This window comes from Acipenser ruthenus, chromosome 6 (genome assembly GCF_902713425.1).
Source record: "Acipenser ruthenus chromosome 6, fAciRut3.2 maternal haplotype, whole genome shotgun sequence".
NCBI lineage: Eukaryota > Metazoa > Chordata > Actinopteri > Acipenseriformes > Acipenseridae > Acipenser > Acipenser ruthenus.
The window spans coordinates 15,693,817-15,837,995 of NC_081194.1; the positions used below are offsets into that span (position 1 = coordinate 15,693,817).

The following is a 144,179-nucleotide window of genomic DNA, read 5'->3' on the forward strand; positions in this document are numbered from 1 at the left end:
CTGTTCATGCTGTTTCTTATGTAAAGTCTGGAAAACAAACGAGTAGTTCAGAGAACCAACGTAAAGTTAACTGTATAGATGTGGGGGAAAGCATGCACCTGATTTGTGTAATTTTAAAGGTGCTGAATGTTTTTTTCTGTATAAAAGTGGTCATATTACAAGAGTATGCCATAGTAAGAAGAAAGGTACAGTGAAGCATTGACCTTACGTTGCTGACTTATGACGCACCGGAACACTCTGTTTTTGTTTCTTTGCATAGGATTGACACCTGAGCTGCAGCTACAGCCAGCAAGAGGACCCAGGACACTATCCCCTGCACAGCATAGCACAGCACCACACCACAACCTGGTATTGAGAGCACAGTTTTCGTGCACGGAGAGATCAAGTGGCACCGCTGTGCCAGATTAATTATTGTGTTTTTGTTTGGAGACTGTTGTCTTTTTCTTTCCCCCTGATACTATTGTTGGTAGCAGGGGTGACTTTATTATTTTGACCAACGGCTTTTAAAATAATAAAACACAGGTTTTACTGAACATTGTGTGGACATTCCCTTTCTGCACTTCACCACGCACATCCTAACAGGAGCACACCTATACAGGAGAACAAGTTCCAACTCTGGGGTCTATCAGCGTTTTAGTTAAATACAGAAGGCAAGAAATACTGTTACCACTCACATTAGTAAAATGGGAGGGCCCCAATCTACTTGGTTGTGACTGGTTAAAGCAGTTAAAACTGACTGGGCAAAGCTATTTCAGACACAGGTTACATCGTACCAAACACTTGTGGAGAAACATTGTGACCTTTTCCAGAGGGGGGTAGGCACACTGAGGGGATTAACAGGAAAAATGTATGTGGATCCAGAAGCTAAGTCATGTTTTTTGAAGCCAAGGTCAGCCCTCTATGCCATGAAAAACAAAGTGGATCAAGAACTTGACAGACTGATACCAGAAGGTTTTATTGAAGCTGTGCAGTTTTCAGATTGGGCGGCCCTCATAGTACCAGTTCTAAAGCCGGATGGCAGCGTAGGAATATGTGGGGGCTATAAGGTCACAGTGAACCATGCCGTAAAGTCAGACACATACCCAATCCCCAGGATTGAGGACCTGTATGCCATACGCTCAGGAGGCCAGGCATTCACAAAAATAGATCTAAGCAATGCTTACCTGCAAATATTGCTGGATGAAGGATCCAAACCATATGTGACGATCAACACACACCATGGACTGTTTTGCTATAACTGCCTACCATTTGGGGTGTTGGCAGCGCCTGGCATATTTCAGAAGGCAATGGACACACTGTTGCAGGTTATACCTAGAGCTTCTGTTTTTCGGGTTTTATTAATTGTATTTTTCAGTGTTTATTTTTAGCTATTTTCAAGGTTTATGTAAATTGTTTGTTTTTTTTCAGGGCACCTTCACCGACATTAACTCCCAAACACTAACCATCCGTGATCAAGCTATTTATACACCTGTGGCTGGAGCCTTAATTAATTATTTAATCACTTATTCAATTCATGGCTCCAGCCACCACATCCACACATGTTTTTACAGGAAGGATTTTAACCCCACCCCCACCCCACCCCAGCCCACCCCACCCCACCCCACGCCCCACATCACATGGATTGGGAGCTGTTCTTTCACATAAGATGCTGGACGGCTTGTTCAATGAGAATAAGCCAGTAACCCCAATGGTCTCTGCTAGAATTCAATGCTGGCCTCTAACATTAGCTGCTTATGACTACAGTTTCTAATATAAACCAGGGCAGGCGCTGGGCAATGTTGATGCACTTAGCAGAATTTCCTTACCGGAAAGCCCACCAAAAGTACCAGTGCCCACAAAAACAGTTATTTTAGTGGAATGGCTCTCAACATCACCATTAGATGCGAGACAGATTGGTTTGGCAACTGACAGAAACTCTGTGTTATCCAGGGTATGCAGGCTTGTTACAAATGGCTGGGTGGGGTTACCAAATGATTAAACTAAACCTTATTTTCTCAGGAAACAGGAAATAAGTGTTCTGGATGGGTGTCTCCTGTGGGGAGTACGTGTCGCTATTCCATATACAATGAGACCAAAAGTTCTGAAATTGTTGCATGAGGAACACCCAGGTATAGCGTGCATGAAAGGTTTGGCACGTGGTTATGTTTGGTGGCCAAGAATGGATCAGGATTTGGAGAAGAAAGTCCAGGAATGCTCCTCCAGGGGCAACCCTACATCCATGGGAGTGGACATAGAGACCATGGGGCTAGACTTCGTGTGGATTATGCAGGCCCCTTCATTAATAAAATGCTCCGGGTGATAGTTGATGCTCACTCAAAATGGATTGAAGCACACCCTATGACATCTTCCACAGCAGAGGCTACTATTGACAGACTCTTTTCACTGCCTGAATCAGTTGTTACTGACAATGGCCCCCAATTCTCCAGAGAAATATTTGGAGAATGGATGCACGAAAATGGCATTAAACATATTAAAACATCCACCTACCACTCCTCCTCTAATGGGCTGGCGGAGAGGGCAGTACAAACAGTTAAACAAGGCTGAAAGAAATGGAAAAGGGGAAAATGGAGTCCAAGTTGCTACGGTTTCTTTTCAAGTACCGGGGCACCCCCCAAGCTACCACTGGTAAATCACCATCCAAGCTCCTAATGGGGCATATATATATATATATATATATATATATATATATATATACACAGTATATATAGAGAGAGAGATTTTCCTACAGAACCATAGCTTCAGCAATTTTGATCCTTACAGTCTATGAATGGTGTGAAAATACCAGCACTTTAGGTTAATGATATAAAAATGATCAACAAGCTGATGTTAAGCCCTATATTTGTCTTTTTGAACAAATTTGTGGAATCAACTTTTTTTTCATGTTCATGTTTTTGTTCTTCTAAAACAAATCTTACTCAATGAATTAGGTTTAAGAGATTTTACTTCAACTCTAGGTGGACGCTCAAGCCTGGTGCTGTCGGTAGCCCGCCGCAATTAATAAAGTCATGCACTGGCTACGAATCCCCAGCTATGCTAATTTAATACATTTTGGGGGAACAAACATGGCTTTTTTTGTCCTTGGTAGGTATCCATGACATATGCTACAGCAGGGGTACTCAATTACATTCTCTGGCGGGCCAGATAAGGCACTGTCCAAACCCTGGGGGTCCACAGTGCGCCATGATGTGCGTAGTGGTGGGGGGTTGTTTAAATGGTCATGAAAAGCTGACTATCGAATCACACTTTACATACAGTAACAGAACTTTGCAACACTACACTTGCACCAATCAACTAATACATGTCGGAAATAACTACTTACAATGATACAATGTCTGATGGCCATTTAATAATAAAAACAGAAAGCAAATATATTTTTTCCTTATATTTTTCTGACAATAATCAAATTACATTTTGCAAACAAATAATTATACAAATCCCACTGCAATGCTATTAAAACAGCATGTTATTCATTTTAATTTTATTAAAACTAGAAAATGTTCTGAAAATGACTGAGCAGCAAGCATTCAAGTTAATTAGTGATTGCTTTATTTATGTTGTATAAGCATCTTATTAAGCCCGATTAAAAGTGTAGCACGGTGTCTAAATATGCATGTTCTAACACCAGCGTGTTTAAATGTAAATGAAAAGTTTCTAAATTAAATACATCGCATGACAGTAAACAGAGGGAAAATAAACTTGTGCATATCCAATGTGCCATCATTGAAAGGTGTGCCGTAGGTACATTTCTTAGTGTTGCCAAACAGGTTTTTTTAAGCCCAAATAAAAGATCGTTGACAGACTCTGTTTCTTCTGCCAATTTCCTGTGCCTGAACACTTACTGGTGGCCACATTGCTTTTTATCATATGAAAAATAAAGAGACATGAACTTAAGTTTTTCATGTATTTCTATAATAAAGCAAAACTGTTTCTCATTTTAAAACATACAGCAGCCCCTCTCAACTTTCCCAAGCCTTTTTATATTTACAAAATTCTGGTGTTTTGCAAGATTAAAAAAAAATGTTCTGACACCAGGTCAAACATAATAGGTTAATCAATCATATAACTTAATAAAATACCTAAGCTAAAGTTAATTGGTAACGTATTTAAATTAAATGACTACTAAAACTACTTTCACTTTCATGTTCTAATCACATGCTGCACAATTCCCAGCTAAATCTAGCAAAATTAAAGTGATTTCCTGTACTATTTATCCTAAAACTATATGTAAAACTGTAATATTCCAGAATACGTTGTTATTTTGCTTCACTAAATTAACTATAAAGCAGAGGATGTTGAAACTTACTTATACACATTTTCATGTGTGTATTTCAGGCAGAAACAGTACATGCCATTGTAGTTTCTTCACAATAAAAGTGGCAAATGACACATGTTCATAAAGTAATAGCATTAGTTTTTTTGTTTTTTTTATGCTATGCACACAAGTGAAAACTGTCAAATTTAACTTAAACTCTTCAAGAAATAAATGTGGAAAAGGGGGCGTTGCACAAAGAAAAAAAAAATTGTTTTTTGTTTATTACTCTCTTCATAAAAGAAAATATGATCAACAAAACAAAACGTTGATCACTATACGTAACATTTACCTTGCTAGTTTGGCCAGTGTATGGATAGTGTGAAGCATTTTCGAGTGATGTGCATTACCTGCATCTGTATCCCCCAGTTCTGACTCACTTGCCAAATCTGAAGCATCGCTTTGTTAATGCTGTCTTAATACCACACATCACTTGCCATTTTTGACACAGGCGTGGATTTGTATGTCAGGTTTGCTCTGTTTTATACATAAAGGCCTTGCATGTTTAAACCCATTAATAATATAGATAAGTCAAACAACACATAATTTTAAAGTAAACAATTATATCTTGTATATCGAAAAAATAAAACCACTCAGGCAACAGTTAATAGTTTAGTGCTGGGGTTTTCAACCTTTTTTTGAAACTTTACCCGGATGCTTTCAGCTAAAGTACCCTTTACGATTTTCGCTCACTGAATAATACCACAGTTGCAAAGAAAGGCATAATAACACCTTTTAACCCCCCCCCCCCCCCCCAGTTAATTTAATATATCATTTTTCACAAGAGTCTGGGGCTGACAAACTGCTGGTTTAGACAGAATACCAAACAGTAGGCTTAATTCTTAAAACTTAATTACACGTCTTTGGATTCACAGAATTAAAAGATAGTATTTAGGAATCTCTTTGGAAACAATACTTGCTTGCTATTTGGCAAATCATTATATTAATACAAATTAGTCTGCACTGTAAATGTTTATCACATTACCATTTACTTCCCACCTCAGCATAATTGTGTGCCAAATGTTTACAACATCAAAATCATAACCTCAAGATAAAACTATAATACCTAACAATGATACGCTTTTTTATTATTATTAAAGCCAGCATAATTATACAAAGGGACTGTATATAACTTTGTCACTTTGCACTGTGTTTTGTTCCTTCATTTTTGTTATGCAAGTAAGAAATGCATCCGTTTCAAACACCGACAACATAATCCACCAGCCACCATTGCTGTTACTAAAATGCAGCCGCGGTAATAAATAAAACAAACCGTCAAAGTATGAGTATTGTGATAAGCCATTTATTTATGTTTACCAGAGCATTTATGCCCTATAACCCTTAGAAGTACCCCCAGGAGTACTCGTACCCCCGGTTGAAAACCCCTGATTTAGTGAATTATATAAGAATGAATCCACAAACATCTGTAGGGGAGTTCTGTTCATTTGACCGAAATAAATACAAACCTTTAATATACAATATTAAATAAAAACAAAGAAAAAAAAATCATTGGCACATTTTTTCGATACTGTGTGCAACATATTATAATCAAATGCAAATGGGATTGTAAGGCACATAGTATAATATATCAGGTTAGAGTAGTTGAAACAGATTATGCTAATAGCAAGAGCAAAAGCTTAGTAAACCTTAAGAGGGATATATATTAAATAAACGCAGTCTCGCACTTTAAAAAGCCAGCAACGTCTGCTGTGGGATTAATAGCGGGGGGGGGGGGGGGGGGGTATTGTTAGTCTCTTCAGCTGCCTGCCTGTGGCGGAGCTCAAACACAGCCTGGTTACGTCATGAGAGGCAGCTGTTCAGCTATAGGACAAGGCTATGTGTGCAGGATAACCCAGCTGGTTCAGTACTTTAAATTATTAAAAACAACAAACTATGATAACAGGAAAACACAAACAGTGTACATTTAAAAAAAAACTGCCATTAAAATAAAGTGTCAATAAAATAAGACTTTTTTCAAGCAAATGTAATTACATTCTTGACACATTATGCTGTAGCAGCTGCCTCTCTTGCCATTCCTAGAAAATCATACGATATCTCTGAGATATCAAATGCTTCATGTGCCATTTCCGGAGAGAGCAAGGAAAAGAGAGAGCCGTTTTTCTCTCTGTTTAACCTGAGAAAGTCTGCAATGACCTTCCATCGAGAAGCTTCGGCCTCTTCATCTGCCCACCTGAGAGCAGGCAGAGCAGTGGAGTGAAGGAGGGTGTACACACTGTCATGGTAAAGCTGCTTAAACATGGACTTCAGGAACTCACTGTCTCTCTGTTGAGAAGTGATACAATGTATTAGTGTGATGAGAGAGACAATAGAAGCTAGCGCAAGATTTATAAACCAGAAACTTTCTTTTAGAGCAAAAAGTTACATACCTTTTCAGATCTCTTTAAACTACTTTCCTTCTCTGACCACACACTCTAAAAAGAGAAAGTTAGATTTGAAATCTCTGGGCTGTGGTGCTTAACTGTGAAAGTAGTAATATACAGGAATTTGTACTTTTAAAATAATGCTTACAAATGATTTATTTTTCAAAACTGGACTTACCTAAAAGTATACTATAAATGTAACCATTTTCAAGCATAATATGTCTACAATATTATCAAACTAAGGAAATGGACTTCAAACACATTAAAAACACTTACCCTGAGAGCATCCATAAGGTCTGCTTGTTCCATGACTTGTGGGAAAGATGCCAGCACGGGGCTGCAGATTAGTTCTGTAGGAATAATACAGACAATAAAAAGGTATTCATTTTTTTTAATCACCATTCTTCTTTTTGTGTACTGTCGTACTGACATTCTACAGCTTTTAATCTAACAGACCCTATCACTTAATAAATTGTAGTCTTTTTGAGATACTAACTAGTTTCACTTACCTATTGCTTACCTATCCTCTATAAACTAAAAAGCAATTCAAAATGTATGGTGTCAATTGCGACTAATTGTAGTTTGGGTTTTAGCAAAGCACACTGTACCACAATACAATAGAAGGAAATGTAAGATCCTGCATAATCCCATGAGACATGGTGCATTTATGTATTTTATTTAGGTGGTGTACACTTACCAGCATTCTGCACACTAATCCGGTCTCGCAACAGTGCATCAGCAAGGATCTGTCTATAAAATGCCAGCAAGTGAATGCAGCATGTGCTGCCTACTAAGGTGTCAGGGAGGAGGCTGTAAAGAAAATAATTCAACAGTGAGTCAATTCAATTTCTGCTATCTTCTTTTAAGGTGTTGTTTTGAAACTTTCACATTTTCACTATAGGACGCTTGAAAGATAAATGTGATTTAAAGGAAGTGGGTTGATCTACTGTATCTTGTAATAAGTTACTACACTTTTATTATTATTATTATTATTATTATTATTTATTTCTTAGCAGACGCCCTTATCCAGGGCGACTTACAATTGTTACAAGATATCATATTATACATTATTTCACATTATACAGATATCACATTATTTTTACATACAATTACCCATTTATACAGTTGGGTTTATGAAGCACAAATGAAAGTTAAGACACAGTGGGTTTTGAAACACCTTTATACATTATGATTTGATCAATTTCAGTATATTACACTATTTTTATGTGTAATTCAGAATAATTTTAGTTACACAAACATGCCAGGCGTTTGCCAAATAAATAAATAATAATCAGTTTTAGTAATTAATACTAACTTCAAAGTTGTCCTTGTTTTAGTGTTGGGAGATTTCAGCTTGACCAAGAGTTTAGGATGTCTTCTTGATGTCATCATCTGCTGGAAAACACTATTGCTTGCTGAAAAAGACAGACATGTTTTTCTTATATCTTACACTACACAGTTAAAATCAGTCAAGATCAACTGGATATTACTCAATCAGTTATCTAAGTTTGTACAAAGCAGTTTTTATCTTAACTACTTGACAATGAAATTCTAAAGAACTGTTTTGGAATTTCTGTCCCTACTGCATTCTTATGAAATGAGAAGGCCATGAAGGCATCATAAGTAATTAAAATAGGTAATTAATATATCCTGATTTTTTTTTTTTTTTTTAATGTACACATGGATTGCATATATGGAGAATTATTCTATCACAAAAACACGAAATACTGTAATACCTCTTCTAGTTAAAGATGGGTCAACCTCAACCCCTTTCTCATATGGTGTTCCCCCATTTACAACAAGCTCATATGTTCTAAAAGAAATAGGAGACACAATAATATCAGCAAAGTGAAATACATATTTCCAATGGCATAGCATTGTTATTCTTGTAACAGGGTCAATGTTCTAAAGATAGGGAATGTGGGTAATTCTCGAGTAAAACCTTGCCAATTTAGTGTATTTTTTCTCTTCCAAAACTAAAACAGAACTACCATTGTCTCTTTTTTTGGTTGGGTACGAATGTAAGAACAGTATTTTATTATAAAATAATTCCATTCATTTCTATTTGTTGACTGTGGAGTCTATTCAATTGATCTAGACAGATCAATACAGATCTAAATACTGACATTGTTCAAATAACTGTTGTCTCAGATTACCACACTGTCTACAGAGTGCCACCTTAGGTGACAGATATAGCAGCTTGCTGTTTGCTTTTGGTGGGAAATCACATTAATGCTAGATGGACTGCAGAAAAATAAGAAGCTGAACACCTGAACACTATCTTTGATAGTCATGTTATCACCAGTTGCCCAGTAGTGGGAGCTGCTATTGTATCTTGGCCTGGGTGATAATGGAAATTTAAGGAATGGAGATAATACATGCCAACAATTTAAACTCACAAAACTTCACTGTCTGTGCTCTTCCAGATCAAGATAGTTTGCACAGCACAGCTCTAACAAAATATTTTTGTTAAGCATTTTAGAAACCGGTTTTATCCTTCCTTTGAATGTAGGTGTGACATTGGAATAGGTTTGCTTTATCATTCATTGTACTCAGGGTGTATAGATTATGCTGATGAATCATGAATTAGCGCAACACCAAGGTATAGTTAAGTTCTATTTATATTAGTTTGTACCAACTGAGGTTTAATTCTGCATGCCAGTTTCATTATAGGTACAGTAGTTTTTTTTAAGACTACACCCCGTAGTGAGCAATGTTACTCCTGTTTATATTAATCAGTCATCCGTAACTATAAAACACTCAATTGTAAGACATAACACTACCAATAGAAACTTGTAAAATGATAGAGAATTTGACCATTTCTCCGGCAAAACATAAAAGGCTACCATGCTTTTTTTTTAATCATACAGAGATTTTCAAATACTGTAGAACTTCCTTTTGTACCAGTCCTGCCTTACTTGTATGGAACTGGAACTCCACTGGCATCAAAAAGCTTCAGGAAAGCCCAACCACAGCTCAGCTCCCCACGCTCCCCTGTTGCCTGGAATAAAAAATAATTGAACATTTTAAATAGATATAATAGAATGGCTTCATCTTCCTGTCTCTCACTCTCTGTAATCATTCAACAGTTAAATAGTTTCTTGTTTTCCTGAAATGAGCCGCATGCCTTTAAATACAAAATCCCTCCCTGCAATTATTGCATAAAATGCTCATACTGTTAGAAATTACATATAATACCAGCTGCAAACATGCACAGTAAAGATCTGGGGTTTTTTTTTTTACACTGTCAGATATTGTTGTACATGGTGGACAATCATATTACAAGTTTGGATTCATCACAATGATACAATATGGAAATTATTTGCATGAAACAGGTTACAAATAACACACTATAACAGATGACATTTTTGTCATACAGTATAGAACTGATATTCAAATATTTTGATGTAAAAGCTCTTACATTTCGAATGTAGGTGACCCCAAGTTCAAATAAAACTCCTAGTTCTGGAGACTGGGAATTTGACCTTATAAAACAATCTCCATCCAGAAGGCTTGGAAGAATACCTGATACCTGGAACAAAACAAAGTCAAATAAAACTTAAAATGTAAATTTATAAATGTAATATACCAGTAAATGTTCTGAGATATGGAAGTGGTTATTTTCCAGAGACTAGCTGCCTTTGTAACCATTTCTATTGTTAAGGATACTGAGGAATCAAAATAATAAATCTAACGTAATTCTGCATGTATTACGATCAATTAATAGAAAGACACAGACACTATTAATTATGAATGGTGTTTTTTTATGGCAAAGTCTGTTTTTAATGTCCCTGTGTTCCTCAGTAACATCTTGAAGTGGAATGTAGAAATGCTGCATAGTAATACCACTGAAAAATGTGTGCATCTTTTATATAGGAAAATGTGAGACCTGGCAAGTGATGGTACATGTACATGCATGTCTGGTAAGGTTTACTGGAATTATGTATTTATTTATTCATTAATTTGGAATCGGCAATTGTTTTTTCTCATTTTTCTCCCCAATTTGGAGCGCCCAATTATTTTTATTTCAACCCGGCTCACCGCTGCCACCCCCGCGCTGACTCGGGAGAGACGAAGACGGACACACACATCCTCCGAAACGTGTGCCGTCAGCCGTCCACTTCTTTTCACTCTGCAGGCCCACCATGCAGCCACCTCAGAGCTACAGCGTCGGAGAACCACACAGCTCTGGGCAACTTATAGGCAGGCCTAAGCCCTCCCCACCCGGGCGGCGCTTGGTCAATTGTGCGCCGTCCCCTGAGAACTCCCGTCCATGGTCGGCAGTGGAATTGCCTAGACTCCAACCGGCGACCTCCAGGCTATAGGACGCATACTGCACTCCACGCGGAGTGCCTTTACCAGATGCACCACTCGGGAGCCCAATGAAAGATTCTTTATCGACAGGATTACTCACACAACAGAATAAAATATTTGTTAAAGATAACTTAGATGTTTCACAATTACATCTTTAAACAGTACAATCTAATTTAAAATACAGTGACATGTTCACTCAAGGCATATTGTAAGCTTTCATAGAATATTTACATACTCTTGGAGAAAAGGTCCAGGTTTTAGGGTTCTTTAGTTGTGTTGTGGCTCTGACTGTATGGATATTGCTCAAAACCTACAAATAAAAAGCACATATCATATAGACAGGTGTATGTATGATCATTCAATAGTAGGGGTTAAACAATAACTTTAACACTCTCTAGTGGCTTGTACCATTAATGAAACTGCTTGTAAAGAAACATTCAGACAGATAGAATAGATAATATTAATAAACCACCTTGGATAAAGCATCTGCCAAATAAATAAATAAATAATAGTCAAACAAAACAAATGGGTCCTATTCAAAAAGCTTTAATTAACATGCTTTTTAAAGTTTTGCTGTTAATGAACCTGTTCTTAAAAACACAATATATCACATAAAAATTAAGAAGAAAATGTAAGTTTAGCAAACAGCTTCACAGAAATTGCATCAGTGAACATATTTTTTTGATATAACTTGCTTAGATTAAACAGTCACCAGAGCTTATTCTAAATACTATACTTTAAATTGTTAAGTAAAGGTTACTTACTCTGGTTCCATCAAAAACACAAAGTCGGACATGTCTACTGAGAACATGAATACCTGCCCCAGGCAGGGGGATCATTCTACAGCTCCATAATGTCAAATTCAATGATACCCGGGCTAACCTGGCACGTACCTAAATATATAAAACAATATATAATAGAGACAACCACTGCAGAAAATCAACATTACATTACTTTCCCCAGTTGCACAATTCTTGTAAGAAACTGGTCAACAACCACTGCTTATTAGTGCTGTCCCAGCTGATGCAGGATATGTTGAAGTTACAACCCTATCATATCACCTATTCCAGTCTATTCCATTGCAAGATTTTGTTCCAACCAAGTCCTAATTGTTGTTGCTGGTCTTCAGCGAGGTCAGTTTAATAATGAAGGAACTGGTTGGAATGGACTGGACAGTCAATGTTTCTATCCCTGAACCAGACAGATGTAAAGACATACCTCTGTTATAGTGTACATTTTTTAGCACAGTGTAAGTAAAAAAACAAATTCTAAAATTAACAACTTACACTTCCTTGTTCAGGGTCCCAAAGCAGGTCTTTAAAAGCCAACTGTGAATGACTTAACTCAGGCTGAATGTAGTAACTTGACTTAAATTTTTTTCCTAGGAATAAAATCACACTATTATTTACACTAATATATAACAAAATGCAAATCAATAGCACAGTTTGTAACAATAAGGCAGTTTGTACAAAGTAAAATAAATTAAACTCTTCAATTATTAAATATGCAATCTAAAGACAGACTCCATGAGTTATTTCAAGAATGTGTATTTGACAGAAGATTAGTTTTACTGGTAAATGACACCCGGGCACACATGCATTTTCAGCAGATAACTGGAATTAGGTAACAAAGTAGTATGTCCAAGGCAACCAAGGATGTGAACTACTGATAACACCCATACCTAACTCCAGCTAATAAAACTTGTCAATGAAACCATAAAATGTTGATGATGTAAGAGAGAATGTAAACACTGTGAAGTGTGACGACAACATCCATCACTCACTCAGCTTTTCAACATGAACTTCCTTTTTTGAAGTGGGCAAACATTCTTAATGGTACTATGAATTAACATTTAAACATCTGTGTTAAGAATCTACGTCAAATAATCTTGACACTTACCTTCTTCTAGGAGCTGTGACAGTGTAGATGGTCTAAATCCAGTTGGGATGGCTCCCATGGTAGACAGTACATCAGTTGCATTAATCTGATTTTACAAGAAATGCTGCAAGTTAACTGAACCGTAAAGGCTTGTATTCAGCATGTCAGTATTAACACAGTACTGTAAACATATGCTTAATTTATTAAAATATATATATATATATATATATATATATATATAGATATATATATATATATAGATATATATATATATATATATAGATATATATATATATATATATATATATATATATATATATATATATATATATATATATATATATATATATATATATAAACATAAGAATAAAAGCCATTTCACTTTCACACAGATTTTAAATAAATAAATAAATAAATAAGGTCTGGTTTATTGTACAATGTCCTGAGTCTATAGTATGTTCTATTCAGTTTACCTCTGAAACGGTTTTCCTGGCAGCATCCAAGTTTGATAGATTACCACTGGAAAAAGGGAAAGCACATAAATTGTATCACATTTAATACAATTATATGCAGCTTTCATTTAACATCAATGTATTAATGAATCCTCAGGAAAAAAGAAAAAAAAACACCTATAGTTAAAACAGACCTGTAAAGGGAAATGGTAATACAGAACTCATATATTACAATAAAAGTACCTACAAGTAAGTTATATCAATTTTTATTGGGAAAGAAAAATCAACAAAGATCAAAGAGGTATTGTTTTAAATAAAACTGGATCCTGGATTTCCTGAATATCTCAAGTTTAACATAGGATTACATTAATAAATGTATAACCAGTCATTAAAATTTGAGAGAACTGTGGTAAATCTAACAGATAGTCTTTTCATGTCTGCTGTCTGTGTTTATGGTAAAAGGGTACCACCTACTGGTTTAATATTGGCATTACCTTTCTGTCCTTTTCACTGCTGGAGCAGTTACTTCTATCTCATCATCTTCTGCATCTTCCTCGCTCTCAGATTCATCTTCTTCACCAGCCTTTCTATACACCTGCAAAATGACCAACACATAACATCATCCAGTGCTTTCCCATTTCTTTATTTAATTAGGGTCCTTATTCAAACTGTGAACCCTTACAAACTAATCGTGTCCATCTGTCACACTCCACACACTCTACCCAAACACTGTCTGGAATTGTTACCAATCAACTGTTGATCTTAAACAAAATTAGCAAATATCTGTATGTGTGCACACTGGTTTTATTTGTAACATAGGCATTTGCCTATGTATTAGTATCAAACTGACTAATTGTTGTATTGAGCACATCATTCTGGGTTAATACACAAAAATAAGTCCTACTCTACATACCTGCAGATATGTTTTTGGAACCTCACCCTGGTTCCCTCTGGAGTCTTGAGCGACCCACCAGCCATCAGGTTTTTTATTAAGAATTGTCAGGACTTCACCTTTCTTTTTTTTTTTTTAAAAAAAGAGAATAAATTAACCTTTATATGTGTATGACCAAGAATGTAAACTTCTAATAAAGATAGCAGCCCATGACCAAAAGTCAATCTGCAAAAATGATCCATGGTCAGTGGCTTTAGTTCTTTTAAGGGTTTACCTTAATTGTTAGATCGCCCTCTTGCTGGGCAACAAAGTCACTGATGGAAATATACTGATTTACAGTAGGTTGTTCTTCAACAGAATCTTCCCCATCTTCTTCTTCTTCTTCTTCTTCTTCCTCATCTTCTTCTTCTTCCTCCTCCTCCTCATCTTCTTCTTCCTCCTCCTCGCTTTCATCTTCTTTTAGTTGAGAAGTGCCTGGTTTTTCTGCATCTCTACCCAAGCATAAACAAAAAGACAAATAGGTCAACTTGTTACATGCAAAGTAGTTCAAACCAGGTACTTAAATTACAATTTAGGACCCTATTCACAAAGTTGTAAATCGTTGAAAGGTTAATGTTTCCAAACAGAACCTTTGTTTCCAAGGTATAAATACAAATAAATGCTTCTTAAAGTGTTGACTTACTTGTGATGATATACTTTATCTGCATTCGATAGCTCTGCCACAGTTTGCAGCTGTTGGAGCATTTTTAGCAATCTCTTTTCTTCATCTTGTTTTCTTTGATCATAATTGCCCACCGGTGCAGGCTCGTCTGTCTTTTTATATTAAAACATATACAAACCAATCAGTAATATATTAGTGTAGCAATGCCCTGTTCATTATTGCCTCTGAAAGCTAATACCTCATACACGATGGTCCAATTTAACCAGATATAGCTCTTATATTCTAACTTTAAATCAAAAGTAAGTTATGGCAACTTTCTGAAATTTAATACAAATACAAACGTACCTTTCACCACACATAATTGTATACTTTCTCCCCTTTTTAAAATCACTTTACATAAATAATCCCCTCATGTGAATCTGGTTTGCCATGTTATAAAAATGTAAAATAGTTTCAAGGATCAAAATACTTTAATCTAATTTCTCAAAAAACACAATAACTGATACCAAAACTGGTCAAACAGGCTGTGTTTAAATTACTGTATGAAACAATCATAGGCCATACTTACTTTCTTTAACTTATGTAAAGTAGTCAAAGTTTCTTTAACAAATTTCTGTAACTGAATACTCCTGTTGAGAAAAAGGGAAAGAGGCCTGTTCTTAAACACACCACTTATGTCTTTATCATCTAATTTGTTTCATTTTTTAGCATTTTGCACAGCTCATAAAAGAAACATGTGCCTGTCCCAAATCTTAAACAAATTATATCACCCACTTTATTGGGCAAATGGGTAGTGCAGTTATATTCCTATTGGTTAATTAGACTAAACCCTAAGAACGAGGCAAAATGGTGCAGTAATAGACTATACCAGAGATAAACATCTAATGAAATTACTACTGCTTGATATTCTGATACCCACAAGTAAGAAGAAAGGTATTTAACCATTACATCCCTCGTTTTACTTGTCCTAGTTTGTACTTACTGACATGAGATGTATATTTATCTATGATACATTCCTGATTGAAATTGAGGTATGGATTTACATTTCACCTTTGAAAAGCTTCAGTTCTTTTAGTAGGCTGAGCAGCATCTGGATGCTGGATATCTTTGAGCAAACTGCCAACCTACAGTAAAAAAAAAGGAGTGTTGAAAGAGAGTTCAGGAATGTAATTTCCATAAAAGCCAAAAGGTATCAAATTATGTTTTGGTTTTATGAAAGCCTGCAGTTGTTTTTAAATGACTTAAAAACGAAATGAAGCTGTTAGCTTTATTAACCATCAACATATCCAAATGTATTATTATTATTATTATTATTATTATTATTATTATTATTATTATTATTATAGCTATTCAGTCATTTAGCAGACGCTTTTATCCAAAGCGAATTAGAGACTTGGTTGTGAACTGTGCATCGAAATTGCTGCTGCAGATACACTTACAATAGGACCTCGGTTTTACGTTTCATCCGAAGCATAGTTTTAATGACCATATTTATAATTTGTTGTTTTAAAGCGCCTACAAGATACTTCTTTTTTGCCGTGGTCTAGTCGCTTCCCATGGTCCTTTACGACAAGCCTAAACTTTCTGAAATGACTGTCAATACATGACTGAGTTATCATACTTTTTCAGATACCATAAATCGAGACGCATCTGATTTACAAGTGAAATATCAAAACTTGGTGGTGTTGCTAGCTATCGAGTAATTAATATGTAATATAGCAATGCAATTTGCATGCACAGCTGTGCGAACAACACTCGTACGTACCTGCTTTTTAAGGTCGTCTGTGCTTCTTTGTACAGTTTGCAACGGACCTGATCTTTTCGATGGTGGCATTATTACAAAATGTATAAAATTCAAAACAAGCCTTGAGATTTAAAAAAAAAAAAAACTGGCAGAAAATATTATATATAAGTGCCAGCTAATCTTTGTAAAAAAAACATTTATTAAACCGATGTGTTTTATTGTAATTGGTGGAATTTAAACTGTGTTTGTTGCATGTAGAAGAATTGTATTTGGTTTCTTCACAGGGATTCAGGACGCTCCCCGTTTGGTCGCTAGGCTATGGAAGCTGCGACAAATACAAAACGTCAGAAGACTGCGACAAACCGTGGAGAGTAGGCATACGCAGCACACAGGAATATCCCATAGAAAGTGTCCTGACGGCATCTGGTCATTGTTAATGTTTCGGTTTAGGGTTAGGTATTGGGTTTGAGGTTAGGTTTTAGGGCAGGTGTTGCTTAAGGTTAGGGTTGGGGTTGGGTTAGCAACAGGGTGGCTTAATTTTGTAGCGCTGCCGAGCTCTGGAAGTGAAAGGTGGGAGTAAATCATCTGATGCCCTCAGAACACTTTCTAAGGGATATTCCTTTACGCCGCGGCACCATAAGCTTCTTTAGTGTGACGTCACATCCGCGGTGATTGTTTCATAGTGGTTCCAAACAAGCATAATTTAACTTTATGTTTTAATTGTTTACATCTGGTTTGAAAGATTACATAAAGGTTGTTATTGATGAAATAGCTATTAAACTGTTGTAATCAGACTTATTTAATTTGAAAAACAATAACTCTGAGTTAATAAACAGCACTAACAATAACTAGAGATTGAAAACATATACATAATGATTATTAATAATATCATAATTATTAATGATAGCTGCAGATCACTGCAAAATGTTGTTTATAAGTGTGACATAGCTAAAATCATATTCTACACCATCCAGCTTGACCCCTATGTCCACCACCGTTTGCATAAAAACAAACCCAAACCCAATAGTGTACTTTTTGAACAAGATCTTAGGTGTAAAAAATTGAGAAAACAAGTACATGTAGGGTTCCATGGGTAAGTTTCCATTGTCTGTGACATACTGGCTTCTCTTTGGCTGTACTGTGTATTTCAAAATTACAATGTCATTGTTGGAAGGTATCACAGAATACATACCATCCCTTACATGCAAATAGGGTGAAACTGCAACATCAGGTAGACTAAGATTAGTGCTAATCAAGACCTATGAAACGAGACGCCAGTTTTTAATCCAAAAACATGAATTCTGTATTCTGAACCATACATTTATATATGTGTTAAATTTACACAAACACAATATGCTTAGTCACAAAACTTTAAGGACTTATTTTAAGGGATATTTTTGAAAGATGTTTTTGACAAATATTTCAAACAAATTAAAAATATCAATAAACTGCTAACCCTTTCTTAACATTTTTTTTTTATGAAGAATTATAAACTGTAAGCATTATTTAATTAATCAATATGGACTTGAATAGTGGTGTGTCAAAATACAGCCAAGATATATGTTGTGGTCCTAACTATAAATCACATTTATTAATCATTCAAGATCCATTTTTGTGGACTTCAAGTAGCTACTATAAGGTACCATAATACACACAATAGAATATGTTGCGATAATCAATCAGTCAATCAATCTTTATTTTTGTATAGCGCCTTTAACGAAGGCCGCCACAACGTGCTTTACATAAAAAAAAAGAAAAAAAAGTAATAACAAAATTTGTTTGCTAGCTACAATCTGATTTTGTGTAACGTGCACGATGGAAGACAGCAGCAGGCAATAGTATATACCTGTAAAACGGCGCAGCAGAGCTGGTATGTGACGTAATCACACACATAACCTCGATAAACGTTCTTTGCAGTGCTTTAGTGGGAGAGGTCTCGGGTTAGCGGGTCCTGACGTACTTGCTTTATTATGTTCTACTAAATGTATCTTCTCTTGTTTCTCCATATCTCGTGAAACACACGTCTGTTTTGTTTTTTTCTGCTTTTACTACATTTCAACCCCACCTGTCCATTGATTAAAATACTGAAATTACGTAAAAACTGTAATTCGAGTCATTAACATAGTGGAAAAGACAAAACAACACACTATCCCCCCTGTATCACCAGCAGAGTTGGAGAAGCTAAGAAAAAAGAAAATCAAAAAAAGTTGCATCAAGGGCCAATTAAAAAGGCATGATCACAGACGCTGTCCTTTTTCACCAGCAGCTCTCCTTCTGTCAGTTTTTCAAACAGACTTAACAGGCAATTTTCAAGTGAACATCTATTCCAAAAATCACTGATCTATAATTAAAATTTTATCAGATTTATTTATGTAATTTACTAAGTTTAAAAATGTCTAACCATTAATTAAATAGTACAGTAGCAAGTATTTTTTTTAATACAATCAATATACAGAAATGCTCTACTTGCTACACATTTAAATCACTATGTATGAATAAACTGATTTATTAAACTAAAACACTTTTAAACACGTTATTTACTTTTCACTGGAACTATTTTGTTGTGCGTAGTAAGATTATTATTGTTGTTATTATTTTTAAATGGTATGTGTTAATTTAAAAAGTAAACACATCAAATAATTTTATATTTAGCATTAAGGCACTGCAGTGGGTGGGTTGACATTGATATAACCGCACGCTTAAGGGTTCAAGTCCGCTTTGTGTCGTTGTAAGTATTACAGTATATTATTCACGTGTTTAGGGTTTACTGTTTGACTCTTTCACTGTAAATGACTATAACATGTACAGTAGATATACAGTGGATTTATGCACAAGTATTTATGCGCTGTTGCTGTCTTACATGTTTTACTTTAAATGCTCATATTGTTTTGTATACTGTAAGTACAACAGTCATTTTGAATCTCTTGTGATACTTGTGAATATTTGCCAGTGCATTCAGACAAGAGGAAGGCGTGGAGTTTCCTTTGGTTCTCCGTACTTACTCAACGAACTGAATTCTGCCTTGCTGTTTCCGCTAGGTGTCTGTCACATGACGGGTCAAAAATCAAAGTTTCAGCAAAGAAAACATAACATCACTTTTCTTGTAAAGTTTTGAAAAGACTGTACGCATCTTATCATTAGTACTACCATTACCAAATGCATTTGGGGGAATAATAGAGAAAGACGTCTAACAACTTTACGAGTCAAAAAAAGTTTGGAAGATTTTTTTTTTTTTTTAATGAGAAGTGCACGCTGCGATTGCTTTGTGCAGTTGATTAGAACGTTTTTTGTTTTTTAAATAGGAGGAAGTTTGAAAAATAAAATGTCACAAATTGAAAAAAGAGATACCGGACCAGACGATGAGGTCTCCGTGGAAACTATTACAGTGAAAGGAAGAACATCATCAGAAAACCAGCACGCTATAAGTAAAGTAGTAAGTGATATATCTAGTTTTTCTTAACGTTTTGACGTTTATTATGAGATTTAGATTTTTCAAGGACTGAGGTGTACATACATGTTTAAATTAAGAAAAAACATGGCCAAGTTAAATGTATAGTCTTGCCATGTGAAAACTGCAAAATTACCTTGGTTAACTTTTATACAGGATTTAAGTAGACCGTAACATTTCATTTTTATACTGCAGTGCTTTTTATATCTTGCACAACATAAGTGATACATTTTACCACGCCTCATAAAATGTAGCAAACACTGTCTGTAATTGTTAATGGAATAATTTCCAGATACATTTTTTTCTGTTTTTCACTTGCATATTTTGTATTTGTTGCTTCTCATCCAGTATCACTTTTTGTAATTGTATTTAATCAGCAAAAAAAGACTTGTTTTCATATAGTGAGAGTTAACTCATTTGAGTGCTTTCAATTCCTTTATAGGTGACATTGCAAAGGATCCTATATTATTTAGTGTAGTCTGGTCTGAAGGAGTCAGTAACCACTTTGACATAGCCTTTTCCTTTCCTGATAACCAACCACAAAAGGAAAAGGGAAATGCTTTAGCTTCCTTTTTTTAAATCCGAGGTGTAATGTGAAACCACAAATACCAGCAGTGAGGACTGTCTTTCTGAAATGAATGTATTAAAAATAAATTCTCTAAATCCACTATGACTAAGGATGGTGAGTTCACAGTAAAGTTTAATCCCATCCACAGTCAACCTGCACAACAGCATAGACAAATGTGTTTATGTGCCCAAATATCATAATACACAGTAGGGTCAATATAGCATGATTGTTACAGAAAACACCAACCTGTGCAATTAAAGTATGTAACATTTGAAGTAATTATTAAGGGTTTAAGCTCAGAGCAATTGAATCTGAGTTTTTTTCACAGCATTTTGTTTAGTTTCTGTGAGTTACAGGGGAGTGTCAATGGTCTAACACCATGTAAAGAACATCTTGTGACTGGGGTGTTCATATTAAGCTGGCAGGGAGCTGTACTGCTGTGTATTTATTTGTGTCTCTACATTATTAGGAGATTCAGCTGGCAGCAGCCTATGTTTCAGATGCTCAGTACAACAGGAACATTCTCTTTGACAGATCGCCAGAGGGCATCAGGTAAGAATTTGACTGAACTCATCATGTTAAAACAAGCAATCTGCTACAAATTTGAGTGTGAGAACATGTTTAAAAAATTATGATCAAATTATTTCTTTGGCATAATTGTATTATTATTATTATTATTATTATTATTATTATTATTATTATTATTGTTATTATTATTATTTACTTCAGGCATGTTTCCATGGGGATTTTACCAGTTAATACAGCTTTATGTTCATGATGAATGTAGTTTCACTACGGTATGTATCATTTTGTTGTCATAATTGAATAAAATATGGCTGACAGAAATATAGAACATAAGAAGAAGAACATAAGAAAGTTTACAAACGAGAGGAGGCCATTCGGCCCATCTTGCTCGTTTGGTTGTTAGTAGCTTATTGATCCCAGAATCTCACCAAGCAGCTTCTTGAAGGATCCCAGGGTGTCAGCTTCAACAACATTACTGGGGAGTTGGTTCCAGACCCTCACAATTCTCTGTGTAAAAAAGTGCCTCCTATTTTCTGTTCTGAATGCCCCTTTATCTAATCTCCATTTGTGACCCTTGGTCCTTGTTTCCTTTTTCAGGTCGAAAAAGTCCCCTGGGTCGACCTTGTCAATACCGTTTAGAATTTTGAATGCTTGAATCAGATCACCGCATAGTCTTCTTTGTTCAAGACTGAATAGATTCAATTCTTTTAGCTTGTCTGCATATGACATGCCTTTTAAACCCAGGATAATTCTGGTCGCTCTTCTTTGCACTCTTTCTCAAGCAGCAATATCCGTTTTGTATCGAGGTGACCAGAACTGAACACAATATTCTAGGTGAGGTCTTACGAATGCATTGTAAAGTTTTAACATTACTTCCCTTGATTTAAATTCAACACTTTTCACAATATAGCCAAGCATCTTGTTGGCCTTTTTTATAGCTTCCCCACATTGTCTAGATGAAGACATTTCTGAGTCAACATAAACTCCTAGGTCTTTTTCATAGATTCCTTCTTCAATTTCAGTATCTCCCATATGATATTTATAATGTACATTTTTCATTGCCTGTGTGCAGTACCTTACACTTTTCTCTATTAAATGTCATTCGCCATGTGTCTGCCCAGTTCTGAATGCTGTCAGGATCATTTTGGATGAACTTTGCTGCTGCAATAGTGTTTGCCACTCCTCCTATTTTTGTGTTGTCTGCAAATTTAACAAATTTGCTTACTATACCAGATACTAAATCATTAATGTAGATTAGGAATAGCAGAGGACCTATACTGATCCCTGTGGTACACGACTGGTTACCTCACTTCATTTTGAGGTTTCTCCTCTAATCAGTACTTTCTGTTTTATACATGTTAACCACTCCCTGATCCATGTGCATGCATTTCCTTGAATCCCTACTGCGTTCAGTTTGATAATTAATCTTTTATGCAGGACTTTGTCAAAAGCTTTCTTGAAATCTAAATAAACCATGTCATATGCTTTGCAATTATCCATTGTCGATGGCTTAAAATAAAACATGGGAGGGAAATGTGTATTGCTGTGGTCCACTTCCTTGACATCATCTATTTTGACCATTTTTTTTCTACCCAGACTGTAACTTAAACAGGCCTTTTTATTAGGCACATAGTTTTACTGTTTAAATGCTAAACTGCAATACAGAATTTCACCTGCAGCCTCAAAGTGGTTGATGTAACCAGGGCCAGATTAACCTTTTGTGGGCCTGGCGCCAAACAGATTTGTGGGCACCCATTTGTAGAACCAGACAGGAGATCGATACAGAAGTTGTCTTTGACACATCACGTTTTTCAACGCCGCTTAAATATTTTTTCATTATTTTCTTAGTCACTAGTTCTTCCTCTATGTTTACTCTCCCATGCGGCCTCTCAGCCGCACGTGCACAGGCAATACACGCTGGTGTAGTACGCTCAAAATTTTCATGCAAAAAAACACTCTGGTCACGTTCATAAGATTCTGCTTCTACGTTCAAAACAACACACTACATACTTTCAAAACACTCTCAAGCTGAAAACACTCTACAGTACATTAAGTTAAAAGCATTTATGTTGATTTTTACATCCAGTAAAGGTGCTCCACGTGGAGTGCAGGATGCGCCCTATAGTCTGGACGTCGCGAGATCGAGTCCAGGCTATTCCTTTGCCGACCGAGGACAGGAGCTCCCAGGGGGCGGCGCTCAATTGGCAGAGCGCCTCCTGGGGGAGGGAGGGTTAGGTCGGCCAGGGTGTCCTCGGGTCACCGCACACCAACGACCCCTGTGGTCTGGCTGGGCGCCTGCGGGCTTGCCTGTAAGCTGCCCAGGGCTGCGTTGTCCTCCGACGCTGTAGCTCTGGGTGGCTGCATGGTGAGTCTACAGTGTGAAAAAAAGCGGTCGGCTGATGGCACATGCTTCGGAGGACAGTGTGTGTTTGCCCCTCCCGAGTCAGCGCAGGGTTGGTAGCGGTGGGCTGAGCCTAACAATAATTGGACATTACTAAATTGGGGAGAAAACAATAAAAATAATTGGACCACTAAATTTAAAAAAAAGGTGCAATAGCATAATTTTGTGTTTCATTAATTGCCTTGTAAATGTGTTATTGAGTTACATACATGTTTTCTTTGTCTCTCTTTAAGGCTGTACAGATTGTACAACCACTGGGGCTTGCTTTCAATTACTTACATTTTTATTGTTGTGGATCTTGCACTCGCTATATTTGAAGAGCCAGCCGTTGTTCCTTTGCCTATATGGGTAAGCTTTTTAGTAGTCATTTATTGTTCAGAAACATTGACTTGGCTTGCTAGAGTCTTTTCTCTAATCTCACCAATTAAAGTTGAACTTATTAGGAAGGTTTATACTGACACATTTGTTTTGTTTCGACTAGTTCCTTTTCACTAGTAAACAAGTGGTCAGTACATATAACTGTTTGCATATATTAGATTAAAGCACTGTGTATTTGGAGGCATGCTTACACCCAATGACTATAGAAATACATGTTTCAAATAGATTGTTGTAAGCAGTAACATGAGTTCATGTGATTAAAACAGTGGTCACTTTCTATTCCAGGCTACATCATTGGTAGAGTTCCTGTGTCTTTTGGTCTTTACAGGGCGTCTGGTTCACTTTGCAAAAGTTATTCCCCGAAAGTCTTTCTGGAAAGATGCAAAAAACATTTGCATCATAGTCACGATTTTAGTAAGTTCTTGTTAACGTAGTTCTTTGATTTTCTTACTTTTCCTTTACCAGTGTTGTCCATTAAAATGAACCTGAATTGCTTTAATCACTGTCCATATCAATGATACAGAACTCATGCTTTGATATAGAACCAGTGTTTTAGGTGGGTGGGGTGGGGTGGGGTGTTGGGGGCACAGATACATTCCTATGTGTAGCTGCAGCATAATCTCAAACAGCTACTAGAATCCATGTGACATGATGATGATGTCATCCAAATGACATCATCATCATGCAAACTCGAACCGGCTAACAAATGCAAATGGTCACTGGTTAAAGCATGCAGGACACATAAACTACTGAGTGTTCATTTGATCTGTTACCTCCACCGTCATCTTCTGCTACCTCAAGTACAGTATCTCCACAGCAGTGTGTAGGAAAAAAATGTTTGGCAAAATTAAAATCTTACCCTTGTTTGCTTTTTCCCATTCACATCAGCTTACACTAGTGGATATGATTATTTACGGGTCACTTAAAGTGACAGGGTATTATGGGGCCCGATGGTCTCGAGTATTACGGCCTCTCTTCTTGGTCAACATCACTGAAAGTCGACAGGTATTTATATCTATCTATCTATCTATCTATCTATCTATCTATCTATCTATCTATCTATCTATCTATCTATCTATCTTAAAGTGATCGTGGCATCCACACTCAAGATGGAGCTTGCTTATTATAAACTTACGCATCAGATTGAAGTGTTCCAGGAGGTGTGGGGAGTAGAGGGGGAGCTGAGGATGGAATGGTAGATAAACATTTTTTCAATCTTTTTTTTTGAAAGGCTTGTGTTGTCTATGTCTATTTATAAAAATTATATATATATATATATATATATATATATATATATATATATATATATATATATATATATAAATTATGTATGTATTTATTTATTTATGTAATTAAAAAATAGTAATGTTTTAGGATGGTTGTTGATTATAATGTTTTATATGATTGTTCACCAAATTTGATAAAGGTTATCTAACCTAAAACTAAATATCGATCTATGTATCTGTCTATCTATCTTTCTATCTATCATGTGTATATATTAACTAGTATTCTAGGATATTTGTTTGTCCAAATTTACCAGATGTCATTGTAATGAGCGCTTTTTAAATTGTCAGGCCAATGAGCTTAACTTTCAGTGAGTTTATTTATTTATTTTTTTATATATGGTTGTAAAATGTTAAAAAGAAACCACTAATAGGACAGTGTATGTTTGCAGTTTTACTCATGTGGCAGTGAAATGGTGAATGGAAACTCCCTTTTCTGTTTTTTGCAGGTACGAAGAGCATTCCGGAGTATTCGAAACACTTTGCCACAAATCCTATATGTCTTTTTGCTATTTATTTTTAGTGTTCTCATGTTCTCACTTATGGCCCTGAAGTTGTTTGGAAAAAGGTATGTGTATATCTTTTCAGTTTTCTTTATGAGGTCTTAATTGCTGGTTGCTACCTTAATCAACTGTTTCCATGCTCAGTGGTACAACACATACAGAAGGTAGCCAATGTTGATATTGATATTTTTTCTTTTCTTTTTTCTTAATAGAAACTATTTAACAATTGAAGGAAAGCCATATTTTACAAACTACTTAGAAGTGGTCTTTAACCTGTATGTTTTAGTGACCACTGCCAACAGCCCAGATGTCATGTAAGTTTCTGCATTTTATTACTATTTTTAAGGTTGCACTGAATTAGTTCCTAACAAGGTAACACATAATAGATACTGTATGTAGGTGCTTTAAAATAGGTCAACAAAATAACAACTGTGAATAGATCACTCAAGAGTTTCCTATTTAAAAAAAAAAAATCTAAACAACCTATATTTACATAGCAGGATAATGAGCAAACAGCCTTAACCCAATGTTGGTGAGCTGGGGTCTCACAAACCCTAAACTAACATTGACAGACCATTAGGCATATCTGGCTCAGCTTCTGCCTACCTTTTTGCTTTAAAAAAATATATAAGAAATAATTCTTCTTTGTAAAGTCTAAAAAAAGCCTGGGGTTTGTCACACCCCACCTCACTAGTTTTTTTTTTCTCAATACCTCACAACCTTCCTCACATGTTTTGTTCCTTATTTTGTAAGTGTGATAACCACCCATCCTACTGTTGGCCATTGAGGCTTTCTTGGTTTTAATCTCCATCTCCAGTGCAAAAGACAAAACAAAAACAGGCAGAGTGTTTTAGAGGGAAATTTTGGTGAACAAAAAAGGTTTGGCTGTTTTTGTACTGTGCATTTGTATCAACAATATACATTTCTACTTTACATTTGTATACTTGATTCAAAGTAAAAGATCAGGTTTTCCTGTACCTGTTGATAGCAAACCTAGAACAGGCATAATCAATTGCAGTGCTGGAGGGTCATTATACACCAGGATTAACAGATAAAATGTAGTTACCAGGTAACTGCTTTAGGACTCAGATGGAGGTTAAATTGGTTCAATTAAACTATTAATAATAGGTTTAGAAAAAAGCCCTGGTCTGGAAAGGCCACACTTGATTACAACTGTCACGTTAAAGACTGTGCTAAGGTTCAAATGATCAAACGGTTTATTGATTTGTCTCATTCACTGCATTAGTCTCTTGATTGCAGTTTTGTGGCTCTTTTCAAAAGTTAAACACACTAACGTTCTGGAGTCAGGCTCTGATAGGAAGAACTGATTCATAGTCAGTAGCAGCGTCTAACTATCACTGATCTACCAAACATCAGAGCAAATGCTTCTATATTGGTTCATGTTCACAAGCTTGTTTAAATATTGATCTTTCATGAATGTCAAAACCTTTGTCTGTACTAGCAGGGCGGCAGAGCTGACATTTCCACAACGATTGTGCATTTCGTGATAGAAGCCTACCATTTGGCACAGTTGTTCTTCCAAGGTGATGAATTACTGAGTGCTAAGCTGGATCTGCCTTTGAATGGTAGTTATAAGCCTTCAAAGTTGTATTACATTATTACTCCATTGTGCTGTAGCTTATTTGTGTCACTTTCAAGCCTCAGGGGTTAAAAGTGACACAAATCACAAACACAGTATGCTTTTATTCATGCTTCTTAGCTGACAAAACAAGATCAATAACATAGAAGATAGTGTGTTTATGATTGTTGTACTCTTTCGTTAATATCTAGTTTTGACCAAATAGAATTGTGTATTACAACTTTTCAAACACCTTAATGTTTCACATATATAAAAAAATCACAGCATCTTAATGACGTTAGAAAGATAAATGAATTTGGTTCAAAGTGAAGGCACTTAAAATAGTAGCCTTATGTCTATGTGACTTTAAAAACCACTGAAGTTTGTCTAATCTGTTGTGCACTCATTATCATGTGCACATAGAGCAATGCACTGAAGCGCTGCTTTGACACATTTGTACCTTGTACTGCACCCGGTTTTGCAGCCATAGTGGTTTAGCTGATAACATGAATCAGAAGCTTCAGGTAGTGTCGTCCACAGTGGCAGATAAACTCCTTCTGTTTTCTTCCATCCCCAGTCAGTTTGACTTGGCAACACAGGCCTAGCCACTGTACTCTACTCCTGATATGGCCAACCTGGTAAGCTGCCCTGAGGGTGTGCTGTATCAGAGCTCTTTGAGTAGGAGGAATTCCATCAAGAGAGCGGCCTTTCCTGGTGAATAGATATTTCTTGTTTATACAAAGTGCTTTGTGTCTTCTTGTGGGATAGGCCTTTCTCAAATTTATCTACGATCCGTGCCACTTCAGGACCAGCTACCACCCAATGCTGTAATGGAGATGGGTTTTGTGTCAATCCTACAGCTCCTCCATCATCTTTCACTATTTCACTGTTCATGAGCCTGGTCAATTGCAATGGCAGAGAACTTGCGTTTTGATTTCTTCACCAGAAATCTGCCAGCTTGGAATTGTTGAGCTACACTTGGATGGTTATTATGAAGCTCCATATTGTGTATTGGCCAATGCGAAGAACTGTATCATAAGCTCCTGAAGAACCTCTACGTGCAATTTAAAATTGGCCTGTCTAATGGCTTTCACAAAGGTCAACATAACAAGTTCTAGCCTCAGAGTTATTGTCCAGTCCTGGAACTGCAGACACTCCCTATATCCTTGACCACACCACTTGTTAAACTCAAGCTGATCACCAGGACATGAAGCAGCATATTTCTCATCGGCTCTCCATTGTAGACTGTAGAGACTGGCTGCAGTCACGTGACGGCCAGTATGTGTCCTTGTAATGTGAAGTGCAAGTTGAAAGTAACTAAATTAAAGTATAGTACTCCCATTTGATATGGCTGTAATTTGCAGCTTAGTCTGCAAGTGTAGTAAAATATGTTTAGGAGTAGGGATGAGGTACACAAAACAAAAAGCTTAACTCCATGAATGTCTTTATTGTTCAATTGCTCAAATACCATCATGGTTTAATTTACAGCTATTAAATTACATAGTGCTTCTTTTTTAAAGTTTAAAAAATAGTGGAAAAAAACTTTCGTTTTGTCACTTTCAAAGTTTATCAATTTCAATTAAGTCAGTGAGCCTTAATCCCACCCCTCCCTAGAAACTGCAGGGACTTCTGCATTCTGACAGGCAACAGGCTGCACACACAATATATCAGGACTAGGAGTGTTGTTTTTTAGTATTAAAATATGTACTACTAATATCATGCTTCTATCACAGAATACACAATTATGCAGCTCTGCTGGCCTATACCTTTCAGCGATTGGCCAAACCGCAGAGAAAGAGTGTCCTTATTTGTACATTGAGTCTATTCTTGTATCTCCATTGTACCTGTAGCCAATAAATGATGTAGAAGATATAAACTAGTCTTTAATGGAGATGTTTTGCTGGTGGAGAGTTCCATATCTAGTGGATCACTCAACCAGTTGTGAAAAGGTGATTTTGTTTATTTGATTAACTATGGTATGATTGAATAAACCGTATCAACCCTGATTACTTTGATTAACATGGCACAAAAATGATTATTGGCTTTCCTTTTAGGGGACAATAAGTTACAAGGTCATTCATTAAATATTCAGAACATGTTAGCCATGTAGTGACACAGGTAATGGCCATCTTTTTTAGTTGGGAAACTATATTATATAGGACTATTAAAGTTATTGTAAGTGTTGAAAGCTTCTGGTATTGATTGATTTATTTATGTTTATAGGATGCCTGCTTATAACAACAATACATGGTTCTCCATCTTCTTCATCCTGTATATTATCATTAACATGTACGTCTTCATGTCTGTCTTCCTGGCCGTCATCTACAATAATTACAAGAAACACCTCAAGGTAAACTTTGAATGAAAACACATTTGTTTTTGGTTGCTCCCCCCCCCCCCCCCAGGAGCTTTGTAGAATGTATAATATAAGGTTATTTTATACCCGGTTGGACGTTCATGGTGTGCGACAACACAATGTTATCAGGGTATTCATGCACTTAGCTACTGTGCAGTTACATAAATGGTTATCTGATAATGGTGCAGTGTAACAGACAATGCCTGTGGAGATGGTTGTGTCAGTGCTGCATAGTGCTTCTAAAGGAGAATGGTTTGGCGCCAGCCAGGTAAGAATACTCCTTCTCTCTGCCATCTCTGCCCTTTTGTTCTTAAACGTGTTTTATTTTTATGGTACTTATCATACATCAAATGGAAGCCAAACATCGGCTGAATATTAAAAATCAGCGTTTTGGTTATTTGTGAGTTAATGGAAAGTATGTTAGAGATGGGGGATACCAGTTACTTTTGAAAACCTTTTTTTTTTTTTTTTTTAACAAAATAGCATTGCTGTTTTCTAAACTCCCCTAGGAAGAGGTGAAACAGCTGGTCAGCGTAAAGCGCCACAAGATGGTGAAAGCCTTTAAAGTCCTGCAAGTGTGCGAGGGAAATGAGTACATCGTCCGACAATCCCACTGGAACCAGCTGGTGAAGATGGTTGAGCCGAGTATCAGCAACGCCTACAGAGAGCTGCTGTGGAGTGTTTCGGATGATGAACAGAAAGGCTACATAGGTCAGTGAGTAAATGTCAAGCTGCAAAACTTGAACCCCAGCAGTAAGCTTTAATAACCTGAGTGGCTATTATAGTTCTATTGTTACAGCAGTCGCTTCAGCTATTACATGTAAATACACTAATATAGCCCTGGTTTGAAAAGGCTCTGGACAGCTCAAATAAATAACAAATATAAAGAAACAGTGCAGTGTGGTGATTGTTTCAAAGTAACAGTACATGTCACTACCACTGGAATGTAGCTGTTTCTTCAGTTGCTTGAAGTGAAATGGCAGTTTAGCCAAATTTAGCCAGTTTAGTCAAATGAACATTATTGACTTGCTTACTGGTTTATTTTTTTTGTTTTGTTTCATTTTTTAATTAATTTTCCAATTTTCTCCCAATTTTGGAATGTTCAATTATTCAACCTGGCTCACTGCTGCAACCCCCAAACTAACTTGGGAGAGATGAAGACGAGCACTCGCGTCCTCTGAAACGAGTGCCGTCAGCCGTCTGCTTTTTTTCGCTCTGCAAGCCCGCCGTGCACCCATATCCAGAACTTACAGCGTCCGAGGACCACGCAGTTCTGAATTGCCTGCAGGCCGGCCTACAGGCACCCAGCCAGCCACAGGAGTCTCTGGTGTGCGGTGAGCCAAGGACTCCCCAGCCGACCTAACCCCTACCCCGCCTGGGCAGCGCTTGGCCAATTGTGCGCCACCCCCTGGGAACTCCCGTCCACAGTCGGCAGTGGCATAGCTTGGATTCAAACTGGCGATCTCCAAGCTATAGGCACATCCTGCACTCCAGACAGTGCCTTTAGCGGATGCGCCACTCGGGGGCCCCCATCGCCTGCTTGCTATACTGACACCTGATGTTGTCTGGTTTTTCAGGAAAAGTTGCCTTTGTCCAGTTGGCTGACCTTCTGAATATTCGAGTTATTACAACGAAGGCCCGGATTCACCCATTACAAACCTGGCTGCCAGACCTGTACCATTCAGCAGGGAGCAGACTCATACATAAAATGGTTCAGCACAAGTATGTCTTTCAGTATCTTAGTGGGTGTGCCCCACATGTTTGCAGAGGTTATGTATGATACTGACATACCTTTCTCAGTTGATAACCCATCACATGCTCTGGCCATGAAAACATGTATAAAGCTTTGCTGTTGTAGCCCAGTCTTGCTTGCTAAATGTATTGGTATGTCTGAATAGACCATTGTTTACATACTTAAGCACATTATTTTAAGTGTGCAAGTGGAGTGCTACATATAATGTATACATTCTTCTAGGAATGCTTGAATGCAGTTTAGAATGTATTCCTGTCATCCCAGTTTGGCTATGCTGGAATGGCTCAAACTCAAACCAAACACTTATTTCCATCCCTCGTTATGAGTTATAACAGAAACAATGACATATTTGTAAAACTGTTCCTTTTTAATATCATTGTGAAGGTCTTGTAATATGAAGATGAAGGTAGATAATAATGAGGTGATAGAAACCCTTGAAATGTATACAGTACCTCTGACTTCAGATTTGATTGATAAGTCTTCCCATGTCTCTTGCAGAGGGTTTGTTTATGCATACGACCTGATTATTCTGATAAATGCTGTGTTCATTGGCATGGATGAAGAGAATGCGATCATTGCCTATGCTGAATGGGTGTTCCTGGGGCTGTATCTGGTGGAGATATCCCTTAAACTTTACACTTATGAGCCCCGACTGTTTTTTGCAAAGCACCAGTTTTGGAACTGGTAAGGAAATTAATTTACTACATATGAATATCAGCTTTCATTGCTGCAGTTGGACCACAATACAAAAAATGTAATGAGTTTGATGTAATGAATTTGAATCGGCAGCATGTGTGGTAGACAAGTGATAGGCTGTTAACCGTATTATTATTCAAAATAATACGGTTTCTCCCATCTCAGCTGTGGATCTCTGCAGCTCCTTCAGAGTTACCATTGGCCTCTTGGTTGCTTCTCTGACTAATGCCCTCCTTACCTGGTCACTGAGTTTTGGTGGACGGCCTTCTCTAGGCAGAGTCGCGGTTGTGCCATATTCTTTCCATTTTTTAATAATGGATTTAACGGTGCTCCGGGGGGTGTACAAGGTACTTATTTAGGGGTGTCACAGCAAAGGGGGTGAATATTTATGCAATCAAGACTTTTCAGTTTTTTATTTGTAAATAATTTTGAAAAATATGTAGATTTTTTTCCCCACTTCGACATTATGGACTATTTTGTGTAAATCAGTGACAAAAAATCCTAATTAAGTCCATTTTAATTCCAGGTTGTAACACTACAAAATGTGGAAAAGTCCAAGGGGGGTGAATACTTATGCAAGGCACTGTAAATATGTCCCAGACACTGGTTTCTGACTCAATTACCTTACCAGAGGAGTCATATGGAGCATTTGACAGTAAAATAAAATAAAATAAAATAAAAATACACGTAGGAAACTTGCATTTTACAGCTGATAGTTTTACTAAATCACTTTTCTTTTTCTCTTTCCAGGTTTGACACCATCATCATAATTGCAGCCCTGGTTGCTACTATAGTGACCTCTGTACTGAGATCATGTGAGTATACATTTTGTCTTCTGCATTTGTAGGTATACTTTACCAGATGGTTTTACAGCCACTGATTAGCACTAATCTTGGACTTCCTTACCTAAACACTAGAGACTGGTTTCACAGACCCAGATTAGCACTAGTCTTGAACTTCTTTGCCTAAAGTAACATTAGATAATCCAAGATTATTAGATGATTGTTTACCAGGCTTTCCAACAGTAGGCTATTAAACAGTTAAGAAATTGCATATGCTACTGTATAAAGTATTTATTTTAAGGTGTGTTTTGGGGGAGGAGGGTATTTAAATGTTTTATATAGTCTTTGCCTTTACATTTTAGATAGCGTAAGTGGGCAATTTAAAAAATAAATAGTAAAATTCTATCCGGCAGAAGGTATATACAGGTGAGACTGTATGCCAGCGTGACAAGAGCTGATGCAGAAAGCCAGGTGAGACAGTGCTGGCCTTGGTGATGGGAGTGGAGTGGTGGTCTTGGTGATGGGTTTTTCTTTTCTCTGTCTCCTAGCTAGTATGCTGAAACCCAGTAGTGCTGCTTGTTAAAAGTGGGAAGCTTTAGATGCAGGTGGTGATTTGTGGAAAAGTTACAGTGAAGTCAACGGGAGAGCTCATAATGGTGTGGGAATAGTTTGTCTCATTTTAACTTTAATAACACAGAGGAAATGTAGCTTGTATCTAATTAAGGAAAAATTGCTAAAATGAGACCTCTAAGGATGATTGGCACATGTAGCAAACTTCCTATTCCTCGGTCAGAATGTGTAACAAAGGGTTGACTGTAAAACCATTAGAAACACAGTTGAAGGCTTCAAACAAAAAAATCTGTCTGCTTTAGTTTTCTTATACTTTTACCAAACCAAAACTGGTTACATTCAAGTGCCTCCTACAAATAGCAGCAGCAGGCATAGCTTATACTCTGCTTCTTATTATGGTTCCTGCTTTATCAGGTCAGTCCTCTTAATATCCTTTAAATATGAGCTGGGTTTATGTTTCACTGATATGGGCTCTTGCTGAGATTTTAGCGCTTTTATTTGCTTTTTTTCCCCCCTAAATGGCTGTGGAAATTGATTGCTTCCTACCCGTTAAGGATTTTTCAGTTGTTATTATTATTATTATTTATTTCTTAGCAGACGCCCTTATCCAGGGCGACTTACAATTGTTACAAGATGTCACATTATTTTTACATACAATTAAATTTTTTTACACATTATTTTTACATACAATTACCCATTTATACAGTTGGGTTTTTACTGGAACAATCTAGGTAAAGTACCTTGCTCAAGAGTACAGCAACCGTGTCCCCCACCTGGGATTGAACCCACGACCCTCCGGTCAAGAGTCCAGAGCCCTAACCACGACTCCACACTGCTGCTGTTATCAAGACATTTTATATTAAGTTTGGATATGTGGGCTAACATCTGTTGTCTTAAATCTGTAATTATATTTCATACTAAACTGAGCTTTGAATAATTCTCTCCTGTGGCTAAGATGACTAATTCTGGGGTTTGCAGGTAATTTGCAGTACAGATAATGCCTCGGTTTATTATTATTATTATTATTATTATTATTATTATTATTAATTGGTCATTTAGCAGATGCTTTTATCCAAAGCGACTTACATAGACTAGGGGGTGAACTATGCATCAACAACTACTGCTGCAGAGTCACTTACAATAGGACCTCGGTTTAATGTCTCATCCGAAGGGCGTATTCTTGTGCATCAATATAGTAGTTCTTTCCTGCAGGTTATTCTTTTCATTTTTCCCATTTTGGAGGTTTTTTTCCCAGTTAGTGTTAGTGAAGAAATTCTAGTTTACACATAAAATTGATTGGAACTGTGTTTTTTTGTAAATAGCTTGACTTACTGCATGTAATAGCATGTAAATAGCTTGTCTTACTGCATGTAATAGCATGTAAATAGCTTGTCTTACTGCATGTAATAGCATGTAAATAGCTTGTCTTACTGCATGTAATAGCATGTAAATAGCTTGACTTACTGCAAGGTACATCAGATTCTACTATCGGACTGCATGCAAAAGATGTTACATGACCATTGGAAATGTGCAAAGCATCCCCAATAATAAGGTCCTTAGTTCCTGTTTCTAAGGTTAATAAGTATGAGATTTTGCCATGATAATTTTTATTTTGTTAATATGTTGTCCAATCAAGACACCACTATATAATTGTTCACATCATATTATAATGGAGGTTAAATATCTCATGCATTGTCTAACACCATGCTGTGATACTGGTTAGGTTTATATTCCTACAGCACCATCCAAGTATTGATTAGTCCTGAATCTTTAAAGGTCTGAATCCAAGTGGTATGAGTATAATAATGGGGCAGCAGTGTGGAGTAGTGGTTAGGGCTCTGGACTCTTGACTGGAGGGTTGTGGGTTCAAATCCCGGTGGGGACACTGCTGCTGTACCCTTGAGCAAGGTACTTTACCTAGATTGCTCCAGTAAAAACCAACTGTATAAATGGGTAATTGTATGTAAAAATAATGTGATATCTTGTAACAATTGTAAGTCAGCTAAGAAATAAATAATAATAATAATAATAATAATGATAATAAAAGAGCATTGAAATGGTTGTTTTTCTTTTGTTTTTCAGCTGGAGGTTACAATAGTCAGCAAGTACTTGATATTGTCTTTATCTTAAGGGTCCTGAGGCTTATTCGAATTGTTGACAGCATCAAAAGGTAAGTGGGTAATTTATTACTTTGTTTAAAGTCCATAAGAGGAAAGAACTTGTGTATGAATGCAGTGCGGATATTATAGTACAGTACAGATCTACTGCATTGTGATACTTGTAATACAGTGTTTGCACATGATATGTGCAGTAAAAAGTGAAATCAATTGTTTTTTATGATGCAAGCTTTATTATTAATTTTTGAATTTCCTAGCTGTTACTTTACTTGGTAAGTTATATTTTTTTTTTTACATAAGTGAATGTAATTGTTTGTGTAACCCATGCAGTTACATTTTTGTGTCACTGAATTGTGCACAGTTGTTTATCAAGTAGTAAGGCAATAGGGTCTGAATAGATCAATTTCTATAGGTTGAGCTACAATATTTGCTTCAGGGTATGACTTGTGGTTGTTGACTTGGAAGTGACAATAGCCATCACACTTGTAAGACCATTTACTACATTTCAGAATCAAATTCTTAGTTTTGATTATTAGTAATTGTATATTTTCTTTCAAGCATGTAAGGGTTGGTTCATACTTCTGTCGCAGATGAATGCCATATGTCGGGCACAGGCAGCTATAAAAGCTCTGCAGCTTCGAAGGATGCGTCATGTTGCAACCCCTTTGACTGTGCAGCTGTTGTTCACACTTTAAATACAGACTGCATTTGCATAATTGGAAACACTTGCATTTTAGGAGATGTGCTGAGTTTGTACCTCTTATACAAGAGGTTTAAAAGCAACATCATTGGTACATCCGTCCTCTCAGCCAGCAGAGAACCTGAAAGGGCAAATTTTATGCATTAATTGGAGAGATGCGGGTATGTGACAGTGAGAGATATTTGAGGTGTTTTAGAATGACAGGTGAAAGGCTTGATGATCTGTTCAACAGACTGGGACCAGTGCTTCAATACAGAAATACACAGCGATGCCAGCGATTCTTTTTTTTCTTTCTTAATAATACCCAGCTACGCTGTTTCTATTATTTGGGCATTTCTGTATTCTTTAAGTGAGGGGTTATATAAATGTGGATGCATACAAACTTCTTCTATTAAAAGTTCCTCAAAGTCTTGTTCTATGATGGTTACCAGTGTACGACTATGCTACAAATGTTGACATTTTTCATCATCATCATCCGAGCCCCATGCGATTTCAGCTCACAGATGCATGAGAAAAGGCTGTACGACTTTCCAAAGAAGATGCACGTCGCAAGAGTGTGGAGGATGTAATTCCAACCTGTCTCGCAGGGTCGAAAACCCTCGACTCCGAACAGAAATTATGTCGGAGTCTGAAGTATGAACCAGCCTTAACACCAAGTCTTGGGAACTGTTAGGGTTTATTAAGTTTCGGGGATGGAAATAAGACTCCCATTGCATATCAGTTTGATCCACTCCTGCTTTCACTATGAGTTTAAGACGACACACCTGAGCTTGTTACCTATATACTGTGGCTAATCAAAGTTGTATTAAAACATGGAATGGGTGAAACTGCTATGCAATAGGAGTCTCATTTCCATCCCTGCATTTGCATAATCATGCAACTCAAGTCCAACTATTAAAAAAAATGTGCTTTTGATTTATAATGTTCAAATTGCTTATAATAATCCTTTGAAACCATTTCCAGGTTCCGTTCTATTATCAATACTCTGATGAACATTGGACCCACAATGCTTACTTTCGGACAACTTGTTGTAGTAAGTGTGTTTCTCCACTCCAATTTATATTTTTATGTAATACCTTTTTTGTAAGGTGAGCAACTGGCAAAGGCTACAGTCAGGCACTGATACTATATTATTAGCAAGTGTCTTCATTCAAACCCTGCCATTCAGTCGTGGGCTTCTGTCAAGTGAAACAACTAATTATGTGGTGCTATTGTGATGTGGACTAATATAAAATCTCTATTTTATTAACTGTGATATTCACTGATTGCTTGTTCTTTGGTTCTTTTGCAGGTGGTGTATTATATATTTGCTATCATTGGGATGGAAATATTCAAGTACAAAATCAAATCTTATAGCCCAGATTCAACTGACCCTGAAAGTGAATTCTGTGGAAATATTCTATTGAAAGACTCCAAGTTTGCAAACTATAAATACTGTAAGAATAACTTTAACAACATTGTGTCTTCATTCATCCTCCTTTTGGAGTTGACTGTTGTCAACCAATGGCATGATATCCTTTTAAAACAAAAGTTTAGCCCCAATAGGACTGGACAATAATACTGTACGTGGTCCATGCATGAGAAAGAGATATAAATGGAAACCGTCTTCAAGGCAAACTGTTGTTCACGCATGTACTATATTCTTAGTGACACTGAGAGAAGAGGAAGCATGAAAATATACTGTTAGCCAACAGAGTTTGTGTAGAGATTCATGGCAGCAATTGCAAGACAATTGCAACTGTAATGTCTTTAGTGCTTTTTGGGTGTAAAATAAAACTAGTATATCCAAAATTCTCAGATATTTCTGAGCAGTACCAAACATTTGTGATCATTTTCCTTAATTCAAAGATACTTCTGGCCAGCGGCTTTACAATGGTAACCCATATTAGCGCAATATTGTATTTCATCATTTTCCATATTGTGGTGGTCATCATTATCCTCAAGTAAGTTTGTCTTCCTTTATGGATTTCTTGTCTAAAAATGTTTTGTCCATGTACATTGTATTAAATGTGTGTGTGGTATACATGTATCTGCCAATACCCTCATCACGATGCAGATACTTTTCCAGAAGTTGAGATGCCATATGTAATCAGTTGCTTATATGTTTTCTTGGAGCTTAAAGCGTCATGGTGCTGAACCCAGCTTCTGGGTTTCAAATCTGAGGATATTGAGGGTTTATTTTGGGGGGGGGGGGGGGGGGGGTTAATTTGCCAACAGGGTTTCTCTGATAAACTTTGGATCCTAGCATTTGAAACGAATTGAAAAGCTACTGAATTAAGTTGTGTGGAATAAAGTTGACCTGTGTTGTTCTGTATATGTTTTCATTTAATACAGCATTTTTATAGCCTTCATACTGGAAGCTTTCTTTGTGGAATATACTGTAGAAAAGAGTAATGTACAGACTTCAATTGAAAAGAAAATCCAAGAACTTCAATTAGGGATCCAGGAGTGAGTATAATGAGAAATACAATTCATGTTATCAATTCATTATCTTGATAATTATATGACATTTGTAAAAACTATGAAGCATGTGACTGTGTTTAAAGTAGTACTCTTGTTGGTAAGCAACAGTGCCATCTATTGAACACAATACAAAGGGAACTTTAGAGCTCAGTTGGTGTTCAGTGGCATAGCACAGTTCCTGAGAAAAGGCAGTGGAAAAGTGTTATGTTGAAATGGTATCATTTTCCATTAAAAAAAAAAAGGCAAACCGTTTCAGTGCATGCTGTTTCTTAGGTATACATTAGGGATAAAAAATAAAAAACATATACAGTGCTATTAATAATGTGGAATGGTTTAATACTGGTGGTAGATATCAGACAGTCTGAAGCTTTAATTTTCTTCCTTTCAGGGACCAGCTGGAAGGAACCATGTGCAATGACATGGAAACGCCCGACAATGACCTTGGGCCAACAGAAAACACGAAGGTGAAACCTACTCTGATGTTTGAGATAGCTTCAAAAAGTAAGTAATAGCTTGTACATAAATAGTATGGATTTTCCTTTTATCCTTCTATAACCTCTCCTCGTTGGGTGATTTAGCTGCATCATCCCCTCTTTAGTTATTGATACTGACGCAAAAAAAGGCATCTGCTTGATCGGTAATATCTTGTAAATGCATACAAATATTTATCTATTTAGTTTTTTGAAAACAGCTAATTTCATTTTCCTAGTTGTTATTACTGTTATCTCGCCTTAACATTTTATGATCTAGTCCAGGGGTACTCAGCAGGCGGACCGTGGTCCGAATCCGGACCACCAGAAAATTTTGACCAATCTATGTTTTTACTTGAATTCACATTGGAAATGCTGTAAATTTTTCAGACAGCATAGTTCTTATGAGTGTGGTGCGTGAGGGTTCAGTTGGTGTCGCTGTGATAGTAAGTAGCAGATAACAATGCAAGCTATGAATGAAACAAAATGTACAACAAGCCAACAGTATTAGCAGCTCAAATAAAGTGAAACTGTGTTGGCTGCTGTGGCCTGATTGTTATCATCAACATATCCCTTCTCTATGGCTAATTTAAACAACTGTCATTAGTAATTTTTTTGAAAATACACAGTTAAGGTACGAGTTCAGAAAATCGCACTTCACAAGGAAAACAATGACGAGTACCGGTGCTACAGAGCCCATTTTTGTTTCATTAGCTTTTCCAAACCGATTAAAAAAATATTACCGGTAAAACATATAATATTTTTAAAAACACATTATTATTATTATTATTTATTTCTTAGCAGACGCCCTTATCCAGGGCGACTTACAATTGTTACAAGATATCACATTATTTTGTACATATAATTACCCATTTATACAGTTGGGGTTTTACTGGAGCAATCTAGGTAAAGTACCTTGCTCAAGGGTACAGCAGCAGTGTCCCCCACCTGGGATTGAACCCACGACCCTCCGGTCAAGAGTCCAGAGCCCTAACCACTACTCCACACTGCTGCCATACAAGTCAACGTGCATTGTGTTACTGTTGGCACTGCCTACTAAGGGAAAGCACACAATATTATACCATACTGTACTACTCGTGTGTACGAAACTTCACTTTGCAAACGGTAGCGAAACAGACAGCATCCCTTGCTGTTGCTGAGCTCACCTGTAACTCAAGGCCCTTGAGGACCTGCCACTTCTCCCACTTACTGTGAGTATTAGCCGATTATAAATGCAGTGAACATAAAACTACTGTTTCATTTATTATTTGTCAGGTGTTTTTATTTTTAATTCACTTGAAAGAGAAAGCACAGTGATTTTTCAGTTCCATTTTTTTTCTTGTGCTTCAGTTTTGTTTGCTACAATTAGGTTTGTTTTTGCAATGGTGAAACACAATGTTTGGCTCTGTTAACACATATAAGAATACAGTAGTTATACAATGTTATAGTTGTGGCAGGGAAAGAACTCATGCAGTAACAACTCAGTAAAGAAGGCAGACGAGTAAAAATGAGTTTTGATTCCCCCCAAAAAACTTCAATCCAACAACATGTGTAAAAACTAGATTTGTGTAGCTCTGTGTTTGTTTGTCGGTATGGGGGTGGGAGTCAGAGTGATAATGTGCTCCGGACTTTGGCCTTGCTGTAACCAAGAATTCTGGACCTTCACTAAAATAATTGAGTACCCCTGATCTAGCCTATGATACTAATTTATATGGCAGGCAACTAGTTAAGTGTCGGTTACATTTTTTAATATTAATCATTAGAGTAATCCAAGTAAAAAAAATAAAAATAAAAAAAACATATTTTAATGACACTTTAATGAATTATATTTTGTTTTGTACATGAGGATAATTGTGTTCATGAGTGTTGACCTGTATCATTGCAAATGTGTTCCGAGTTGATACATTCTTCAGATTAGGTCATTGTGAAGCACCCCAGCTATACCTTCCTTTGCCTCACTCCAGGATACAGGACCGCTGATGCCTTGCTGCAGCACATATTTCAGGCAGACCTCAGCCCGGATGACGACGGATCCCCTTTGGATGAGTCTGATGAAGATTCTTTACCAGCTGACTTCAATTTCCAAAACCCAGCCTTTGACAGTGTGTGACCAAAAAAAAAAAAAAAAAAAAACTGAAAAGGGATTATTGTTGTTGTTGTTATTATTTTATGAAACCGTCCAGGTCTTAATGTACAGCATTGTGCATTTTTATTACTTATCATTACTTTTGATATTTTAGAAGAAGAAAGTTAACAGTTATCTAAAAACAGCCAGCACATAAGCTGAATTTATTCTGCAGTTTCCTTACGTAGCTGGAAGGTGACCCAGAGCTTACCTGTCTGTAGCCTGCATGCGTCTAACAGGTGTTCTGTGACGTACTTCCTTTACTGATATTAATGCATCTTTCTACATTTTTGGCAGAGAGATGAGGTAATATGTTTTCAGCTTGAAACCTGATTCAAGGCAGCACAAAGACAGCAATGTGTTGACGCCAAGATGGTGCGGATCGTTTTCCAGCAGCCTGAAGAAATTCTCTGCCAATTCAGAATTCTTGCTATTGTCAGAGAACGCTAACACACAAATAGAAACCAGTTGTATTTGAAAGCAAAATTACTACGATACCAACGACCTCAACAAGTAGTAGCAGAAAGTAGCATTTTTAAAAATGGATGATGTTCAATTTTGATTTATTGTAATATGTCTTATAAGAGTGAATTCCATGTGGATCAAAGCTTTATCTTCTTCGAATGCTATCCTTGCAAATACCAGTTGTTAAATCTGTGTCAATATATTTTCACTGAAAAAGGAGTAATCTTTAAGAAAGATTTAATATTTAGATCATGTGCGTTTTTCTAATATAGAGAGAGAAAAAAAAGTGGATAATGTTTAATAAAAAATATGTATGTAGTTAAAACATGATGTATACTATACTATTATTGATAATAGTATTGATTCTTTAAAATATACTCTGAACTCCATCTTATGATAATGGTTTTCTGTATCATATATACTTTTCTTTTATATGCCATATATGTTAAAGTATTGTAAAATACATAAAGAAAATGAAATGTATTATGTATTTAGTAAAATGTGTTACATTACTGTACAATGTGTTATGTTTTCTACTAGTGGTAAAACAGGGTACTCCTTAATGTGCCTCTTGGTGAACAGTGTTGCTGTGGTCTTGCTGACATTGAGGGCTATTCACCAATCACTGTACCAATCCGAGAACCTATCAAGTAAGATCTGCAGGTTCTTGGCCACCACCTTCTCACTGAATGACTGTGAGATGATTGCAACGTCATCGGCATAGAGTGCCAGCTCTGTCCCCGGTAAGTCAGTTGGAATATCGTTGGTAGAAATATTGAACAGGAAAGGCCCGATGATTGATCCCTGCGGTACTCCTGTGAGGATGCATCGTGCTGTAGACCTTTCTTCCCATACTGCAACATGGAAAGTGCATCCAGAAAAATAAATGCTCACCAAGTTAACCAAGTAGTTTGGAAAGTTGAGGCTAATCATCTTGTGGAGAAGACCTGTGTGCCACACACAATCAAAAGCTTTGGCCACATCTAGAAAGACTGACCGGTAATTTGTTGATGTTGAACCCATGGCTGATGGTATCCACCACTCGTAGCAGTTGGTGATTGGTAGAATGTTCTTTTCTAAACCCAAACTGCTCATTAATAAGCAGTTTGTTGCAAGTAGCAAGCCAGAATTTTTCCAGCAGCTTCGAGAGACCGGACAACAGGCTTATAGGGTGGTAGCTCGTGGGGTCCCGCAACAGCTTTCCAGCCTTGTGAAACACAATGATTTTAGCTTCTTTCCACAATTTAGAGAGGTGCTGATGTTGGAAGCATACATTGAAGATCTCAGCCAGACATTAAAAAGCTTTGGTTGGCAGCATCTTGATTACCAAGTTGTTGATTCCATCATTGCCAGGGGCTTTCCAGTTGGGCAGCTTCAGTACTAATGCAAGGACTTCATCAGCTGTACAATGGGTGGCACTGTGTGTTTTCATTTCAGGCTTGTGCTCTGTAAGGTGAGTGATGACTTCTCTCTCCACTCGAGGCATTGACTGGCTGGCTGGATTAGGTGTGAAAGAGGCTTCTAGTGATTCAGCTAGGACTACAGCCATACTTAGAGCTACTGTATATGCAAGGTGCGTTTTTCCCTGGATTGGTGGATTTGGTTCTTTCTTACGAGTCAGGCAGTGAGTCATCCTCCACACAGTTGTCTGCCTTCTCCAGCTTAGCAACTGCAGCCTTTCTGTTTTACTTCTTGTTTGGTTGATAGTTCTCCAGCTCGTCGCCAACCGTCACCATCACTGGATTATGGTCAGAAGTGAGGGTTGCCAGTGTCTCTAGTTCAACAGATTGGCAACAGTTCTTTAGTAGCATGATGTCAAGGACATCAAGTTTGTGTTTCTTGTTAGAATAGTGCATGGGTTCAGTTGGTCCTGCAACCACAAAGTCTACTTTAGAATTCCATCACTGATGTTTAGCGTTGAGATATTCTCCTATTATGGTCGGCATACTGGAGTCAAGCAGGATGTCCAAATCTGCCATCTGTAGTTTTTTTTTAGGAGCTGAATAGACTGCAATCAGCCGCAATGTTCCTGCTGGTGTTTGGACCTGTATGCCATTTGCTTCTAGTTTCTGTAGCTGCGGTAAAGCAATTTCATGATGACAAAGCTTTGCATTGATTATCACTGCTGTCCCCCCTCCACTAGTCGCTCCTGGACGAGCCGTTCGATAAGTATTAAAATTAACAAGGCTTAGTTTATGGTTTGCATGGAGGGGAGGCTGTGACATGAGTGCAGCGCTGATGTCTGTTGATTCTAGTAGATCTAGAAGCTCAACTGTTTTCTTAACAACACCATTGGCATTCCTACTGGTACAGCGTCTAGTTACTGTCATTTTGATGATTAGGCTTGGAATAAGCTGTGCCACTGGTGTCACGTTGGATTGATGTTAGCAATCTTAATAATAATTTCCAGCCAGTTTATATTGCTGGATTCTTGTTCAGAAGGTACCTGCGTAGTGTTTAGTTGAGACATCAAAGTTGCAGCATAGGTCTGTTCAGCTGTGTGTTGAATGCTCTGGTCTTCATTGGATGACACGCCTGGCACTGGCGTGGATCCTGTATTATCGGTTTCAGGGCCTGTGCTTGAGGTCCTGATGTGGTACGCTGACTACATTGTCTTTTTGGTTGCTGTTCCTTTCTAGCTGCTGCCAGACAGGGACAGCCTCAATAGCTCGCAGGGTGTGTTCCTTTGCAGTGCAAAGGTTCCTGGCTCTGTCTTCCGGTCACATGGGCAATTTTTGGCATCATAGTTCTCACCACAGCAGACACAGCGTTCTTTCTGGTGACAAAATGCAGACATATGTCCCAGGCGCTGACAGTTAAAGCACATTACTGGGCCTCGCTTTCCCTTTGGGGCTTCTGTGGTGACAACACAGTTCCAAATTCATGTAATGAGATAAATCTGCTGGCTGTGTTCCTGAGGTTGATGTCAAGGTTACTATGAACAGCTGATTCGTTTTTGTCTTGTCTGCAGGTGATGCTATTTGAATCGCATGTCTTACTGGCATTCCCTGTTCCGCCAAGTTGTTTGAGATGTCTCCCGGGGTGGCATTTACAGGCAGTCCATGGATAATAAATCTCTGTGCTTTTACTCAGATAAGCGGGAATGTATAGCACGCAATGTTTTGTTCGGTGAACACACTAATCACACTCCTGTAGTCATCGGGTGTGGTGAGTAAGATTTTTGCATAATCAACCGTCGGTTTTATGGTAAAGTGTGATCTTTGTCTTTTCAGCAGTCGGTGCATGCTCTTTGCTATGAGGGGCTTCATCTGCTGGATGACTAGTTTTGCTTGTAAGAGCATCATAGTGATTCCGAGTTTCAATCATATTGGTTGAAGCTCTGGTGTTCTTTACTGTTCTAGTAGATAAGGCTGGTAAAGAGCTGTTTTGTCTTTGCTTTTTTATAATCTCAAATTCCCCTCCGTCCATGGCGACTTCCAAAGGCACATGGCAGAGTTGAGTTGTGTTAAACCACTATCTCAAAATGCTTGAAACATGTAGTTCTGAAACGACAAACAGAATAATAAAAAAACACAGCAGACACAGCGTGGAAGATGTGCCTAGTTACATAAAATAATCAAGCAGTGCCCTCTAGTGGTTCGTATTGGAATTAAATGTACCCTTTAACCATTTCATTTCAACATCAAAAATGTTCTGGTCCAAATGCCACCCTATTAGCATCAATAAATGTGATGATGAAAACTGTGGTGGAGCAAGCTAACACACAGACTCCTACAAGAATAACAAATCACTCTGTAAGAAAACATCTGCAAAACAGGCCATGACAAAATATTCCTCTCACATTGTTCAGAGGCCACCAGACAATAAACTGCAAGAAAAACAGCTGCTTGTTAGTGAAATGACAAGGTTTTTGCAGTAAAGCAATGTCCATAAACAAAATTGGATATTAGTTCTGTACTTTACTGTTGACGTCACCAGTCCCTGATATGTTACATTTTAATAACAATTGTGTTAGAGAATGATTTATATATAAGTATTAGGAGGATCTTGATTTTGTCATTTTGACAGGGTACGTGTCCGACTTCCCTATCTACCAACGTGAGTTCTGGGTCCTTCTTCTCCACCTCCTCCTCGTCCCACTCCGAGTCAGGCTCCAACTGGCTCAGGAACCACTCTATCAGTAGCTTTGATGTTATAGAGGTCCCTAGCGAAGTTCTCTACCACTTTTTTTAACTCCCTCTACTATCCTCCCACTGCTGTCGAGCATGGAGGACATCAAGTGCCGCTTCTCCCTCGTTTTCTGGAAGAAGCAGGTACACTTTTCATCTTCCTCCATTTTTTGCACTTTTGCATTGTGCCTTTCGTTTTTCCTCCCTACAAAGCAATGAAAGATCTAACTTGGTCTGGGCTATCTCGTCACTTACAGGGAATCCCCGAAGCTGTAGCAGGCTCAGATGCTGGAGGGCAGCATTCAGGTGTTTATATTTGGCCCTCCTTTCTTTTGCTTTCCTCTTGCCTGCTGCTATGAAATAGCCCTTAGTTGTTATTCTGACCCAAAGGGTCTGAAGAGCTCAGCTGGAATGAAAATCAGCAGACACAGTGTTCCCAAAGATGGTGCTGGAAATCACTGGCATAATACATTGTAATAAAACATAACGGTTTATGCAATACATTGTGCAGAAAATAACATGAGAGAAATGATATGAACAACTTTGCAATTCATATATATTTTACATCTTTTTTCACAAGCTTAGGAAGCCCCTCTTTACACAGGGCATCAAAATATTAGATGAAACTCATAAATGTTCATCCCCACGGAAATCTTTAGTAAAAAGCTCTTTTATTGAGCGACAGAAAACAAAACTGCTCAAAAAACAACCCTGTAGCTTGCTGATAGACGTTAAGCACGGTGGCGAAAATAATATTATCTAGCTTTTTGTTTGTTTACCCAGGTAAACATGTGTTCGTACATGTGGTAAGGCCTTAAACTTCTCAGGTTTGACGTGTCGGAGAATGAGATGAACAAGATGTGCAGTTATCTATCTATTCGAGATACTTTTTATGGCAGGAAGTAGCCTATTCATAAAAAAATAGCTATACGTCAATGGCGCACAAACATTTGGCTTGCTTTTCTAAAATTATCGGTTCATTATCAGTGTTGTAACAGATATGTTTTTCATGGAATACCTCACCATTTTTTGAGTATGTAACCAAACTGTAGGGTATATTCTTGGTAGGAACGTATGACTTTTTTTTTAAAGAATGGCCAGAGCTTTCTTGTGTTGGATGAGCAGCGATTTGCCAAAGAAATACTCCCAAAATATTTTAAGCACAACAACACGGCAAGTTTTGTCAGGCAGCTTAACATGTGTGAGTACTTGGCTGATATTTATTTGACCTGTGTGCAGGTTTTCAGCTGTACAGCATCAAAATCAAACGCAAACATGTAAATGCTAGATGAAATACGCAATAGGGTCAATTCCACGCCAACTCAACCAGAAATGGGGCATTTTGTTGCCCGACCGTCTCAGATTTTGCAAACAAAATTCACCTGGGGATTTTCTGGCCGCTGAGTTAAGGAATTATATATATATATATATATATATATATATATATATATATATATATATATATATATATATATATTACACCGTGTAACTTATTATTTTTTTGTTTGTTTTTGGTTCCTGGGTAGTAAGTGTTATTTCCTAATTGCTTATGCCTCAAAAGTATAGAAAATGGCTATTATTCCCCACAAACTTTGCTTTTGTGACCAGGACAATGATATTTTGAAATTTACCTGTTTTCCAGAACATTCCAGATAGATTCAGTGCTGAGTAAACTTGGAGTAACTTCTAGAACTTTCTAGAACTTTCCAGTAATATAAATAGTAGTATAAATACAGGGACCTTAAGCCCACCAGTTCAGTTTAGTTCCAGCTGCATAAGTGGATACATATCTGCATTTTTCTGAGATGGCATCAGGGTCATAGGAGACTTCAAAATGGTGGCATTCCTGATGGGTCTCCAAGGCGGTTTTACCAAGTTTCCCTGCTATCTTTGCCTTTGGGACAGCAGGGACACCAAGGCGCACTACCACAGGCGGGACTGGCCACAGTGGACCGAGTTCTCTGTGGGGAGGAACAACGTCAAGTGGGAGCCACTGGTGGACCCCCGGAAGGTGCTGATGCCACCACTGCACATCAAATTGGGCCTTATGAAACAATTTGTCAGAGCTCTAGATAAGGACTCGGTAGCCTTCAAATACCTTCAAGACTTATTCCCTAAGCTGTCTGAGGCAAAGGTCAAAGCCGGTGTCTTCGTCAGACCACAGATAAAGAAGATCCTGGAGTGCAGTGAATTCCCCAAGAAGCTCACTAGTAAGGAGAAAGCGGCTTGGAACAGCTTTGTCACAGTGGTTCGGGGCTTCCTGGGCAATCACAAGGCCGAAAACTATGTGGAGCTGGTTGAGACTCTGGTGAAGAACTATGGCACAATGGGCTGTAGGATGTCCCTCAAAGTCCATATCCTTGATGCTCATCTTGATAAATTCAAGGAGAACATGGGAGCATACTCGGAGGAGCAAGGCAAGCGCTTCCACCAGGATATACTGGACTTTGAACGCCGCTACCAAGGACAGTATAACGAGAACATGATGGGAGACTACATTTGGGGGCTGATTCGTGAAAGTGATTTACAGTATAATCGTAAATCTCGAAAAACTACTCACTTCTAAATCTTTTGTAGTCATTTTTGTATTACTTTAGTATAAATACATGTTAATTTGGATTCATATGGTGTTTTTTTCTGACTTTATGTGAACGAAAAGACACAAATTCGCCCGTTTTCTCATTGGAAATAGGTAAATTTCAAAATATCACAAAAGCAAAGTTTGTGGGGAGTAATAGCCATTTTCTATACTTTTGAGGCATAAGCAATTAGGAAATAATACTTACTACCCAGGAACAAAAATTGTGTTACATAGTGATCGACTACCATCTCAACCTTAGGAGACCTATATAAGCGTGCGTTCTTGTCTCATTGGCTAATATAAGTCTTCAGAACTGATCACCTAAATTTGTATGGCAGATATTATGTACAGCTATGGCCAGCAGTTTTGCATCACTCTATAGAATTGACTAATTTTGCCGAATAATGTTACATTAACATACTGAATTACATATCACTTTGTTGGTTTCCACATACTTAATGAAAAACACAAATTAAAAAATGTGACATTTCGAAATCTAACATGAAATACTGTACTACTATTGTGGCTTCCGGTAGACTTGCAAGCGCCATTTTGTAGTTTCTTTAATCACATAACATATCAAAGTTATGTTCAATATATTATTATTATTTATTTCTTAACAGACACCCTTATCCAGGGCGACTTACAATTATAAGATATCACATTATTTTTATATACAATTACATTATTTTTTTGCGCAATATTTTTACGTACAGTTACCCATTTATACAGTTGGGTTTTTACTGGAGCAATCTATGTAAAGTACCTTGCTCAAGGGTACAGCAACAGTGTCCCCCACCTGGGATTGAACCCACGACCCTCCGGTCAAGAGTCCAGAGCCCTAACCACTACTCCACACTGCTAGAAGTTAACAGGGCTAGAAGTTAACTTCATGTTGTGCTATACAGGGAGAATGAAGAGAGGTGTCCGATCTGAGGCAGAAGCATGCTAATCAACAAGAAGTCATGAGAAAGGTCTCTAACTGAATCTTACTTCAGTTCAAGTATTTTATTCCAGAACAGACTGACCTACACATTCTGTTATGCCTACTGAATGGGCCATCTTTTTGGAGTAGAAACACTGGATTGATTTAATAGTTTTGTAACTTGTTTTATAATAACTCGCACTTCTCAGAAATAAAGCTAAACTTATTGAATTTGCTGTTTACCATACTTGTAGTAAACTTATGTTGTATTGCGTTTAAATAGCAGCAAGTATAAAAAAGAAAACTTCTACATTTCTTGCAGATTATACAGTTCTTCATTTCATTGGTTCAAAATAACCATGTGGTGAGCTTGAAGCGCAAAAGGTAAGCCTAGTAGGTGATTTATATCTAATGCTGGTCTTTAGAGAGAGAGTAATGTTCTCACCCTGCCTTATTGATACTTGACAGTAAACATGTTTACTTTTAAAGAACATGCTATTTAAGATGTAGCACATTTTCAAGGTCCTTCATTTGTGTTTGATTTTTCCATTCGACTTTAACATGATTGAAATATAACACGTGTGACTTTGAATGTTTTCCCTTCGTTTTTTCTAGACCTTTATTGATGAACAACAATGGAAACAAATCAAAATTCATCCACAAGGTTTATGAGGAGCTTGTTGAATCCACTGATGTAATTATCACAGATCACTAGATTTACACTGGTTCTTTCTCACAAACTAAAACATGGTTTAGTTAAGGTTTGAGAATGGATGTATACAGTAGTGAAGATGTAACTGTATAAATAGCATGACTTGGGAGATTTTCATGTTTCAATTTATTATTAAAGTATATATTTTATTTTAATTCCTTAGTCCGCTGAAGAATAGCCATGTCTGATAAATCTGTACTGTGGTATATTTTTCAGTGCTGCCAGAAATGGTCCAAGAATCCTGTTTACTGTAACTACTTTTTAGTCATGAGTAAGAATACAGCAAGCCCAAAACGTGAGGGGATCTGCCTAATATATATATATATATATATATATATATATATATATATATATATATATATATATATATATATATATATAGTATGTGTGTGTATATATATATATATATATATATATATATATATATATAATGTTGTAAACATGCTGCCACCAGCTCCCCCTCATATATCGCTTATATATCGTAAGAAACTTTTTGTTTGTATAGAAACCCCAACGATACCCTTCGCTTTGACCTGTAGCCTAAGAATGTTGCCATTATGGGATCTTTATTCTTAATATTAACTTAATACTTTGAGCTGCTCCATTTTTATAAAATCTGGCCATATCAACGTCTGAGACCACACTGATACATTGTTTTAAACTTTGGCCACATCAGAGATACTGATCTTACACATGTCCGTCGTTTTCACATTAGATATGCTATACATTATGCCCCAGGAGATGTTTTTGTAAAATATATATATATATATATATATATATATATATATATATATATATATATATATATATATAAAATACACATACATACATACATACATACACACACACACACTGCTGTGCAAAAGTCTTAGACATGGTGCATTTTTCTACTCTGATGCATTATGAGCATCAACAATTTACTCAAAGCCTCCACTAGTGTTTTCTACTATTATACAACCTTGACTTGCATAAAGAAGGAAAGAAGACAAGCGTTGAATTGACAACAGAACTGGCAGAAGGCGCAGGTGTCGTTGTCCATCAAATCAACAGTATGGTCACTCTTGAAATCAGGACTTCAAGGGTGTGTTGCAGTAAGAATACCTCTGTTAAGAAAGGGGAACAAGACTAAAAGGCTAAAATATGCACAAGAACACAGAAATTGGACTATGGAATAGTGGTCAGTGGTGCTTTGGACTGTTGATGGATGGACAGTGACACCTGTGCCTTGTGCCAGTTCTTTGGTCAATTCAACGCTTGTCTTCTTTCTATTCCTTAAGGATATTATCTTTAAGTATTGCTCATCCTTGTTAGACAGCTTTTTGGGTCTTCCAGTCCTGGGTTTGTCAATTACAGATGAAGTTTCTCTGTCCTTGATTATGCTTCAGGTATCCACACCTTGAAAATAGAGTTATGCGAGCTATTTCACTGAATGTTTTTCCTTCTTTATGCAAGTCAAGGTTGTTATAGTATAGTATAGTGTAGTAGAAAACACTAGTGGAGGCTTTGAGTAAATTGTTGGTGCTTATAATGCATCAGAATAGAAAAATGCACCATGTCTAAGACTTTTGCACTGCAGTGTGTGTGTGTGTATTTATTATATATATATATATATATATATATATATATATATATACACACACACATATATCGTGTAATGGAAATCAATCTTATATATATATATATATATATATATATATATATATATATATATATATATATATATATATATATATATATATATATTATAATAAATAATTTCTCATTTATGTAATAGGTTTTGAAAAATATACACATTTTAACAATATGTTTTGTATCCTTAGGGTTCTACCAGCAACCCCAATGGTTTAAAGAAAAAACTAAGAAACTCTGATGTTGTTATCTGTGATATTACTGATGATGTTGCAGACGGCTTAAAAAAGCAAGAGGAGACCGCCCAAAGTAATCAGGAAATCAGTAATACAACGTAGGTCTCAATAAAAGTAATTTTCTTGCTTAGAGGCTAACTCTAGGAATTGAATCACCTTGAAAAACAAATATGTTGCTGTAGCAGGGCGCTAGTCAGCCCTGCTGATTACAAGTGTATTTGTTTATTTTTAGAACGGGGTTCTTCCCTCCGCCCCTGTGCTGTGTTATTTTGTATTTGTTTTGTATTATTATTATTGTTATTGTTATTGTTGTTTGTTATTTATTATTATACGACGGCGAACCGCCATGTTATTTTATTTATTTGTTGGCGTAGCCGTGTTTTGTTTTATATTTTGTTTAGCGTGGATGGTTATACAGTTGGGTTTTAATTGGAGCAATCTAGGTAAAGTACCTTGCTCAAGGGTACAGCAGCAGTGTCCCCCACCTGGGATTGAACCCACAAGCCAGAGTCCAGAGCCCAAACCACTACTCCACACTGCTGCCCAGCTTATAACAAACCTCAATCTTACAACCTTTTTAATTTTTTTCCCCCGCCCAGCTATTTAATCCAAATTGAACTCAAGCGATTTTAACATCTGCACAACAAAAGTGAGTTGCAGTCCATAACTTGTGATGTGTAAGAAACATGGCAGTATCATATACTGTATCTTGTAGTGACCTATAGTTGAGAATAAGCATTCCTGCAATTAAAATAAGCAATCTTTCACACTATTGTGTCCTGATGCACATTGTATAGCCAGATTCTGGAGCCTTAAAAAGTAGTAGGGTTCCGAAAAATATAGCATTACACGTCCCCATATGTTGTTACAACTGTTTAAATAACTGTTTCAAAGCTCTTTTCAAAATGGCCGCTCCAGTGCACTGATAGTGTCAGGATTATTGCCCACCTTGTCGAACAGGTAACACAGCAGTAACGATTCATGATGTGGTGTGGAACAGAAAAGCCAGAGCACTTGTGCGTTTTTTTTTGTTTTGTTTTAATGAATCTCTCTTCCTGCAGTGATTTAGAGGACAGATCTCAAACCCCAGTGCACTAGAGCAGACATTTTGAAAAGAGCTTTGATACAGATTTTAAACTTATAAGTGTAAAAAGTTGTCAGGATGTTAATAATGGAAAGAAAAATTACAGGTACGTTATTTAAACAGTTGTAGCACCACGTGGGGACGTGTAACCAGGGGTTGGCAAATTGTCCGTACATGGACACGCATGTCAGTGGCAAGAGTTATCCGTGTTCGTGGCAGTGAATACGTCTAACACACATGTAATTCTATATAACTTCCGTTTTGTTTGTCCGTGGACAATATGTTTTTTTTTTTTTAAATGTCCGTCACCCCTCGATATGGTGCTGACCCCTGTGTGTAACGCTGTCTTTTTCGGAACCCCGCTACTTACACTTTAACCCTATGCTGCCTACGGGAATGACCATATTCGGTCATAAATATGAACACTTTCTGTTTAAACACTTGTAGTTTTGGAACCTTAAATCAGAAATTAAAACCCAATACACCTACAGAAAGGCATTAAGTAGATATTTCCATTGATGTAATTTGTTTTGTTGTGGGGTGATTTTATTTTTATTTTCATATGAGCTACACCTCCCAAAAAATTATCGAAATATGAAAAATAATAAATAATATTTTTTTAAATTGTCAATTTCAACCTCTTTCCAAGTGTTCTCTTAGGTGTTCCTATATGCGGAGACTGCTCTATTTGTATACTGTATACTGTCATTCCAGTACAGAAATTGTATTTTAGCGTAAAAGGAAATACATTTAAACTAAAGTGAGCAGTTAAATGTGCATGCTTTTTTTTTAAACCAGACACTTATTATCCCAGGTAACCAGTCCTCGGTTTAGTGAGGGACTACTGTATTTTATATTTGTATAACTAGCGGAATCTAAATGATCAATACACCACAATAATTGCAATTATCGCAATTATCATTTTAGATATTTTCAATACTGTCCCAACCCTACAACTGATATTGGCACACTTTAAGAAATATCCCTGTTTCATTTATTGCAGTGTTGCTTGCTTTATAAATGTTTTAATTACAATTCAGTTTCTAATCATGTTTCACTGGGATGTTAATTCTGTAATGTCATATTGCTTGAGGTAATCTGCGCTAATGTTTCTGTTTACTGTGCAAATATTAGGGGACAGAACCTCCTAAGGATGAAGAAAACAAGCCTTCTGAAACCCATGCTGGTAAGTTGATAATAGATAGCAAAGATGAGCAGTAGGATTTTCAAGTATGGTTGACAGGGAAATGCTCACAAAAATATGCTTTGAAAAAATAAATAATGCTCATATTAAAGGATTGTTTATTAGGATTAACAGCACTTAAACTGGGCAGCAGTGTGGAGTAGTGGTTAGGGCTCTGGACTCTTGACCGGAGGGTCGGGGTTCAATCCCAGGTGGGGAGGACACTGCTGCTGTACCCTTGCGCAAGGTACTTTACCTAGATTGCTCCAGTAAAAAAAAAAACCCAACTGTATAAATGGGTAAAAATAATGTGGTCTCTTGTGACAATTGTAAGTCGCCCTGGATAAGGGCGTCTGCTAAGAAATAAATAATAATAATAATAATAACTGGTCCCCTTGCCTTAAATCTGTACAAGAAAAAAAAAAGTCGACGCTACATATCAAAAACAAATCTTTTTCTTGCTTGTATCTAATCACTTCCTGTAGGTCACATGGCCTGATTGGAGATAGACCTTGTGAAACTGAGCTACATTAAGCGTTTTAGTGCAAGTTAACTAGCAGCAAATGGTACTCTCTTTGGAATACCTATCCTTGTCCGTATTTATTTGAAGCTTATCACAAGGATGTTTTACTGTTCTATGACAAAAATAATTGTGCAATATGCAGTGAAGTGGAGGTGTCTAAGTGACACCATTTTACATATATTAATCTGAATTTGTATTTAAGTGGCGTATACTGTAGCGGTGATCTATATGTTCTGTCTATTCCTTCAGATAAACAGTTGATCGAGTACAAATCCTGTCCCCTCCTGGCTTTCCTGGATGGAGGTTCCACATTAATCTCTGAAACAAACACCCTCATTCCTGAATTAAGTGAATCGCTGTTGCTGCACCCTAAAGAATCAAGTGATCTTCTTGACACTGCCTTTGAAGTGGAGGAACCGACTCGGAGCAAGCTGATTAGGCTGGAGCCCCGGACTGAAGTTGAAGCCACAGAAGCAACCCTGTTCAATTTATGTGAACTGAGTCCTGTAGAAACACCGCTTTTGGACATTTAAAAGAAAAGCAAGCGGTATGCTTGTAAATATTTATCAAAATGATTAACTATTTATTTGCTAGTATCTTCTGGTACTTTTCTCTGCAAATACAAAGAGTAGTATTCCTTTTTTTATTATTATTTGATTTTGCAAATAAAATGTACTCTTGATTCCAGTCCATTGTTAATACATGAGATCAAACCAAGCCAATTTACAGAATTGAGTCCTTTTGTTTTGTTATGCAGATTGTTTGTAATTTTAAAATGAAAATCATTTGTTTTTAAGATAAACTGCATATGTATTTTTATGTAACTTGGTATGTAGTGCAGTGCACTGCTGTTCGTTGCTACATATTATCCCAAAGGAAAAAGGGGGTTGTAAAAATGTATCTTTTTTCATATACATTAAACTAAAAGGCTGCAATTCCGTAAGACAAAAGTAAAATCTGATGTATTTTGAGTATTGTATCTTTCATTCTACATTAACATTACAACATTTAGAAAATCTCCCCAACCTGTACATTTGGCTTGGATTTACCGACCACCAAGTTGAGTGGTAATGGACTTAAAAGTTTTTTTCTTGTTGCTGGTTGACACATTAGTAACTTTAATTATTTATAACCCTTTGCTGTAAAAGCTCCAGAAAGAATGTTTTAAAATGTTGTTACTGGATTTTATATTGAGAGCCTTGGGCGTTTACGAAAGAAATGGAAGTGTCTGTATCTTGTTTGGTTCCTCTCTCTGTAAGTTCTGTGTCGCCAGTTTTTCTTTAATTTGGTAATGTAATGGGCCAGTAATTAAATGTTTTGCTTTTGATGTTGTCTTTCTGTATATGTGCACTGGTATTTGGTGCTACATGGTCCACAATAAACTGGTCATTTTGAATATTATTTTTCTTGTCTGTCTACACGTCTGTTTTCATGGTTAGGTGCTTGATTTAAAGACTATAATTCACAATGATTTTCCATACTTTTGGTTCAGGTCAGTATTTCTAGTCAAGGGATCATATACATTGTGTATATATATATATATATATACACACATATATATAATATATATGTGTGTGTGTATATATATATATATATATATATATATATATATATATATATATATATACATACATACCTATATACACATATATATATATTTATATATACATATATACATATATATTATAAATTTCTTGTGTTGAAGAAATTCCATGTAAAGTTACTAAAAAAAAAAATGTTAACGATAATGTGATTGCTGATATATATTTCTGTTATCTGTGCGCTGTATTTAAACATGTAGAAAGCCACTTATGTATAGTGCATTCATCCTTTAATCAAGACAGCTTACAAATTATTATTTGATTAATTTAATGACAAAAGGGTTACAACAGTTACATGTCAAGCAGATGCAACAATTCATATCTTTCTCAAAGTGTAGCTTCACCATTTCTTTTAACTCTGACCCCTAAACTGACAATTGTGCCCAGGACATAATTGCCAGGAGCTTGTTCATAAACACAACCATTCTTGATTTGTATTTCACATACTTTTCTTCAGTTATGTACGATTAATATATCAGTGAAGTCTTCAGGTGTCCTTTTTGATGACACTAAATTTAAAATACACAGTGCAGGATAGAACATATCCTACATATCTATTCTTATACTGAAGAAATAAAAATGCTGTCACTTTTTTTCTCCTTCAGTAATACTACTGAGCTGTTTTGAAGGCAATAACAATAATAAGTCAGTTATGTGATATTGAAAAGAAAAAGAAAAATACATGTACATTTATAATGCAGTACCAAGTTAAAAGACATGGTAGAAACATAAAATACACATTGAAAATTAATCGCAGCAAACCAAATATAAAATCAGAATACTGTAGATAATTAATGAGGTTACAGGTCAAGATATTACACAATACTTCATAGATTGTTTTTGAGTATGCCAATGCACTTCCCACCTTACAAGTACATTGAAACAAATCTCCTACACAGGTAATAACTACTTTTTTCAAATTCATATTTTTTTTTTTATATTACTCTACTTCATAAATCTGCAGCACTTCATAAACTGCTAATAAATATTTTATTCATCAGCCCTTCTCACCCTTTGAATTACTTACAGGACTTGCCAAACGTCAGTGTAACAAACTAGAAATTCTACATTCCAGTACATTGATATCTTGCCTCAACCCTCATAAATCCACAAGTTTCTTGGTAACATATAGGTCTTAACTTAATACTACCTTTCTTTAGGCTCTATATGTGAGACTTATAACTATTCTCAAACATGCAGTAAAACAAGTACGTAAGATCAAGCACAATGATAGCACGCATATTTACAAATTTGTTTCAGCTTTGAATCCTGTTTACTGTAACTATTTTTCAGTCATGAGTAAGAACGCATCAAGCACAGAACGGTGAAACTATTCCTATTCAGTCAAAATCACGGTTTGTAAGAACCAGTGGAGCAACAAGAGTCCAAACATACAGGGCAATGCAGATCCATGTGGAGGAAATCTTCACCCACACTGACGGCCATTTGCTGGTCATTGTTTCATAGGTAGAATCAGGGCTGTAAAACAAAAAATCAGAAGTGAAATGCATTTTTTATTGTGCAAATCAAGCCCTTAGGCAATGGGAATTGTCGAAGTTAAGTGCATTTGGCAGCGATCACAATTCATCTCCGATGTACACCAAGAGTAACTGATAAACCTCAATTTTACCAGCCTTTCCTATAAAAGTAAATGTTATATTTTAACCCTTTGCAGTCCATTGTCGGACTGGGTCCGACATTGCAATTATTCCTCACAGGTCCTTTGTCGGACTGGGTCCGACATCATTATAGCAACGCAATAAACGGGTGTCTAGTCGTTTTTTCTCCGGAAAAAGCAGAGAAAACCATTCAATTGCCGAGTGGGAGCGACACAAGTCGAAAAAATAAATAAATAAATAAAAAAAGCCGTATCTCATGATTAGTCATACATGGTATCAGGTATCAGATAACGGGGGCGGACGTAAGTGAACAAGTTGGCTGACTGAATCAGCTCACAGAAAACACGGACATTTGCAGGATGCCTAGTGAGTGCTTTGTTGATATGCAGGGCCATTTAAACCCATTTGACTGTGTATAAAATTAACTGCGCATGTGAAAATTAATTAGACCTGGCGTGCCTGACGCGCAATTAATAAATGGACCACAAAAGGGTTAATAGCTCAAAGATCAGCTGCAAGTTTAGCATCAGGCATTCCTTCATTACAGAGATCATCTCTCACCATTTTTTTTCTTTACTTTAGATCTGGGAAGAAAGGCCACTTGTACAATATCCAAGCCTTATCTTAAAGCAGCTTTAAAAAGCAGAAAATTGTTATCAATTTGTTTTCTTATTTGGTACTTTAAAAAAGCCGCTAGCAGTGCCAAACAAAACTATAGTTTTAATATGAAACAGGAAACATGTCAGTTGGAAGCAGCAAAGGCCACATACCTGTACCAGTTAGTAAGTGTCATCATGATGTACAGTGAAGCCAAGAACAGCATGAAATGGAAAAAGGAGTAGCTGTAAGTAACCCCATCCTTTTCATTATCTACTGCACGGTTCACATTATCTCCCTCGTCAAAGCTATCGCTCCTGCTGACGCCTTCCTCTATCAGCGTGGATTCATCGCTGGTCAGTGTCAGTTTGTTCACCTGGCTGTTGGAAGAGTTGCGAATGCTGTAAACACAAAATATTTTGAAGTTAGTACCCTAGACTTAAGTCATGTGTAACAAAACATGCAATACTAAAAATGTAAACAGAAAAAATTACAAATAACACAGAATTAATAACACATTGAGGGACGTATCAGGAAGGATATCTAGATATCTAACAGCACTAACCTGGAATACAGAACACACAGTAAGAACAGAATCAGGCCAACAATTCCCTGAGTATCCCACCACTGAACAACTTGACCATGGCTTGGAGTGCCAGTGTTGTTATAGCCAATTATGCTCAGCAAGCTAGGATTGCATTTTCTGTCTGGAAATAAACACATCATTGGAAGTCATAAGCAAAAAAAATATGGTATCCCACGGATATCAGGACTGCTCAGTCCCTGACCACCTTCCGGTGCCTCCTCAAGACACACCTATTCAGACAGCACCTGTAAACCTCACAACTCTCAACTATACTGGATTATATGACACCCAATTGTATCAGTACTTGCATCAGCTTGTAGTTGCACTTAACGGCTCCACTGTTGTATTCTACCACTGCTCTCAATTATAATTAGATTTTCTGTATCTTGTACTTGATTTTACTCCTAAAGGTAACTGTATTCTCGTTTTTTGTAATTGCTCTTATTTGAAATTGTTCTTATCCATTTATTGTACTTACTACTTGCTCTTAATGGAATTTACTCTTACAAGCAAATACTACAAGTTTAACTGCTCTTAGTTGAAATTGCTCTTAAACATAATTATTTACTGTATTTATATTCTGTTATTTGATTTTGCTCTTATTTACTACTGATGTTATTGTATTTTATAACTGCTCTTTGCTGTAATGTGATATTTTGTAATGTGATATTTTGTAACAACTGGAAGTCGCCCTGGATAAGGGCGTCTGCTAAGAAATAAATAATAATATATTTTTCAAATGGTTTCTAAGAAATGGTGTTAAATAAAGAGTAGCAGCATTTGACCACTGCCCAAGTTAAATACGTTACTAAATTCACTTTAACCCTATGAGTGGGTCTATGAATTGAACCGAGTTAAGAGTAGTACAATGAAAAGAGTACACATTTATTTTATAAAACGTACATAAAAATGGACTATAAACGTATTTTTCCAAAAAAACTAATACTAATTTTAGGCACACTCTGAAATAAAGTCTAAAAGCTAGATCTGTCATACGTTTCCTAAAAAAATATCTGCCTAATGAGAACACCCCCCCCCCCCCCCCCAAATAACTAGTAAATCTCTAAATTTCTATGTTCGTGGAAATATAAAAACTATATTGTATAACAAGTAGTCTTGAAATATACAGTACCTGGTTCATTAGTCATGGCTGACCAGGTCAAATACATGGTGTATAAAGTGACAATGGAAGACTGCAGCAAACCAGACCGTGGCTGGGACTCCTGCGAAATGGAAAGAAAAAAAGAATAAAGGCACCACAAAACAGTTACAATCTCAAAGGAAATATGAAAGTTAGAACGTTTCAGCACCTGGATCTTGGGCAGGATAGACAACACTGAGGCACCAATGCAGATCAACATGTTTACGCTGATAAAGGCTTTATTCTCAGTGCAGCCGTCAGAGTGGGTATAATAGACATAAAACAGTACCAAGGCAACCACGGACAAGATGTAATTCAGAGCTGTAGCAGAAAGGAGAGCTGGAAACAGAAAAAAAGAAAGGGAGTCTATTTTAATGATCTTAATACCTCCTTCAACTACATTAATCCAGCTTGGGGTTCCAGCCAGGGATGGGAACTGATCTGCTGAGTAACATGAATAAATACAATAAATACTGTGAAACTCTGGAGTTTTTACTGTAAAGTATCATGAAGCTGCCTTTCTCATCTTATTATAACCAGTCTGATCTTCTTGCTGTAGTTAATATTGCTCCAAAATAGGAATCTACTCAAAACAGCAGAATTTATTTAAACATACAATCACACACAATACATTCAGAAAATCAAACAAAACAACTACATAGTCAATATTATAGAACAACATCCACACAGTAAATAAAAAATGTGTCTTGATCCTTTATTTAGGAGTTGTTGGTGATGAATATGTATTCCCCAGTTATTATACATGGAATATGCATACCAGTCTTTTTTGTTGTTGTATATAATATTGTAATAACCACTTTAATACAGGAAGAGTGGAAATAATAGCCTATATAATAAGGGAACTAATCGGACATATTCTGTAATGATACCTGGTGAGGGGAAATCGTGGTGTTGTATGTGCTACAGCTGGCTTTGTTTAAAGGATGGTAAACTTAGATGTTTACAAGTTAATACCCTTACCTTAGTTACTGTTATTTTGAGAAGACATTACATTTTCAGACAGCGTGTCTTCCCGTCTCCTTTCATAAGGTGATTTGTTTAGTTTGTAAATGTATGAATAATTGTGCTTAGTATTAAACTGATGTTTTAGCAAGAGACTGATTTTTCCTTCATTTGAAGGGAGCGTACTATTTCTGTAAGCTTTTTTTAAAGAATATGAAAATTAGTTAAATGAACAGACCATAGTAAAGAATGATCTTACCTGTTATATTTTGAATGATCCTGAATGAAATGTACATACTGTATAATGTTGGACAATACTGGAGACACCCTTTATGGGAGGAGCTATAACAAACACATGCGCAGTTCATATGGGAGGCATGATTCTACGGAACACCGACATGAAATACTGTTTGTTGTCCTTCTGTGTCTGTTCTAGTGAAGGTATTACTGTGAGACAGCTATCTTTTTTTTTATCACATCTTAACTTGTAAAGAGGGACATTCTTTATTAGCTGAAAGACATTTAGAGAGGTCAAAGGCATATTTTTGCGAAATAAGGCTGTATGATCGACATTGTATAATAATATTGGTATCTCAATTCTTTTTAGGCAGATTGCTAAAGTGCACACTAGGAGAAACACTTACCTGCATACCAGCATCTAGAGTTCCCTTCCTCCATTTTTTCTACCCAGGACTCGTTCCAAGAGTGGGCAAAGTCAATCAGCAAGACCAGTTGAATCAGGATGAAGCAGAAAGCCCCAGCCATACCGACATAAAACCACACTGTGGGTTAGACAAAAGACCTTTATTTTAAACTCTTTTTTTAAAGTCCCAAATGTACACCAATCAAGCCAACAAATACAAATAGTTTAATCCACAGCTACTTTTAGCATTCCATGTATGTCCAGTTTATCCAAAATTAACCCTATAACAAAAAATATTAAACAGGGTACATACAAATTTGTTACAGCTCTCAATCATAGACGGGAACACTGATACGAATGACATTTCAACAATTGATTTGCCAACGCTCAGAACGGAAACCACTCACAGCTAGAGTACAGAAGCTTATATTACCTGTGGTAAAGGGCCCCTCTGGGATGAAGAAAGATCCAACAGTGATGGCTACAGCAGATGCAAACTTAAAGAACCAGAACCTGGAAAACATTTAAGAGCTTGTGAAATACACAGTTGAAGATGCATATGGTCTGATCTTACTCGCAAGGCTTTGTTTTTTCATTGTCAGTTTTTATGAATATAAAAAGATTATATTTACGAAACTTTCCTATACTGAAGCTTACATTCTGAAACAGTTTTATGACTAATCAAACTGTATTCTTTAAATAACCCAAGAGTTAAAGCTCTGTGAACAGAGTTCATTAAGGGTTGAATATAGTTTACATTTTTTATAAATATTTAAATAACATTACTGTGCCAAACGCTACATTTTCATGAAATGGAGCTAGTGTCACAACTGATATTTATGTACTGACCTGATTAGTACAGCTGATGCACAAACATACCATCTCCTTGCAGAAAATGAGCACAACAGCCAACTGGACATATTTATGCATTAGTGGAAATACTCTCTTACCCGTTGTGTACTGAAGCTCTGGGATCCTGACTGCTCTTCACCTTGATCATCAGCAATGAAAAGAGCAGGAAGAACATGGCCATGCCAAAGCAAACCCGGTACACTGCCTTGTAGCCAACCAGGACATCACAGTTCACATGTCCCTGAATTCCAGGAATGGATGTCCCCATGCCTCCATCACAAAATCCAGGAATCTGGAGCAAAAAACATCTCATTCAAATATCTGTGTCACTTACATTTGGGTCATTCAAACTTGGACATAGAAGGCTTGACCCATTGCATCAACGGCTTAATTAATATTTTTGGGTAAAAAAAATAAGATACATTTGCTTCAAGAAGTAGAAGACTTTCCGGTATTGGGATTTCTCCAAGAAAGGCAGGAAATGATGACATTTTAGTTTGGAAGATTCATGCAGTTAAAGCAGTATTTCATGTAGCTGACTTTACCTTTTTTAACTGCCCTTCCATTCCTGGCATCAACATAATACAAGCAACCCCTACTCCCAGGAGAAGGAAGAATGCATAGATGAGTCGAGTCACTGTGGACTTGTTCCCACTGGGGCAGCAACTGCACAGCAGGCAAGGTGCACTGCCACACAGGCAAGGAATCTAAGAAAGAAATACAAGTGATGTACTTCCATAAGGTTAGAAAATCAATGTGTTTTACTTTAATCAGCAATATTATAAATAGATGTCACTTCATAACAGTTTTGTCAAGTTTGGGTTGCGTAATTATAGCAAGCTCAGAGTATCAGAGTAGTTTACGGGTCATTCTGTGACAAATCACCCAACAGGTAACGGGCTGTTCAAGCAGAAAAAAAAAAAAAAAAAGATATATATGTGTGGGTGTGTGTGGGGGGTGTCAAGTCAAAAGGTTAAAGAATCCCCAAATAATATTAAAAACATTTTAAAAAACAAATAAGTAAATTTAACAAAGTTTTTGAGCTTTGAGTGAAATCGCCACCCCCCCCCCCCAAAAAAAAAATCTGAAGAAAAATAAAAACACTTTCTATTTAAGAAAATGGAAATAGGAATAGCGATAATGCATCTTATGCCTTCATCAGCAAGCCAGTGCCCCCAATCCTAGCTACAAAATGCAATTTCCCCAAATACCTGCTAAAGCTACAGCAAAACTACTGCTGTCTTTTTTTTACAATTTGTATAAAAAAAAAATCATTGAAGATAGACAATTGTACAACACAACCTGCAAATTGCATATTGCTATTAAGAATGTTTTTGGAAAATTAAAAATTGTAAAAAAAAAATAAAAATAAAAAAAATATATATCAATCATAGATGGGCTTCAGTGAGTTACAGGAAAATAATTCCATCTAGGGTTTCTGTGACATCATAAATTACGAGAACGAAGGTCGAGTAATTTACAAACTGTCACAGAAACCCGAGATGGAATTGTTTTCCTGTAACTCATTGAAGAGGCCTATCTATTATTTTTATAATACATGGATACCCTTGTGATGCTAATATTAAAGAAGACGAGGTTCAGCAGTACAGTTGGATTTTTTAAACGTAGTGTTTCAGTGCTGTACAGATGTTCTATCTCGTTATCAGTTAGTGCTTCAGCTTTATTTGGATAATTGCCTTGTGTTAATTTCCTGTTCCTCTCCAGTTTCCTTTTTTATGTATTCTCATTTTGTTGATCACTAATGAACACTTCTGTACTGTGGGTGTTGTCGAGTGATTGAAAACGAGACATTTTGTGCTTGACTTGAAAGTGATGGTCTCGAGGAGTCGAATGGGTCAAAGTTCAAGTATATTTTTCTCTAGAGGAATGCCCACTTTTTGAAGTTACTACTGTGGTATTATGCCTTTTTTTCAAATGGCTCAGGATGCAAATATAGCCTTCATCCACATACATTATATATATATATATATATATATATATATATATATATATATATATATATATTAAAACCTATGGTTATACCAAGTGACTAAATTAAAACTTTTGCTTTCACACCAGGGTCATGTTTTTTTTAATCTTATTTGCAGGCACAACTGCTGGGCATTAGGGGCTACCTGCCAAAATTGACATCTGATGCAGCAGGACATTGCAAAAGTTTTGAAGCTTGAAAACAACAACATTACCATAATCACAGTGTATATTCCTGGATATTAATGTTATTTAGCACTGCGTTTTTGTCAGTTCTTTATCAGTTTTTTTCTTTTAATTCTTCCTTTTTGAAATGATCCTATTTTTATGTTCATTACTGATTCTTTTAGGTTTATGCTTCTGATTCTTTTAACAATAACATCCCCAAGGGAAGCAAAAGGGCAGTGCCAGATCGTACTGGTCTAGTAGGATATGTAAATTGAAAAAAAAGGACGCAAATGTGCACTTTGTACCGTTTTTAAGACATCGTTGATGTAAATCTAACCAGCGATAATGTCAGGAGTCCCCTATTTTACAGGTATAATGCGCTGCGTTGCCTCTATTTAAGGTTAACAAAGCTTGCCAGCTCATTTCTCTGCTTACTGCCGGACAACATGATTATTCTTTTGAGGAAAGGAATTTGGGGGATAACGACCAAACAATGAAAGTGGGTTAATTCCGTTTTGATCTGCAGCGGTTGCAACTTAATGAATACATACAAAGTATTGACATTAGCTACTATTTTTCTTTAAAGAACACTATTCCACACATTTTCTGTAAATACCTATGCCGGTAATACGTTAAAACCAAGTATATCCACAATATATTATTTTCATTGTCATTATTATACTACTGATATTATTATTATTACTGCGCATGACTCATCACAGTTCACAGCCCAGCAGCACCATGATGTTTTTGTCTCATCTCATGATGTCGTCTACTGAATAGTGCTGTTTTGTCTTATGTTTTGTAATTCTGATGGTACCGACAGGTTACTACTTAGGTCCTTACAACTTGTTTTATTTAATTTAATTTGTATTTAGCTATCAGATTGTCTTTCTGTTTTGTTCTTACCCAGCTGGCCATGGAGCAGAGTCCGAGTACAGCCCCCATCTCTATTATCTGTTTCCAGGCTCTGTATAAAAATGGACGCTCGTTGCCTGCAGATTGTTTACAGACTGTGGCATTTCCGTCTCAGACACACAGTGACGCAACTCCCACACGTGATGCACTTCCTTTGTACCGCTTGCTGCAAAAATCAACTGCCAATTAAAAACAGTGTGCAATGGACATTGTGTAACATTATAACCAATTGAATACACATTTTAATATTGTATTATGCCTACTGTGTAACACATTGTATACAGGCCTTTATTTTATTTATTTATTTATGTTTGTCTTGGGTTATTCAAATTTTACATCCCCACCAATATAACCGTTTTTGCAGTGGCCCATATTAAAAATGACAGTCCGAAACTCGCTGGCTGGCTGTTTTATTTCCCGACTCTTATCCCGAACGTTGTTTCCATCAAAAAATGAAACACTTTTCTGCTGTTTTCCGACAGGTGAAATGGGTGCAATTTACATATAGGTGGCGGAATAAACTATTCAGTATTTAATGAGAAACCTACGTCTTAATAATGCCAATGTCCCTGAATAGCTTTTCTGACCGTCGGGGAGTATGACGAATGTTATGTTAATGAAATTTGTACCGAATTAACCACCCGTGCAAAAGCCAAAAGAGTTGATGTGATCAAAGTGAGTTATTTTCCGTCAAAATTGGTTCCGTCTGTTTCAGAGTCGGGATGGAGGTGGGAACATATTTCAAACAGGCTCCGTGTTCAAATAAAAAGGTTCTGCAGTGGGTGGAGTGACTCTTTGACCACACTTTTATGGAAATGGTGCCCAATGTCAAAGGACAACCTGTTTGGACCTTACAGAAGAGCAAGTGCTACGAGTATATCGAATGGATATTGTATTTATGTGACGAACTTAAAGGTGACTTATGTCATACATTGCCAGTATCACTCACAGCCTTATTTTTTTTTTTACCAGCGGTGTGATGTCAATGTTCTGCTACCTATCAAAAGTTCCTACTGTGCGTATTGCGCATGCCCAGACTATATTCACCCTGCATTGCGCATGCCAATATCTAAACAACATTAAAATTGAACCGAATGTGACACGTTTATGGATGGGCCTGTGGAAAACGATGCAGTTACCCTACATAAATAACTAACAACAGTAAAACAATGGAGATCTGAATGGCTAAGCCCTCAGCCCCCCGTGGAACAACCTGTGGTAGTGAGTTTAAAAAAAAAAAAATACTACAGAATAACCAATTCACCGTGGCTGTGCTGTACTAGATGGCACTGGCACCTACTCTACATGGCATTTTATTATCCCTCCCATTGCAAGGAACAAGGATGTTAAAACTGAAGCATCCTACATTAAAATGTGTATTTCTATAAATTAAACAAGACCAGAGTAATTGCAAACATCAGAAAGTATGGTGACAATGTTTTTGCAATTATCTCAAATCAGACGTGTTGTGTGTGTATGGGCAAGAGGAAGAAAAGAGGGTTCAGTCGATTGTCTTAAACACACATATATATATATATACCCCAATGGAAATTTATAATTTCTAAAAAATTCTCTAAAATATATTTAAAACATTAATATATGTGATTTATTATTATATATTTTTTTAATCATTACCTGAAAAAGTACTGGGTATCCAGGTCTTTTTCATGGCGGGTACCCAGTTCCGGATTTTCTACCTATGACGACCTTTAACGTGTGTGTGTGTGTGTGTGTGTGTGTGTATATATACACACACACACATATATATATATACACACACACACACACACATATATATATATATATATATATATATATATATATATATATATATATATATATATATATATATATATATTAGCTCAAAGAGCCAGCTGCCCAACGTTTTGATATTGTAACCCAGCAGGGAGGGGGTTAATATCCTCCCTGCAGAAAACATGTGCGTATGCACATTTTGTGAATTTGCTAATTGTTTTATTGTTAATTATCACCTGCACCTGGCTATGATTGTAAATTAGAGCCAGGTGCAGGGTTTATAAGGGGAGCAGTCAGTCTGCTCTGGGCTGTTGAGTAGAAGGAGGCAGAAAGAGGTGCTCTGCTTTTAGCAGTCGTGAGGTAAAGTGTGTTGTATTAAATCTGGGTGGTTTTATTTACTGTTTGGTGGGGAAACAGCCTAGCTGTTCCACTTGTATTCAGGGTGTACCTGTGTGTTAGTTAGTGCTCGTAAAACAGCTAAGTGTTTGTTTTGTCTATTTTGGTTTTTGTGACTATTAAAAAAATAGTGCAACAGCTGTCTTAAAAATCAAGTTTTGTGTGTGGCTGGGTCATTTAAAGTGCTGAAAAAGAACCCGAAGGACTAAAACCCTTCACAATATGTTGTACATATCTTTCTCAAAGGAGCATGTGTTTGAATCAAAACTTTGGAGGTATTTATAGGTTTTTGATGGCATGACAACTACTTGTTGTTGTTTATATTCAAATACATTATTTGTTCTTACTGATGAACAATGAAAACGCAACAGTCTAAGTTTTACATCAATAGCTCATTGGGCACATGCATAGTTATTTACATTTTAAATAGTGAGCAGATAGGTTTGTTGATTGTTTGAGTAGTATTGTTCCTTGGGATAACAAAATACTGAGCTCAAGTCATGTGATTTCATAAAACCGCCAGGTGCTCTGTGTTGCCAAAATGAGTTGATTAAGAATCTGTATAAATAGCCATTCGAAAAGACATTATTTTAATTAACGCAAGAACAGGAAAAGATACGACCATGCCCTGCTTGAGTAATGAAGACAGCCTGGTTGCTATTGGTATGATTGATGGTGGTCTATCTGTGAGAGAAGTTGCCTGAAGCATAAGATGTTCCTTTTCAATTTGAAAATGACCACCAACATTACTTTTGGGATATGCCTGCCACAGGTCAGGTACTCACTGAGCATTTTATGTCAGAGCTGCTGATAGGCCCTCCGTAGGGTGACTTCCTCGGTCACGCCTACCGAGGGATTAAACAGTCAACCCATGGAGACCATTTCCTCTTTTGCCTCTCACCTACGGTAAGGTAATCTCCTGTGTTACTAAACCTGAGTGTTTTTGAAGGAGCTCTTCTGAGTCTACTGCAGTTCCCTTGCATTCGTGCTGAGAGCTGGCTTTGCCGCTTTCGTGGAATCAGCAGCTCTATTTTTGAGTTTCTTTCTAGCTTCTTTCTGCACTACGACTGTCTGTCGTGTGTGAGTGACTGCCTGCCCAGTATTTGAGTGTGTGTGTGTGACTGCCTGCGCAGTATTTGAGTGTGTGTGACTGCCTGCGCAGTATTTGAGTGTGTGTGACTGCCTGTGCAGTATTTGAGTGTGTGTGAGTGACTGCCTAGTATTTGAGTGTGTGTGAGTGACTGCCTGTGCAGTATTTGAGTGTGTGAGTGACTGCCTGTGCAGTATTTGAGTGTGTGTGTGTGAGTGACTGACTGCGCAGTATTTGAGTGTGTGTGTGTGTGAGTGACTGCCTGCGCAGTATTTGAGTGTGTGTGTGTGACTGCCTGCGCAGTATTTGAGTGTGTGTGACTGCCTGCGCAGTATTTGAGTGTGTGTGTGAGTGACTGCCTGCGCAGTATTTGAGTGTGTGTGTGACTGCCTGCGCAGTATTTGAGTGTGTGTGTGAGTGACTGCCTGCGCAGTATTTGAGTGTGTGTGTGAGTGACTGCCTGCGCAGTATTTGAGTGTGTGTGTGTGACTGCCTGCGCAGTATTTGTGTGTGTGTGTGACTGCCTGCGCAGTATTTGTGTGTGTGTGAGTGACTGCCTGCGCAGTATTTGAGTGTGTGTGTGAGTGACTGCCTGCGCAGTATTTGAGTGTGTGTGTGAGTGACTGCCTGCGCAGTATTTGAGTGTGTGTGAGTGACTGCCTGCGCAGTATTTGAGTGTGTGTGTTGTCTTTTCGGCCTATACTCTCAGGGAGAACACCGTTCCTCCGCTGGGGCTTGGCTTTCCCATATCCCTGCAGATGAATGACTGTGTCGGAAATTGCTGAAATTGTAATTGAAGGTCAGTGTTGGCTTTTTTCATTGTGATGTGCGTGTATGGTTGTGATTTAACCAAAATAGATTAGATTACACAGTACAGTACATGTCAAAATATCACTGTTGTTGAAGCTGCTAATGCTTCAGTTGTTGCAAATATGAAATGAAAGGGCAATGAGCTATAAAGAATTAAAGCAAGTCAGTTCTTGTGTGTGCTAAAACCCTTAGGCAAGCTCCTAATGTTGTTTAAAGCTTCTGACTGAACAAGTTGTGCAGTGACTGTGGATGGATTTTATTTTTTTAGCAGCATTTCAGATGTCCCAAAAAGTGTTAATTCTGTATTTTACAAATACAATCTGCAAAAACTAATATGTGTTTCAAAAATAGCCAGTGCACTCCCTGCCCTATACCATAAAGAAAATGCCATTGCCGGGTTTTTTTTTATTGTAACTATTTGTTGAAAGACATCTCATGTTTTTTTGTTTGTTTGTTTGTTTGTTTGTTTTTATATAGAAAGCATCCGATTTAAATGACTCCAGTTATTATTTTTATGCAATAACACACACAATTATGATTTGGCGCGTTTCTCTTCCAGAAAAATGTAACCTAAAAGTTGTAGACATTTTAGAGAAAGTGTAAGTAATTTGTATATCTAGCTATCAGAATATACATTTATACCATAGCTAAAAAATAAACGTCTCATTAAGGATACCTGTCTGAACCCAAAATGTTTCAAACGCCAGCTGAAACTCATGTTGTATTACGTCTGAAAGGCATGCAATAGATTTTTACTTTTGCTCAACTAATCACTTAGCATTTTCAATATGATTAATGAGTTGAAGGATGTCAGCCCAATTCCTGGAGTGATTTAGTACCAGCTGGTCCTCCTCATCCTCTGAGCTCATGTTCCCAGGGATTTACCTTTCCTTCTGATTTGTTTGTTTGTTCAGGTTTTACCAGCCCTGTAACCGTTTATCAGCTTTATGGGTTTATCGGTATTTAATAATTTCCTACCAACTCCTGAAGGCACATCTATGCATTTCAAATATTTCAGATTTTCAGGGTTACCAGCATTTAAAATATGCATCACTAAAATACAGCCAAAATTCACAAAACCACTTTTAATATTATTTGGAGTCATTGTTCATAAACACCCACAACCAGATTTTCAACTTTTAGTACTATACTTACTAGGCTGAGAATCTGTGGTCCTGTGCATCCTTATTATTACCTTGCTAATGAGACATTCATAAGCTTTGGGATATATATGGGAAGCATTGCATACCATAGGGATCTAACAGAACAGTATTTTACGGGCAAGATACAGTAAGTGGTTCATTGCTCTCAATGCATCAGTTAGCATGATGAACAATGCTTTATTATTAGTTCGGCACACAATTTGAGAATGTCGCTAATTCATGGAGTTTCCACTGTACCTGAAAAGTGGTCTTTACTTTTAGGTTCAGCTCACAGACATTGGTGGTTGTTGGCTTTAGACAGGCTGCCGGGAATTGCGTACTTGACCTTATTAAAGACATCTGTAGATGGAGTGCTGCATAGACGACCTGCTCACCATTACTGGGAAGCTAATCTCAACAAATTGAGGACATGTCAAGCTTTGCACTTACAAAAGAGCAATAGTAACTGGTCCTTTTGCTAACATTATACCGTACTAACAAATACGTTATTTTTTTTGGTCAAAGGACCTAACCCAAATCAATGCAGGGATGGGTGGGAAGGTGGTGGTGAGGGCATAGGTAGGTTCGCTGATGTCAGCTAAGGAAAACTGAAATAAAATATAAAACTGAAATAGGTTAATTTCCAGTGAATATTACATTTGAAACCAGTCAAAGATTCAGAATGATTAGAATTAACCAGCTGTTCTTTATTACGGTTATGCCAAGGTCATTTCTAAGAGCCTGCTATTTTTAGAGCAGTTGGTAGTAAAACTGTTGTCAAGGGGAGGAGCAGGTGCAATTTAGAGTTGCATTCCATCAGTAATAGAAAATCCTACAATTTGCTTCCAGAAGGCCAAAGGATGTAGTTTTAGTTAAAATAGTTAAGCCAAAAATATGTATATACCATTCATAATTTTAATGTGTTACTTTCTTTTGAGTTAAATAAATATACAATTTTTCTCACAGGAAAATAATAATAATTATAAAAAAATAGGCTTTACCATAATGTATTGATTTTCAAGATCTAAACATTAAATAATGACTAAATACAATTTAAAAAATATGGTGAAAATGTGTTTATTTTAGGGTGTTGGTGTCAAGATCTACCACAGTTTATATAATTAAAAGACCACAGGTTAATAGCAAAATGACAACACAGTGTGAGCATTTATTTTATTTATTTATTTATTTATTTATTGGTATACCAAAGACACAATTGAACCATTTTCATAAAAATATACACTTCAGATCAGCACTCCAGATAAGGGTTTGGGTCTGGGAGTAACTTACCTCTAATTTTAACACAGAGAGTGAAATGTATTTTCAGGGGGTAAAATGCAACATTGCCTTGAAGTCATAATCTCTATAAATACTGTACAATCTTTAATGGTAACGGGGTAGGCATTAAAAAAGAGCCTTCCATTTTAACTGCAGTTTTACTTTGAACTACTGTACAAAAACATAGTATTAAAATAAAATCAGAGACAACAGCTATTCTTATTAACTTTATTGACCACAGCCAATATGACTTTGAAGATGGGCACAGAAACAGAATTTATATTTTAACATTAAATTCTTAAACTCAGTGAGCATGTTACAACTTCAGTATAAAAAGCCATACAGATAAATAAAATAAGTTACTGCACTAGTGAGTTATAAAACAGTTTGTTTAATATTATAGGCACCTTATTTTAGAGGTTGCCTGTGACGGAGTTTCCAGTTGGATTTGTAGCTGGACTGGGGTGTTTACGCTTCAACCTGTGTAGCTTTGAATTTTTCTTATTCTGTGATTGACTGCAAAGACAACAGGGCTAGCCAGAGATTGGATAATGGTTGTTAGGTTGGTTTTTCTTGTGTACAGTTTCCTAGTAACTAAAGACATTGTATTCTGGGAGATGTAGTTGTTAGTGGAAGTTTTAGGGGCAGCGGGAGGGGAGGCAGACAATCTGTGCAGCAAAATTGCTAGGTGTATTTTTACACATTAAATTTAAATTTAGTGCGTATTTTGGATTTAATGCGTAAAAAAAAAACAGGTATGCAGGTTATCTGGAGCACTGCTTCAGACTATGAGAGGTGAAAGTAATAAAAAAAAAAAAAAAACTTGTAACCGCCAGTACATCAAACATCAATTGGCAAAGCTCAACACTTAAATTAAAACAACCTTTGTCAAATATAGACAAAGCTCAACAATGAAATTGAATTAATACATGCCAAATTGAAAATGCTCAACACACTTATTTATTCAATGTCAAATCTCAACAATTAAAATGGCAACTCAATCTTAAATAAACAGTCAAGGTTCAACTCTACAGTGTACCTGCCAGTGCCAATCCATGCAATCAATGAGCGGCCTTGGTCGAATTGCACAATATGTGATCTGTGCACATTTTTGTCCCCTTTTTAAAAGTTATATGAACTTTATATTCCACATTAATTAGCATAATTGTATTGTTACAATTGTATTGTTATATTGTTGTATTGCTTTACCATTTCTATTGACAATTGGCTTCATTTTGGTGTTCTATTCCCTAGGATTTAGCATATGAAAGTAATTTTGATTTGCGTGCCGACAGCAGGTTCAGCTTGCCGCCCCAACCTCCCTAGAGCAGGCCTTGGCCCCCAAGATGGCCTGCATGCCGATGGAAGAGGAGGACAGCAATGGAGATGAGGGTGTCACGCTGTCGGGCAAACCATGCCAGAGAGAGGGGAGAGACTGATGGAACTGCGGAAGCCCCGGTCATCTGCAAGCCCGATGCTGCACCAGCCCGGTACCGTCGGCATCAGAAAGTGTCCAGCCAACAGGGAAACGAAAGCGGAGTGGCATAGACAGGGAACTGCCGCTGATGGTATATGGCATAGGCCTACCTGCAAAAGGAAACATTATAGAGGGGGGTGGGGGAATAATATAAATGCCATACTTCTACAAAGCGCCCTACCTGGACCTCTTTGGTTTCGAACAAAAAAACGTTTGACTTTAGTCTCTACAAAGCGCCAGTGTTTCAGCTCCTGTCACTGCTCTTATTAATTCCCAGGAAGCACTTCCCCGATACACTGTACCTGCCAATTTCATGCATTACTGACGTGTGTTGGAAATCATACCAATCAAATCTTACTAATACGTTTCGTGTTGAATTTTCATTTGTGTGTGCTAGTTTTATATCAAGAAAGACCATCACAAACTACTAATATAAGTTAATTTTTCGGCCCACCAAAGCAATCTAAGGCCCTGTCCACACTATATAACCGATCTCGAGAACCATACTCAAGAACGTTTTAATTAATCCAGCTCAAAGCTTGAACAAATTAAATAAGTGTCTCCAAAAGTTGTTTTCTTTGTTATTGTTCCACATGTACTTCTCACTAGGATCAAGTCAAGCTATCCCCTCACATGATACAGGATTGTGTAGCAATATCACTATATGTGCTGCCCCTGCTTTGTGGATTGATTGGCGTACCAGTCTCTGGAGCTTTCATGAGTGCTGTAGTTATTTGCTGTCGATGTTTCCAACATGCAGATGTTTTTGAGCAAATTAACCTAGTTTTTATTCCTGCCTTATGACAAACCTAACAAAGTGAAAGCAAAGTGAAACAAAGAATTGTTTTGGAGGATAAGACATTACCGCAGCTGCAGAAATTTGTGTTGAGTAGGTTAAAGCCATAAATCTTGATAATTTGATTCCCTGGAAGGTCAGTTGTGTCCCTAGGCAACTGAGTGTGGATCAGAAAGTGAAGTACAAGCAATGTAAGGTGCTTCACAAACTGGGCACAAACCACTGCAAAGCACACACCTTGTTAAACTCATATTGTAGTTTAGTGGTCTTATTGTAACAATTCACATTCCCTGGTACTCTCCCGCCTAGACTACTGCAACTCCCTCCTGGCTGGCCTCCCTGCGTCCGCCACCCGTCCGCTCCAGCTCATCCAGAACTCTGCTGCCCGCCTGGTGTTCTCTCTGCCTCGCTTCGCCCACGCTACTCCACTACTCCGCTCGCTCCACTGGCTCCCGATCACCGCTCGCATCCAGTTCAAGACTCTTGTACTAGCCTACAGATGCCTTGACCAGACTGCACCCAGCTACCTCCAGACCCTCATCTCTCCCTACACCCCCACTTGACCTCTCCGCTCCGCCTGCACTAGAAGACTAGCTCTACATCCGCTACGCTCCCCTGCCTCCAGAGCCCGCTCCTTCTCCACCCTTGCTCCGCAGTGGTGGAATGACCTTCCTACAGATGTCAGGACTGCCCAGTCCCTGACCACATTCCGGTGCCTCCTTAGGACTCACCTCTTCAAACAGCACCTGTAGAACTCCTCTGTTTGTATCCTGGGACACTATCACCCTTCATGTAAATGTGCTTTATTTTGCTCTTATCTGCCCCCTATTTTACTGCATTTAATCCTGTACTTCAGAATACTGTAATCTGCCAAGTGTTTAACCTGTAGTACTTTGTATTTAATCACATCCGGCTGTAACTATCACTATTTAATCTTATCCTGATGTAACTATCACCATTATCTGCTGTATTATTGAATTGTGGTTTGTCACACTTGTACTTTGCTTGAACAAAAGTTATTGTATTTCTTGTTCTTACTGTATTACTTGTATTGTAACACTTGAAATGTATTTGCTTACGATTGTAAGTCGCCCTGGATAAGGGCGTCTGCTAAGAAATAAATAATAATAAAATCAATAAAAGATTTTTAAAACAACCAAAAGTTTATTATGAATGCTACTACACATATACACAGTACATGTGTGAAAGAATTAATTAATTTGTCACTTAGTAGACGCTTTTATTATTATTTTTTTTTTTTATAGGCAGCACAAATGCTACCTAGCTGCTTGTTGAGTTTTGTCCATGCTCCTTTGCTGCATAAAAATCAACTTGCATGTTGATACTAGTCAGGAATCACACTGCTGCTGGTTTGTGGGAGGTGATATACCAGTGAAAGCTGAATTGAAAACAGTACACTGGAAACAAGCTGCTAAAACATAGATGTGTGAAAACTATTTCTTAAAGAGTGACCTATATGTAGTATTTTTCTGCTTTTCATCATCATACTGCATTTCAAATGGCTGGAAAGCAATTTATATTTTACTTATAAAAGTAATACTATCAATTGACGCAGTATGTACAATGGCAGATTTAATTACATTTGCCAATTATATCATTAAAATAGTCCTTTGTAAACCATAACTAAAAATGATACAGTACCTCTAGCAGGCCAGAGTTTCTCTTTAGTGTATATTTGTCTCATTGTATAATTAAGTTTATTCTTAGTATGAATGAATATTAAAGGGAAGCCATTAATGAATCATGAAATTGAGCCTTTATATTGCAGTATACCACAATTAGCTGAAGACTAGTGCCTTTAAAAAGGAAGAATACAATGTGCTCTTTTGTATTTTGTTACGGGAGAACAGCAGTTTGCTGAAAGCAATGTGTCCACAGTCACCCTGCTTGTTTGAGTAGGATCTCCCTGGTAGCAACCTGTGTCATAATTTGAGAGCTACAGTAACTGCTAGCAAGAGCCAAACAAGTGGTAGACAGGGTGTGAGAAAATGGAAGAGAGAGACCCTAACATAAATGAAAACAAAGGACGAGAAGTGAGAAAAGGGAGAGAACAATAAGGAAAAATCTGGATGTTATAATATGAGAAAGTAGAACAACAAGGACAAAATCACATAGTATGCCAGAGCTATCATCAGGTATCATAATCATGTTAAACCTAATTGCAGGCTTGTATTATGTACTTTGGTCAGACAGCCATGAAGTCCATCCAAAGTGTCCAAGATATTTGGCTGAAGTCTAATTGTAAGGTAACCAGTATTTATTTTTATCTGTAGTGTATGAGTGTAGAATCTCCTGCATTAACTTTGATTTAAGCTACAGTATATCTAAACAGATTAACTTATCTAACTAAGTTTCAGATAGAGAAGCAAAACAGATTTATTACCAATTCCCTAAATATTTTTCCTGATCAATAGAGTGTATTTTTCTTTTTGGAGATGCTGTCATACCCAGAGTGATCTGTATGAAATACCTCAGTCTGGCATTATGCTAGCACACATTATAGAGATAAAAATATGAGAAGTGGTTTGTGATCTTCTGATTGACATTGACATGGGTGTCTTTCCAGTTCTTCTTCTGCTGTAAGTAGCTTTTGATACCACTGGCAATGATGTCTTGATGTATTGCTTAAGATAGCTTTTATTGATGTATCCAGCTCATATGTCAATTGGTTTTGACTGTTCCTCACATAGTGCCAACTCCTCCACCTATAATCTTAAATCAGAACATTTTGCAGGGCTCCATTCTGTCTTAATTGTCATTATTCAGATATTCAGCCTGGGTAAGCACATCAAACTTCACAATATGACTTTCTGTGTTAAAGTCAGACATTATTAGATAACCTTTGCAACACTCGAGCTGTCTCCTTACTGTCCGTGTACACAGTAAGGCAGAGGTTACACTTGTATGTTCTTGATGAAGTATTACAACTTCAGCCCATTAAGATGTACTGGTATTTCACAAATTCTTAATGGTAGGTTTCAAAGTGATCTAATCTTCAAAATGTACGGAATGTTTCAAAGGTCCTTATTGGACTCTTAAAGATGGATTAATACCTGGTGCCAACTAATTACAGAAGAATTGCGGACAAGGATAAAAAATGTTCTAGGAACCAGTGCATGGCAAAAAATATATATATAAAAAATGTGAAAGGTGTTTCATACAGTATGGTAATGGAATGGAACCTGCATGTCCTCCCTGTGACCCTGTGTTCTTCTTGACAGATTTTAAGATGCTATTTCATTTTCATGGTTAAACTCGTTGATGGATTTTCCCACTTACTCCAGAATATGTTACTTTAAACCCCCAGAGGCGTGATTCTTTATTTTTCAGACAAAGCTTATAATTTATTTGTTTGATAATGCCTATGCTCAGTAATTCAATTTTAGCTGTATTTTCACACCACATTCTCAGGTAATTCTATTGGTAAGGGAACTTAATAAAACCAAATTGTATTGTATTACATTGAAACTAAATCAATCAACGACTAGGTGATGTATTGGATGCACTAGGGTTTTAGCACTGGGTTCAAACCCTGATTAGCTCAGTTCATGATAGTATGTCTGAATATGGCCAAGTGACACTATTTAAAAATATCTATTTTAAAATACAGAATACTCCTATCCTGAACAACTCTTCCTAATACGTCCCTTTGGTGGTCTTTCCTTAAGACCTGTCAATGAAATACCTTTGTTATATTATTTTCTTGAAAGATATAAATGTCATGCAAACAAAACTACCATATATGTAGAAAGAAAATGATATTTAATTAAAAAGTATGACTATATATTCAATATTATTACTGGGTTTTGTGTATAAAGGCTGTGTTGTGTGCTGACCCTTGCTGGATAAAGTGTGCTGCTTAACGAATGAGATCTTGCTGCGGTCGTCTGTCTCCTTATTTTCGCTCAGCGTTACACTATTAATTCTGGCAATTTTTACATCTATAGGATATTCAAAACATTGAAATGATGACACGTGCACTGTATAGAACGGTAGGTTTAGTTCAGTTATGTTCAATAGGAATTGTTACACTAATTAAAACATAACATTTAATACTTACATTATTATCTATAGACAGATCCGCTATTGCTCTCCTTGGTTGCACCTTAGGATGAGCGGCACAATATGTGGGCTGGGCTGGACAATGGAATGGGGCTCTGTCATATGAAATAGTGTCCCTGTGAAATACTGTCTGCTGTGCATGCTCGATGGAGAGCGGACGCTATTTCATATCGAAGCCACATGAAATACTGCTTGTAGTCAAATAGTGTCAGGAGGAAACAAGCACTTGAATCTGTATTCAGCGCAGTTATGGTCATATCTATGCTTTGTTTAAATAGTATATTTTAGAGCCTAATTTAATTCAATTAGAAATAACTAAACAACACAAGTTAATCAGTCCATATACAGTAAAAAAAACTGTTACATCTCGGGCTCAGCTAAATGTTACAATAAGACAATAGAACAAACACACACATAATGCTGAGATTTTACAGTATTTCACGAAAATATTGGTATAGGATAGAATTGGTATACAATAGGCTGGTGGCGTGACGTCACTATACAGTCCGACCAATCAGGGTGAATTTATGACACTTTCACAAGGGCACTATTTTTCATGACAGGCTAATGGGGCGAAAATACGAACAATATATAGTGCCAATTTTGGATTAAAATAGATTAGTCGTTCTTTGATGAAATTATGTCCTGAATTAAATTATTAAAAATGTAACGACTTCTTTACAACTGCAAGAGAGTTTATTTAACCACCCTCCCCCCAGATAAAAAATAGACGATACTAATAAGGTGAGCCTATTTTTGCATGGATATTTTGCAGCAGTAGAAACAACACACCGAAGTGTTAGTTTTTAACTTGGTTAAACAAGTGACATAATATAAATACAAACAGAAAATACAGGTAGTGTCACTGACTGTAAACCAAGCACTACAGCATGAAGCATTTTTATGTGTATAAGTGTTTTTGTGTTACCTCTTTTGAACATGGAACATGCCCGAATCATGATGTCATTTTAGCAGGGTGGCAATGTACACAGTGGAATTAGTTAGTGAACAGCTCAGACAGCACGATGAATTTGGTCTTGGCCACGGATGCTTTCCCAATGGACTGTCGAGCCGCCTTCGGGTTTTTTTAAGTGAAAAACTACACCTCTTCTTTCAGTTCTACTTATCGGGTAAGCGTCTAAAATACTACATGTTTGCCATAGTATTCCTCAGCGGTTCCCTCTGTCATTCATAGAGCTCACACATGTTTTGTTGTTCTAAGTTACGGTGCTACATGTATGTACATGTATAGACGCCTAAGCTACATTGAAACAAATAGGATTTCGTGTTCAGAGTAAATTACAAAACACGCTCTAGACAATTAGCATTCAGTGTAATATTTTATTTACAGGCATTTTTTTTTTTCAAATAGGATAAGCTAAAAAGTATATGCTGTTCATGTCGAATTATTTTTTAAAATAATTGTCCTTAACATATACATGATTTACTTGCATAGAACATGATACAGTGCGGTAGGTACAGACTATTATTCAATTTCATCGACATATTATTGTACTAATAGGTTACCAAAGGTTTGAGGAATCACTGGTCAATAGAAATAAAGTAGGTACAGTGACAGTAAAAGTAGGTCATCCTTTCTAACATAACCTGTACCTGGGGTATATAGCAACTTGGATATTTTAAAATTAATAAATTTAGCCGTCTTAATGTAGTGTTGTTCAACCCATTCTTACACTCTTTTTTTACCTTCACTAAACGTGATTACATTGTTAACTCACAAAAAAATACAATTTTCATTAGACTTTAAAGCAATTTATGAAATCTTAAAGTGGAGGGTGATATTCAGAGCGCCAAAGCATGTACAGAGTGCACATAATAGCAATTACTTGATTAGGGGAACATAATTTGCAATATTCACTTGGAAACAAAACAGGTACTTGTACAACAAGGTTAACGTCCCTGTATTTACTCAAGATATGTGTGCAGATTCGAATCCTGAAATAATCTGTTTAGTTGTATATTACATTAACTGTTTTATTTTAAAATTTTTTTTACTATCATTAGTAAATGTGTGAGCATTTTTTGATTACACAGTGCAGCACAGGTGCATATACAGCAGGTCTGAATCATGTCACGACAATTATCTATTTTATTTCTTACAAAAAGGGTGGTAACATTTTCTGTTATCTTGTTTTATTATTTTTGAGTCATCTATTCAAATTAACAGTAAACTTAACATTGGTACATTTGCATGCAGTACAGTTTTGTGAAGAACAGAGTATTGTGCACACTGCAGATCGTGTTAGCAAGACAGCCTCCCTAAAACATTGCTATCATGTAGTTTCCTCAAGTTCTATGAAAAGAATGATTTTTTTTTTTCTTTGTCAGGTTTCCCTGGTAATTGGTAAATGATTTACAGCACTCAGGCTGTCATCCAGGAAATTGCATTCAAATTATTTAATATTGTCCTTTCTTTGAAGCGGTGATTTAGTCTGTTTGCTTTGTTATGGGAAAAAAAACAAAACACTTTAAAATATTGTTTTAGAAAGCTCAAAGAAGTGACACAAATAGTGGTAAAAATGATTATAGCATAGTCACATAATTATGTTGGAAATTATCCTATGTATTATTTACCAAAAGCATTGAATGTAAGTGTGTGGGATCATAATAACACAAGATGTCATCTATACAAGAATGCAAGCCAAGAATATATTAGTTTCTTTATTTCTGACTACTTTTGCCACCCCAAAAAAAGAATGATAATCAAGAAAGCAAAAAAAGGACAAAATGATAAGTGTTTACAACTGATGCAATGCATATGTGTGGTCCAGTGGTTAAAGAAACTTGCTTGTAAGCAGGAGGTCCCCGGTTCAAATCCCAGCTCAGCCAGTGATTCATTGTGTGACCCTGAGCAAGTCACTTAACCTCCTTGTGCTCTGTCTTTCGGGTGAGACGTTGTTATAAGTGACTGCAACTGATGCATAGTTCACACACTCTAGTCTTGAATCTTGTAAAGTGCTTTGTGATGGTGGTCCACTATGAAAGGCAATATATAAAAATAATGATTATTATATGTGTTCTAATTTCTGTTTGTAATGCTTTTTGCTCAGACTGTTAAAGATAGTATCACAGTCTTGGAAGTCCAAAAAGACAGCCTTTTTTCCTCGAAACATTTGTGCCATTCTTTCAGAATTGGAGCTGCAACCGCAGCTGCTCAGCGAAACATTAATCCGTATGTCATCAAAAAGCTTGGTCGGTGGTCTTACTGCTGAGAAAAGACGAACAAAAACACCACTGCCCGAATACACAAGCAGCAGCGTGACTTACTGCCGAGAAAAGATGAACTAAAACGTTACTGCCCGATCTCTAATCATACAGGCAGCCATTTTCAAAGAAGCATCATTAGCTTCCTGAGGAATTCAAAGAGAAGCTTTTACAATTTCAGCGTTTCTAACAAACAGTATCATCTTGGACAGATCGTAGAACAGGCTTTGATTGAAGCCTGTAACATTGTAAACATTTAATTGTAAAGTCAAGAAGTAAAAAAAAAACAAAATAAGGTAGATCAAGATTAGTGCTAATCGGGGTCTGTGAAACCAAACATTAATCTGATAACTATCTTTTTTAATACTACAATACATCAGTGTTCATGTATCAATGATAGCGGCTGTCATATTGAGCACAAAAAAGGCTGAAACTAAAAGTACTGTAAAATCATAGCACTTTGTAATGTGACCTGCAAGATGTTTGCATGTTTTTACTTTACTTTTGGCAGAACAGAAAAACAAATCACTGTGTGCTAGAATCTTTCATTTTAAAGAACTCACACTATCATATATATACTTTCCAGAAGATATGTCAAGTACAACCAAGTGAGCGAGACTGGTAATTCAACTAGCTGAACTAAAAAATAAAAACAAATTGGTAATGACGAGACATTGGGCAAAATGTGATAATGATGATTTGGAATTAGCAGCTTGAAGAGTCAGGCCCATTGCTGTTTATCAGAAATGTTTTACTCGTTCTTCAAGAATAAAGTTAATTAAATGGTTTCACTCTCACTTGATAATGAGAGGTTGTTCAAACAGTGAACATCTGTTAAGTAAGACAGCACTGAGTACATACAACTAAAGCACGATTTGCACGGGTCTAAAAATCAGGTGTCCTCAGAGCTGGTCAAAAGCAGAGGACGTCTACTAACCCCAGAGTTGTGGATTCATTTTCATAAAGAAAAGTTGGTAAATTCAAAACGAAATGTGATGTTGTGGTGCTTTTGTGCATGATTTATAAACAATGAACTGGGTGTAAATAACTAATTTCATTGTACCTTCTTTTCCAAAGGCTATAATAACCATTTTGTACCTTGAGTGAGATGTATTTCCAATACATACCTTTAAATGCACCATTCAAAGCATCAATTCTTTAAGAGTCGTCAATTATGTTTTGTATTTTCACCCGATTCCCAATTTGGCTATGCCCAATCGTTGCGTTTTACTGAACTGTGGAATCTTAGGACAGATCATACCAATTTTAATATTATATTATGGTTTATTGTAAAGGCTGATGTTGCTTTGAGGCGAATGCCCCAGAAATGCTGTATCAATTCTAACATAACACTGACATGGTCGATTCCCACAGGAGTAAAAAGATACAGGACGCCTGAGTTTGAAATTTTACAGAAGGTTCCTATGTCCTGAAAAAAATCGGAGCACCTCTGAGAATATTACCTTGGATAAAAAGAAATGTACGATTCACATGGGAAGCTTAAGGGGAGAGAGTAGACAGGACTGTGTTCGCTTTATAAAATTCATACTAAACAAATGCACAACTGAAAAGCTCCTACATTACATAAAATTGAATTTTCTTTTCGTGCAGTGTCTCATTTTCCCATTACAGAGAGACCTGCCTCCTCCTAAATGTGGGAAAAATAAAATATAAAAGATAATGTCTAGATAACAGAGTAACAAAATGTGCTTCTTGTTGGCAGTATCTGTCACTGTAGAAATCAGTTAGTAAATTGGAAGTAATGCATTGGGTTGGGATGGAATGGCCAAGGTCCATATCTTTGCTAAAAATGCATAATGGCAAACTGTATTAATGTACTACGTTTTTCTACAGGGATAAGGGTTAAAAAAGATTTTCAGGAGGCTGAATTTAAGACATGCTTTTACCATACAGGAGATGTGAGACAAATCACAATTACTACTCATCAATACATATATGGTTAGATATACTTTGAAAATTGATCCCATAGTGCTTGTGCACACCAGGAGGAATTACAGCCCATTCTTTCAACCGTGTTCTGCAAAGAAGTTCCAGCGAGGTTTGCCAATGTGAATGATGACAAAGGTGATCATCCCACAAACCATCATTTGGGTTGAGAACTCAGGATTTTTCTAGCTATTGAATGTAGGAGAAATCGTCATTGTGCTTCTTGATTAATAGTTGTATTATCCTCTTGAAATAATCCTTATCTATCTGAGAAAAAAAGTGTAACATATCTGCATGAGCTTCATCTGCCACAGTGCTCAGATGCACACAAGCATAAACACTTGCTACCAACACCTTGGACAGTTGTTATCACACAATCCAGTTGCAGTGTTTAATAAGAATCTCTCTGCCCTTAATATTGAACAACCTAAAGGCTGAGTCAGCTAACCACAGAATGTTTCAAGCTCAGCTCATGATAATCCATACTGTAGAAATAAATCGCTCATGTTATTTGTGTCACTTGAGGTTGTTCAAATGGATAAAGATAATAAAGTTGAAAATCAACATTCAAGTTGACTGTTCTAGTTTATACAGTTGCAACATGCAATTAGTGTCAAGTCACCTTTGAACAGATTGCCAATTAGTTGTCTTCTGAGATGTTTTCAGTTCTTTATAGATGTAAGAGACATGTTTGATTTCCTTGTAAGGCTACATTCTAGTTGGATGCTAATTAATATTTGATTAACTAGATAAAAATAACTGCTCTAGAGTATACTGCTGAGTTGATCACATGACACATGTTTAAGCTCCTGCCTTGTGCCTACTACTTTATTGGCAGGCTTCCTTACTACACCCATTTGGATTTTGTTGAAAATGCAACAATAAGAATATTTCAGTACATAACATAATCTGTTGCAGTATGGTCCATCAAAGGATCTTAAATTACTTTTATGACCTTGCGATTCAGACAGATTCAGTGCATGCAGAAGTTTGGAAAGGAACAAAAGTGCATTTCCAAAAGAGTAACTGTTCCTCTTTTTAATTGATATAAAAGGGTTTCTGTTTTTTGATGTTTATTAATTTCATGTTTTTGTGTTTTATTTTGAGCAAAAAAATTGGGGGTGTTCGGGGCTTTCGCTTTTTATATACTGTAATGAGAAGACTTATTTCGGGTTGTTCCCAAAATTCTTGTTTCTACTTTTATTGTTATTGTAGGTATAAAAAATGACTTGCATGTTAGTTTAAGGTTTGTGTCCTTGTTATTGAACCTCTGGTTTCATGTTTAGTGCGTTTCATATACCTCACTAGTATCTTCTTTCCTTTGCTGTATTCCACAATTAATTCTTTATGGTCACAGACATAGTCTTCTGAGGTTTTTGCATGCTTCCACAATTTGTTATATTTTTAAAATCATGTGAGCATGTAGAATTCCCGCTATCTACAGAGTGTCCAATAGAAATATGCTTTGCTAAATATGCTTTGCTATAGTACCCGCCCGTCCAACTACTGAGTCAACACGAATTGAGTAACCATTTCCGGTGCTTTTGATTACATTTTTATTGCATTGGGGGTTGTGGCAGGGCAAAAGCCTGAGATATAAATAGTGTGTGTGTGTGTGTTGGCAGAGAGGGGGTTAAAATCCTCCCTGTCAGAATACATGTGAGAATGTGGTTGGCGCCTTGATTGAATGATTGATGGTTAATTAGGCTCCAGCCACAGCTTTCTGTAATCTGGCTCAACAAATCACATTAACTTGTTGAATCCGAATTTCTGGTCTCCCTTTTTATCGCAATATGCCAAGACAGGGCTTCCCTTATTTCGAGCTCCCGAAGATGACCTTGCTAGTCACGTGACCAAAAGCATGCTGGACATTGGGAGGTGAATATCCAATGACAGTGATGCCACGTGACAAAGGTAGGAAGTAGACAACTAAAAAAAAAACTCTTGAGTAGCTGTTATTGCCAGACACCCTCTTGTTCTTAATATTTGACCTGCACGTTTTTGAAAAACGTTTAAACTATTAAGCAAAATTAAAAACTTTTGACACTTTACTAACGTTTAAACTGAACAATTAACACCCCTAGTGTTTGTGTACTTATAGTGAAGGCAAATGCCCAGCCTATAGTACATACTGTTTTGTGTAAGAAGGGCTTAGTACACAGCATTAAATATTTAGGACACTGTAGTATTTCTATGAACATACTTTTGTTAGTAATTGCATGCCTGACTAGGTCTGTTTTTAATGAACATGGCTCCCATGAGTAGTCACCAAACTAGTGTCTGCACACTGTAAAATGAGAGGCTTTTCATTAAAAAAAAACAGTGTAATAGCTGACTCAGGGTGTATTAGAGTCATACACTAGAGGGAATATAGATGGAACAATTACCCTCATGAGATCCTATTAAGTAGTTGAGACTAGTTCAGTATCTTACCTCCATAACTTTTTTTATGGGTAATGTGAGCCTGGTGTTCACTGCATCTGTCAAGCCGTGTTTTATTATTCAATAGATAACAATATTCAGTAAGACACTTTCTACCTTGTGTTAGCCCAGAGGGACTGGCAGTGTTTCTTTTAACTATATATACTGTACTTGAAAGGCATACAAAAATCAAGTCAAGCAAAGTCTATACCTCCTGTAAGTAGAAATTGCAGCCCCTTCATAGTTTAAAATGGTATTGTACTGGGCTATCTGCATATTCTTGAACTATTTATATACAAACTGCAACGGACCATATATCAATTGCAAAGAAAAAAATAAACAGGTTTTCTACAAAAAACATTCTGAAACAGATTACTATCTCTTCTGGCAATAAAACTATTTAAACTGTTATTGCATGTGTGCACAATGCTGCTTTTAGGTCAAATTCATTTTTTTTTTTAGACATAATATTGTTGTAGCTTCCTGTTTCCCATGCATTCTATTATTACACATGTGTTGGTTTATTTGATACATTCCGCTTCTCAAGAAACATTTTTATTCTGAAAGCTTTCCTACTGAAACCCACATCGAAAATCTATTAATGGCTGAGACATTTAAACCCTGGAGGGTAACTCCAAATAATACTGTGCTGTTTCCACTGACAGGTCTATTGAGTTATTTCACACACGGCATACGAACAATTACTTGTTGAGATTCTGCTAATACTTTCATCCTACTCACACAAAAAAGACATCGCTGCTATTAATTTGATAATACACTGACAAATTGGCCCTTGTTAGTTTACTGTAGAAATTCAGCCACTGTTGCTTTCGTTAATATATTTTTAGAAATGCGTGCCAAAAATGTTATGCTACATAATTTCATTTCGCAGACATACATGGGTTAGTTAAAAAAAGAACATATTGTATATGTAGCACATTGTGAATTATTGATTAATTATTAATTATTAATTATTGATTAAAGGCTTTAGTTATAACAAGCTGTTGTTTGTCTAGTCATTTCTATGGAAGGGAAGGGTAAAGGCATTTGCAAGTTATTTATCTCTCATTATGAGTGATTTGTGTCTAACAATAGCCTGTTGATTTGTTCATGTTGGCCCCTGGGTAGCAAACCTCCCCAGCCACATGACCAGTCTCTGCCTTGCAGGATTTATCTCGCTTGCCTGCATTTCATTGGCATGTTCATAAAGTTAAAGGCTGAAGGCTGAAGGTACTGTTGCATGAAATGAGGCTGTTTCATTTTCCAATTTGATACACAATACCACCCATAATATACTCTAATGGTAGCATCTCTTGTATAAATGTAAAATGTGTTTTTATCATATAGTTCTCATTTGGTTGTCCATAAAAAATGCAGCAATTACTACAACAAAGTTTCACTGCAAGAAGTTAAATCCCAATATTGCACATGCTGTTGATATTGCAGAATGGTGATAGACCCAGAGATACTGTACATACTGTCATGACAACAGCTGTAGAGTGGGGGGTCTGGTGAACCGCTGCAGGGATAAGTACTGCTATTTGAATTGCTTGTTTTGCAGCAGCAAGATTAACTAGAAGTTCTACGGCTTCCAAGGAGTTATTGTGAAATTTAAGCATTTTGATTGGTTGCCATTCACTCAGTTGTAGACATCACTAGTGGTTTTGGAGAAGACATTTGTGTGTTAATTAGGTTATCCAACATGGCCGCCATACCACTGAACCAATCAGCTTCATTTCGAGCACCGTGCATCTTGGACAATCCTTAACCATGTATACCAGGTTTCAGAACTCTGCGACTAGTGGTTTCCGACAAGAAGATGTTTGTAAATTGTTCAAAATTTGTTTTAAAATCCAATATGTTTGCCAAACCATGTGACCAATCGCGTTCATTCAGCTGTGGACATTAGTTCCCACTGGCATCTACAACTCTTCATGCAACGGTTTTCATTTTATGCAACTTTAAAGGTTTTGTTGGTGAAAAGAAAAAAAAAATCTTAACAACAATAGGCTTCCCAACCATGGACTTGGAAGCCTAATAATCTTAACAACAACAATAGGCTTCCCAGCCATGGGCTTGGAAGCCTAATTAGCAGTTGCCATTTGTCCTGAATTTCAAAAACCCCACCCTTCTGTGTGCAGTTGTTTACGTCGAAGCAGAAAGGATACCTATATGGAATCACTGAGTGTGTCGTGTTCAAAGAACTTATATTTTCATGCACAATGACTACCCTTGCAGATTGCCAGATATCATGATGATGCACAGTGATTGGCTATGTGTACGACTGCTGTCACCCTGAATGGAATGTTCTTTTTCTAGAATTTTGATGTCATCATACTGTCTTCATACTATATTCTACTAGATTTTGGAAATGTGCGTTCCACGCTTTTAAATTATTGGTACCTTCTTGCGGTGTGTGCCATATGAAATATTTGCATAGCCCCTCCCTAATTGCATTAAAATGACACCCACTGTCGCAGCATTTAGAAATTTGTTGTAAACCCTTGTCAAAATAAAAAAAAAGGTCAAGGGATTTTGTTTTCAGGGATAATAGTGCGACAATCATAGAGTCCTAAATGTAGCCATTGATGGGAGTGAAATATTGTCATATTGGTATTAGTTTTTGGCATTGCAAAGCAATCTGGTTTGGGTATAGTTAATTCCTACAGTATTTGTCCAAAATATTATACTGCTACAAAACTTCTCAACACTGTTTAAAACAAATTGGACTGCTTTTATACTGGTAACTTTATGGACATTTTGCAATTTACAATATCATTTCTTTAAATTTACTGAAAGAAAAGTTCAGTAACAAAGTTTGGTTACACTTTTTTCCAGTTATCCACCCACTCGGTACATAACGTTAGCTCAGAATAGAAGAAAGCTTCTTGATATATAATACTCTAGTGGGCAGCAAGTTGTTTGATAATTAGTATGTCCACTGGTAAATTCCACTTGTTGGTTGTTCTGTCCTCTGTTCTTTAAATAATACTGTGGGTATTATTCCATGTTTATTTCAGGAACAGTATCTGTGCAGTACACAAAGCATTCACACAATTTGAATGAATGGATGGGAAATACAATCTTGTAGGGCCCTATGAAATCTGTAAGCATTTTTTTTTTTTTTGGTGAACTAATCACTCAACTAATCTTAGATGGTATTCAATACATTCCGAATGGCACACTAGCACGCTTCAGTATTCAAATTAGCCTTGGAAACTCTGAAAATGACATGCTATGGGTGCAGTGAGAGCTGTCTCTTTCAGTTATTATGTGTGTTGTTTTGCACTCTTTAAACCAAAACAGGATTACTGCCTGCTGTCAGTCATTCTGATACATACTAGACTGGATGAAGATTAGTCTATGAATATTATTTGTTCATTTAGCAGATGCCTTTATCCAAGGCAACTTACAGAGACTAGGGTGTGTGAACTATGCATCAGCTGCAGAGTCACTTACAATTACGTCTCACCCGAAAGACAGAGCACAAGGAGGTTAAGTGACTTGCTCAGGGTCACACAATGAGTCAGTGGCTGAGGTGGGATTTGAACCGGGGACCTCTTGGTTACAAGCCCTTTTCTTTAACCACTGGACCACACAGCCTCCTTACTGCAACGACTTTGATTTAACTATGACGATTAATAGCTGCTAGCTTTTCAATTGGAGTACCGTTATTACAGTTCTAAATATAGAAACATTGCTTGGATATTTAATCATCCACAGCACCAATGAAATGTTACAGATAAAAACCCCATTGTTCAAGATTCTAAGGCACTTCAATTTAGATGCTAGCATTATGCTTTTATACTGTATACCAGTACTGTGTGGTTCTGGTTTGATATTTACACGATATTTAGAATCCAATGGCCTAAAAGAAATGTTGTTATTTAGAGCATAACCTGTGTTAACAGAAACCAGAAGATATCCAAGACAATTTTCACTCGCAAGTGCTATAGAAATTCACATGAATTCCCATGCTCAAAATAGGCCAGTTAGACATTACAGCATAAGAGAAATGTGTTTATCAAGCCTGCTCTAGACTTCAAGTTTCATTGACATATAAACCCATATAAACAGCATTCACATTATCACAACAATAAAAATATGTGACACTGAAAAACAATGTTTGGCACAGCACATGAAATCCAATCTAGAGTATATTTTAGAGGTAATACTGTCTAACAAGCCCCATAAGACATGTCCCATTTCAAAAATGATGTTAGATTCTAAACAGAATAGAATACTAAACATTTTCCTGAGTGTATGCAGTACAGATAACAAGGCTAATCATTAAGGGTTTGCATGGATGTTTGAAAGGGATCTGTGGCTAAATTATTCTGAACTGGAATTTATAATTATATTCTAAGTAGCCTATTTGCACCCCCCTTCCTTTTAAGTATGTTCTGGTTCAGAGACCTTTGCCTGTAAGAGAAAGGGGTGGTAGGGTTGGCAAGCACAGAAAAGATTGATGTCAAGAGACACCAGTGGGCTTGCTCTCCTTTTGCGTTTGACTGCCTGAGTATGTCATGGCACTTGAGAATTTGAAAGATATTGGAAGATTGCTGAAGGAATTTTAATCACCATCAACGGAATGTATCCTTGTGGCATGAAGGATAGTTTACTGAAAGGTTTATGTTTAACTGATTACATTAGCAAAGCACTGTTAACAAAACAAGAAATGGCAACAATCAAAATCGCAATACATCCCTTGAATTTGCATGGGACCACTAGGGCATTAATAATTCAAGCAGGCACCAGAGTCCTGCAGCAAAATTGTTGACATGTTTTACATTTTAATACTGTTGTTAAATAAGGGACATATTGCATTTTTTTTTAGAGACTGACATTCTCCCTTACATCCAAATAATTAATTGAATTACAAAAATGTGCATTACAGCAGGTGTAATCATTGAGATAACCCTTCATTTAGCTTGAGATGTCTTAAGTTTTCATGTTGATACGTTATTTTATTACATATGACCCTGAGGTAACAGCTTTGTGGGTAGCTGCAAATACATTTGTGTTTGCTGCTGTAACTAGTGGAGAATAATAAGGAAATTTAGCTCCATTGCCCTATCCATGTAAGATCCACACAGCGGATAGTCACAGTTGTGACTGACACGTTGGCACTTTGTTGCACTTTGCACTTTAATTGCACTTGCATCTTGTCCTGAACATTTGATATAAAAAGAAGAAAAAAAAACTTTTAATGTTTTTGCATTAATGGCTTTTTGGAGTTTTTTTTTTTTTCTCCAGCATTACAGGGAGAGAGTCTGTTTCTACCTGCATTACATCTATTTATTGAGACTTGTCACCTGCACTATACATTTGTTGGATGCAATCATGTAAGGCGCAGTATTTTTTGGATTAATTTAACAATGTTCTGTGCCACAGAAAGACTTGTGGATGCCACAAATAGCAAGAGCATGTCTTAACCAGAAGCAGTCAATAAGGAGTTACAACTGGTCCAGGTTTGATCTCTACCAGCTGATGTTGCGTTATCTACTGAGTGGTGTTTGAGCAACAATACAGCAGGGAAAGGGATAAAATAGATGCTAGCATCTATCTTTAGGTAAGTAGGGATTTGTTTGTTTTAGTTGAACAAGTTATCAACAGTCAGAGGTTAAAGAGGGAACGAAGCATTAAGACCTGTGTAGTATGCTTTTATTTAGGTTAACAATACAGAAAATCACAGTAAAAGCATTTTCAGCTGTGTTTACTCTAGTTAGTAATTTCAGAGCTAATGCGGACCATGACCACATACTATAACATGTTTGTTTGGATGTTTGATATCTACCTGATGCATTTTTTTGTCTGTTTTCAGCATGAGAAAAATGAGAAACTTAAACAAGCCAGTGAGAAAACTGGTAGACCTCCGCAGATCCAATCAGTAATACTGTTTTCATGTCTCCAGTTCATCCAAGCGTGCACTGATAGCACAGTCTTTTGTTTGCTGGTTTTATTTCTTAGGAGCATGAATCATGACTTGAAAAGGTTTGGGTCTTTTAAATCATTGCCTTTTGGAAACTTCACTCTTATACCAATATCCCTCTAAGAAGGATGCTGTTAATGGTGGCTGCATTAAAAAAGGGTCCTGTTCCCTAAAACGGCGGATTTGAAGATCAGTCCCTCATTCTGACCTCGCTTCTTTCATTAGATTTGTGCTATTTTAAGAAGATTCTTTGTCTTCTGGTGAGGAGTATTCAGCAATTTAGATTAAACTTGCAGTGTGTCTGATTAAAAGACACTAAACTATTCTACCCATATTTGTTCATTCGTTTTTACAATTGCTTTACTTTTACTATTTGGTGCTGTTCTTACTGTCTCCCTTCAAATGTATTATTGTATCTTAGCAGTGCTACCTGTATTGATGACTTTCAATGAATGCACTAATACAACAAAAAGGGTCATATGTTAAATACATATTTTATTTTTTCCAAATCATATGCCGATGTATGGTAAAACTGTAATGTTATACATCATAAAATTTGCATGCTGATATTAACTTGCCAGAAAATCACGGGCCAGTTTTGCAAAGCTTAATGATGTTAATGCTATCAATTTAAGCTATTGCTTCCTGGTTTCTTAAAAGCAGTCTAGAACAGTTTCATGGATACAAAACTTATTCCATCCAAACAGAATCTGTGAAAACAACCCTCAAAATGTGCAATATTTACCTTTGAACAAATGATTAGTACCATTTGCCCAGTGCATATTATATTAGGTATATTAAAAAGATAAGGACAATATTTTGTCTATCTTTAAAAATAAAATAAAAATTAAAAAGCATGCAGCAGCAAGATGAAGAATGTGTCGCTTTTAATGTCAGTTTGGTCGGCTTGCTCATTTCCCCACTCAGTTTTTCTATTACTCATAATAATGTTTTAGAGACCTGACTTTGGTATTATTATTCAGTTAAATATAAGTGGTAGATTTATTTTTTTAAATCAATATGTCTAGAGTAAGCTTTTTCTTTACCAATCTAACATCCCTAGTATAACATCCCTATAAATAATTATAAGAGAATGTCTGGGGTGCGAGATGCATCTAAAATCCAAGATACAGTATAATAGTGCTCTGTGTCTTTTATGTAAGTAGAAAGGAGGATAAGGGCAGTCCTCTAAACGGTGAATTGAAAATGTATCACAGCTGAATTTGCATTTGTCTTTTATCCCAATCTGTTTCTGCCGGTGCAGACAGCTTTACTAAAAATAGCGCAGCATGTAAATCCTCCATCGCTAAAACCTGCAGTTCTTTATCAAGTTGTCTGTTAAGTGTGTTTTCCCTCTGATTGTGCTTGTAATTAAATATTGATTTTTCCAGTAGGTGCATTATTCAGAGGAGCAGAGGAGGACTCGATGCCAGCCTCATTCCACACTGGGAATGTTTACGATTCCAGTTTAAAAAAAAATAGCAATTCAGTTATTATCATTTTGTTTTTAAATCTATAACAATAAACAGGTTTTCCTTTAGGATGTTACATTTTGGTGCCTGTTAGAGGGGTGTGGGTGATTCACTGAACACATGGGAGACAGATAGTGTTTTTGAAACGCCGCACAAGCTCACTAGCTTTATTTATTCCCCTGGTAGGTATACTCTGGTGGAACTCAGGGTTGTACCAACAATGGTATCCCCCAGTGCCAAAGTGGTTTGCAGTGCGCAGGTGTAGAGGTGATGCGGTGCTCAGGAATAACAAACACAACACAGTTCACGGTGAAAAACAGCTCTTTATTTGTGCTGGGTTGCTTGTTTGGCAATCTTAAATAATAATACCTGGCTCTGCACAACGATGTGTATAGCGTAGGTAAACCACGGGGTTCAGTCCAGAAATAATAGTACTAATAATGACGCACACTTTACACACACGATCACAAGTCCAATAGTGAGTGTTCCTCGTGCAAGTGGTGATTTATACAGCAACACTGAAACAGTAGTGCAGTGTAGTCCGGGTTTGATGCTGACTGATTAGCGACAGCTCCCAGATTTAGTCTCCTATGAATTACAAAGGTGACAATTACTAGACAGACAGATACAACACGAAAAACACTCACGGTTACTTTTTGTTGGTACTGTCCTTTTACAGGTCTTTTCACAATCATAACAAAGGAACAGATTGCTTCGCCACATCCCCTGATATACCCTCAGTCACGCCCCCTTTGGTAGAGAGTGCAGTCATGTATACTCCAATCCATGACTGACACATCGCCTACAGCATTAAGGCATTGACTTCTGGCATTGTGACTGACCCCTTTCTGGATGGCCGACTTCCGACTGACCCTGGAATGAACTGCCAAACTGCTGACTACTCGGAGAGATCCACGTGACACACCCTCACCCAGCCTCTCGGTGTCATCGCCAGATTGGCAGACGGGTCCTACAGGGCTTCCAATTCCCCCCCAACCCCCCGCAAGATCACGCATGCGTCCGATAGCCAGCACAGATCTCCCCTGTCACAGTGTCATTAAAATTCTATTTTGCTTGTTATTTATTGCCAGAAACCTCACAAATAACATTCTAATTGCATATCCAGGTACCTGTATTTAAATATATGTTTTACCTGGGTTTTGATTATAACAGATGACCAAAAAAGACTTTTTTCTTGGCATACACCCACCCCTTGTTATATCGCCCCTCGCTATACTGTGGATTCGGATATATCGCGGTCCTGGAGTTGGCTCCCCATTTTTACAGTCTAACTGCGCATGCCTTAGCTGCACTATACATAGACAATTTCACTTTGAATTACTGTTCATTTTATTTCGCACTGCACATCAGAAACAAAAATATACAAAACAATTAAAAACAAAGCATTAATATCGTACTATTATCATATACACACACATTGTACAATAACACAAAGCAAATTAAATATCTACTTGCTGAAGGTTTTTTTTAAGCAATGCACTAGCAAAAGTCACAGGGCAGTGACGTCAGCTCCCTAGCAACAAGCCTCCTATGTTGGGAATGGATTCTTTCAATGCAGCGGGTTTGGGCATTTGAGAAAGGAGAGGAAGACTCAACTTAAGTTGATGAGAAGCACTTAGCACGTACGAATTAAAATGGTGGGCTGCTTTTTATACGAAAATACTGGACCCTGATGCCCACGATAAAACGAGGGAGAGGTTGTACAGTATTTGTTATTAACCTACAGTACTTGTTATTCGATGGGTCTCTCGCTATATTGCGGCCCTTGATATATAGCGGATTTGTATTGTACCCTGACACCCGCGATGTAATTGTATTCAGGAGAATATCATGAAGACATCTGAGATACTATTTAAAAGCAACTGGATTTCAATTTGTAAGTGGGCCAAATTTCCTGGCAAAACACCATCTGTTATAGTGTTATTTTTAATTTCCCAACTATAGTATTTTTACATTGTTACACTTAAATAAATTTGTGTGGCTCTGGACTACTTAATACTGCAGTTGTACTATGGTTTGCTACTAGATTGTATTATAGAAAAAAGGGGATCTAACAGCATACATGAATAGCTGAGCAAGAATAATGATTGGAAAACTACAGCATTCTGGTTTAAAATGTACTCCAAAATAGTTTGAGAAAAAATATGGTTTCCTTTTTTTCTAAGGATGGAAGCAATTATTATTGGTTACAGTCTTAAACTACAAAAGACACTGACCCTGTCATTCTGCAGAACAGTAACTGCTATTTGCACGTAGTGTAATGTAGACATGGGACTTAATCATTGGTCTGACACAAATTAACACACAAAAAGGAATTGACTGCTACTAACAATATCGTCATTAAAATGTATTTTAGATCAAGGACAAAAGGGGGTGTCTGTTAGTCTAGCTGTATGTATGTCTGTTGTAATAAAAAATAATCCCTAATAACAAATTGAAGAACTGTAAACCATTAAACATTTAATAATTAATTTGATTGTAGTCTGGTAACATTTATCAGGAAGACAGTTGAAACTGGTCTGCTGAGAGGAGAGGTACAATATATTCCTCACACTCTTGCAAAAAGCTTGTGTAAAAATCATCAGACAAAACAATGGTAAATTTATAAAACACTTTAGGTTTAAAATACATACATTAACCAGAAAAATAACCATTATATTGACTTTTGACCCAATATGTGATGTTATTAATATTTTTAAAAATAATATTACAGATGTTCTTTAGTATGCATCACAAAAAAAAAAAAAAAAAAAAGAATTGCCTGACAGATTCCATGTCATCTTAATGGAAAAATATGCTTGGAAGTTTATCTTAATTTCAACCCTTTTGTTATGCATTGCTAATCAACAGTAGTACTTGGGGCTGGGGTCGGCAACATATGCATAACTGGCTCTTCAAGTAACCAAATATGGCTCTCTAGTCTCTAAAGTGATTCACAAATACACACACACACAAATAATTAAATGTACTATTTGTGTCATCGCACATCTACAAATGATTTATTTTTACATCCACCTACCCGCTGCTCTTATTGGTGCTTGTATTCCTGGAGTCTGTTTCATCGCATTTCGATTGGTCGAGAGATCTGTCAACAAGATATATGCACACGAGTCACATTCTGTAAGTGTTTCTTCAGTTTCAAAGTGTAGTGTAGAGGTTTTTAGTTTCATTTAAAAAATGGCAAAAAGAAAGTCGGATGCGGAATACTGTTCTTTTCAGCCAGAATGGACCGATATGGAGAAGTCAGGCTTTCCACTTTCTCTCATATGCAGTGAATGACTGGCTTCAAACAAAAAAAAAAACAGTTCATGATCGAACTGTGAAAATGGCCGATCAGGTTGACAAGCAGCAAGTAGAAAATCTAAGTTTTGCTACATGTTTTTAAATGGCTTTGGATGAGTTAACGGATGGCTCTGATGTTGCACAACTATGTATTATGTGGCAACTTAGTACGAGAAGAAATGCTTGCAATTCTGCCAATGAAAAAATCAAACAGACGAAGACATACTTAAAACTGCTGGATTTTGTTAACGAGAAGAAGATAGTTAGGGAAGCGTGTTTCAGTGTGTACTGACAGTGTACCCAGCATGATGGGAAAACACAAGGGGTTTGTTTTTCTTTTGTCAGAACGTCCCATTTTAAGCTTTGATTGTATTACGCACCAGGAAGCAATGAAGCACTATGTGCCCCGTCATGTGTAGTGCAACTTCGTGATGTAAGAACATAAGAAATTCTAGAATGAGAAAAGGCCATTCAGCCCACCTGTGCTTGCTCGCTTAATGCAAGTGTGGTCCATTAGCACTCAGGAGAGGAAAAACAAAAAAATCCCTAACCATTTAGGTTACCATTTATTCCTAGTGTTTTGATCTTTAGATATAGCCTTGCGTGCTGTACTTTGTCAAATGCTTTTTGAAAATCTAAGTAGATTATGTTATCTTTGTCCACTCTAGTAGTCACCTCCTGAAAGAAATCTAGTAAAATAGTTAAACACGATCTACCCTTCCTAAAGCCATGTTGGATGTCACCTATAATATTGTTACTATATAAATATTCCTCCATTTTGGTCCTTATTATAGTTTCCATGATTTTACATTTGATCGATTTTTAAACTCATAGGTCTGTAGTTCCCAGGGTCAAATTAGTCTCCCTTTTTAAATATAGGAACAACATTACCAATTTTCCAGTCCTGTGGGATGGCACCATTATAGATGTATTGAATATATAACATATTGGTTTAAAAATCTGTTCTCTAGTTTCCCTAAGGACTCCTTTGTTTATTTTAAGTGCTGCTAGCTCCCTTAGTACTTCATTCTCTTCTATAACAAACTCTGGTAATTATGTTTGTGTACATTCTGTTAACCTTGGTATATTGCATGAATCCTCCTTTTGTAAATACTTGTACAAAGTATTGATTAAGTATGTGTGAGATTTGGTTGTCTTTAGTCACTAAATTGCCACTGCTGTCACGTAAACTACTGACTTCCTTTCAGTTTCCTTTTAGCATTAACATATTGAAAACATCCTTTTGGATTTACTTTCTGTTGCTACTTGTTTCTCTAAGTTCCCTTTTCGCTCTCCTGGTCTGCTTTTTAAGGTCTCTACAGGCCTCTCTGTATTCTATTTGTGATGTTGCTCCCTTTGATTTAATAGAAATATATAATTTTCTTTTATTTTTAATACCCAGCTTAATAGAGTGATTTATCCATTGTGGTTTCTTTTTTTTTTAAGTTTACCGATTCTCATATTTGTGATAAATGTATCCTGCATTTCTAACATTATACAGTCAACACTCGGATATCCGTAACCCAGATACACATCAGTCGCAATTTACTGCCCTTGTATGAAGAATAAAATCAATTCCCATTATATATATGTAACAAGTTAATGCACTTACCTGTCAGGCGCGATTTCCGACTCACCAGTTTTCTGATACAAAGCCCATCTCTTCAATGTCACAGCCCGCATTTTTTTTTTTTTCAAATTCTCTCTAATGCCAAATCAGTCAGTCTTATATTGTGCCATTACACAGCGCTTCCTCCAGTTTCACCTGACGAAAATGCAGCCAAAACAAAGCGAATGAGACAAGCTAGGGTAATGTAACAATTAATCATTAAACAGTTTAAGATACTGTGATGTATTTTTTTTTAAAATTTTATCTGTGATCTTTTGTTGCTTTTGTGCATTTTCATTTACAAGTGAACTGTGACATTAGGGCCTTATCGAGCACTGTATTTTGCAATTTTGAATATTGACTTTGGATACTGTTTTAATTTTGGAAACAGTTGTTTTTTAATTTTTTTTTAAATCTTTTGATTTTGCTAAATTGCATTGCCTTTTACGTTTTACGCAGTTCTGCGCATGGATAACATTTAGATTTCATTTTGCTGTTAGGTCGTTAATGGGAAATTTTACATACTGCTACAATACGTACCGGATTTAAAAGTATGTACTGTATGACAGTTAACGTGTCGTCTCTCTAGTTTTGGTAAGTGATATTTTCAGAATCATATCGTTCAATTAAAATACTACTTATGTTAAAAATATAGTACTGTACCAACACAACCAATACAGTACATGTAAATGGAAGCCTACTTATTTTAAAACCCCTTCCTTTCAGCTAGGTATTTTTGATATTGCCCATTTTACAGGGAACACAAAAAAGATACAAGGGTTGGAACGGGCCAAAATGAAATAATCAGCTATGCGTCACACGCGTATAACCGTCCCATGAGTCAAAATTTTATAGGGTCGGATATGTGAGTGCTGACTGTGTCTCTAAATTTAATCCAATTGTTTTCAGCTTCATTATCTATTAGTATTCTGTCCCAGTCTCTTTTTAGAAGCTCCTGTTGCATTCCTTTGTAATCCACTCTCCTGAAATTGTATACCATTGTCTTTGATTTATGTACTGCCCTTGATTTATTTACCACAAACCTTATCATATTATGGTCACTTATTCCTAGTGGTTCTATTACCTGCAAGTTGTGTATCCTTGCTTCATTGTTTATTAATACCAAATCTAGACATGAATTGTATCTAGTCGGGGCATTCACCAGTTGTGATAAGAAACAATCTTGCATTAACTCTGTCATTCCCATATCTGAACTGTGTCTGAGGTCATGTGGTCCCAGTTTATGTTTGTGAAGTTAAAGTCTCCCATAATTAGGGTGTACCCTTCCTTACTTAGTATTTTGATGTTTGCATATAAGTTTTTGATTCCTCAGAACTTGAGGGCCTATAACAGACTCCCACTATAAAACCTTTAGATTTGATTTCATCTAATGTTATCCATATTGATTCGTTGTTGTTATCATTACCTGTTGTTTTTAATGTAAATTGGCATTGGTAGTGTGTATTGTCAATGGGATTCTTGCCCGAGCCCTGAATCACTGTCAATTCCAGTCCCTGCTGGAAGAAGTGGATTACGAGTATCCAGGACTTTTGATGCACGACAGTGTACGCAGGCTGTCCCGTGGCAAAGTTTTAGTTCGCTTTGCTGTCTGCTTAAAAGAAGTAAAAACATTCCTAAGAATGAAAGGTGGTACACATCCTGAACTTTCAGACTGTGACTGGTTTCTCAAGTTTTATTATCTTGTGGACATTACAGGTCATTTGAATCAACTTCATGTTAAACTTCAAGTGCAAGGAAACACCGTCCTGTCCCTACAGCAGGCAGTTTTTGCATTTGAATCCAAATTGAATCTGTTCATCAGAGATATCGAGACTGGCAGACTAACTCACTTTGAGATGTTACAAATGTTTCGAGATTCATGCATGGTAGAGGATCCTAGCAGCAGTCTAGATCTGCAGCAGCTTGTGGCGTTTACATCTGATCTGCTAATGCCTAAGTCTCGTTTTGTGGACGTTCATTTTGTGGACAGTCGGAGAGTTGGAGCTGGAAGTTGCCGACTTCAAGGAGTCAGACATTTGGGTTGAAAAGTTTCACACTCTAAAATCAAATCTGTAAAGCCTTGCCCAGCCACACGCAGAACTGGCAAAACTGCACAAATGGACTGATGCAAAGATAACCTCATTCTGTAAACTTGGATTGAACTTCCACTTACATACGGTACAATGCAGAATGTCAGTTTTGCTCTGTTAACGATGTTTGGCTCCACCTATATGTGTGAACAGGCATTCTCCCACTTGAATCACATTAAAAACAATGTGCGCTCAAGATTAACAGAAGAAAGCATGAATGCTTGCATGAAGCTAAACTTGACCAGCTATGAACTGGACTTCAGTTTGGCTCTGTTGCACAAAAAGGTTGCTGACCCCTGACTTGGGGTATTGTGCGCTTAGGCAAAACAAACATTCATGTCTATATCATTACATATATCTTCCTGTTTGTTATTCTTTACCCACCGCAAAATTTTATTTTATTTAGAAATGGGGCAGTTTTCTTTGCATTAAAAAAAGGAAGGAAAAAAGACTGTAATGTGGCTTAGTTTAGCTATCCAGTTGAATTAAGCGATTAAGAAGGATCAGTCTTGTAAGCACTCAGGGCTATTATAACATTTTCCAAATATGGTATATTAAGAGATATCCTCTTAAAAACAAAACAATAAAACCTTTAGATTTCTAATTGTATGCTAAGACTGGAATGTAAGTATGACTGGCGGGTGCAATGCTGAACTGTGAGTTGTATTTCCTGGAAGGCAAGTGAAAACTAGCTCTTCGGTGTGCATTACTGACAGGCACTGATGGAAAATAAGCCATGAATCATAAAGTCTTTGTGCAAAGCTGTCTTTTTTTTTTTTGTTTTCCATACATGCCATTGAACCCTGTATTTACAATAGGCTGCAGACAGCAGAGGGCAGAATCTTGTTGTATATCCTGAATTACATAGATGGTCGAACTAATTTAATAACTAGTTAACTACTCTGGAGAAACAAACGGAGCCAGCTAATCTATAAATTATCAGCAAATGTGTGTAGTAATGGTAGCCTGAAGTTTCCACCTCTTCATTGCTCAGCTTCAACAACACCCACGTCCCTGAGTTACTCATCCTACCATTTACAGACATTACCTTTGCGCGGGCAATAGAAACGAAAGCTTGGTCTGTTCTCTTGGGCTCTTCAATACCTTGCTTATATAAGAGGGACACATATCAAACGGAACTATGAAGAGGATAGAATGGAACTTTTAATGAACTAATTTTCCTACCAGAATCGATTCACATTGGTACCACTGAAGATGAACAACAAAGGGCAAACGATATCTGTAGTCAGCAATTTTTATAGTCCTTTATATTCAACAGTCATGCCTACCTATGATACAGTAAATGCAGGTGTTATGCTGTGCTGAAGGTCACTCTAAAAGCTTATATAATCAGCAATTTAACAGTGAATGGTTTTTTGTCACTGCATAAATTAAACGATACCCTAGCTTTCTTTCAGTGAAAGAAAAGCTACTTTCTGCCCACATAAGCAACACAATAAAAGCCTTTTTGTTATAAATCTTATGTCCCCATATTAGCAATTTGAATTCTAAGTATAGTATGGTATAGTACATTATTTGGGAGATTAATTAATGAAGATGAAAAAAAATTCATGAACAGATAAACAAACTATTTAGCTACAGTACAAAGTTTATACTTCAGATAGCCTGGGTGAAGTATCATGCTCTGTCCCATTGTAATTATCTATTCAGTAATAGTCATATATACACAGAAAACTAGTGGTGTGGAGTGTCAACAGAAGGTGCTTGTTTAGAGCCGAGCAGCTCAGAAACAGCAGCAAAATCGACTTCTTACTAGACACTCATCAAAACAACACACTTAATGAACTTTAAATGGCTTAACATAAATACAACTCATAAATATACAGATCAAAGGCTTTTAGTGTGTTAAAAGGGTACATTTCCCAGGAAATGTCACAATTTAGGAGGAATTACTTATACCTACTTATTCATATGTATTATAATACTTATTAATATGTTTCACTGGGGTTCAAGTTTTAGTGGAAAGTGTTTGTGTCCATAAAATACCATTATTGGAGTATTAAGTCTTAATTCTCTGCTGATACGTATTAAATTTGTATTTATTGTAGGATTACAAAATCATATACTACAGTAATGTACACTACAAACTATTACTTTAAATTAGTCATTAGTCAGTGTGTATATTTAGTACTATCTGCATCATAAAAATAATTAAATCTAGAATTATTTGGCATAGTTGCATAACTGAAGAGCATTTTAGTTGCACAACCCTTTGTTAATATGTCTGTGAAGCGTGGTGGGTCCATTAAGCTGGCCTTTTATCTTTTGATAGATACTGTAATTTCATATAAATTATCTGAGAACCTTTGTAAAAAAGGGCATTTAAAACATTATAATGTAATTGGATTAAAGTGAGGACATCAAAGCTGACATGTTGTTAACAAACTGCTGTATCTCTCAGAAAACATTAATTGGCCTTTTAAAGGTGGGCACAGTATCGACACATCCTGTGTATATTAATAAATTCATAAGTGTAGGTTACACTGTCTCTTTAGTATGAAGAATATTAGACTTGATATGAACAATACACTGTTGTGTCACCAATCAACAAAGTGAGGAAACTGACTTTAATTCCTGGACAGAATATTACATTTGCTGATACATTCACTGACATTTTTTTTTCCTCCAAAAAGCTGTATTTTAGTTAATTATGAATCAGATAAGTACTGGTTGGGCCTTTGTAGCTAGGAATATTGAAGATAATAAATGCAATAGCAAGAGTGCCAGCTGACATTGAGGTCCACCTCCACAAGCATGCTGCTGTCTCATCAAGTAAAGAGAATTAAAACCTTAAGAAAACATTTGATGGGGGCTCCCGAGTGGCGCATCTAGTAAAAGCACTCGTGTAGAGTGCAGGATGCGCCCTATAGTCTGGACATCGCTAGTTTGGGTCCAGACTATTCCTTTGCCGACCGAGGACGGGAGCTCCTAGGGGGCGGCGCACAATTGGGCGAGCGTCGCCCGGGGTGAGGGAGGGTTAGGTTGGCCAGGGTGTCCTCGGCTCATCGCGCACCAGCAACCCCTGAGGTCTGGCTGGGTGCCTGCGGGCTTGCCTGTAAGCTGCCCAGGGCTGCGTTGTCCTCCGACGCTGTAGTTCTGAGGTGGCTGCATGGTGAGTCTGCAGTGTGTATATAGGACATTGCAGAGACTACCCTGCAAATAGGAATGTGCAGAACTGCCAGATCTGCACATCTGAGAATTTACAAATAAAAGGGAAAGAGTGATATACCAGGTGAAAAAAAAACATTTCACTGAAAGGCAAATTATATTATCAAAGGAAAAGTATTTGTTTTGCACATCTGTAAACACATTCAACATGATCTACATGTTCTTGCAGCCCAAGTTGATGAAGTGGAGGTTTTTTGTGTTTTTTTTGCTGCAGCTATGTCTGTAGAGAACAACAAAGAAGGGATCTGCTTGTATAGTCTCAAAAATATAAAAAAGCATATTCAGGATTGTGCTTTTATATGCACATATGGAATCTGGAAAGAAACTGTTTTTAAATTATTTAATTTAATTATGCATTTTGTAATGTCTTTGTGTTCATTATCTTAAATTCCACAGATGTGCTGGATTCAGCAGACCCTGTTGACTTTAAAAAAATAAATAAATAAAGAAAGAAATGTAGGCTATACAATTTATTGAAATATAAAACAGAGTGGGAGCAAGATGCATTTTAGAATGGCAATGACAAATCATTTTAAATGTTTAAACCACAACATGTTCTATAAATACAGATTAAGGGGCTCTATGTACTGATATTACTTACATGTTTGTAAATACTGTGAATTTGTAACATCTGTACTTCGTAGAATTGTTGTGTGCAATGTAATGAACAGCTCTTTTTTGTGAATAAATATCGTAATGTCACCGCAAGTTTACAAACAGCATAAATCATTATACAGGAGAGATCAGAATTTGCATCTCCTTATAAATAGATTGTCAACACCGAAAGTCACGGTTTAGAACTTCCTTCTGGCACAGATAAATAAGTGGTATAGTGAAGAGAAATATAATAGGATGGAGCTGTGGCTTCTGCAGACTCCGACCTTGATGGAACGATGGCACTGGCCAAAAAGAAAAGGAAAACGCATGTCCACGAAGTAGAAATCGACCTGTTAGTGAAATGGGAAAAAAAAAATCAGGCAATTTGCAGGGCCAACACTTTGCAGGGCCAAAAAAAAACATTAAGAAACGAAACATGGAAAGAAATAACTAACACAATAAATTCACGGGGACCAGTGCTGGTGCAAGGATTTACTGGGCCCTGGTGCAAAACTGTGAAGTTTACCCAACCCCTCCCCCCCCCCCCCCCCAAAAAAAAAAAAGTAAATTAAAAAATTTAAAAAAAAATGTTTTAAAAAAATTTAAAAATGCGGAGCGCTGCTGCAGAAAGTATTTCAGTTTGTGTTTAATTAAAGAACTCTGCAATGATTTGTTGTTTAAAGCACCTTAACATGTAAAAGAAACCAAAACAAAATGTATTTATTGCCATTGTTTAATATAGACTAGTAAGAGTAACTAAAAGCCTGTAAACGTTTCAACAGAAAGTTTCACATATGAACAGCTAGTTGAATCTACGCTATTGAGAGGCATGTGTAAAATAACAAGCACAAACTGAAGTCGTAAATCAGGAAAAAATGATGATACATCAAGGGTACTTTGATATTATAATGAGATTAGTACATTTGCATACGAAAGTAGTTTGACATGGACAGTTGTAACTAAACTACCGCAGCAGGGATGAAAGTAAGTTACAGGGGCCCTAATTATGTTAATATCATTGTGGCAGGACAGAAGCCCTGCTGGTGTAAATAGTGTGGGGGGGAATGTAAGGTTGGCAGGGATGGGGTTAAATCTGCCCCGCCAGCAATACAGATGTGGCTATTCCCCAATGAGGTAATTGAGTGCTAATTGGGGAGTGGCCACATGTATAAAAAGGAAGCAAAATCCTTTGGTCTGCACCAGCTCTAAGTCAGCTGCTAGGTGCCGGCCGAGGTGACACGCCAGCTCTTGACGGTGACGACCTGCGAGGGGAATGTGATGCCTCATCCAGCCGCGGTGTGTACCCAGCTCTGCTTCGCACCCCAGCCCGACCGACCCAGCCCTTAGAGCCAATCCTTATCCCGAAGTTACGGATCTGACTTGACGACTTCTCTTACCTACATTGTTATAACATGACAGAGTCGGTTCATTTTAGAGACCTGCTGCTAAGGGGAGCACAGCAAAAGCCAGCCGCATGTCCACGTCTAGCGGGCTCAGCGCCCGTGCCACTGGTAGCGTCACCACTGCTGGAGTGCCTCACGCATCCACCACCGCCAGAGTGCCCAGCGCTGTTGCCTGCATTGCCACTACCTGCGCTGCTACGGCTGGAGTACACTACACCGCTGGCCATGTGTGCGTTGCACAAGAGGAGGGATATGTGGCAGGGCAGAAACCCTGCTGGTGTAAATAGTGTGTGGGGGAATGTAAGGTTGGCAGGGATGGGGTTAAATCTGTCCCTGCCAGCAATCACAGGTGTGGTCATTCCCCAATTAAGTAATTGAGTGCTAATTGGGGAGTAGTTATTCTTTTGTTTAAACCTTTTGTTTTGGCCCTTGTGCCTTTTTCTTTGTGTCTTTTTGTTTCATAAATGTGCGCTTTGCGCTTTTAAACTACATCTTCTGTCTCTAATTCCTGCCGGTAACATCTTGAGCCATGACACTATCCTGGCATATCATATCATCTGTTTTTTATTTCAATTTTAATTATTTTCTAATATGTTTACTGTATATGTATACTGTAGTTACTTTCTTTTGCAATGCTTCACTCGCAGTGTGCGAGAAACACAAAAACGTTAAGTTTGCAATGCCAAAATGCCAGATAAGGGCGTCTGCTAAGAAATAAATAATAATAATAAATCACATGCGATTTGTAAAATATGCCGTAAAGAAATTAATTACATTGGAAATGCAACCAACCTTTCCACCCACTTGAGAAGACGTCAAGACATGCATATTGCAAACACCAGTGTCCCATTATAAGAAGTGTTTAGTACAGCAGGTGCTATAGTACAGTAAGTATATATAAGAAGTGCTGAAAAAAGCCAAACGCGTTGACCACCTAGTGTTTGTGAAGAAAATCTTAACAACGCAGGTCTTATCATTTAAAGGGGCTTATGTGTACCTACACTGGATAATGTAAACAAACTGGACTGACAAACAATACAGTACACAGAAGTTAAACTGCGGGAGGACAAAATTTAAAATGAATGTGAGCATGTTGAATCCTTTCAAATGAAAACAATTATTTGTAATGATGATTCAAATAATATTTTTGTTAATAGATTGATGATTAAAATGTCCATGTTTCTGTAGTTAGCACCTTTTTGCACAAGCAAAATAAAGTTAAATAAAGTTATTTTGTCATTACTGGATTACGATGTTTTGTACAATGGAAATGTTTCATAGTGGCATATCTTTTAAGCTAATTGAAATATTTAAGCAGTTGCTATGTATCGTATCGCTGTGAACCCAAAGATACACACTCCTACGTATGACCTTGGCTTGTATCTCAAACATATTTGCAATAATCAGTATTTTAAAAATAGCAGCATATGCCAGCACATTTCTAAGCAAGCTACTATTACTTTGGGAGTTAGGAGCTTAACGTATCCTGTTTTAGGGATTGGTAGAATACAATTTATTGCCATTTATTTATATTTGATATACATTTTATACAGACATTTAGGGGAAAATCACAATTGTAATTGCACATTATTAATGTTTATTGAATTCTAACTGTTGTTGCTTTTGTTAGAAAGTGTGATTTGATTTACAAAAAAATGTATCATCTAGTTTAGAAACCTAGTAGCCAGTTTAAACATAAGGACTGTGTTTAGAACTGTAGAATGGACAGGTGTGAAGTCAACCTTTAGTTGATAGCTCAGCAGCAGAATGCCACTTTCCAAATGAAGGTTTATAGCAGCAGCCAGCCACATTTCTGGGTTTATCTGAATATTCATCAGGGTGAAGGATGTTGAAGCCTGACTTGTTACTGGGCTGGAAAATATCCGCCTGTGCTACTAGCTTTAAAAATGATGTCAAAGGTAGCAGGATGTTGCACCCCACACCAACACAATGGCAGCAACAGCACTGCTATTGCAAGTCATGGAGTGTAGTGTTATAATCAAGACTACAGTATGCTCTGTTCTTCACAGCGAACAGCAGTGGACGTATTGATAAGACCGCTCTTTTTCACATGTTCATTTGCTTTCATGTACAAACCATTCGATCTGTATTTATTATTTGTTTATTTAGCAGACGCCTTTATCCAAGGCGACTTACAGAGACTAGGGTGTGTGAACAATGCATCAGCTGCAGAGTCACTTACAATTACGTCTCACCCGAAAGACGGAGCACAAGGAGGTTAAGTGACTTGCTCAGGGTCACACAATGAGTCAGTGGCTGAGGTGGGATTTGAACCGGGGAGCTCCTGGTTACAAGCCCTTTTCTTTAACCACTGGACCACACAGCCTCCTTATCTAAGGGGTATCACGTACCCCTTAGATAACGCCCCTGTGGATGTATTGTTTTTGTTCACAAAATTGTTTGTAACCATAAGCAGGTTCTGTTCAGTATGGTTACATTGCTAGTGACTACTGTACATCGAACTATCAAGGCAAAAACAACAATTGGTAAGGCAACCATTGCCTTACACACTTTGCTGTGGGGTGGGTGCACAGTGTTGTGACTCGCGTATGTTTTGTTTCTGTAATGTTCCTTTTTTTTTTTTAAAAAGGCAGTTATTTTAATGTATACTTCAGTAAGGGTTTGCCACTTTAACAGGATTCATTTGCAGTGGACAGGATAAATACCAGCAAGGAATATGTGTGAGCCGAGGTGTTATCCTTTTATATTGTCTTGTCAATATCGACTGCCAGTTTTATATCTTTTCTATCTGTTACAGTATGGAGGTGCTATATTACATACCACTATTCCTAAGTTATTTTATCTTATTAGTGAAAACCTGTGAATTTTCCAGTTCATTTTCAGAACTCTTTGTTTTCTATAAAAATAAATACAAGATAAATGTAAAGCTTTTGTAAAACAGGGAATATATAGGTAAAAAAAAAAGAATACAAAATGAATGTATAGGTAAAATAAATTGTTAAAAATGAATATGAAGAGCCTTGAGTAAACTCTTCTGATGTACGATGTAAAGGGCATCAACTTATTGTGGCTTCATTTGTTACTAATTTGAAAAATGTATTTTGGTAGCACCTTTTATGTCCATTTAGAATTATGTTCCAATGTATTCTTCACCTTTTCAATCTTGAGAGATTATTCCTTTTTTATTATTTATAACTGACATTTCATGCTCATTCTTATACATAATGAATGTAAAGTAAGGACTTGCTCTCCCATTGACCCGAAAGACCTTGAAGCAGTGATTAAGACTCTGGGTAATGCTGAAGAGCTCAGGCTCCTCAAGACTTGTTTTCAACTGACAAAATAGAGCTGTTTTAATGCATTTACCAAAATCAATTCGCACAAAATGCTGTGTATAGGCTTTATGCAATATAGCATTACCTGGGAAGATTTGAAAAAAATACTATTTTTTATAAGGTTATCATTCAAGCCTGTCTCCAAACTTTTATCAAAAGTTTTACCTTTTCGTATAGCATTTAGGTATAGTCTCATAAACTGTTTTATACCATTTTGACACATATTTATGTTACACAATTCTGACAACAACCCTCTGTGTGTAGCACGCTGGTTAAATACACAAAAAAAAACAAAATAGTAGTTTTGCAGAGCTTGAAGTAAATCATTCAATGTGTTAATTCAAGGGCCCCTGTGTATGCCTGCTGCTAGGCAGACACTACCTGTTAAGCTTTTCCCTTTAGTGAAAGATGGTGTATACGCTGCCTTGGAGTAAATTAATTTCGCTTATTATGTTTGAATATAGAGTTTGTAAGAAATCAAATGGAAATATTGTTTAAGCTTTAAAATAAATGTAAACATGATTTTAGATAGTTCATTATGCTAATAAGTAAATTTTATTGAAAAAGCATGTATGTTCTTGTAAGTCGGTCACCAACGCTGCATTTTCATCTTTCACTTTCTCAGATTCCAACTTAATACTCGGTATACAACTGTGTTCTGTGATTTTATAGGTCATTGGCTTTTCAAAGATGCAGCTGCTCAGACACCACGGTAGTGACTTAATATTCAGAGGCTTATATAAACACTGCTTGGTAAATATGTAGGTGAGCTTGACATTTACCTCAGGCTAAATATGGTTGTGAAATTGAGGTCTCATGAATTTTTTGGTTTTTTGGGTATAGAGACATAAATAAAGAAGCTACCAGTACCATTTAAAATGTACATTACAAGTTACTGTGAGAAAAGTGAAGTGCTGTTCTGGGATTGTGGTGGCCTCTGGCGGCCAGCTCTGGAACGTGTTAGCTGTCTAGTGATACAAGTAACAAATAGACAGTACAAAACAACTTTATAATAACCAAAATGAAGGAACAGATAACATCGCTTCAACCCCTATTTATACTGTCACTCATGACCCCTTGGTAAACGATTGCAGCTGCTCCTCCAATCCGCGGCTGCCACATCATTTCCCTTCCGGGTCAATGAGTTAATGTACCGAAGTCTCTTTTCTACATGACCGACTTCCTTTTGACCCTCGGAACGAAGTGTCAGGCCAAGTAGTCCAGGGTACTCTGTTCCCGTCACTTAGCGCCCTCACAGGTCGGGAGGGAGATTTACCACCAAGAATCATTGTCTTTCTGTCACACCCAGTAATAAATTACTTCCCCTCCCTCTGCCATCATTTTTATACCAGCTTGCTCACAATTGGAATTGTCATGAAGGACCTATTTGTATTTTCTTCTACTACATTTTAGACAGTATATAACAAACCTTTCACGTAACCTTTCACTGCGTTTTGAATTAATTTTATAACCGAAAATAAGACAAGAAAATATTGGAATGCATTTTAGCTTCAGTCAAATCCAGGCTTTACTCTTGACAGGTTAATCGGTTGAACTAAAAAATATCCGTAACATAAATTCGGATTATTAAAATAAACTGAGTTTGCATTACTGTTAAAGCTAGGGGTTTAGACAGTATGCTGTACACTCACAGTTTGAAGAGAGCATTTGTGGTGTTTGCACATCTTGTACTACAGTACTTCACAGATCAAAGCAGGGTACTGAGAAATGTTAATCCAGTCTTCGTTTCCTTGGTACTTGTTTTCAAATAAGGCCAATGAGTGAGCAGCTATTGGATACAGAGAAAGACTCCTTTGTATAAACATACATACTGTATATGTAATAGGTAAATAAGGTGGGCTGTGTGAAAGAAAAAGGAGTTATGTACACATCCAAATGGATACAGCATAGAGCTGCAGGAATGATCAATTGGCTGTTAAAAGAATATTGAGAGAGTGGAAAAAAGTACTAAAAAAAACTTTACATCCTAAAAAATCAAAGAATTAACGGTGGAACCAAGACAAAAAAAAAAAAAAAACATCCATTAGAAGTAAATTATAGCCACCACGTTTTCTTACCTAAACTTCTCGTCTTACATATTGCAGACGAGAAGTTTAATGAATTAATTATTTTCCTCTTTTGTAGTGCTTAGTGATCCTAATGTTTGATACATTTTTAATAGTTATGTTACTGTATAGCAATTCTAATGTGCCAGATAAGGATTAGTGCACAACCCGAAAGTATGGTCTACAGAGAAAAAATACGTCCTTTGAAGATATTAAGGGTGTGCAGAGAGACCTCTGCTGGTGAAAGCGCAAACTGCTGGGCTGCTCATCTTTCTCTTGAATGGGGTGGGAGTGGGTATGCCATTAAGTTTGGAAATTATGTGTTATCAATTAGGAGGAATGTTGTCATTAGTTTTTAACTATTTCATTTGGGATCACTTGTCACATGGCAATATCCATCAATATTTACTAGTCTAGTAACTTATTGCTTGTTTACTGCAGAATGTTGCAACAAGTGCAGGGACACCACTACAGGCATTTCCTAGTAATTTTTTTTTTTAAACAATGATATCTGGAAGTACTTAATCTGAAAGTATTCTTTTTCTGTTTATCAATTCCTTTTCAACGAGCAATATGTGCTGCGTTATCCATAGTGTTACAGTATGGGCCTAATGTATAAAATGTGTTTTTTTAACAGTGACGTTTTGTGTCATTTCAGATGATGTTGCTATGAGGACAGGAATCAGAGATGACTGATGTCGTCACAGATTTCGAAGCAACAGGAAGAACTGGCCGCAGGAACGCTTTGCCTGACATTCTGGGATCCCCGGCAGGAGTGGGAACGTCTGAGCTGCCCCATAAACTCGCTGAGCTCTCAATGAGTGGTAAATACAGGGCATCGAGGAACTGACTAGTTATCTCAAATTAAAATGCCTGTATGGCAAAGTTCATTGTGAAAAAGCACTAGATTTAAACTGGTCGTTCATCTGAGTTTTACCAGTTAAGAAGGATCACAAAATTGGGGTTCACCTTAGTGCATCTAAATAAAAAATGTAGCAAATAGCTTTGTGTTTTTACGTTCTCCTCATGTACTGTAGGTACATGTTTATACAGTAACTGTTTTGCTTTTGAACAAATGCCGACACACATTTTGAACGATATACCATATCGATATATTTAGCATAGTTGAAAATGCATTTGTGACAGGCTGGACGAGCGGTCTGACGTCAGGCCAGAAGCAGGAAGGTAAACTGACACCAGGCAAGTACTGCAGTTTAAGGTGGCGTTTGCCGTTTTATTTAAATACAAAAAATAAATAAAATATTTTTAACAAAAAGAAACTGTGCTCACAGAGCAAAATAAAAGGGTAAACAAAAATAATCACGAACACAAAATAATACGATCCCAGGTCAGGCTGGGCAGTTGCTGTCACTGTTCCTGGAATCTTTTTTTAATTTTCGTTTCGTTCTGTTTTGTTTCTCTCTACTCTCTACGCACCTCTCTCCTCTCTAACACACACACACCACCCCCCCCCCCCCCCCCCGAGCTGGAGAGCTGCAGGCTTTTTATATTCAGGTGACCATCTCCCGATTTAGCAACAAAATTAATCATTTAATTAATTCGGGAGATGGCCACCTTCTGCACGAGTTTACTAAAATACTGTGTGGATGGGGCTTCCCATCCACGCGATTAAATAATAACAAACAAAACGGCTACGCCGTCCTAAATACATAAACAAAACCATAACTAAATACAGAAATAATAACAGAACACACGGCACATCGCCGTCATAAAAATAATAAATCACAATAAACAAACACAAAACAATAATCTGCACAGAGGCGGAGGGGAACCCCGTTCTAAAATAAAATAAACAAATCAATGTACAGGGCTGCTCGCCCTGTTACAGCATTGTAATCTGTTTTTGTTTTGTACTTACGTTTTTGTCCGGTTGAATACTGGTACCTCAATAGCTTTTGTTTGCACTTCCTGTATTTTTTGTTCAATCAAATCCTAATCCTTTGTAAGGTGACTTTTCAAGTGTTTCATCATTTTTCTTTCAAGAGGCCTGCGTGATTAAAATAGTAAATGTGCAGATAATGAATTTTTTGGTGGATCAGTCTTTTAACGTTATGGGAAAAACATATACTGCAGTGTTACACTTGAGTTTTCACTTCATTCTTTCAACAGATGAGGGAGCACAAGGCGGGGAGACGTTGCCCTCGGCGGAAGAGGCCCCAAATACTTCAGAAGCGGAGGAGAAAAGCAACGGAACGTAACGGCACAGCGTTGTAAAACGTGCATGACTGACTGGCAGACGTGACCTGAGAACTATGAAGATATGCACAGTGCTATGCAACATCAGGACACAGCAATGCAAAAGTAGCTTGAGAACCCTGACATCTTAGACTTGAGGAAGGGAGGTTGTTTTTAAAGCTGTTGGAAACACTACGATGCTGGTAGTTTGTTATCTGTTTGAAAAAGCATTCCATTCACACTGTACTATATAATAGCATATTAGAGTGCTGCTCTGAAACCTTGAACTCAACTTATACGGTGTCTTTTGTATGAATCAAAACACGACTTCTTGTTGTTTTCATATGTTGCAAATGTGTACTTTTTAACAGAATGTCAACATATAGCTGCAGGAATGTCTATTTTTGCACAACAAAGGCATAAACATTCCATTTGGTGATGTACATCTGTATTAAGTAGTCAGATTTGTATAATGCTTGCTAATCTTTGAGCTGTGATTTATTAGCTGCTGTAAAACCTCTGCCTGGCGTGTTTTATACAGTTAAAAGAAATTCATTAATTAATGTTAGTTCTAGTTTTTTTTTTCATGTTAGTTTTTAAAGTCTTTAGATAATATCTGCCGATGTTACCCATGTTTAAAAAAAAAAAAAGCAATAGCATCATTTTGGCAGTCCTCTCCAGTAGCGCAGCTGCTGCTGTATTTATATATACAGTAAATATGGACTGGACTGGACTATGGTGGACAATTATTGATCCGAGGGAAGACTATAGTTACCGACGGGGCTATAATGCCCGAAGCTACAGGCTAAGGTCATTGCACCCTGGAGGTAACAATAGTCTTCCAGAGGGGAATTCAATTTTCCACTATTAGCTGAGTCTGCAGGACATATTTTTTATACGAGTCACTCAAAATAATGAGAGGCAAGGTTAGATAGTAAATTTGAAGTAAATGTAAAGCCATAAATATTTGCAAGCCTTTTATTATGCGTTTCTCATGTATGAAAAAAAAGTAAACATTTTTGCCATGAATATCTTAGTGCTGTAGATATAATGAAGTGATTTGCTACTACCAGTGCAACAGGTCTCCAACCTTTCTGGAGTAAAATAGGTTTTACGAGTGTGATTCGACAAATATTTTGGTCGCAAATCTTTATGGCTTTACAGTATTTTGTTTAAATATAGCTGATTTAGCATAAGTAAATAACTAAATAACAGAAAATGTTTTTGAAGTTCATGTCATTTTTTTTTTCTTTTGTAGTATGTTTTGTAATTAATTTTCTGTCACAGAAAAGTGTTCAGCAGTTTTTTCATTCAGCCATTTTATCTTGTTTAGGAGTGGAGGTGGAGGGAGTTCCTTTGAAAAGGGGCGGGACTGACAGCAATGTGACCCAATCACATGACAGACGGAGACTATTGCTCAGTGGTGTAAGAATGTGAGGGCAATAGTTAAATCTATTTTTGTTTCTATGATGAGGTTTTAACCAATCACAGGCCAGAATTTCCAAGTACTGACCTGTGATTGGTTAAAACCTCATCATAGGAGCAATATATATATATATATATATATATATAAAATCAGAGTCAGTGCTTGGAAATTCTGGCCTGTGATACAAAACATTTAAACTTCAGTTTTCTTTAGTATTCTCTTTTGGGGTTTGAGGTCTGGGCATTAATTCAGATGAAGTGAAACACATAATTTTAAATGTAAAAACATATTTTTCAATTTGTTTTCTTCACCGTTAGACTTTTGAAAGGTAATAAATTATTTCTGGCTTTTAACCCTGTGCTTTTTCAGTGAAAAAAAAAGTTTCCAGTTGTTACAGCGTATTAAAACATTTCTTTCATTTCATTTTTAAAAACATTCGCTCAAATGTGGAGTTGTTGAACATAGTCTTTAAGGGTTCACCAAGAGGGCTATGAAAAACAAACTGCTTTATGAAGAGCATTTTTGACAGGACAGGGATATCTGGGGCTCGTTTCTATATACTAATGTACCAATACGATGTCGTATCAGGCTAGTACGACATCGGGAGCACAATATATGATAGAAGTAGCGTCTCTATTTAACATTGCTCACACTACATTGTCATATTACCTGTCACGACAGGAGGACCGCAGTCATTTCCCTGTTAAACTTTGAGAAACATGGCTGCTCTAATTTATGCTGTGTATTTTAGACATTATTTTGAGACAATTACAGCGACAGAGGGCATTGGAAGATGTGTGCACATTATCTGTGACTTTTTTTTATGTGTTGATATTGTTATTATTATAATTATGTATTGTTATTTTTTTATGTTTATTTCTTGATACTGTAGACTTATTTCTGTTTTAACTGACATGTTAAGATAAGCGCTTTGAGATACTGTGGTATGAAAGGCGCTGTATAAATAAATATAATTGAAAATGTAAGTCGATCAAGAAATGATAGTGATCCTCTCTTCTTCTGCTGTGAGTATGTAGGGTGAGGAGGCCTCCGCCTGTTTGATCCCATGTTATGGCCCGCTAGCAGCATTTATTTTATTTGCAATTTTCAGTCCTTTTAAACTTCTTTGAGGAAAACTTTACATGCCTGTTAATTTAATAAAATGTCCTGATTAATTTGTACTTCTAGCAGTTGGACTATCTGTAAACTAGCTATGTTAGTATGTTTTTCTTTTTGTTGCAGATGCCTTTACTGTCTGGTTTGTCTCCTAACACAACCCACATTTCCCCTTAATAATTAGGCTCATTATATTTTGTTTTTTAAATGTGTCGCATGTGTTCTAACATATTTAATAATTATTTAGTTAAATATTAAAGTAGACTTGTTAAATAACTCTTTGAGTAACACAATGCTCTATTTATGGCGCAGTTCCAAATGCGTACATGACATGGGACTATATAACATTACTTATACAGCATAAATTAGATAGAAAATGAGGTGTTAGGTCACTTTAAACCTGTAGTCATATGACTAAAGATTACGCAAGTGTGATTTGCAAGACCATTCAAAATACATTCCTTGTGTTGCGTGGTTCATGAATTTTCAGACACGATTAGTGTACGTGTCGTATAGAAACACGACACCCACTACGGTTCAACTCGAATATAGAAACTGGTATTTGCTTCTCACTGTGCCCTGGTGCTACATAGTCAAGTCTTATTTATGATACTACAGCTGACTGCCCTAACTTACTTAGTTAGGGCAGTCCCCCCCCCCCCCCCCCCCGCTATGGGTATATATACACACACAGGTGGTTTTACAGGTCTGTATTAGGAAGCCTTTTTGAATTTGAGAATACAAGTGTACATACTGCATGTTTACATTGTTGTAATTATAGTTGTCCTGCTCTTTTTAAAATGCCCTAGGAGCTTTTAATATGCACACAATGTACAAACCTCGGTTTAATATCTAATCCAAATGACAGCATTTGAATGCTGCTTCTTCAGAACTGAACAGCTTCCTGTTATACTGCCCTCAATTAAATAATAAAAAATTATAGAAATTATATTAAACAGCTTTTAAATTGTTGGCTTTAACAGCAAATTCATTCTGAACCAAACACAATCATTATAAAATGCATTCTTTTTTTTCATATCAACTCTCAATGATAGATGTGATTATACGAATACATAATTTGACCTGATGTGACCTCTGTGAATACCTGTCATGCATTGTGCTAAAAAGACTTCCCTGGGTTAAAGTGCACAACACATCCAATTGCAACATGCCACTTTTCGATTTAGAATTCACATGGGAAGCTCAGATGGCAATAATATTGCATACATAATATACCGTAGTCTGAATATTAATATGCAGTACTGGCCACTAGGCGGCAGTAATGAACTACAATAGTTTTTTTTTCTTCTTTTTTTTCCAGTTTATTATAGGCCTGTACATTTAGTGCATGTCTATTAATTATAAAGTCAATTGAAATCTGCAGACCCATTATTAATGTTTATTAAGACTGAGGGGGGAAAAAGGTTTTCATTGTAGTCATAAAACGATATTGTTCCAAACCATTTGATTTGAGAAACAGCCAATAACAAGACGCATAGCTTTAAATATAAAAGATCACACTACACTTTTTTTTTTTTGATTTGTCACATACGATTTTGCTAACATCTACACTTTTAAAAACAAGAAGCAGTGCATGCCTGCATATCATGTGATTTTGATTTTCGACAAGGAAGTTTGTACACTGTAAGTCACATGTTGAATTTCATAACCAGTATTTTTCATTTGTTTGGTGCATTGCTTAACGGCCTGAATACAATGAGTAGATTCTTGTGGTAACAGAAAACAGGATGCATTCCGATTCAGAATATTCAGATATAGACTACTACTACTAATGTTATTACATGTTAAACATTGATACAATATTTTTGTATTGTATATACATATAGTAAGATAAGAAGCTATATAAAACATGTACATTCAAAAATGTTAAATATTTAGGGTAGCAAATTAATGAATGATTCTCACAGTTAAGTAACTTTGTGTATTATCTATGTGAAAAAGCGATATATATCTATCTATCTATCTATCTATCTATCTATCTATCTATCTATATATATATATATATATATATATATATATATATATATATATATATATATATATATTTAATAACTTTAACCTGAGATCTCAAAGGAAGTCTGGATCAACACGGTATTTACAACTACATAAAACAAAAATGTAGCATTTGTTAACGTGTCATTTAGACATGAGCAGTTTTCCTTAGTCTCCTCAGAACTGGTTTAATATTGTTCAGCACCATCCCTGTCAATGACATAGAAATAGATCTTACAGGCCTGATGTGTGTGACAAATTGGATAAAAAATAAGCTTGGCAAGAATGAGTTTATGTCTGGAGTGTCCAACACTCGATAGTAAAGTTGTCCGAGAAACCAAGAATTTTGATTGGAGAGAGAATGCCAAGTGGGTCATTTGTTTTAACTGTCATTTCTAAATTGTTAAGGTAGCCAAACACAAGACAAGACTGGTCGCCAGAGTTTAACAGGGAGCAGTTGCCAGCCTTTTAGTGTAGGTTCCCCGAGAAAGGATCCAGACAGCCTATGTTATTGTATTTTTTCGTAGGGCTATAAATCTAACTACATATTACAGTGTTAAGACTACACTGGATAATCTCATTGAATTACTTATCAATGTACAACACTCTGCTCTGCCCATATAGTCAAACCAATCACAACGTACAGATGCATTGCAGGAGTTAGCCAATCGTGGCGTTCAGACATAGTCCTGCGTCTAACTCCTCCCAAGTCCCTGGGTATTAATAGTAGCTTGAAAATGTAGCAAGTGTGCACAGGGATCTGATAGAACAGCGTTGTATATTTGTGACACACAGCAACTGTTACCTTAAAATTACTGTTGGTTACATACATATTTAGTTTATTAATAATAATAATAATAATAATAATAATAATAATAATAAATACAACATGGTTGACGCATTCTGTGCCACTTGGAAATTGGTTGACAGTCAGAATTTTGATGAGTACATGAAAGCCCTAGGTAAGTTGCAGGAACCTGCTACAGTACAGCATGTGAATTAGGAGACCAGTATTTTATTAAACAGCCGCGTAAGGCGAACTGTGTACTGCTATTCGAGTCTTTATACCATCAAGGTAATATAACTGCATTTGTTAAATTTGTTTTGCAAGTAAGGTATCTGATTTTATGAATGCATTTCTTTGAATAGGATAATGATTTAGAACAGTCGGAGATAACTTTATAAAGCTTTCTCCCTGTTAAAACTTTGTAGAAGAGCTCTGGTACCGGGTTATGATAGTTGTTATGCAGAACACTATCCTATATACGCTTTTAATCAAATCTTTAACTTGTTTGGTAACAGCTTTTGAAAAAGAGTGCATTAAAACGCGGTTTTATTTCATGTGGCAGGTGTCGGTCTTCCAATAAGGAAAGTTGGAAATGTTACTAAACCAACTATCATCATCAGCCAAGAGGGCGATAAGATTGTGGTGAAAACACAGAGTACTTTCAAGAACACAGAAATATCCTTCGAACTTGGAGTCGAGTTTGATGAAAATACTCCAGACGGCAGGAACTGCAAAGTAAGATGACTAGAATCAAATTGCTTTTTCACTGGACTGGGGTGTCTACTGTATAAAATCGTTTTTCAGAACTTGACAGATAAATGCTTTTTAGATTAATAATTAATTTGAAGTGATTGATGGAATCTATGTTAATGTGTCCTGATAGAGCATTTTTTTAAATGTCCAAACACATTACAATTACCGTATGTAGCCTCTAAGATAAATGCCGTCATTACAAAAAAAAAAAAAAAGGTTTTAAATCCTAATCTTGTGGCAAGGAACAAGTTAATCCGTGTTTGGACAAGTACTGCGAAATCTGACAATTACACGCTGGTGTACTTTTTCGCTGCAGTTTCGTTTCTCAAGTAGTCTACACAGATTTCACCTAAAGCACTCAGTTTTTGTTTTTTGTTTTTTTGTTGAAGGTCTGTTTCCCTATGAACAAATACATGTTTGTTTACGTATTGTATTGTAGATATACTGATTGTCTGTGTTGTATTATTTTAACACTAACACACACACACACACACATATATTAAATCTTGCAGTCCACTGTGCGCCAGGATGGAGACAAACTTGTCCATGTGCAGAAATGGGACGGCAAGGAGACCAAGTTTATTAGAGAGATCAAGGATGGTAAAATGGTCATGGTAAGTAAGATACATTTTGGAGTATATGTTGGGTTTTTCATGAAGTCCTATCTCCAGGAGTGTGCAATTTCTGAAAATAAACTTCAAAATGCTAGATAAATCTACTTGTTCTTCATAACAATCTACTTGCCTCCTCCCCATCGCACAAAACACACACACACACACAAAGTAGAATATAACTTGTAGGATTTCGGTTTTATTTAACAGTGAACACAATCAATCAGTTATTGATTAACAGGGGTGGATCTAGCCTTGTAGCTTGACTGGTTTACTAAGTTCTTCAAGATACACAAAAGGTTCCCTGTGACCCCACCTCGTCCAACACATTTATAACAGGACATGTTACTTTCAGTGTAGTTTGGAACACATTTGCTAGGACATTTAAATAACATACTTAGAGTACAACTATAATAAGCAGTACTTGGGAGTTATTCAAATATAAAAACAGCTTCTGCCTTCCCTCCCCTCCCCCACCCCGATGAATCCGCTGAATCCAACTCCTGGTGTACAGGTGTTTTAGTTTGTTGCATCACAGTTACAAAATCATTGCCAACTATTACTGCTGCTTTGTGGAATTCTGATTTTTCTTGACTCTCAGTTTTGAAACTGCTGAACCACAGATTTTTAAAGAACTTGTGTATATCCGGCCAGGTTTCTCTGCATTTTCTACTGTTTTTCTACCAAAATGCATGCAATATTTACAGCAGGCTCCATTAATTCTCCAAAGACAAAATATTTTTTTTGCTTTGTTTATTTTTTACATATTTTTTTAAACTGCGTACAACATTTTACAGCTATTTTTCCTCATCTAACATCTTGTCCCATGATGGCTAACTGGAACACTGCTGCAGCCGGGTGATCGTGGTTTCATACCCTGATTTGTTTTTTTGGGGGAGGGCAACTTTCTTTCTCTGCACTACTCTCACTGAAAAATAAATACATACATTACTTAATACATACACACGTTGCCATGAGATTTGCAGTCTGTATTTTATTTTAAAATAATAATAATAAAATGTTGTACATATCATCTCATATATAAGCATTTCATTTATATCATTATAAACATATTTGTGAATCTTCATGTTTTAATAGTTAAAACTCATATATCGCTTTTGTTCAAATCTAGAAAAAAAAAATGTAAAAAGAGCAACATTAAAATCAAAAGAAAAAAAATCATTACATTTTTGTCCAGGGGAAGTTTGTCTTGAAAAGCTTCTAAACAGTAAACTTCACGTTTTTTAAAACATCCCAACAAGTACTGTGAACGCTTGACCACAAAGTAGACTCAGAAATACTTTTATAAATTACACAGCACAATTTTTTCTAATCCGCTAATACCTTAGCGACTAAGGTGTTTTTCTTTAAACTTTACTAGATTGCCGCATTTAAATGTCAGGTTCATGTATTAAGAAAGCAGTATCACTTATTTCCTAATTTACAAGTTTTTTACAAGTGTTTTTCAAGCAACAGAACGAACATAGGAAAAATAAATAAATAAAAACTATTTATCCAACGGCAAAAGTATAACGGCAAAACTTCTTGTCCCTCACACAACTCTTGTTGTCCTGGGCGTCGGGTGATATGAATTGCACACATCTGTATATCAGTCACATACTGTTAACACGTATTTGGGTTAGCATTTTATGACACATAAGTTCTTATTTTTACAAAGCGCTGTTAATGTTGTAAACCTAAATTAATTAAACGTGGTTTATTCACATGCAGTAACCGCTGCGGTTATACTCCTACCTAAAACCGCCGCCGGCAGTCATTATGATGGTTACATTTTAAACAAACATCAGTATTAAAATGAAAGACAAACTATCGGAAACAACGCAAAAGTTTTATTCAAGCACATCGTATCAACCATTTGCACAGCTGAAACGCCATATTTAAATGAACAATTAAATATAAATGGTTTATTTTCTAACTTATCACATATAAAGCACTACTTCAAAAAATGAAAAACTGTAATAAAATAAACATTAGCTTCAAGATGAAATCTCTCCTACTGATATTTTCCCCGGGGCATTCTTGTACAGAAAGAATTGATGACTGCCAGGTCCAGTAGAGATAACAATAGGCTTGTATATGAAAATAAAACAATATTGTAGGTTAAAAAACGAAATTGTAGCTGGTGGAAGCAGGTGACCACTTGGTTCTTGTGGGTGTAGTGCAGGCTGTAGTGTAATTAGTTAATCATTTGTTTGTATTTTATTTTTTCTTGATCACAGACTCTCATTTTTGGTAATGCCCAGGCTGTCCGAACATATGAGAAGGCATGATTTCTGCTACGAACCCAACATCTCCAGAGTCTGTTTCAGTGAAATCTGTTGGAAAATAATATGTTTTTATAAGCTAAATTATATATATATATATATAATATATATATATATATATATATATAATATTAAATGACCTGAAGCAGTTTTATATGACATTATCTTTTGTGAACCTGTGCAAAACAGACTGAAATAAATGTCTTGAAAGTCCACCGTTGCTTCTTTATTCCATTACCTTTGTTTATCACCATTCTGTACTTATAACCTCTTAGCAACCCACTCTTTCCTAAACACTATTGAGAGCAACTAAATATTCATAAATCAGAGCTTTTCCAGCCAGCAGGACTTTATTCCAACCAGGACCCCAATTGTTTGACCCCACGGAAGATCAATTAATAATTAAAGAACTGGTTGACACAAAAGTCCTGCAATAGAATGTACAACTGGGACCAAGGTTAAAGAAAGAGCTTCCAGTATTACAACGGTACACAAGAATCATTTACATATATTGACTACTAAGACCATCGGAAACTTGAAGTGATGCATTACATATTTTAGGAATAAATAAGGGACGTTTTTACTGTCCAAGTTAACAATGGGTCTGACCTTTTTGCACAGTTCACATCCAGGTATTTTGTAAAGGTTTATGCCGAAGCTACAATTGTTAATGCAATGGTGAATGTAATTCAGAAGTAGTCTGCTGCTGTATGTTGCGCTGGTTTAATTTTAAAACTTATTTTTTATGTAAAGATTGAAAAATAATTTAAAAAAATATCTTTTTTAATAACGCTCTCTTTCACCCTTCATGGGATAGTGCAGTCCTATTTTAACACGTGTACAGATGCTCTGTAACAAATAATAACTTTGTACATTGTGCACTGCTCTATTAAAGTACAGCCACTTCAAACTGCCCCACTTCCACCATCTAGCAATACTAAAACCTTTCCCAGATAAATATTACATATATAATACATTAGAGGCAACCACATCCTTCTTATGTACTGTACAAAAAAGCTAGCCTGATAGCTACAGAAAATAAAACAATAATGGAAGCACCATCTTTAAAATACTACATTGCATGTGAGCTATCCTTTTCATTCAAGAATGGTCTAACTGAAAGCCTTGGTTCAACATTTTGCTGGTTCACTTGTCCATCTGGGAAGTGGGTGAAAGCCAGACCAAGACAAAAAATCTGCACAGGACACTAAAACAATGCTAAACGTCTTTACCACTCGATAAGGTACTCCATCTCTAGAATATACAGTTCTAGTCAAAAGTTTACATACCCCAATGGAAATGTATAATTTCTAGAAATTTCTCGAAAACAAATCATTTTAGGAAAAATCTTTTGTAGCAAAAGTTTTGCTTTTCTGGATGAGGGAAAAAAAGTTACAAGAAATAGATGTCTACCATTATTTATTTCAGCATTTTTTTTGCAAAACACCAAAAATGCTAATTCAAAAGTATTCATACCCTTTGATGCTATGATAGTGTTGTCTACAAGGTCCTAGACATTTCAATATGATAATGCAGAACCTAATTCTATAAAAGTCTAGAAAATGCTGGATTGTAGGTGAACATTCTTAGAGAGTATAAAAGGGTTAGGCATAGGATGATTGCTGTCATTACCAATAAGTCAATATGGGAAAAAGTAAAGAGCTATCTGAAGACCGTAGACAGAAAATTATTTATTGTCATAAAGCTGGAGTATACAAGAAGATTTCCAAGCATTTGAGTATCCCAATTTCAACTATTGTTTCTATTATCAAGAAGTACAAGACTCATTGTACTGTCACAATGCTCCCTCGGTCTGGAAGAAAGAAGGTTCTTTCACCAAGAATAAGTAAAAGAACTGTGAAGAAGGTTAATAACAATCCGAGATTGACTGCCAAAGATATTCAAAGTGAATTGACTGAAAGTGGGACTGGGGTTTCCATTTCAACCATAGGTCGAGTATTGCATGGTCTCAATTGCATTGCATGGTCTCAATGGTCGCAGGCCAAAGAAAAAGCCACTCTAAGGACAATCGCTTAGTTTGCAAAATGGCATTTGAATGATGGATATGAGTTCTGGTCAAAGGTTTTGTGGCGTGAAGAAACAAAATTCGAGCTATTTGGTCACGCTGATAGTCGTTACGTTTGAAGAGTCCGATGAGGCGTACAAAGAAAAGAGCACCATACCAACTGTCAAGCACAGAGGTGGTAATATCCTTCTAGGGGGCTGTTTTTCCTATAATGGCACAAGAAATCTAGTTCCAATACATGGTAAAATGGATTCCATAACATACCAAAAGATATTGGCCAATCATCTGAAACCCTCCGCTACAAAACCTGGTTAAAGTGCAACACAACAATTATCCAAAGCACACATCAAAATCCACTTCAGAATGGTTAAAGAATAAAATCAAGGTTCTGGAATGACCTAGTCAAAGTCCCGATCTAAATCCGATTGAGAATCTTTGGTATGAGTTGAAGAAGGCTGTGCACAAGAGAAGTCCTCGGAATTGGAATGAACTGGAATAATTTTGCATTGAAGAATGGTCAACAATCACTAAAGAATCATGCCAAAAGCTTGTTGACAAATATCCTAATCGGTTAAAAGAGGTTATTATTGCTAAAGGTGCCTCATCTAGATATTAATTTAATTTTCCTTGTCAGAGTATGAATACTTTTGAATTAGCATTTTTTTGCAAAAAGAATTGCTTTTTTTCCTCATCCACAAAAACAAAACTTTTGCACAGAAGATTTTTCTTAGAATTATTTGTTTTCGAGAAATTTCTAAAAATTATAAATTTCTATTGGGGCATATAAACTTTTGACTACAACTATACATATCAGGGTTCTCCCCAGGAATTCTGTATAGCTGGGTGGCACTTTTAACAGAAAAAATAAAATGGCCTTACCTTAAATATATAATGAGACAAAGAATTTGAATAATAATGTAACACCTCACTGGACCATTGTTAATAGGCGCTGGCCAACAGTTAGCTAGACTCGCCTATAATCACCAGTGTATGGTGCTCCCAGGTTCTTGTGTGCAGTCCTGAAGCTAACTTCAGTCCACCTTCTCGTTTGAGTTAGAATACAGGTCTAAACAGGTGGTGCCTCCCACTAGCTATAAGGTTGCAAGTATATAATGCCCCTACCCTAGGAACTAATCAACTGTATACACTCAGGAAGAAAATAACCATGAAGGACAAAGATGATGACTTACTACCAACAAGAATATATTGGATAATAGACAGCACTCAGAAACAGGTAGTAAGGCAAAAAGATTTACACATGCAAGCTTGTATAAGCAATTGAATACCTTCACATATATATGCAGTTCTACCCCATTATAATGTGCGCTTTAATGCGTTTGACGGGGTCCGTAATCAGGAGACGCATTATTTATGTTTTGCCTTATAACGAATGTTGACATTTTTGTTCCCGAAATGATTTACAATGCCCACAAGCCAAATTAATATTGTAGCGTATGGAGGAAATGAAGGAAGGAGACACACTCAGTTTGCAGGTACTTGAATCCACAGTTTATTGGGATGATTATTCCCAGCCCCTGTTAGCCTGGGCCACACCAAAAACAACAAACTGTCTTGCACTCTCACAGCAGCACGTTCACACAGCAGCTTGTCTCATTCGGCTCTGCCCGCGCTGATGTGGGCACCCCCCTATATGCTTTCATGTCCCCACCTCCCTGTTGATGTTCCTGCAGAAACCAAGCGAATAACGCAGTCTAATTCATTGTCTTTAGTGCAGGGGATTTTTTTCCTAGAGGAGCCCTCTTTGGAGTCAATCTTATCAAGAGAAGCCCTTAGTTTTTCTTTGTCTTAGCCATCCACGCAATGTAGATTTTGCAACATTTATATCTTTTGAAACTGCTGCTTGAGTTTCACCTTTTCTTTCTATGTCCACCACATCGAGTTTCATTTTAACAGAGAAAGTTTTAGTTTTTTGCTGTCAGCCATGCTTCGTACTGTATATCTGGAGCATTACACTTTAAGTAGCTAACCCCCTGCACTCTTGTTTATTAGTTGTTTTACTAATAATTACCTGTTTGTCTGTGAATTCCAGATGAATGTGAAGTTTCTTTCTTTTCTTCTCTCCCAGAGCCCCGTCCTTCCTCTCTTCTCTTCTTCCCAGCAGCCTTTTCTTTTTCTCACTCTTGCTGGAACCCGTCCCCTCGGTCTCACGATTGGACATTCAACTGTTTGTTTTCCACAGCTAGCCAGGCTGCACTGTTCCCTTGCAGGTTGAGAGTGACAGCATACTCCCGTCCTGCCTACATGGCTGTATATAATCCCTAGAAACATACAGGGTTTTTAGACTGGGTTACATCCTCCCCTTTCTAAAACGCTTTATGTCATTGTAACAGGGCGGGAGCTGGACTGACTATCTGACACATGTGTGGGACTGCAGCTATCATAAAGCACTAGCTCTAACCATGGCCTGACAAGATGGTGAGGGGACAATTCTACTCAGGCTACAACAGGAGCATCTAGCTACGGGGTGACTCCACTCTGTAGCACGCTGGAGAGCTTAACTACTATGCACCAAGTGTTTGTCAGGGGCTACATCTATCACTACCCCCCTGTGCACAATAGAAAGGGGCACATCACACAACTTCCCTGGCACGTCATAGGTCAGTCTCTTGACAAGCCTCACTTCTCTCTGTAACCGACGAGGTCCCCTGAGCTCCTCCAGCTCAGGTTACCACTTCCTCATAGAGTCCTGATCTTCAGGCTCAGATTCATCATAGTCCGGTTCTTTAGGGTTTGGGGATGAAACTTCTCCCTGCCGCTCAGGAGCATCATCCTCAAAACTTTCACCATCCAGCCCCTGAGTGGCTGAGAGGGTTTGGGGTTTTCAGTATTCGATAACTTCTGAAAGACGAAAGGCACCGGAAGTAGGCCTTATGGGTGCTCTTGGTAAAGCACAGCTCTTAGACCGTCAAAACTGGAATCCACATTCAAGGTATAGGGCTTAGAGCTATCCACAAAAGCCGTGACAAGGACGTGGGTCAGGCAGTAGATGATGTCCTGAAAAGCTATATCACAAGGCTCATCCCATTGGCTTCAAGCGGTTCTGCTACTAAAGTACCTGGGTTCATGGTTGCTCTTGACTGCTCTATTCTCCTTCTGTGCCAGTGGATATCCCTTTGTTAGGTCCGTCACTGACCTTACAATGGTAGAGTAATTCTTGACAAACCTGCTGTATTATTCAGGAGCACAAAGATTTTAGAACAGTGGGCTTCTCACAATTCGCCACTGCTATGCCCTGCACTGATACTATATGCCCAACATATTCACAGAGGTCTGACAAAACTGACATTTATTCAAAGACAGTTTTAGACCACACTCTTCAAGCTGGTCCAGTACCTTCAACAGCCTGGCTTCATGTTCCTCCAAGGTTTTCCTGAACACTATTAGCTTATCAAGATATACCAGGACCTGCAATAAATTCATGTCACTGATGACCTTCTCCATAAGACATTGGAAGGTGGATGGAGCTCTTGTTATGCCTTATGGCATCTTCTCAAACTGGTAGAATCCAATGGGGCAGATGAAAGCAATCTTCTCTTTGTCATCTTCATTCATGGCTGTCTGATAGTAGCCACACCTCAGGTCTAACACCGAAAACCATTTGCTCCCGGATAAGCTATCCAGAGCATCATCGATCCTAAGCAGCGCATACTGATCTGGCACAGTCCGTTTGTTCAATGTACAATAATCGCTACACATTTGGATTGAACCATTTTTCTTCCTGGCGGCCACAATCAGGGAGGCATAAGGGCTCCGGGACTTGAAATAATGCTGGAATTCATCAGCTCTTCTAAGTGATTCTGTACTTCACAGAATGTGGAACACTTTCTGAATGGGTGGGGGTCAGTCAGAAGAATGTGGTGTTCAACTTCCTTGGCAAGCCTCGCGTCCCACTCATGGATGGACAACACATTTACCCTCTCAGCCATCTTGCTACGTCTTTCCATGCTTCAGGGATAGTGAAATCCCCAAAGTTAAAAAGTGTTGGGTCAATGCCTTGCACATTCCTGTCTTGATGGTTTGGCACTGCCACTGATGAGACACAATCTCACTCTACTCTCACAGTTAGGTCGGAGTGGCACTGAAGGTCGCATTCAGCCCCTGCGGAGATCTTCATGGGCTCTGGCACTGTCCACATGGCTGAACCCCGGTGCATGTCCACACTCTCTGTCCTCTTCATGGGTCTCTGCTCCTGAAAAGCTTTAGAACATAAGGGGTGGATGCTCAGTGTCTTTATGTAGTTTGGTACAGCAGCTTTTTCATAGAGCTGCCTTAAACGGCTGAACAAACTGGCATTAGTACCTATATTAACAGGCACATGATTTGGGCCCTTGACATCTGGACACACTAGTGCCATTATGGTAATTTGTTGGGTAATCCTGATAGCCTCCTTAGAAAACTATAACTCTGCTACCACATGCCCTGTGTAGGGGTATCTGGAGTTACTTAGTCCCCAAATGGCCGATCCCTAAACAGGGTGTAGCGGTAGGTGTCCCAAGTGCTTCTGGAATCACCCCTCAAAGATGATGGTGACCTGGGAACCGCTGTCTAGCAATGCTGAGCATGGGCTTCCATTCACTTTGACAGAGATTAGTGACAGTGGCCTCTAAACCTTTTGGGATCCACAGGACTGAGATAACCTCTGGCTTTATACTCAGACTGGAGCATTGTAGCTGGGGAGGTCCAGTATGCCCCTTCACTGACCTCCCCTGTCTTTTCCCTGCTTTTTCTTCAGTCCAATTAGCCTCTGTCTAAATCTACAGGTTTCTTGCATTTGACTGCAATGTACCCATCCTCGCCACACCGGTAGCAAAAGAACAAGCTGTTCTCCGGCTAGCGTTGTCGACCCCGGATATGGCAGTGGGCATGCACTGGGACATCACGAGGCTTCGAGCTGCTTTCCGCAACAGTCGATCCGTCACATTAGAAACTCAGATAACCTCTCTTTGGGTTGTCGAGTGGAGCGGAAACGGAAGTACAAATCCTTGCCGCTCTCCAAGCACCTGAAAGTTTCCTCTAACACCTTTATATAATCTTGGTGGTTGGCATCGGGGTCAATGCCTTCAAACTCTCCCAAATGCTTGTGCTTCTCTCTGTGAGAGCAATCACACTCATGGACCATCTGCTTGGTCTGGTCCATCCAGTGATAGAACTCTTGGAGCAGTAGGAAGAGTGCCAGAAAATATCCTCAGCCTCTTATATGAGCTGCCATCTATGGGGGGTTTCACCACTTTTTCTAGCACCTCACCCATGGTACGGATAATTGCTTCGGTACTTGCCAGGGGTGGTGCTTCAGTGGTGCACAGCTTGTTGACATCACTTAGTGTCTTCCCCTCTGCCTGTAATAAGCTAGCTAGTTTGGTTGAGAAGTGTAGGTAACTTCCATTGTGGATGGGGAAAGTCTCCCAGCAACCAACAGAGTCCAAGGGGCAGCCTGTCGGGTGGTACCCGCTGCAGGTCAATTGGTTGGCAACACTTGCATAATACCATTAAGCTGCCACTAGCCGAGTGAAAAGTCTTTCCTTTGACCCTCACTCTACCCAACACTTTGATGGATTGCAGTGCTTGTGTGATGTAATCAGTAGCAGCATCCTCTGGGACGTCAGTAACCAGCACAGCATGTGCGAGCTCCAATCCTTCGCCTCTACGCCACTCAAGCAGATGGGCCTGGTTAAGGCCAGTTGCTATAATATAAACTCATTGTCCTGGGTGACTTGGGTGTGAATCTGACAACTGCTAGACGAGAATGGGGATCCCAGCGGTGCCTCCAATGTAACACCTCACTGGACCTATGTTAATATGGGCTGGCCAATAGTTAGCGAGACTTTCCTATAATCCCATAATCATCAGGGTATGGTGCTCCCAAGTTCTAGTGTGCAGTCTTGAAGCTAGCTTCAGTCCACCTTCTCGTTTGAGTCAGAATAATTACAGGTCTAAACAGGTTGTGTCTCCACCTAGGTATAAGGTTGAAAGCATATAATTCCACACCCTAGGAACAAATCAACTATATATACTCAGGGGAAAAAAAAAACATGCAGAACAAAGAGGATGACTTACTACCAAGAATAATATATTGGGTAATAGATGGCACAGGGTAAACAGGTATTAAGGCAAAAAGACTTACACATGTAAGCCTGCACAAGCAATTGTATACTTTCATATATATATTTTCACCAAGAATAATAACAAGCTAGGGTATATAGATTATAAAGGTAACATTAACATTATACCACACGATGAAAAAAGTATGAAAACTCATAATGATAATTCTTTTTAATATGTAGACTATAGAGATGGAGTAATCATGTGGTATCATTTTCAAAATGTTTTGCATTGTTTTAATGCCCCATCAGGGAAGTTTTATACAGACGCAGCTTTCACCCACTTCCTTCTATCTGTATGCATCATGTAAATCTTGCTCTTTCATTCTGTTTTACTTTAAAAACATCATCAACTCGGGCAGCTTTTTATTCAAATGATGTTGCTTTTAAGGCAGTCTCCATGTAAAGCACCCTTAATTTATGTATAAAACAGGTCTAAAATCTGACAGGAAAGGCTTTTCGAATGTCTTTTTTTTTTTAAATAAAAACTTTGATCAATCACACCTCATTTAACAAAAGCGTGTAACAGGAAATTTTCGGAAAAAAAATTCTGAACACCAACACCCCTGTATTACCAGAACTGTCTAGTTACTTTCCTTTCATTAATTTAACACCACCCCATTAGCCATCTAGGTTAATGCAGCATTCATGATTTCCATTACATGAGAGTAGGTGTATGACAGGGTAGCCGTGTGGTGACGTCAGGCCAGAAACAGGAACAAAAATGTTCAGGAACAAAGTACTGCAAGGCAAAAGACACTTGTGGCGCCATTTATTTATTTAAAGAACCAAAATAAAAATAAATATTTAAACACAAAACACACTTCCTCACAGAGCGAAAAAAAAAAAAGATGTAAACAAAACAAAATCACGAACACAAAATAATACGAATAGGCTGGGCAGTTGCCTTCACTGATCCTACTTATTTTTGATTTTTACCCTTCTCTCTCTCGCTGTCGTTCACTCCTCTGAACACCTACCACGAGTGCAGAGAGCTGCAAGCTTTTATGCAGGTGACCATCAAACAAAACCTACGGCTCTTCAGCGTCACATTTAATAAAACAATAACAAAACAACACGGCTACGCTGTCATGTTTATAAATAAATAAATCATAATAATAATAATAATAATAATAATAATAATAATAATAATAATAATAATAATAATCAAAAACATATATATAAGCAGTGTTTTGCCCTGCCCCTTCTTAATAATGTGCAGGGCTCTCTCCTGCTGCCCCTGCTACAAGGTGTTAAAATGTCATGCTGATCGCCAAGATCAGCATGAGTCAGCTCTCGCCAAGATAAGAACCAACTAAGACATAGCTTCTTTTACTGTAAACTAATGTGATCCATCTGATGAAGTAGATATCCTTCAGCCTAGTGCTGATGGCTGAAGTGTAATGCTGGCTCCAAGGATCAGATTATTTTTGCCTCCCTGGCACATCAGCACACACAACGCCTGCAATGCTGACTCCAGGGATCAACCACTGTACAGTGGCACCAAAACAAGGGTTATTTTTTACTGATCAGGACATGGTTGTATTCTTCAAGAATATGGGGCAATGTAGTTTCAACAAGCAAGGTCCACCACTTTGCCAATTAAATTAAAGTGAAACTTAAAGAAGTGATTCAAGATCATGTGTTTCAGTTGAGACAAATGATTCTGGCTAAACTGAATTATTATTTTTTGGTATTCCTAAAAAAGCATAGGCAACATGGTTCAGTTAAATAATTAGCGTAAATAAGCAAATGACTGACAGTGGATATGTTTCTAACACAACATAAGAACATAAGAAAGTTTACAAATGAGAGGAGGCCATTCGGCCCATCTTGCTCGTTTGGTTGTTAGTAGCTCATTGATCCCAGAATCTCATCAAGCAGCTTCTTGAAGGATCCCAGGATGTCAGCTTCTACTGGGGAGTTGGTTCCAGACCCTCACAATTCTCTGTGTAAAAAAGTGCCTCCTATTTTCTGTTCTGAATGCCCCTTTATCTAATCTCCATTTGTGACCCCTGGTCCTTGTTTCTTTTTTCAGGTCGAAAAAGTCCCCTGGGTCGACACTGTCAATACCTTTTAGAATTTTGAATGCTTGAATCAGATCACCACGTAGTCTTCTTTGTTCAAGACTGAACTGATTCAATTCTTTGAGCCTGTCTGCATATGATATGCCTTTTAAACCCAGGATAATTTTGGTCATAATCTGGTGTAATTATTTTTTTACATAGAATTACCCATTTATACATTTGTAAAGTACCTTGCTCAAGGGTACAGCAGCAGTGTCCCCCACCTGGGATTGAACCCACAACCCTCCAGTCAAGAATCCAGAGCCCTAACCAGTACTCCACACTGCTGCCCCTTTTTGTAATGAGATGACCAGAACTGAACACGATATTCTAGATGAGGTCTTACTAATGCATTGTAAAGTTTTAACATTACTTCCCTTGATTTAAATTCAACACTTTTCACAATATATCCAAGCATCCTGTTGGCCTTTTTTTATAGCTTCCCCGCATTGTCTAGATGAAGACATTTCTGAGTCAACATAAACTCCTAGGTCTTTTTCATAGATTCTTTCTTCAATTTCAGTATCTCCCATATGATATTTATAATGCACATTTTCATTGCCTGCGTGCAGTACCTTACACTTTTCTCTATTAAATGTAATTTGCCATGTGTCTGCCCAGTTGTGAATGCTGTCTAGATCATTTTGAATGACCTTTGCTGCTGCAACAGTGTTTGCCACTCCTCCTATTTTTGTGTCGTCTGCAAATTTAAAAAGTTTGCTTACTATACTAGAATTTAAATCATTAATGTAGATTAGGAATAGCAGAGGACCTAATACTGATCCCTGTTGTACACCACTGGTTACCTCTCTCCATTTTGAGGTTTCTCCTCTAATCAGTACTTTCTGTTTTCTACATGTTAACCACTCCCTAATCCATGTGCATGCATTTCCTCGAATCCCAACTGCGTTCAGTTTGAGAATTAATATGCAGGACCTTGTCAAAAGCTTTCTGGAAATCTAAATAAACCATGTTGTATGCTTTGCAATTATCCATTGTAAATGTTGCATCCTCAAACAAATCAAGCAGGGTAGTTAGACACGCTCTCCCTTTCCTAAAACCATGCTTACTCCTTGAACTTTGTGTCTCCATTACAAAGACGTTAAGTCATTCATAAAGCAATTTTCTCTAGTCTATGGTATAGAACGGCATAACAGAACAAACGCAATTTACTATAGATCACTCCTTACCATGTGAAAGAGCATGTTTGGATAGGATTCTTCAGTGTGATGGCAGTTACCGTGGTGCTATAAACTGGTTAATACAGGGTAGACAGTTGTTTTACAAAAAAGTATAGTATTACAATAAAAACACGATTGTACTGTACTATATTGTACTGTACTTTAGTAAAATGAAAATACTATGGTACAGCACTAGTGTGCTGTGTAGATATAATTGGTTTAATTTTGCTGTATAACTATAGTTTAAAGTAGAGCCATGCTATCTTATAGTACTATTACAAAATACTATAAAATGCTATACTATTAATGGCTTTTATGTAGTAAAGCACTATAACACTACTGTGATGTCCTATAGTAAATACTGCAAATTACTATACTATTGCTATAAAGTACTATAGTAGTTTTTGTTAGGGTTTATTGGTCAAACAACGTTTTCAAAAGGAATTTTGTTTTTTAAGGGTCTTCATATTTTTTGCATTAAGAATATTTAGCATATGTTATTGAGAGTTTGAGACAGAGGTTTCTGTCTGTCCATTCATAAACATCTGTCTGTTTATCACACTTACATTTTTCCATCTATACGGAGAATCGCTTATCAAATTATGATTGAACATTTCATCGCTTTTTCCTGTTCTATACTGTTCTGTACATACTGTTGATATATGTCATGGTCATCATAGTGATAGCTCTAATTCTGAAGTTATAGGCTTGGAAGGGCACATATATATTATTGATATATTTGTTCACTTTAGTAGAGCCTGTGCATTAATAATCAGATATCTAGAGAGCCACAGGTGTAACTGCGATAAATCTTGCAAGTAACATTCATTATTAAAGATTATTAAATATATAAAAATCTGGAAATTTATGGAGGCAGTCTGTTCATCTGAATGTCACACATTTTACATTTATCCATAGAAACCCTTGCCCAATTGTGTTGAAGTTTTCTAGAACCTTCTTTAGTTTAAGTTATTGAGTGTATCATAAATGAAGTTTCGACACTTTGGTTAGCCGTGACACAAATTCATCATCCAAGTTGCAGAAAGCAGGTTACTTCTATGCACTTAGTTTGTCTGCATCCCTTTCTAATCTATTTTGGGGGTCTACATCCAGTCGGCCAGATGGTCAGCTGTCAAACCAAGTTGTCTTTGTCTGTCTGTATGTCACACTTGCATTTTCACATATATCTAGAAAATCGATTATCCAGTTTTGTTGAAACATAAATAGGACGTTGTTTCATATAAGTTATTGAGAGTAGCAGGGGCTGAATGTCACTGATATGTGTTAGGAAAGCGTTAATGTGATCTTCTGTAATGATGACTCGTGGTTAATGAGTGACATTTGATATCCTTGCTTACTGTAGAATAAATAAGCCACAACTTCTGTTTTTACTGTGACTTTTTTCTGCCTTATAGAACGAGTATTACGTAATGTAACAGAAATCCAGTAGACATACTGAAAATTTGTCTGACTTGCATTTGGACCCAACTTACCACCTCACAGATGACCACACCAAAGTCTGTTTCTCATCTAAGGGTTTCCCAGCCAGCAACCCAGTGTTCTTTGGGGATTTTATGTGTGACTCACTTATCAGCTGATTCAGTCAGCTTTTCAGCACATGAAAGATGTGGATCAGGATACATATTTTCACTTAAACTTATATTACTTAAAAAGCTAAACAACATGCAGATCATAAACCTATGATGATTTGTATGTTGCTCTGTGGTTTCTTGTGTTTATGATGCATAAATACCACCATAAGTTTTATTTTTAAAAAGTTCATGTTAAAAACCATCAAATAAAACATCCAGGAGTTAATGTAAGACCTCATCCATGCACCTTAGTTGTTTGTTGTTTCTTGTAACATAAACAGTTTATTTTACAAATAAACAATGCAAACTTAGCATTGAGGTAAATGCCTTGTGACTATGGCCCTCATATGGTCCTTAGTTTTAATGAAAAAATACTGTGCCGATTATTGACATTTTAATTACACTTGATTGCCCTTACTTAGACTGCGAGTTTCAACCAGGCAAATTCTTTAATCAATACAAGAAAATATTAGCAAATCTTGTGCTAATTAGACATTTAAACAATCCATATTCCTTGCTGTTACTTCTGGGTTAACACTGCACAAGGCAGATTTGCATAATTCAAGTCTGGTTAAAGTGATTTAACCTTTTGAAGTTATTCAGCTTATTTGCCTTCCAGTGAAGGAGCTTTCCACTGAAATTGTCATAGATGTTATACAGTTCCCAAACCGCAAGTTTACCCAGCCCAAGGCAACTATGATTATTGGCCACAGGTAAGCTATTCAAGTTTCTGTTGAGACCAATGACCAATGTACAGTCCCTCGTTACAATTTAACTTTAATGGGAGGACTTGATAGTGTTAAAAAGAAAAAAAAAATCCTACTTTTCATTGGGTTTTTTTCTTCAAGTTTCTGCACTTTTTTGTTCCCACCCATTTACCCAGATATTAAATGAATAAGCGAAACAATTTCACTGCATCATTTTGGTATATATGTTGTACATTTATTTTAATAGGTTGTCATGACTCAGAGATATAACCTATACTTTACATGTCAGCTAGTGTATTTCGATAACAAAGACACTTCATGAGCTGTTGTTTGCACTTTCATAAATGCTCCTTGGAACCGCCTGCTGATTTAGTGAAAGATGTGATTTGTATGCAGTTTGCTGTTAAACTGTTAGTCTTTCTCTTCATGATCTACTCCCTATGTCAACTAATACAATCTACCAAGCCTGGGCTAACAACTGAAGCCCTTGGCACCTTGTCCACAGGTAAAACCAGTTTGTGATGCTGACCTACAGTACACCAAGCTTGCTAAACTGATGACTAGTTTAAAAAAGGTATTTAGCCTCTTAAGCTTTCCATTCATACCTTTACTTTGTTTGTAGCCCAATCCATCACAGAGTAATCGATGTGCAAACAAACACGCCCACCTCTTGAATGAAATAAGGGGGGAAAAAAAGCCTTTCAAAGGCAAATGCATGTGGCAATGGATAGCATGTGAGGTGCCAGAAGATAACATCCCTTTTAGAACTTAGTGTATCAATTGACATAAAGATTTACACAATGTTTATTTTTGGAGAGGTTTGGGGACCCTTGGGCTTAGCTTTGTAAAAACTCCTGTAGAATTTGATCCCTTTGTTCAAACAGTTCCAGATTTTTACCCAGTATAGTAGACATGTTGGTGAAGCACTGGAAAAAAATCTGGCTCTTTTCATATGCTACAAGTTGAAAAAAATGACTATAGAACATAAAAAAATGAAAAGCGTTTGTTGTTTTTTTATGTATTTTTTCTGGACATCTCCTTCCAGTGTGGTACTGAGTAAGACTTTTATCACACCTGAGGTTTTAGTCTTGATGCCCAAGGGGTTACCTTGAATTCAAGCCCTGAACCATGCCTGTGCTGTCTATACTTTGGAAGATATTGTGATTTATTTAAGGGCACAGCCCCCCAGGCGGAAATTGTCTGTGAGGGGCTGGGGTTTTGACAGGTTAAAAAGAAATAAATACAAAGCAGAATTTTCCCGTACTGCACAATGAAGTGGCAGTAATAGAAATTATATCAAAAAGCATATCTAAATACTAGGGCTGTTCTGGTTAACAGATTCATCGGACCAATTAATCAACTGAAGAGTTGATCGCAGGTGAATTTTTGTACAATTTAATTGTGCATTAAAGTGCATTCTGAGTAGAAAGCGAAATGTGTGCTGTTATTTAGGGAAGTGCTGATTTGAAGCGCGCTCTCTCTCCCCGGAAGTGGTAGGACAATGTTGTTTTAAGCTAGTATAAAAAGGGTTAAAGATGTGTAAAAATCATAATTGTTGTCTTGTTTTGCTGATAGTGTGCTGCAGATTTATATAGTATTTGGAACTGGAATGTTTATCTACATTGATTTTAGTGATTGTCATGATGTGTCTGCAAAGTGCGTTGTAACCAGTGGTGAACGCTGTGGTAAAATCCAGTGTGGAGCATTTAAGCTGATCAATATAATAAACTGTTGATTTAGTTATAAACCTCTAAGTGTTTTTTGTTTCCATGTTTGTGCATTGATAATAATTTTGTTGTTTAGGGGTTACCCCAGAATGGTTAAACAGTACGCATAACTGCTCTGCTCTGGCCCTTGGGGCTTGTGCGACTGAGTTACCAGGTCCCTAAATCTGTTTCATTAGAGTAATAGGACGGAAAGGTAACATTTGTTACATTTACAAAAATAAAAATAACAATACAAATGGTTTTAAAAAGACAAAATTCCCATTGGTTTTATTTTTTTTTTTTTTTAGATTATTGGATTTTTAAGTATTACTCTGCAGGACAGCTGCTAGGATCGTTACCTTTATTAAAAATGTGCATGGATTAATCTACTGATTAATCAACTAATGCCCATAAATGAACCAATCAAAATTTTGAAGCCTTACTAAATGCACATGTTTTTATTCCAGCTTGTTCTAATATATATCCTTGTGGGGATTACTGGTTCATGTTCTTCCTCAGAAGCTTTTACCTTTACCTTCAAATGCAATTTTTCCAAAAGACAACTTTTAATAGCATTTCTATGAGAATAAAAGCCTTAAGAACAATATTTAAAGTACCGTTGCATGTAACCGTGGGGATGTTTCTTAACACCAAAGTGGTGATTGAAAACCACTGACAGTCATCTGAAATGTAATTGTATCAGATGGAAGTTACATCCCATTAAAATTAGCTGCACTATTGAATTATTCCTATATAACTGTATTTAATATATTAATATATTTATATATAGAGTGGCTCTCAAAAGTATTCACCCCCTTGGACTTTTCCACATTTTATTGTGTTACAACATGGAATCAGCTGTATGTTTGGGGTCATTGTCCTGCTGGAAGATGAATCTTCTCCCAAGTCCCAGGTCTCTGTACTTTGCTGCATCCATTTTGCCCTCTATCTTCACGAGCTTTCCAGGCCCTGACGCAGAGAAGCATCCCCATAGCATGATGCTGCCACCGCCATGCTTCACGGTAGGGATGGTGTTCTCAGGATGCTGTGCGGTGTTAGGCTTGCGCCAAACATAGCGCTTAGCGTTGAGGCCAAAAAGCACTATTTTGGTCTCATCAGACCATAGAATCTTCTTCCACTTGGTCTCAGAGTCTCCCACATGCCTTCTGGCAAACTCTAGCCGAGATTTGATGTGAGTTTTTTTCAACAATGGCTTTCTTTTTGCCACTCTCCCATAAAGGCCAGTTTTGTGAAACACCTGGGCTATTGTTGCCGTATGCACAGTGTCTCCCAGCTCAGCTGTGGAAGACTGAAACTCTTTTAGAGTTGCCATAGGCCTCTTGGTGGCCTCCCTGACTAGTGCCCTTCTCGCCCGGATACTCCGTTTTTGTGGACTGCCTGTTCTAAACAGATTCACAGTTGTGCCATATTCTCTCAATTTCTTAATAATGGACTTTACTGTGCTCCGGGGGATATTCAATGCCTTGGAAATGTTCTTATATCCTACCCCTGATGGGTGCTTTTGAAGAACCTTATTCCGGATTTGCTTTGAATGTTCCTTCGTCTTCATGATGTAGTTTTTGTTAGGAAATGTAATAACCAACTGTGGGACCTCCCAGAGACAGGTGTATTTAACCTGAAATCATGTGAAACACCTTACTTGCACACAGGTGGACTCCATTCAACTAATTATGTGACTTCTAAAGACAATTGGTTGCACCAGAGTTTATTTAGGTGTGTCATAGCAAATGGGATGAATACTTAAGCAATTAATTATTTTCTGTTTTATATTTGTAATGAATTTAGAACAATTTGTAGATTTTATTTTTCACTTTGACATTATGGACTTTTTTTGTGTTGATCAGTGGCAAAAACTCCTAATTAAATCCATTTTGATTCCATTTTGTAACACAATAAAATGTGGAAAAGTCCAAGGGGGGTGAATACTTTTGAGAGCCACTGTATAAGTCCTCTTAAGCAATTTAAATGTGTTTTATATCTCATTTTGTAGAATTAACATTTTTTTCTTTTCTCCTTGTGGCAATGTGCCCCGCCCCTGTGTGCATTTGTGTGTTATGTGTTGCGTGTTGCGTGTGTAAATGTTGGTGTATAGTCATTGGTACACGGGATATAAATGGGTCTGTGTTTCACGTGTGAGTTAAAATTGTATAATTATATTTAGGCACGGGATTGCACTATCACTTCACGTGCATTTAAAGTATGTAATAATATGTGAGCACGGGGTTGCACAGAATTAATTCACGTGCTGGGATTCAAGTGAATAATTAATTAGTAATTGAATCCCAGCACAACAGTATATATAGATGCACGTTTCTTTCACTCGGGGTTGTGTGTTCGGTGAGTGGGGAACGGGATAGGAGACGGAGGTAATATTTGTAATAGTAATAGTAGTTAAATCTGCTCATCGTGTTTTGTCTGTGTAGTCCATTTTGTTTGTCTGTGTATTTTGGCGCAAGTGCCGTGTCCTGTTTTGTGTTCAAACCTTTTATTTTCTGTTCTGTTTATTTATTAAATGCTGAGCAAAGGCATTCGCTCAGCTCCACCAAACTCTACCTCTCGTTTTGTTTATTTATTTCCTGCTTCTGGTCTGACGCCACCCACTCCGGCCGTCTTTGTGACACTCCTTTAAAAAATGGGAATTAAAGATGGAGGAAATGCTTTTTGAAATAAGGCAAATGGTTACAAATTGTAATATTATTTTTGCCTACTTTTTGATGAAGTTGTTAATTATTCCGATTTCCTAACTGGTTGCAGTCTTGCCTGTAGGCCGGTGCAGTTTTTTGTTAGTCTTTTTGCTGCTTCCAGGTTGATCTGACATTTTGAGTTTCAACTCTGTTTACTCAGCCTGCTTCTATAATCTACCAGAGTCAACAAGGGTTGAAAGGTCATTATATCACCTGATTTTTGAATATCCATGTTTTTAGGACATCTGGCAGTATTACCTGAATCTTACAAAAGCCAATGAAGAAAAGAAACCTGACTGGAAACTGGAATACATAATGACCAGATACTTTAATATAAAAGATATGCAGCCAAAGAGTTTGTATGAGCTTGCATTGAGGTTTGAAGAAAACATACATCAAGGAGTTGCAGGAGTATTTTAATAATTTCATAGTAAGTTATGACAACAGTATTGTCTGTGCAGGACTCTGTAAAGCTAATCAGGTGTGTGCTATACAGTTTCTGGACCATGACTCTTACTTAGCTTGTATCAAGAGGGAAGACACACAAATAGTACGACTATTACAGACCACATATATGAGAGGGAACAAAAACAAACAAATGGTGTAGTTTTTTTTTTAATGTTATTGTTGCCAAAGATAGTTTACTCTCTTTGCTGATATGTTTTTTTTAAGATACATAATTTGTGAGAAATCTTCACCTTGTATCTCATTTTATTGTTTTTTTTTATAAACTAAATCATTTTATTGTTGTTCAAACATTGTGCCATGCTGTGTAGTGAGGACAATTCTATAGTAACTTTATTTCCAGAGACTTCTGTATTTTCCTGTTAAGATACTCTACACAAACTCTGTGATCTGGAAGAATAATGCTTTATAAGATCCATTGTTGAATATTTTTCAACTCTGGGGCCAAACTTGTTTAATTTTAAGTTTTTAAAGCACTATTTTAAAACAAAATAAAGCTTTATAATGGGCTTGATTTTCCCTTTTGCCTTATTGAAAATGCCCCTTCATATAAGTTAAATAGCCCAGGTTAAGGTACATGCAATATTCAAATAAATACAATCAATCAGTTTGAAACTGTTGAATTTACAGAAAGTGATTATAGCACAATTTTACTAAATTAAAAAAGTAATCATGTAAAATTACTTTTTTAAATTATTTATCTGTGTTTAAACAAGATATGTAACATTATAAAAGGTAGGGTGCAGTGAAAAATAGGGCTCAATGTGTTTAAAATATTTTGAGATTGCAAAATAATATTACGTGGTATTTGTTTGCTGCAGGTGAGCTCTGCAGTTTAAGCTGTTTTACATTAATTTGCATTGACAGTGTGCCTATAAATTATTTTTGATCCCTTATGAATACATATAGTAGAGGTAGTTGTATGTATAACCACAATTCACACATTGATGAATGTATCTGGAGAACTACTTATCAACTGTCAAGTAACTAGGTATTGACATTATTTACCATACGTTATTGAGAATATCAAATCCTCGGGATATATATGTCTGTACATTTCGTTCATCTGTATGTCACACGTACATTGTTTGACAATATCCGATTCTGGAGACATAGGGGGTGACTGTATGTTGGTTCGTCCAACATACAGACTGTGGGAGAGTGGTCAGCCCAATAGCTGGAGGCGCGCTGTAATTCAAAAGCGTCTGTGACCTCCTGCTACCATGCATATGGAAAATGGTTGGGAACCTGATGTATTTTCCAGGAAAGACTTGGGGGAAGTGTACATTTTTTAATTGATACTGGTGCCTAAATACTGATCCTAGCATGTGGAAGAAGCATGAAAATATGTAGTTGTGTTGGGAATGTTTTTTCTTGTAAAATATGGCTTGCTGCTGGGCATTAAGCATACAAAGTGATTTTTGATGTGGAAGAATCCTTCCCTGGTTTGTGAATGTGATGAAATGGAAGCTTTACAGAGTCAGAATAGAGGTGAATGTGATTATTCCACCCCAGTCTGAGGTTATTGTTAGCCTAAAGGACCGCTGAAACTACTAATGGCTATGACGTTACTGACACAGATAGCCTGAAGACAGTGTTCTGACAGTTTGCCAATATTACTGTTGAATCCCTGTGACAGGAATGACTAAGTGGTGACGTCACGGCAGAAACAGGAACACAAACGACAGAGAGAGGTGGAGTTTGTGTAGAGCTGAGCGAATGCTTTCGCTCAGCATTTAATGAATAAACATACAGAAAATAAACGGTTGTAACAAAAACAGGACACGGCACTTGCGCCAAAATAAACAGGTAAACAAAACGGACTAGACAGTGCACAGACAGACAAACGAAACACGGTGAGTGAGAACACTAATTACTTGACTTTACTTTGCTTTGCTTTCTTTTCTCCTCTCTCTCCCGTTCTCCACTCACCGAACACCAACCCCCAGTGAGTGAAAACATGCAGCTTTTATGCAGTTGTACCGAGATTCGATTGCTAGTCAATCATTCAATTGGAATCTCGGTACAACTGCACGTGAATTAATTAAAGTGCAATTCCCCGTGCTCACATATTATTACTTTTTACTTGCACGTGATGTGATGTGCCATCCCCGTGCCTAAATACAAATACACAATTTACACACATGTGAAACACAGACCCGCTTATATCCCGTGTACCAATGCTTATATACCAACATTTACACACAACACGTAACATATAACATACACAGGGGGGGGGGCACTTTGCCACAATCCCAAATTATGAAAATTGAGATGGAGGTTATGAGGTAGGAACTGCTGTGGAAATTATTGTAAAAATACCACAAAAGAACTTGAAAATTGTAAGCCTTTTTTTTTTTTTTAATAGATCCCAAACTCTAAGGAATCAAACATACTCATACTCAAGAACATGGTCTTGAAAGGCGCTATACAAGTGCAATGTTGTTGTTGTTAAAATTTCGGCCACCCCATACCTTCTTTATGCCATTTTGCCTTCAGTCTAATATTCTATAATAAATAACACATATAAATACAAATATTTACTGGATTAAAACTTTTAGGAGCTGGTCCAATAATATAATAAAATCTAGCAGCGAAATCTGGGGAAGTATGCAAATAAACAAATAGTCCAAATATATACTGATCGAAATATGGATATATACTGTACCTTTTATACCTCCAACTGTATACAAGGATTTTGACTGATTTAGACTAGGATTTAAATCTGTGAAAATGCTGCTACAGCCTTTTCAGTCAAAGCTGCTTTTTTGCCTTGCAAGAATCATTACTGTAAATAAAAACAGGTATAGGGGCAATGTAATATCTTTGAATTCTTTATGTCTGTCCTGAACTGTTAGCAGTACAGTATGTTACCGTGCTAGTCAAACTGTGACTAGAAGTGATCTTGGTTGTGTAAATTGCATCTGAAGTGGAGCCTAAGCAATCTGAGCTGCCTTCTGGTATATTCTCTAACACAGCTGAGTTGAGATACAGTGTACAAACTACATGCTAACGACCATGATTTGAGCTTCATGGAGTAAAATCTTCCAGTCAAGTTGCTTCAGTTGCAATTCATATTCCCAGCAGGGGTTATTTTTCTCTGTCTGATCTGCTCAAAGGGTGAATTGTGGGAG

General features: G+C 37.0%; 4 protein-coding genes and 2 long non-coding RNA genes across 7 annotated transcripts; 4 read left to right on the forward strand and 2 right to left on the reverse strand.

Moving 5' to 3' along the window:
• Nucleotides 1–5,596: 5,596 nt before the first annotated feature.
• nphp1 (nephronophthisis 1) lies at nucleotides 5,597–17,215 on the reverse strand. The gene is made up of 21 exons (XM_059025077.1): nucleotides 16,827–17,215; nucleotides 16,653–16,776; nucleotides 15,938–16,011; nucleotides 15,456–15,516; nucleotides 14,909–15,039; nucleotides 14,501–14,717; nucleotides 14,248–14,349; nucleotides 13,829–13,929; nucleotides 13,356–13,401; nucleotides 12,904–12,988; nucleotides 12,291–12,385; nucleotides 11,769–11,897; nucleotides 11,240–11,314; nucleotides 10,112–10,222; nucleotides 9,609–9,691; nucleotides 8,427–8,503; nucleotides 8,006–8,105; nucleotides 7,388–7,500; nucleotides 6,967–7,040; nucleotides 6,697–6,741; nucleotides 5,597–6,592 (listed from the first exon to the last, which is right to left on the reverse strand). Exons 2-21 carry the CDS (start codon nucleotides 16,719–16,721, stop codon nucleotides 6,314–6,316), a joined length of 2,067 nt encoding a protein of 688 aa, XP_058881060.1. The 5' UTR covers nucleotides 16,722–16,776; nucleotides 16,827–17,215; the 3' UTR covers nucleotides 5,597–6,313.
• On the forward strand, nucleotides 15,761–42,377 carry tpcn3 (two pore segment channel 3). Of its 2 annotated transcripts, XM_059025075.1 has the most exons (20): nucleotides 15,761–15,820; nucleotides 19,934–20,064; nucleotides 21,117–21,199; nucleotides 23,807–23,921; nucleotides 24,237–24,365; nucleotides 24,840–24,956; nucleotides 25,684–25,802; nucleotides 25,950–26,051; nucleotides 29,540–29,666; nucleotides 30,182–30,383; nucleotides 31,250–31,394; nucleotides 31,924–32,109; nucleotides 32,872–32,936; nucleotides 35,556–35,643; nucleotides 37,254–37,323; nucleotides 37,582–37,801; nucleotides 38,143–38,233; nucleotides 38,625–38,738; nucleotides 39,142–39,254; nucleotides 41,188–42,377. In XM_059025075.1, the coding sequence occupies exons 1-20, from the start codon at nucleotides 15,772–15,774 to the stop codon at nucleotides 41,331–41,333; spliced, it is 2,412 nt and encodes an 803-aa protein (XP_058881058.1). In that variant the 5' UTR covers nucleotides 15,761–15,771; the 3' UTR covers nucleotides 41,334–42,377. The 2 variants fall into 2 exon arrangements, with proteins under 2 accessions (XP_058881058.1, XP_058881059.1); XM_059025076.1 differs by lacking the exons at nucleotides 15,761–15,820; nucleotides 19,934–20,064 and adding an exon at nucleotides 21,377–21,444 and having other exon boundaries at nucleotides 41,188–42,363.
• Nucleotides 42,378–54,242: 11,865 nt separating this feature from the next.
• On the forward strand, nucleotides 54,243–56,217 carry LOC131737363 (uncharacterized). Its single transcript, XR_009328980.1, has 2 exons — nucleotides 54,243–54,296; nucleotides 55,066–56,217. It is a non-coding gene; the product is annotated as an uncharacterized LOC131737363 (long non-coding RNA).
• Nucleotides 56,218–56,668: 451 nt separating this feature from the next.
• LOC117411495 (serine incorporator 1-like) lies at nucleotides 56,669–66,029 on the reverse strand. Its single transcript, XM_034019102.3, has 10 exons — nucleotides 65,885–66,029; nucleotides 63,364–63,525; nucleotides 62,917–63,110; nucleotides 62,400–62,479; nucleotides 61,968–62,105; nucleotides 60,530–60,699; nucleotides 60,352–60,442; nucleotides 59,199–59,340; nucleotides 58,807–59,034; nucleotides 56,669–57,896 (listed from the first exon to the last, which is right to left on the reverse strand). The coding sequence occupies exons 1-10, from the start codon at nucleotides 65,921–65,923 to the stop codon at nucleotides 57,758–57,760; spliced, it is 1,383 nt and encodes a 460-aa protein (XP_033874993.1). The 5' UTR covers nucleotides 65,924–66,029; the 3' UTR covers nucleotides 56,669–57,757.
• A 1,933-nt stretch (nucleotides 66,030–67,962) lies between these two features.
• LOC131737261 (uncharacterized) lies at nucleotides 67,963–74,156 on the forward strand. The gene is made up of 2 exons (XR_009328847.1): nucleotides 67,963–68,008; nucleotides 73,660–74,156. It is a non-coding gene; the product is annotated as an uncharacterized LOC131737261 (long non-coding RNA).
• Nucleotides 74,157–118,776: 44,620 nt separating this feature from the next.
• On the forward strand, nucleotides 118,777–122,693 carry LOC117410607 (fatty acid-binding protein, brain-like). Its single transcript, XM_034017275.3, has 4 exons — nucleotides 118,777–119,004; nucleotides 119,392–119,564; nucleotides 120,095–120,196; nucleotides 122,434–122,693. Exons 1-4 carry the CDS (start codon nucleotides 118,932–118,934, stop codon nucleotides 122,482–122,484), a joined length of 399 nt encoding a protein of 132 aa, XP_033873166.2. The 5' UTR covers nucleotides 118,777–118,931; the 3' UTR covers nucleotides 122,485–122,693.
• The last annotated feature ends 21,486 nt before the right edge of the window (nucleotides 122,694–144,179 follow it).

Coding starts and splice junctions, on each gene's coding strand:
- tpcn3 (XM_059025075.1), top strand. CDS start 15,772: ATGAAATTACTACTGCTTGATATTCTGATACCCACAAGTAAGAAGAAA. Junction 23,922..24,236: donor TTGTTCCTTTGCCTATATGG/GTAAGCTTTTTA, acceptor TTTCTATTCCAG/GCTACATCATTGGTAGAGTT. Junction 31,395..31,923: donor CATAAAATGGTTCAGCACAA/GTATGTCTTTCA, acceptor TGTCTCTTGCAG/AGGGTTTGTTTATGCATACG.
- nphp1 (XM_059025077.1), bottom strand. CDS start 16,721: ATGCCACCATCGAAAAGATCAGGTCCGTTGCAAACTGTACAAAGAAGC. Junction 15,517..15,937: donor AGAACTGAAGCTTTTCAAAG/GTGAAATGTAAA, acceptor TTTTCTCAACAG/GAGTATTCAGTTACAGAAAT. Junction 8,504..9,608: donor GGAGTTCCAGTTCCATACAA/GTAAGGCAGGAC, acceptor TATTTCTTTTAG/AACATATGAGCTTGTTGTAA.
- LOC117411495 (XM_034019102.3), bottom strand. CDS start 65,923: ATGGGGGCTGTACTCGGACTCTGCTCCATGGCCAGCTGG. Junction 63,111..63,363: donor TGGAAGGGCAGTTAAAAAAG/GTAAAGTCAGCT, acceptor TTTTTGCTCCAG/ATTCCTGGATTTTGTGATGG. Junction 57,897..58,806: donor ACACTTACTAACTGGTACAG/GTATGTGGCCTT, acceptor TTTGTTTTACAG/CCCTGATTCTACCTATGAAA.
- LOC117410607 (XM_034017275.3), top strand. CDS start 118,932: ATGGTTGACGCATTCTGTGCCACTTGGAAATTGGTTGACAGTCAGAAT. Junction 119,565..120,094: donor CAGACGGCAGGAACTGCAAA/GTAAGATGACTA, acceptor TAAATCTTGCAG/TCCACTGTGCGCCAGGATGG. Junction 120,197..122,433: donor AGGATGGTAAAATGGTCATG/GTAAGTAAGATA, acceptor TCTTGATCACAG/ACTCTCATTTTTGGTAATGC.